Source organism: Lycorma delicatula, chromosome 10 (genome assembly GCF_047948215.1).
Source record: "Lycorma delicatula isolate Av1 chromosome 10, ASM4794821v1, whole genome shotgun sequence".
NCBI lineage: Eukaryota > Metazoa > Arthropoda > Insecta > Hemiptera > Fulgoridae > Lycorma > Lycorma delicatula.
In genome coordinates this window covers 115,807,754-115,951,932 of record NC_134464.1, presented here as the reverse complement: position 1 = coordinate 115,951,932, position 144,179 = coordinate 115,807,754, and the positions used below count along the sequence as shown (strand labels likewise).

Below are 144,179 nucleotides of genomic sequence, written 5' to 3'. Positions count from 1 at the left end.
TGGCTTGTATCCAGCCAAGAAAATTTTTAATATAGTAATCATTTTTTCAATAATTTTAATCGATTTTAAATGGCGTTATTTGCTATGATCATTAACTATAATAAATTCAACGTTATGCTCTGAAACTGTGCCAAACATTGTTTAACTTTTGATGACCTGTGGGGAAGGTTTATAAAGTCTTAGGTCAATGGCATTTTATTGTTACTTAGTTTAAGTCCAATTTATAGGCTGTTACTCCCTAAGATATTGTGAACCATCATTTAGATACTAAGTATAAAGTCAAATTTTATTACATATCCAGTGCAATAAAATTTTAAGAGAATTTAATCATCACTAAAGAATGAAGTAAATTTTTAGATAAGTATAATAATTTACTACTCTATCAGATCTGGTTCAATATTTTTTAATAACTGTGCAGGTTAATTTAATATAGTAGTTATATTAGTGACCATATATCATAAATCATGATATTACAACATGAAAACAAAGGTATCTAAAAATATTATGATGTAGTACCTAAAAAGGATATACATCAGAAAAGATTGTCCTGAAGAATCTGCCTGAGTTAAATTTGTTTATTTTTGTGTTTAATATTCTTGCATAAAATCAATTTAAAATATACCTCAGCCTACACATTTATTTAAAAATACTTTGAAATTACAGGAAACTATGAATGAGAAATTAGCTTCAATAAAAGGAAAATGTTTTCAATTCAACTACATATATATATATATATATATATATATATATATTATGAATGTTCACAAGCCTTAGTTTCCATCAAATGAACCAACTCTGATAATCTTTTTTTATTTTGTTGAAATATCCCAACAAGAAAAGAAGTACAGTAGTTCTTTATATTTTAAAGTAATACTTAATATTTTTTTGTCATCGTCATTGATTATTTTTGGATTTTGTAGTATAATATTTTGTACTAGACGATGATGTCATCCTAATTTTCAAAGTGTTTTCATGTGAACATTCAAGCAAATTAGAAAACTCTAAGTAAAAAAATTATATATATCCAAATTGTTCAATCTCCATGGTGAAGTGGTAGTGAATTGGCCTTTCATCCGATGATCCTCGATTCAAATTGTGATCAGGCATTGCATTTTTCAGACACTACAAAATTTTCACTCGTATTCCCATGTCAGAATATAAGCTACACCAAATAAGCTTCAAGCTTATATGGTGAATTAACCATTAAAAAATCAATATCTTAACTCCTACTCATTAGTTGTTCTTTTTTCTAATTTTTATCAATATATATGTGTTTGTTTCATGCAATTTACCTTTTTTAATATAAGTAACTTTTTTTTGAACACTCATAGATATGTACACACACACATATATACACACAAAAACACACACACACACACACACACACACACATATTCCTTGTACATTAGGTACTTCAAATGCATTACAGTTATTAGCTTCATTACACATGTCACCGTTATTACAAACAATAATGATAAATAGTGAAAAGCAATTAGTTAATGCATCCCTTATTTTTTAAAGTCATTACATTTTTCAAACATGCAGAAATAAATATTAAACTATTTAAAAGAATATATTTTTCTTTCATTTTTTAAAATTTATTTTGTATTAATAAAAAATAAACAAAAAAACCTTGACCTCCAAAGTTAGAAGGATCATCATACCTGTAAGAAAGGTTAAAACAGATTATTTAAAACAATAAATTAACTACCTCTTTCTATAGGAAACAATACACTGTATGACATATACTGCTTCTAGTCAGTAAGGAAAGTAAAATAATAATGATTATAATAATGCAAAATTATTAAAATTAGATTTTGTTGAGAATAAAATTTGATGATATGTAAACAGAGACTTTGCTAAATTTTTAACCTCTTAAAAAGTCCTTTTTTTACAAAGGTCGTGTATGATTAAAAAATATATTTTGGATGCACTCACCATCCTTTATAGAGATAATGTTTGTTTTTCTATTAACACACTTAAAAGTTTTAGTAAAATGTCATACCAACATTACTAGTTGATTTTTATAAATATTTTTATGCTTTTGAGTGCAGTTTTTCCATTTTGTAAATGGATATTATTTAAATATTTATTTGATAAATTTTTATCTTCTCTGTTTTGAGGATAGATTTATGGGAAGTAATAAAATAAATAAAAATAAGCTTTTCTGTTTATATTTTATCGATTGATTGTAGTAACAAGAACATGAATATTTTATACAATTTGTATTTCATAATAGATTTTTAATCATATATTAGAAACTTTTACTTTATTTCATAAACAATATACATTCCATTTACATATGTATTTATTTTATATACAAATTTCTAGAAATAGTAATAATAATATGTAAATAAATCTCTTTGATCATAAAGTTGACTCTTATATTCTAGAGAAGAGAAATAAATTCTGTTATGTTTATCTAATTTATTAATCATTAACTGGTATTGTACACTTTTGGAGAAGAAAGGAGCACTTTTCTTACTTGTAAATTTTATTTGGTTACTTTTCCAGAGCTGTCATTCTCTTTATAGTAAGATTTTGTTCCTTTTAACTTCCTTTTAATACAAGCTGCTGGGATTTATTAGTGACTAATGAGCTTAGCAATCAAAATCAGTTATTAAAAAAAAAAAATTATCATCGGGATGATTAGGTTTATTTGAGTAGTAAAGAATGATTGCATGTTAGTTTTAAGTATTTAATTTCAGTTATTAATTTTATGCTTTTGTAAAACATCTAGGTTTCATTACTAATATCAGGAGAATTACTTCCTTTGTATTACTGAGTTTAAGTGGATTAATTCCTTTGTTGACATCAACTGATAAGATCATTAACCAATATAAAATTTGAGCTGCACTATCATTCTTCACCTTGGTGATCGGGGATGGTTCATCGAACATAACTTTGTTTATTGGAATTTTACATCCCTTCAGTTTCTATGATGCTATTCCCTGAAGTGTTTCAGGTGTTACACAACTGTTAGATTATAATGAATGTAACTATCCATTGTAATTTTGAAATCTGAGATCAGAAAAGACCCAAGATCCAAAAATTAGAAAAAGCAAATATAAATATAAAATATAAGATGTAAAGAAATATTAATAGTGAGAGATTTAAATTAATAAATAACACTCACTGATACTTTTTAAATACTACAAAAAGACAAATTTATCTCCAGTTATAAAAATAAATAATAAATTAACAGATACCACCTGCTCTCCCACTTCTGGGAGAGAACTCAGAGCACTCCACTCACTATTTCTACTTACTATTTCTCCTGCCTTTTGGGAGAGAAGGCTGAAAAGAGAGTTATGGATTCTGAAAAATACTTTATAGATAAGCTTCTCTGTTAACAAGCATAAATAGAACTCTGGTAATTGACCACGTTTATAAGTGGTATATACCACTTACATACATGTATATATTATATGCATGGTAATGCCACGTCTATATTAGTTGTATGAGGTTTAACATGGCTAATGACTCCATCATCCAATACCATTAAAATCAAAAAATAATAATAAATGAATAAACAATTGACTAAAAAATTATTTAAGACCACTTTAGGCAGTCTAAGTTGAAAATGAAAAATTAGCTTTAGTTTACTTAAAAAAGAGTTGAACTTTCATTTCAGATTGAACATTATATTTTATTCTACGCCTTTAATAAATATAGTAGCTAAGAAAATGTTAATGTTTGCCGGAAGTTACATAGCATGAACATATAGTTACACAAAAATTTCTCTTATGTTTAACCAAATTTTGTCTTTATGATAAACAGTTGTATGGAAAAATTATTAATCCCTTATCTATTATTCAAGAATGAATTTTCACCATCATTAATAAAGTAAATTTTTGCAAACCATCCAATTCTCGATTATTGTAGACATGTTTTTAAAAACTTGATTTCTAGTAGGTTTATTTTATTGCCAGTTTCCCATTAATGTTGTCAGGTCATGACTGATTTCTCTGGTCTTCTGCACTACAACAAACCAAATATTCATTCATTTTAATTTCCGTGTTTATCATAATTTTCATTATATTTATCAGTGAAAGACCACTCCTTGCTATTTTGAAGATTAATTTTATCTAGAAGCGGATCTTGAAGTACTGAGCCCCCAAAATGTGATTGCAATGATCATACAGAATCTGAGCAGCTGGGAGAGTGTGGCTCGATTTGTCAGGGCATTCTCAGGGCCAAGAAGAGCAATCTGTATAGTTCTGAAGCAGGTGCAAATTAGATGACTCAACCCACCGAGTTGGACTAGTGGTGAACATGTCATCACAAATCAGCTGATTTTAAAGTCAAGAGTTCTAAGGTTCAAATCCTAATAAAGGCAGTTACTTTTATATGGATTTGAATACTAGATTGTGGATACCCGTGTTCTTTGGTGGTTAGGTTTCAATTAACCACACATCTCAGGAATGGTCAACCTGAGGCTGTACAAGACTATGTGCTTCATTTACATTCATACATATCATCCTCTGAAGTAATACCTTATAGTGGTTTCGGAGGCTAAACAAAAAAAAGAAAAGGATAGGAGGACTCGACTCAAAATAATGTTTAAAAGAGGGTAGTTTTAGCCTGTAGTCTGCTGATGGTGGTTTGATAAGACCACCAGTGGGAGCCCAGTACTCCATGCATAAATGCATTTCCGAAAAAATAACATATATATATATACACATTATTTTTCTAAAGTCAATTTCTTTAAGAATCATATTTCTCTGTACTATACGAATTGTATTTATCTGATCAACCTAAGTACAGAATTAATAAATAAAATAAAGTAGGATGACACTTGCCTTATTCTATTATGCATGCAAGAGCGCTTTCACAAATTACTCACATCATCAGTTGCTCCACATAAAGTTTTACAAATATTAATATCAAATTACATATTAAAATCACAATTAAAATTGAAATTAAAAATCATTTTATATTATACTTAAGATTTAAAATTTTTTAATTCTTAAAATTTATTCTTCCAAATTGAAATTAAAATTTGCATATATAGAAATATGAAGTAATTTACAAATTAAATTAAAAATAAAAAATAAAAATAAAATAAAATAAATAATTTAATAAAATAAAATCCATGTGGACTAGCTAGCCAAAGTTATGACACAATCATAAAAGCTGCTGTACATAGCAGCACTTCTTAAGACATTGATAATTTATAATACTTCAACTCTGCAGTAACATAACTTTGGCTAGCTAGTCCACATGGATTTCTATTAAGTTAAATTATTTATTTTATTTTATTTTTATTTTTAATTTAATTATAGTAAATTACTTCATACTTCTATATATGGATTTTAAATTTAAATTTAAATTTTAAAAATTTTGATTTTTGATTTTAATTTCAATTTGGAAGAAGAAATTTTAAATCTTAAGTGTAATATAAAATTATTTTTAATTTCAATTTTAATCGTGATTTTAATATGTAATTTGATACGAATATTTGTATAAAGTTACGTGGAGCAACTGATGAGGCGAGTAATTCGTGAAAGCACTCTTGCATGCATAATGGAATAAGGTAGGTATCATTCTACTTTATTTTATTTATTAATTCTGTACTTAGGTTAATCAGATAAATACAATGTATATAAATATATATATAATATATGCATGGGATATATTTGTTTTATAATATAAAACAAATTGTTAGGGATGTAGGATGTAGAGGATATACTGAAATGAAACGACTAGCACTAGATAGGGAATCTTGGAGAGCTGCATCAAACCAGTCAAATGACTGAAGACAAAAAAAAATATGCATGGATTATATAGGAATTACAGGTGTTTTATATATATATATATATGTTATCATTATAAATCTAATTGTCAGGTGTTCAGGCTCACCAAAATACAAGTAGTTATTAAACATGTTTAAATGCTTTTAATAAATTGAATTTAATATAAAACCAGTTTTTAACTTCATGGACTGAAAAAATACATATATTTATATATCATGGATTCTTTCGGTGCTGGATTCTTTTCTTTTCTAGTTACAGTTACTGGTTTCTAACTTGTGAGAAGAGGATTGCTAGTATGTCTTAGAAATTAAGCAAATTGTGTTAATCAGATACCGTATGTGATTAACTCCTAAACCATGAACTTCGAGAGGCTGAAAAAAATAAACAATCCTAAACTGTCATGACTAAATTCAAGTATGTCGAGGTGACATTTTCACTCTCTCCATTGGTGGTATCGAAAAATATAATTCCATTTGAAAAACATCAATGATCTTGGAACACCTCCAAAGGGGATTCAAGGTCATGATCATGATCATCGTCAAATGTCCTCCTCGTAACCACGTAACTTCTGTAAAGTCATTTTTATCCTCTCTCCCATTGTTTGTGAGATAAATAGCCTGGAATATAAATATTATGTTGTATGACTTTCAAAAATGTGTAACGTTTATACATTAATGTGTAATGTATAACACTATTTCTGATAGTTAGCTGTATGACCTTCAGAAAAGTTCCAAATCATTTTTATGACCACATATTCCAATTTAAAATTTTCCGCTTTTTTCATTGGAGGAGTCAAAAATAGGTCATTCCATTTGAAAAAATCATGTTAACATAGAAATAACAGTCAAGATTTAATCTTGAAAAATTCATCTTGAGGTGATTCCCCTCTAGTACAGGTTACTTTTGTTTAGGTAATTTTTTTATATTGTGGGTAGATTATAAGAAAATCACCTGGGGAATTAAAATGAAACGCTCAGTTAATATATATAAATATATCATTTAAAGTTTATATCTAACAGTTAAAAAAAAGAACTTGGTATTGTTAAGTATCAATAGTGTACAATCATCTAACCCACCAGGTTGGTCTAGTGGTGAACAAATCTTCCCAAATCAGCTGATTTAGAAGTTGAGAGTTCCAGCATTCAAGTCCTAGTAAAGTCAGTTATTTTTACACGAATTTGAATACTAGATCGTAGATACCGTTGTTCTTTGGTGGTTGGATTTCAATTAACTACACATCTCAGGAATAGTCGAACTGAGACTGTACAAGACTACACTTCATTTACACTCATACACATCATCCTCTGAAGTATTATCTGAAAGGTAATTACCGGAGGCTAAACAGGAAAAAGAAAAGTTTACAATTACCTAACATATATATATATATTTAGTAATTGGTGAACAAAATTCTTTACAGATTGAATATTTTTAAATAACTGTAAATAATGGTCAAAAAATAAGGTTTAATGTCCACCATATGTGATGCCATTTTGCATAGAAAACTGCTACAATATATATGACTATCGAGTAGTATACTGTTAATATGACAACGGAATTTTAAATATATTTCTTGAATTTATTTAAATACCAAATAAAAATAAAAAAAGTTAAAGAAATTGTTAAATTAAAGTTACTACCAATGTTTAATACAAATGTCAATAATATTTATTAATACTTTTAAATAACATCGCTTGAAGTTAAAAGTAAAATGAAATTTTAAAGTTTGATTAAAGCATTAATGGAAATAAGAACTGCATTGTTTTAATCTAAATATTAAGAAACATAAATCAATTATAAAGAAAATTTGAAGAAATTTAAATATTTCATTTTATGTTTGTAAGTGGTAATAACATAACTTGTTATTAACACTTGTAGTTATGGCTTATATCATAATATTCCACTTGTGATAATATTTAGGTCAATGAACACTGCTTTTGTGTGTGAAAACTTTACAACCCAAAAACCTTTAAACCTTTTTACTTAATTTTATATATCACAAAACTTAAACTAGTTGCACTATAATAATCATAATGATAATAATAATAATAATAATAATAATAATAATAATAATAATACTTTTTCATATCAAGTATTATATAAGTGTTCTATTATACTATTGTTATAATAATTATTACTTCATAATTCGCAAGATTTAGGTGCTATTGTATATAATTTTTTCATCTGTTTTTTAATTATTTCATTTTACAAAATTTAATTTAATATTTTAATTTTTTTAATGTACTGAATTGTTAACTTTTTTTAATAGTATTTTGTTGGTTTTGAAATAAATTAAAAATACAACCTTTAACTACTGTGAACTAAAATTCTATAATAAAATATTTGTAAAACATACTCCAAAAAATTTGCAGTTATCTTTGCAATCATCTTCAGTGTCTAGTATTGCTGTTATCACTCCAGTTTCAGCTGATGTTATTGCAGGTAACATTTTTAATCATGTAGACATATTTAAAATACAATCACAAAATGACTGGTTTTGAGTGATGTCTCTTTATTTAGTAAAATAAGTTTATTGTTATTATGTGTTTTTGTAAGTTTTATATTTCATAATGTTCAAGTATATTATGATGTAGGTTTTTTTTGTATGTATAAAATATCTCTCTCTTTTTCTGTTTAGCCTCAGGAATCATTGTAAGGTATTACTTCAAAGGATGATATATGTGAAAAAAATGTAGAAAGTAAATAAGTGTAGTCTTGTACAGTCTCAGGTCGACCATTCGTGAGAAGTGTGGTTAACTAAAATCCAACCACCAAAGAACACCAGTATCCATGGTCTAGTATTCAAATTCATATAAAAGTAACTGCTTTTACTAGGATTTGAACCTCAAAACTCGACTATGAAATCAGCTGATTTTCAATGATGACTTCACCACTAGAACAACCTCCTGATGGGTATGTATAAAACATCAAGATTGTTGTCAATTTTTTTTCGTTTTATCTATGAAATGTTTGAAAAATGTGGAGGACTTTTTTTTTACAGGTATATCTTTGACCAATGTTGAGCACTGTATACCAAAATAGTTTAGTATAAATTTTTAAGAACTGTATATTTGGTGATTTTATTTTATTTTCTATAATTTTTATTTATTCTTTGTTATTTTGTGAAGGCTTACATTGTTTCCAGAATTTTTATATTGTTGTTATATTCTCTCATCTTTGTTTAGGTATTGGAATATTAATTTAATGTAATACTTGGTTTATTTATCTTCATTTTTATTTTTTTTATTTTTTATAAGATCATGTAAGTGAGTTTGCTGTTATTATTTTTAATAGCACATATTTATGACTACTTGCCAAATAATAAAAGAATTTAAAAAACTTAAAAATAAATTATTTAAAATACTAAACAAAATAAAACATGTATAGTGGTAGAAAATACATCATATTAACATACACCAATCAAAATTCATACCAAAAAAAGGCAACAAATAGAGAAAAGAAGAATATTATCTCAAGACTGTAAAATAAATGCACAAAATCATATTACATATTAATGTTTAATTATCTTGAACAATTAGTAACAAGTATACTTCAGTGGCTACCAATTAATACAGATTATTTTGTGTACACTACCATATTAGTTTAATATAATTCCCTTATAGTACTAGTATGTGCCTGCCATCTGAAGCACATATTGGGTGTCCTAGACCACACATCCACCCCTTCTAAAATTGATAGAAGTGATTTTTCTGGAAAATGTAAAAAAGTTTATCACCAAGTCAGGGGCACTCTACCTTTTGGTCATATTCCCAACTTCCGGTTTCAACCGAAAGTGGATTAATTAGACTGGAAGTTCATGTTTTTAAATGTGATACATATTTTCACCACGGATTTGGATTTTAGGAACAAAGATACGTAATCTTGTCCAAAACATTATTCCAAAAAAGTGCCTTCTTTAACTTCTAAATGACCTTTGAACTTAAAATAGCCCTGAATTCCTTTCAAAAACTGTTTTAAGCACCAAAAACTTGATTTTTACTAAACAAACAAAAATTTACAGTAGTATAGCTTGTAGTTCTGTAATAATAAGTACTACTAAATTCCTTAAAAAAAAAATATAGATTCTGTCAAAATAATCTAGCTCTGGTTGAGACTGGAAATTAAAGAATCACCTTTTAATAGGATGCATATGGTTTACAGTAAAATTGTTTTCTTTTCTTTTTATCATTACCGAGGAGTTGAAAAGATTTTGAAAGAATTTAGGATCAGTTAGATTTTCAAGATTATTTTAGAAACAAAGAAGGCAGTTTTGGGGAAAATGTTTCAAAAGACTTAAGTACTTTTGTGCGTATAAAAAAATTTGTGGTAAAAAAATATGCCCTGTTTAGGAAAATGAGGATTCAGTCTCGCTAACCCACTTCCAGTCAGAACCAGTCATCACCAAATGCAAAAACAAATGTGGTTTACTATTGAAAATTTTTGGTAATGACAAAAAAGGTAGAGTGCTCCTGACTTGGTGAGCAAATATTTTTGCATTTTCCAAAATCACTTCCTTTAATTTTAGAAGGGGGTGGACAGGTGGTCCTAGGACAGCCAGTACAATTTTATCATTACTGAGGTTTCATGACACCTTTTTACAAGTAGATCAAATAAAAATCTCAATATTTTTAATCATTAAATAGAAATCTTAATCACATTACAAATTTAACAGCTGTTGGATAAGTTATTATTGTTATTAATATAGGGTGCAATAAAAAAAAAACCAAATGTTATGGTTCATCTCTTGAGTAACATAATAGACCTGGGATGATCATTTGTAATGTTAAATATGATTACAATTTAATAATGCATGAATGACTAAAATTTTATTACCATAAAAAAAAATAACAATCTCACTTAATTATTTGTTTTTTCCATCTGTTCAAGGTAAATGAACTGGTAACTATGCTTCTATATGTCAAGTGTTATTCTATAACATTCTCAGCTATAATAGAACATCACTGGAATTTACTACACTAAATTTATTTCACTGTATTAAACATTGCATTGGACAGACTGGATATATGTTTATTTATCTACATACACAAAGAGCAAGTGCAAGACCATTCATGACAACTAAAACATATAAACTTGGATATACAAACAAATATATTTTCTAAAACATAAAATTTTTATACATTGTATATAAAGCCATAAACTTAATATGTTCTAACAATATGAAACATTAAATATATAAACTCTGATAAAAACAATATATTAAAAGAAAAAATTAATACAGAAGTTATACATTATAATTTGACCACACATTCACAGGGTTTTCTAAATACTTAAAACAAGTACCAAGATTAGAATGTCATTTAATAAATAAATATTTTATTCAGATCAATATATAACAATATTAATGTATTACACAGATCATACATAGAATACATAACATGATATCCATAGATTAAAAAAAGGGGTAGGTTGTACATGTTAAATGAAATGCAAAAAATTACATTTTATTTATTTAGTATTACTTAAAAACAGTACATCAAAGTAATTTTTTTTTTTGTTGTAATAGAAACTTTTTAAATTTATGTAATTTTAAATAAGTTGTTTGGATGACTTAATAAATGGTTAGGTATTTATTAAACATTTAAATGAAATAATGGTCTTTTTCATGGACCAAAATAATATGTTGTTTTAAACAAAAATAATCCTTTTACTGGTGCAGGAAGGTGTCCATTAATTCCAAAAAAAAAATATTTCAGGAAGCACATTCCTCATATTTAGAATGTGAGTTGTTTTCTGTTTCGTCCTTGATAAATTAATTCATCACAGAAGCTGATTCATGGAGATATGAAAACAGAATTTTGCAGTATATGAAAAAATTCCATACCTGAATGGGATTCTAAACCAGGATTTTCGGATGAAAGGCCAAGGTGTTATTACTTCACCAAGGAGATAAACAATATTATATTAATTTTTTTTTTAACTCTCTTCAACTAAGGAGATTCTCAGTTTTTCTTTAATACATTTATCATCCCTTAATCTTCACCAAACAAACTGATTTCAATGCTTTTCTTTATTTATGGTTCATTTCTTCTCAAGTTCCTGTTCCGAGAATTTTTTTTTAACAAAAAATTATATGAATTTAACAAAAATTACAATAATTAATTCCAGCACTATGTAATCAAGGCAAAAAAATAGAAAAACACCTTCTCTCAATTACATACATCATATAATTTTTTGTTAAAAAATATATTTATTTATACTGTTAAATATTAATCAACAAAACACAATAAACAGAGAAGTTAAACTTATCATATTTATATCAAGAATCAATTTTTGTGGGGTTCTACATCTTCAGTTGTTCTTAAATTCTCTAATTACATTAAAAGATATTTATTTATAATTTTGTTAAATTTTTGAAATTGTTTTCTCTTTTAAAAATTTTGAAATTTATTACAGACAAATACACAAATTTTTCTGTCCAGTACTAGAATGATATATAATATTTAAAACTTTAGCTTTCTTCGGTTTATTATCATTATTGCAAACCATTAGATTGTATTTACTGTGTTTTGGTAGTTTATATTTCCTTTAATATAAAATTATACTAGCACAGTGGTCAATCTGTTATACCTATATATATATATATATATATATAAATTCAAAAAAATTAGTCTGAAAAAATTTGTTAAAAAATAATAAAAATTCCAAACTCCAGAGAACTATAATTTAACAAGTGATCATCTGCTCATGTCATTTATCAGCATTCAGTTTCTTATTTTTATAAAGAACCAGATTTCATGCATTTATATTTTTTAAGAACAGTTTTTTCCCATGTGGCTAAAAAAACTAACTTAAAAAAGCATACAATAGAATAAAAACTTAGCTTTCATTTCTTATAATTTTTATATTTTGAAGTTGGAACTAAGAATTGTAAATTGTTTTTAATTTGATGATAACATCAAAAAGATAAAATATCAATTTTATCTTTTGATAAAATGAAAAATTGAAAAAAAAATGTTGTGTTCTGCTAACAAAAAAAATTTGAATTCTTTTGGAGAAACTTTTTCACATATATATATATATTTTAATGTTTGTTAAACAGTATCGGAAAACCTGATAACACTACAATCATTAAATTTTCAATTTCTTTATAGAATCATTTGACATTTAATCATTCTTTTAAAAAATTAGCTTATAGCTATTACAAAAAAAAAATTTTTTACTAATCCTGAGTTGAAATGGAAATAATATCTGAATTTCAGTTCACCACTTCTAATATCATTTTTTTTAATATCTTTGGTTTCATATAAAAAATAGAATTAATAATACATACACTTCCATTCAACAGTTGTTGAAATACTTAGAATTTGTATTAATGTACCTTGTTTTCTATTTGCCACTAAAATATTGCTAGAAAGAACAATCTTAATGATGTTGGGAATTGGCAAAAAATACTGTAGTGGCCTGAAATAAAATGTGGTGGTCATAGATTACTTAGAAGATCAAAATTTAATTTTACATATGTTTTTTTAATTAGTTAAGCTTTATCATAAAGAAATTTAGTTGTCATACTGAATAATATTTTTTAAATTGGCTTCTTCCATTTAAAAAAAAATCAAGTGAAAAGCAAAGAAAAACTGTATTTAGACTTTTTTTTAATTATCAATATGAAAAATTGTTTTCACAATATAATTATTGATTTACAAGATACGACAGAAAAGTAACAAGACTGATTTTTTCAAAAATTTTATTTTATTTTTATATGTCAGTGTTATCACCAATTATCATGTTATCACCGATGTAGACATCGGCAAAGGCATTGTTTCAAGTAAATGTTCCATAATAATGCTAGGAGAATAGCCGGGGCTGAGTTATAACTGCAACCGTTTTTGTCAAAAACTAGTTGATGGAAATGGCCATGTGACAAACAGCGTTATCATGGTGGAGCATCTAAGGGTTTGATATGTCCAGTCTGACACGAAGCACCCTTTTTCAGAGCCTTTCAAGGACTTCTTTATAAAAAACTTGGTTGCGGATTTGTTCTTAAGACACAAACTATGTATAAACAATCCTCCTGAGATCAAAAAAATTAATCAACATGGACTTGATTTTTGATTTGTAAATCAAAATTTAAAGTAAAATTTTAATTTTAATGTTTTGTTTCTGGATCATACTAAATCCATGATTCATCACCACCAGTGATCACTCAACTGAAGAAACCTGGGTCATTTTTGATTCTGTTGAGAAGGTCAAGACACACATTCTTCCAATTGTCTTTCTATTCAATGAAAGGTTTTTTGGAACCAACTTGGCATGCACCTTTCTCATGCCCAAATCTTGAGTCAAATTTTGATAAAAGGTAAAACAATTCAAATTTAACGCACTATTCATCATCTCAATGTTAGATGACAATCTGACCTCACAAGAGCCCTTACTCTCTTCACATTTTCCTCAGTTTTCAATGTTGAAGACATCCCCGAGCAAGATTCATCTCCCACTGCTTCCCAGCCCTCCAAAAATGCTTTGTGCCACTGAAAAACTTGTGTTCTTGATAAGCAATGTTCCCCAAAGGTTCGTTGCAACTTTTTACAGGTCAAAGTCATGGATTCACTATGAATCGTGAAATTTGACGGCACACCATTACTCCAAATTTCACTGTTTCATTTTCATAGCTCTCTACAAAAACACAACTTCACTTATCACACTCTTTAGGGTTATGTAGTTATCACACAAGGTTGAAACTTTCAGATGATCTAGGAGTGGCTGACACAGAAGCTATGTAAAGGGGCAGTCTGTATCATTACCAGATCACTCCCAGTGTTGCCAATTTCATTACTTTTCTGCTAATGTCGTAAGTTCAGTAAAACACCAGAAAATAATATTATTACTAATAATTTAGATTTTTGGAGTAGAACGTCCACTTAACGATACCTTTGCCACTAATTTATATGCCCATTAAGCAAGCAAGCGTCCTAAAGCACTGCTACAGATAGAATTCCCATCACATTGAGTTCCAGTAAAGGAGTGATTGACATATCAATTACTAGATGGTATAAGTAGTTGATTCCATTGACCACCATAGGTCAGGATGTTGGAGGTGTTTCATTGTTACTTATCAAAAAAAAAGCATGGAAGAAAGGAAAGAGTTAGGTGGAGTATGAGACAATCAACCCTTAAAAGAAATACCTCTGAGGTAAATCACATTTGTATGTCTTTTCCAAAACCATCCACAGTTAGTTAGTAGCAACTTTAATATTAGATGTAAAGGTCTGCTAAAAATGTAATAGTAATAATTTTCCCTATATAACCAGTCCCTGTAAGAGCATGAACATGCAACTTGTAGGAAAGTGTAACTATGAAAGTCATTTGCCTTTCATTAAGTTTGGAAAGACACTGCATAACAGTATATTTAGATCAGTGTTGAAATTAGTCCAAGGATACCACTTCACTCCTCACTTCATCAGTAACCTTACCGCGAGATGTTTTTTATTCTTTTGAATAGTAATGCCATTTTTGAAATTCTATGGAGGTACTACCTCCAATTTTTAAGAGAATTGTGGTTTTCTGACATCTGTGATAATTTTCTTCTTAAAAGAATTACATTGTAATTGCTCAGAAATATGAGTTCAAACTTGAGAATTAATCCAAGATAAAATAGCCGTTTAAAGTTAGTTTGTTATAAATGTACAAAAAGGCCTGGCAATTAAAATATTTAAGAAGTAAAACCATTTCTGTAAGTAATCTATATATACTACTGTGCCTTTATAATAATGATGATAAATATTATGCCGTCTTGCAGGTCTTAGTAAATAGACAGACCAATCAATCTTCCACCAACCTCTTTGTTTGGTTCATATCATCAGTTAATTGAAATATTTTCTTTCTGTTTGTTACTTGCTCCACCATACCTCATAGAGTATCCACTAATGAACTTTTGTTTTTTAGACGTTGTTCTATCCAGATTCTTTCTTACTTTAATTATTTTCCTCTGTTCAGTTCTTCTTCATTTTTCATATCATCTCCCTATTTTATCCTTTCAACTCTTTTCCATATAAATATGTCTAGTGATTCTTTTTATTCTCTTTTCATCTTTTTTCTCTTAATTCATATTTTTTCCTTAGAGAAGTGTGCATATGGACAACATATAGAGACTACTATGCCCATACAGTAATCCTTTTTCATATTAAAAGTCTGTTTTGCCTTTACAATTTTTATTTTTAACAATTTTTCATATCACAGAACATGAAATTAATCAAACTAGATTAATCAAAGGCTGCAATAACTAATCTTTCTCCCATTATTTGAAACGACTTACTTGTTCTATCTCTTGCTATCTTATTCAAATTCTCTTATTCTTTTATTCTTATTTCGTAAAACCAAGCTTTATTTATTTATGTTTGTTTTATATAAACAAAATTCTCCTTATCTTTAAAGAATTTTCATGTGAAAATCCAAGAAAACTAGTTTGAACGGTAGGGTAAAAAAATAATACATATTCCTGCATCCTAAAGGTATTAGTTCACATTTGCCTGTTAGCAATATCTTAATCATTGCTTTGTAATAATTTTCTTATTTTTATAAAGATGCAAGTTTCGCTTTTGCATTTTTTTGCAAACAGATTAATTTCATACAGCTACCTTATGTAGGCCTAATCCATATTTTAAATAAAAGTAAAACCAACAAATTTTAATTAAAATAAATCTAAACATAACACTAACATGATTTTAAAAAACCCTACCAATTAAAGAATAACTTTTTTTTTTTAATTCTTGAAGTTATAAAATCTTCAAGTTAGTGCTAAATAAAAATTAAAATTGTTAATAGTTTTTTATTTTTATTTGGCACTAAGATCAGAAAGTTAAATTTGAAAAAACAATTGAACAGTATTAGTTTGTTTTTTATAGTATTTTTTCTTCAGAGAATACTGGTGGAATGCCAAGTATTATGGTGAATAGCATTCAAATACCAATGCTACATGGATTTATCACTGATATTATTCTACTTGCTGAAATGAGTCAAGTCTGTCTGTATTTTTGTTGTTTACGTATAAATTTTTGTTTAGTAGATATTAATGAATATTTGGGTTGTTTCAATAAAGAAAATAAATTTAATTATAAGTGTAGTGCTTTCATTTTTTTTTTATATCATGTAAAAAGCTACTAGTTTTGTTTTATATACCACATTACCTGAGCAATTAAGATTTATCTACCTCAGCTAAATCAAAATCTGTTTGGGATAACAAAATTGTTACCTGAGAAAAATCAAGATTGTTTATGCTAGTTTTTGTCTGATAATGTATAATTTATTTTATTTATGTTTCTATAGCGTATGCACTGTTTACCTGAAATATTTTAATTTGTGAATATTTTTTTTATGTTTGTTAATGTAAATAACTGTTATGAATTTGTAATTTTTTTTTGTTTTATTCTCCTTATACTTAAAACTGTATAGAAATTCATCTTTCTGTGTTCTGCTAAAAATCATTTACTTCAACTAAATATTTTTCTGTGTATAGTTCTGCCTAGTAGTATTCTGTGAAAATTTAGTAAAGTTGATTGTAGTTTGAATAGTATGGCTCTGAAAGCTGGACATTTACGGAGTGACTGGCAGTCATATATATATATATATATATATATATATATATATATATATATATATATATATATATATATATATATATATATATATATATATATATATATATATATATGTGTGTGTGTGTGTGTGTGTGTGTGTGTGTGTGTGTGCGTGTGCGTGCGCGCGGGCACATAGGTTTTATACAAATTATGAATGAATGAATGACTTGAGTTCATGTTTTATAATTGTGAGTTTATGATTTTGTCTTTGTCACTTTCAGCAGTGAAGATTTATGTTTTTGTTATGTTTTGTTTGAGCTGGTGTTGGAAGTGATGGTAACAATATAGTGTGTGTTTGTTCTCTATCACTCTCTCTCACTCTCTCTCTCTCTATCTCTGTGTGTGTGTGTGTGTGTGTGTGTGTATGGCTATGAAAAAAAGAGAGAGAGAAGCATTTTACTTTGTCTGGTGTTTGAATTATATGGAAAGATTATGGCATCTACACAGCTATGCAAACAGTTTAATTTTATATAAGTGTATGTCATTGTTTGCAAAGATTTTTGCTTTTATAAAAAACAATGACAAATGGCATCTCATTAATCAGGTAGTAAAATTACTTTTTGTTGGACTAAGTCTCTCTCTTTGTTCCTTATGTACAGAGTTTATATAATTTTATAATTTCTCAATGTTTCCTTGATATTTTTATTGTATACTGCAGTCACTTTGGATTGTAAATGATCATTTGTCTACTACTGTTTTATATACACTGTAAAAATCATCCCCAAAAATCATCTGAGTATCCATTATTCCATTAAACATTGTGTTGGCTGTTATTTGCCAAGACGCTTAAAGATTTATACAGTGTTTATTGTAGAAAATCTTGCATTAGATTACGGATCATTGTCACTTATACATGAATATGAATTGTACATATTGTTTTATCTGTTTATGTTTTCAGAAACATCAAGAATTCAGCTACCTGATTTTATGTATTCAATGATTTTCTAATATTTATTGGATTGAGTTGCTCTTTCATCATAGTCTTCAGTATTTCTTGGAAAATGTAATTTGACCTTGGTCAACTATTAAATTAATTCCTCAGTTTCTGTGTACAACCCACGAGTAAAATCCCATCTGTTAAATTTATTTTAAAAATTAATAAAATGATTATTAAGATGAACTGAAGGAAGTTTTTTTTTTATTCATATAAAAATGTTTTCTATTACTAATCTATGTTTAGCCTAGTTGCTACTTTGTAATTCTGTTAATTTCTTTTTTATTTGAACTAGGAAGTTAATCTAAACATAGTCAAATATAAACTTAATTTAAATGATAGACACATAAATGGATAGACACATTTAGAATATTAATGTTACATATCTTTGTGTATTTATTTTTTCTTACTGTTCAAGTTCAATCTACATTCTTAATTAACAAATATCCTGGCCCGATGATACTTGAATGTAATAAACTATAAGTATACTTATTATAAAAACAAGGGGTGTAGCTGCTTAATCAAAATTCATAAAGCTATGCAATATAAACCAAAACATCCAGAATATTTTACAAAACAGTCAATCTGTACCATTTAAGTTAAATAATATTATATTTTATAAGTTGCTGAATTTTAAGTTGGGAATCTCTGTGTTCTAAAATTTCAAAATAAAAGAACAACCCTGTTCACTAATTAATTCTGCCATTCTGTAAATTAAAATATTTTAAATGAATTAAAACATCCATTGTTTCTGTAAACATTGAAAATAATTGTTTATGCCATTTTTACTTCCAAACATCATGACCAACAAAATTTTTAAACATGTTTATAGTATGAGTATTCTCTTAGCTTTCTCTCATCTTAGATTACTTCAAACACCGTTTAAAATTCTATATTCAGAGAAAATCTGTATTCAGTTAGTGTATTCTGTTTTCAATAATTCAACTTCATTTGTAATTCTATTTATAATCTGCAGTTGGTGGATGTATTACTATGTGTTTTAATAGTGTTATATTATTAATTTCCATTAGATTATGGAGTGCCTTTACTGAACATAACTTAATTACATACATTGTTCATACGTTGTAGATATATTGCTTCTATCAGACAGAATTCTTGTTCTTATATATGGTATTAAACTTTGTTAACATGTTATTTAGTACCCTTTCCATTTTTAACAAACTTCAAAAAAATAGAAGGTATTCCATTTGAGCTGCAGTTTATTTTTTATGTATATTCATATCTTACCCTTTACTTAATGGACTGAGTTCAAAGATAATTTTTTTTAATTTTGTAGAGGAAAACTGTCTAGTACTTTCATTGTGAGTTTTCCCAGAAATTTGAAAATTTATTTTATTTAAATTACATACTTATTTAAACCATTTGATTTGAATTTTTTTTGTCATCATTGCTCTATGTTGAATTATTTTTTAAAACTATATATATATATATATATATATATATATATATATATATATATATATATATATATATATATATATATATATATATAGGTATATAGGTATATATGGTTAGAAACAGAAAATACAGAAAGATACATAAGATACAAAAAATTAGTCAGATAACTTAAAGTAAAAAAAAATTGATATTATTCAGACAACGTAACTGTTTTACTTAACTCAATGCAATACTTCAATTTACAAGAAAGAGCCTTATTAGGCTTTATATAATTATGCATCTGTTGCCATTTTTAATAAATTAACAAATCATTGAAAAATCTTTCAACCAATTTATTTAATTACAATTAATGTATTTTCTGTTACAGAAACAATATTATTCTGGGGATAAATTTTCAAATCATTTTAATTAAAAACAAAAAAAAAACAGTTTCTCTGCATCCCATTCAATGTGTACACAAATATGTTTCAAATTAATTTTCAAAAGTGGGATATCTCTCTCTCTCTTTCTGTATAGTCTCTAGAACCACAGTAAGGTATTACTTCAGAGGATGAATGTAAAAGAAGTGTAGTCTTTTACAGTCTCAGGTCAAGTACTCCTGAGATGTGGAGTTAATTGAAACCCAACCACCAAAGAACACCACGACCTAGTATTCAAATCCATATAAAAGCCTTTACTAAGATTTGAACCTTAGAACTCTTGACTTCAAAATCAGCTGATTTGCAATGACAAGTTTACCGCTAGACCAGCCCGGTGGGCAACAGTGGAATCTAAATTATTTTTTTTTTTATAATTTAATTTTTATAATTTTCAACAGTGGGATCTGAATTGTGAATTATTTTCTAAAAATTGTTTATAATTAATGTATTTATCAAAGAAACAATCAAAAATTTTGCAGGTTTTGTGTATCGTAACAGAAGAGGAATAATGGTGTACTCAGAGAGAGAAGAGAAGTGGCAAGAGTTAGAATGGAAAAAGGTTTTGGGAGGTGTAATGTTGGGAAAAAAGTGAGAAGAATAAAATGAGTAAATGAAAAAATAAAATATTGAAGATTGATGCCACCTATGTCATAAAATATTTTAAAAAACGTAAAGTAAATTGAATATGTATTTTTATTTCTCATATCCAGATAAAAACTTGTTACAGCTAATAAAATGAACTACAAAAGCCTGAAAATAATTTTTGAGTTATTTTCTAATTCAGAATCCTTTAAAAATAATTTTTAACCATTAAATTTTAGTTCCTTAATTATATGAGACAGTCAGTATCTAATTTTCAACCGTGGTAAATTTAAAAAACTTATCATATGGAGCTTTCACAGTTTTTGCTTAATTTTTATTTGTTTCAAATTTGTTTAAATATAACTGAACTATCTGAATGTATTTTGTTAAATTCTATCAATATATGTTGGATATAATGTATCACTTTAGTTATCTCATCTTCAAATATTCTCTGCAGAGACCATTATCCTCTTGGTGAAAAATTGAGTTATGATATTTTTCCTATTCATAATGAAATTTAAAGAAAAATTTGCAAGAATAGTAGTTTATAAGATTTTGCACGATTGCATTATTTCCATTTATCTTCTACTATGGCTTTATTTTGTTGCTGCATGACAAGTCCAAAATCTTAGTTATTAATGTACATTAATCAATCTGGTTCATTAACAATACTGATTCTGGCATGAGCAGCCTATAATTTGTGTTTATGGTTGTAAGCCCAATTAAAATTAATTGGGCTTACAACATACAGTTGGCAAAACATTCCTGAAACTGCCATCACTTGAAGCTCAGTTGATAGAGTATACCTGTATCCTTGTATTTAAATCTGATTAAAACTAAGTGTTCTTAAGTTGTTAGTAATTTATCAAGTGGGATAAATGAATATTATTAAATTAAATTAAATAGTGAACTAATAATACATATTAATGTTACATTTGCATAAGCATTAAAATAATATGATACATTGTAAAAATATTATGCTGAAAGATATTTTAAAAATTAAAAAAGTATTAATTTTGTGGAATGAAGTTTGCCAACTTCATGGCTGAGTAAGTAGCGTTTCGTGCAGGTTTGGAAGTTCCAAGTTTGAATCATGGTCAGGCATGGTATCTTTTCATGCGCTACCAATTTCCACTGAGCTAATGATGCTGTTGATGCCAAAAAATTATGATTTTTTAAAAATAATTTCATGATCATGTAATTTTTTTTTTAAATCAAAACAATTATAAAAATGAAAAAGATATACCCTTTGAAAAGTAAAAAAAGAATACTTTTTCTTTTCCTTTTATTATACTGACATTTTGAATTCAGATCTAACTAATAACAAATTCTAACCCGTATCCTTAAATTCTTATGTAGATATTTCAAAAAAAAATATTTTCAGCAGAAAACATAGACACAACTGTTGCCTGTTTTCAACATAAAACTTTGTTGTCTGAAAATCATAAATAAAACCATCAGCTGAAATTGTAGTTTAAAAAATACCACCACTAAAAATTCATGTGGGTGTTTCTTCCTTTATTTTTATAATAGTAAATAAATATTTTATTTTAATTAGTTTGTAATAATGCATTATTCAGATTACTTCTTGTGTAGGTTGGTACGCTACTCTGTGGATAAACAAAGGAATTAGTACTATCATTTCCCTAGATGGATCAAAGGAAACTGTGATAAAACATTGCTCAGTCACAAAGTACGTAATTAATTATGATATAAATGTTAGAAATAGTTTAATTTCATAAAAGTAATTTAAAATATAAATACATGCAATAATAATAGTAAATTAATTATATTAGGAACTAAATAAATAAAATAACTACAAAGGAAATAACAAATCAGAAAAAATTAATGAAAATTATTTCAGCACTTATTTACACATACATTAAATGGAGTTGCAAACTTAATAAAAAAAAAGGCAGGCAACAGAAGTGTAGTAAAATGCATTTTCGTACTGAAATATATTGTTGAATTACATGAAAACAGTTTTTCGTCTGGTTTGATAGAAATGGATATGTATTTTTTTTTTTTTTTTTTTTTTTTAAATAAGTGACTATCATTTATTGGATAATCATCATTGCATTATTTGTTTATTTATTAATTTGAAGGATGCTCTGACATTAATGATCAATTGAAATAAGGGGGTTTTTCTGTAATCAGATTTTTTCATGAATGAGAATTGAAACAGTATAAAAAAACATATTCTATATAATTTTCATTGAAAACAACTTGTTCATCACATATTTTATTATAAATAAGCATATCTTTTTTTTAAAAAGTATGACCAGTTCTCAAACACGCTAATAACTGTTTCACCTAAGAAGGGTAAGCAAGATCAATTAGCATTTTTTGTTATTTGTTAGCATTTATAAAATACATAAAAAAATAATGTTTGTTGTTTTGAAATTTTTTTATTGTAAATGAACATAGTTTTTACAATTTATGACAATGAGTATTCATGTGCAATATTCTCATTGTTTCATAAAAAAAAGAAAAAAAACATTAATTTGTTTCTTTATCAATCTGTCCCAGTTTTTTTCATAAGGAAATCACTCCACTCCTCACTTTTTTCAGTAAACCTGGTTTGAGATGCTTGTAATACTTGATAATAAATATGTAATATTTTGGTGTAAATACAGTTATAACATTTAATACACAATATGTACATAATATTTTACTTTTTTCATGTTTAGTTACAATCATTTAAAATCAAGATTCTTGTAATCTATTTTAAACTAAACAAAATATTTAATCAATTTTTCAATATTAGATATTAAATAATAATTAACTAAAAGTGAAATTATTTTTTTTTAAATAAAACAAAAAAATAATATAATAAAATATTTTACGGTTTAAAAATTAATTTTAAAGCTTGAACTTAATAAGCTAAAACTTAATAAGTACAACAAATTAAATTTAAATCTCTAAAGTTAGTGGCTATAAAATATAATGAAGATGATATCATAAGAACAGTGAAGTGTTTAATGTTGACTTGTATTATGCCTGTAAGGCTATTTATGTACAGATAACAGTAACTGCGATTTTAATAGCAGTTTTCACCCATTTTAACCAAGAATCACCAATATTACATATTGTTAGATTTCATGACAATCTTTGTCGGATATTTTACAGCGTACTAACAGTTTTATCATTTATTTATAAAGATTATGGAAATCTTCCTTTATTAATATCACACAACACTGTGGTCATTAATTTGTTAAGCGTATATGTTTATGAACAAAACCCATTACACAAAGATGTTTATTGAGCCGATTTATAAAAATCTCTATTGTAAGAATTCCAACAAACTCTTCTTCCTTGTATCTGAAAAAAGTTTGAAAAACAGTATAAAAAGACAAAAACGAATTATAAGCTTAAATATTAAAAATCTGATATGGACACCACATGACTTCTTTATATGCCTATTAAATTACATATACAAATTTTTTCTTGCACTTCATTTAAGTGAGACACGATCCTCCAATTCTTTAATAAAGTGGACAGTTACACAATCTCTGAAATATTAGTGTTTATTAACATCAAATATTTATATAATTATTAATTCAACAACCTTACATGAAATATTAGGATAGAGTAAAAGTATCTTCATTACTCATATTACTAGACAGTATTATTCATATCTCCGTGACATGAAATTAGTTTCAGATTTCTGGTATGTCGTATAAATAAAAGTTAATAATAATTACACTATTCCGTTTAGTGAACTCCTGTATACCGGTTACAAATGTTAATTTCAATCTTACGGTGTAAAATATTCAGTTTTTATTATTGGATTACATAGTGAATATTCAAAGATGAAAAAGAAAGATAACATAAAGAAATATATTTCAAAAAACAACAAAAAGATAAATATGAAGAAGAAAAAATGTTAAGAATAAGGGAAAAATAAAAAAATTAAGAGATAATGATTAATATAGAGAGAAAGAAAATGTTAAAACCAAAGAAAGAATAAAAAGTTTAAGAGAAGATGATAAATATAAAGACGAAGAAAATGTTAGTTAAGACCAAGCAAAGAATAAAAAGATTAATAGAGGATAAAATAAAGAGAGAGAAAATTTGAAAACTAGAAAACGTGTACACAAATTAAGATCAGAAGAATTATAACAAACCAAAGAGCGATTACATTATTGGCAATAAAAAATAAATAATCGAAATGATGACCAACTCCGACTTAGAGAGAATATTGTCCGACAATATCAGAGGAGTAACAAACTAAAAGATAAGAATTTTTTGCAATTTATTAAAGATCGGGAATGTAAGCCTCAGTGTATATGTTGTTCTTATAGGGTCTATTTTTTAGTCACTCTGTAGTTAACTTTAATGTAGATAAAATTAAACAGAAATTCCAGAATAATTAAATAAAATTAAGAAATCAAACTAGAAAATCCAAAAATAATACGATTGTAAATTGTAATTTTTAATTAATATTAAATAATCAGATGTTTCACCAAATCTATTGCATATATGTACTGCAATAATGCCTATTAAACTACATATATACATTTTTAAAAGTATATAAAATTTTATTTTATAATAACTTCTGATTTTTTATTTTAATTTTTTTATTGTTATTATTGAAATATTATTTATTGCAAACATTTTTTTACAATCACAGGTTAATAATTATTAATAAATCAATATATTTAAATTAAAAAAAAAGTTAAAAAAAAGGAAAGGAGATGAAGTCTGATTAAAACCAATCCCTTAAGATCCAAATATTTCATTAATAAAATTTTTATTTGGTTATAACTCTGAAACCTATGAAAATAAGTACCACTTATAATGTATCGTTGAAAAGCTCTCAATGAAGTCTTATTACTGCAATTTAAAAAAAGTCTAAAATTCAAAAAGTTTGGATTTAGGGTATTTTTTAACACTTTTGGTTTAGTCGATTTCAATTAAAAGGGAAGATGCACAATTAGATGTTACAACAATCCTAAATTAAAAATTTCAACATCCTACGGTTAGTCGTTTTTGAGTTATGCGAGATACATACATACATACGTCACGCCGAAACTAGTGAAAATGGATTCAGGGATGGTCAAAATGGATATTTCCGTTGAAATCTGAAAGCCGAAAATTTTCGCGATCATAATACTTGCTTTACTTCGTACAAGGAAATAAAAATTATTAATAAAATTTAAGCTTCATTTTTCATTTAAAGCATAAATTTGCCGTATTAAAATAACTTAATAAAATGAAAAATTATTCCAAAATAAAAGTTTTAAAATAATCTTAAAATTTACTTTCGTCATATTTCAGAATTTTTATTTTATAATATTTTTAATTAAAACTCTAAAATCAGTAATTACAGATTGAAAGAAATTATTTAGTTCCGTTTTATTATATAAAGTATATTTGTGGTTATTTTTACATAAAGAATTTTTCTCATATCAAAATTCAAAAAGAAAGAAAGTTCTTTGCTCAACCCAGATTTATTAATTTTTTAAATTATATAAAGAATCATTATATATATATACATTTTTTTTTCATGAAAGGTCTACTAAATGAAACTTATATTTTAGAAAATAAAAAAATAAATACCTATTATAATTTTATTCATTCCAACAAATTAAATAAAACAGATGTCACGGGATTAAATACGTGATCTGTAAATAAAGTAATGAGACTGGTTCAGAAAAACTTTTTATTTACAATCCAATTATACTTGAACTCTTATCACCTTCGAAATAGTTCCGTTGGGAAGCCACGCAACGCTTCAAACGGTATTCCCATTCTTCATAGCAGTATTGGAACTCAGAAATCATAATATCCTTCAGATGGTCGGTTACAATTTTTCTATGTTTTGTTCCAAAATGGTGTCCTTTGAGGTGTTTTTTTAAAGTCGGGAACAGGAAAAAGTCTCAGGGACTCAAAGTCAGATGATTAAAGTGGTTGAGGAACTACAGGAATGTTTTTCTTTGCCAAAAACTCATTAATTGAGACTGCAGTATGACAAGGTCCATTGCAGTTTTTCAAGAATTTCTCGGTAAACATATTGATTTACAGTCTGTCCTCTAAGCAAAAACAACTTATGGATAATGCCATTATTATCGAAGAAACAAATTAGATATTTTTGATTTGCCTATTTTTTATTTTTTTTTGGGACGTGGTGAGTGTGCAATCCTGTACAAATGTTCAGAAAATTGTTAAATTATCCTTGTTACGTATATTTATGAGTGTGCAATCTTTGCTTAAAAGGATGGTTGATTCTTAAACAAATAACAATGTCACACCTTCACAAAACCAGACAACGAAACTGTTATTGTTTAATTAAACATAATACTTCGGCTTACCAGAACGACACTTATTATGTTTCTGTGTTATTTTTAATAAATTACCAAAGAATTTGAAGACTCTTTCCTCCGATTTATTTAAAATACAATCAAAAGATTCTCTTATATGGAAATAATATTGCTCTGAATTTTTAAATAATACTAATTAAAAAATAATAATAATAAAATGCTGATTTCTGTACATTCTGTACAACATATGCCAACTGCACAAATCCAAATTATCGTAAGATTTTAGCCAGAAAAATTAAAAAATACATATTGTACGGAATATGTCCCTAATAAAAGAAATATTATAAAAATTGGATGGCCTATAACTTTATCAAAGTTATTGCTACAAAAATGCTAAGAATATTTTCGAATTCTACGTCTTTCTCTTAGTTACATGACACATTAAATAACATTGACAAAGAGGTATTGAAATATCTCTCGCACTTCGCGTGATTGTTAAATTTTCTTGACTAGTAAGAGACAGTTTCATCTCTCGGCAACGAATACATTTATACTACTGAGAGATGAATTTTTCCTCATTTTTGCTTTTGGTAAGTTACGATTTTTGTCGTGGCAATGAACCTGTTAAAATAATTTTCAATAGCGACGATCTGAATAGTGAATTATACGTAATTTGTAGTAACATTATTTCATCTGCTTGTTTTTATATAATTAATCGTATAAAGACATGATCTGTAAAATGTATTATTTTACGTATAAGAAAAATAAAATTATGCATCGATCAGAATAAAAGTTTGATTTAATAATTTATCAGGTTTCATCCTCCACCAAAAGAAAATTCAATTTTTTACTTCTGTAACACGTTAAAGGATGTTTCTTACATACTGTACACAGTTATGTCCTCAAATCATAACCACCAGTAAAAAGGAATTGAAAACAAAAACCAGCAAGTAATCTTTTAGTCCAGATACATTGCTTAGCTTTAGATATTTTTTATTCACCCATAACTTGGACTTAAGTTTAATAAATATAAATTTATTGCATTAATAAGGAGAATTTAGACAATAAAATAACAACTTCAACACCCGTACAATAAAAAGAACTTTCAAATCACGGTGTATGCTATCATTAAGAAAACAGCCTACTATTTAAGGGAGTCAATAACAGTTTATTTTGTATAATTACACAGTTTTGTATGATATATTTCACTCCATTCGCTTCTGAGTGCTTTCATGTGTTCATTGTATCTTTGAAGGCTACATCCTGTTTTGTCCAATTTAGAACACTGTTCAGTAAAAGCATTTTAGTTTACATATTGCAGTGATGTTATACGTGCTTGTTTGATCATCTATTTTCTGTATTATAATGGTCTGCTACCTTAAATCAAGAAAACCCCCAATAATAGCTGACAATAATAATAAAGTACAAAAATAGCTGAAATTATTTGACATGATTTATCATTAAACATTATAACATTTTTATTACTCTCTTTGACAATTTCGGAGAAGAAAATCATTGTTAAATAATCATTTTGTTAGCAGGAGTTAGTTTTAATCAAGGACTCAATAAGGCAATTACACTACATTAAATTATATCAATATGAAAATAAAATTATATATATATATATATATATATATAGTATTTTCCTTGTTTGTCTGGTATCTAAGAGCTTTTTACGATCCTCTCAATATTTTTTTTAAACTCCGGGACCACCGTTATGTATTGCTTCAGAGGATGAGATGAATAATTTTTAGCGTGTGTGAAAAATGCCATGCCTAACCGAGATTCAAACCCGGGACCTTCGGATGAAAGGCCGAGACGCTACCATTCGCGCCACGGAGGCCGGCAAATTATTTTATGATCCCTGCTATCAATCAATGCCACTTTAAATATTCTGTACAATCAATGTACCGATAATTTCAACGTTTTTGAAAAACTCGCACTTAATTACAGCCTCCTTGCTTTAAAATTATCTCTTAAATTTTCCAGTATTAATTTTCTTTACTTTTTCTCTTCGCTCCAAATCATCTTCTTAATTCGTCTTCATTCATACTACTTGAACTGTTCAGCACACTCAACAATTTTCAGTTTATCACTTCCAAACATTATCCCCCCCATAGTAATTTACAAGTTTCTCTTTCACTTTTATTTAAATATACGATTCAAAAACTAACTGAACTTTTTTAACTACGCACCAACAGAGATATTTAGTGACGTGCAGCATTGTATTCCACATAACCTCCTTTATAACCTCATATTCTTGGATTGTTGATATCTCGTTTAGTTTTCGTGTTATTGTTGTTTGAGTGCAACAAGTTTAAGTGTTAGTAGCGATTTTTATAATGTGCGATATTTTGATGATTGAACTTTCATCTCAGCTGTAAACCCGGCTTTCATTTCCCGTTACGATCCTTTGCATGAATTCTTTTTCGTCATCAGCTTGTTGGAGGAGTTGCCGGCAATTGTCCACTCTATGTTCTTTCTGCTGTTCGGTCATCAAACGAGGAACAAACTTTGCTGCGACTCGATGCGTGTTCAATTTTCATCAAAATGTCACGGCACGATCCAATCGAGATGCTAACTCTTTCTGCAAGTTCTCTGGCAGTCAATCGGCGATTTGTACGCACCAGATCGTTGATTTTCTGAACGTATGTGTCATCGATTGAAGTCGAAGGCCTTTTTGATCGAAGAACATCCTCAGTCGACCGGCGACCGCTTTTAAATCGTGAAAACCATTCGCAGCATTGCGTACTATCCAGACCGTCATCTCTATAAGCTTGTTTCAAAATTTGAAAAGTTTAGAGTTAGAAACGTAAACCGGAACAAAGGAGTAATGTTTTGGTTTGCGTAATGAATTTATTTACTTATTTTTGCATTTTACGAGTAACAAAAAGCTTAATTTTACCAAAAGACAATTCAGCTTTTTTGGAATTTTTTTTTGTGCAACTCCAAGATAGAAAAGAGATCTTCAGTCGTTCCACAGGTGGTCACCGTCCTAGAGCCGCAGTAGCAGATTTCAAACTTTTTAAACGCCAAACTAAACCGAATTTATAAATGCAGGTTTTGTAATATTTACTTATAACAACATCTTCAGTGACACGACCGGACATCCTCAATAATTTCTAATGTTGTTCTTGCCCTGGTGTCAGCTGAAAACATTGCTGACAGTTAATCGCAGGAAGATCTGTTTTCACTTTAATATTCTTTAAAGTATTAGATTTAAATATTTTATATGTTCATTTAACATGTCTTTGTTATATGTTTTTATGTTTCATAATGTTTGAGCGTTTTAAGATACGGTCTTTTTTATGTACGAATAGAACACCAACATTTTTGTTATTGTCGATTGATTTTTGATTTGTAACTATAAAGGTGGTTAGCAAACATCGACTCGATGTTATATTTTTGATTGTAATTACTGCAGCATTTTTTTTTTTGTCAGAACATTGAACAATCAATCATATTTCAACAGTATTGTGATTGTATTTTTTATGAAAGTTTGTTTTGTATCTAATTTTAGAGGGTATTCTATATGCAGCTTTTTTAAATTTATATTTTTTCTAAAGAAAATCAGTCATAAATTTGAAAAAACTTTTTTCTATTTTCTAAGAAAATAGGGAACAAAAGTAATAATATTTAATAGATTTTGTTATCTATATTTGATTTTGTATTGCTATTAATAGAATTTTTTTTTGTTATTTTTTTAAATTTATGTTTTTAGGTTTATACATAACATTTTTTCTATCTCGAAAAACTTTTCAAAAATGTTGTATTTAATGACAATAATATTTGTAATTGCGATTCATTACAGTAAAAGATGCATTCAACCGTATAACTAATCATAATGAAACTATAGCCCTACACAACCATCTTCCCTTAAATTAATAATTAATCATAAACACTTGGTTTAGTTTTCTCAAGTAGCAACATACCCTGATGTCATTTATTCTGATATAATAGCAACCATAAATGTTTTACACTAATTAATTTAATTTAATAAAACTCTTTAACATTATACAGTAACTTACCTGTTGTTTAATGTACATTCAAGTTCTTCAGAAAGACAGTGTATATTAATTAATTAATTGTTCATTCATTAAGCATATTATTAACAAAATTTCTCATCGTTTAGGTAACTGATGGTTTTGTATAATTTATGAGTACGTTACGGTTAGTGTTTGTGTAATGCATACGTGAAGATGCTAGACTATAAATTATACCGATGTAGTGCACGTAACTACCACAGTACCGCACTTGACTTTGTTGCTACTCGTGTTAAATGATAGTATGTTCTTGAAACAAGAAGACGTGTGTGTCATATTTTGTTAACTATAATACATTTTCTTAACATGATGTTACGTAAGTGAAGAAAATTAAATTATAATTAGATAATTTTTCTCTTTCTTTTAATTTTTACTTTTTATTATTTTTTTTTTATTTCTGTTTACGATGCAATAATATTAAAATAAACTTTTCCTATGACAAATCAAATTTATAATAAAACACTTTTGAAAACTTATTTAAAAAGTTTTCAGTCATCTATAAAATTATCTTTAGTAACTGATGTTTATAGTTCTTTCACTGGTACAGATATAAAACAGTACATAAAAGATAAAAAGAAAGTCACATTATTATAAATAAAGAATTTAAAAGAATAGCTCATGAATTCAATAAGTTTCATATAATGCCTTCAGAACAAGAAAATTGAATTATCAATACTCACAGAACACCCGATTCGTTTGTCAAAATTTTATGGACTGTGGTACGGTTCAAATTCAGTTGTTCTGCAATAATTGTGACAATTAATCGTCGGTCGTACCGTATCGATACTCTTATTCGCACTTCATTATCGTTAATTTTTGACGTTAATGGTCTTCCAGAGCGTGGATCGTCCGCAACTGATTCCCGGCCATCTGAAAATGCTTTAAACCACCTAAAAACTTGCCAGAGCGTCATCTCCATATGCGATTTTCAATTCTGAAAAAGTTTCAGTAGCATTCTCGCCGAGTTTAACACAAAACCTTTTTGTACAACGTTGCTCGTAATTAGTAACACTCATTTCTGTAACGCACAAAAAAAACTCGTTTCACGATGATTGGATTCTTTCCAATCATTACATTTTCTATTACTTTTGTAATAATCGGTAGGAATCCGTTATTCAGGCCCGAAGGAACATTTTCATCTTTGTTCTTTATAGTGATTAAAGCTTTTTTATTACTTAAAGCTTTCGGTAACGGTAAATATGAAAGTTTTCCACCATAAAGGGGATCGAATTCGGATACCGAAAGATCCATCCTCAATATTCTGTTCATCAGCCAACCGTTACCCATTTCAGTTAACTTTTCTTAAGATCGTTAATTTTACCATGAAAATACGTCGCTATGAAAATACGCAACAAAAATTTCGTATTTATCATCTACGCATTTTTCCATTTCGACAGGAACAATAATATAATACTTAATATTATTTCCTTTATATTTTTTCCGTTTGAAATGTTTTATAGCATTGAATACCTTATTTTTCATAAACATTAAAAATTCGTAAATATCTATATGATTTTTATAGGTACCATTCCACAATTTTTTAAATACATCCATCTAAAGCTTGCAGTTTATTTTTAGTTGTATTGATATAAAACAACAAACCAGAGACAGATATTTTTTTTTTCTTCACTTTTTTAATTCAAAATACTGTTCTGTTAACGAGTATTATCGAAAGTGCTATTAATATATGAACTATTTTGTACAGAAAGTATTATTTTTTTCCTTATTGACCTTTGTAAAATGTTTTTTAGCGGTAGAAACAATGATAAGTTTATCATACTTACAGTTTAATTCGATATCAAATTCAGCATTAGTGTAATCTATATAAATAAAAATGTAAACTTTCGTTTGTTCAAAATGTTAAATCTCCGAAAGTTCTTCGCCGATTGCTTTGAAATTTTGACACAACGTTACATTCGAATACACGCGTGTTTCTATATATCTATTATTTATATACCTAAGATGTCACACCTGTGACAGGTAAAAACATGCTTTTTTTAAAAAAACAGCGCTATCTGTTGGACGTAAAAACAACACACGTTATACAAAATATTTTACGATTCCATTTCAATGTTTCCGATATATGTGTCGCTATAGACTAAAAACTACTGGATCGATTTACGCGCGGGGGAAAAGGGAGAACGGGAAAAATCTGAAAAGGGGGAAAAGGGAAGATGGAAAAAAGAAAAAAAGGCGAAAACGCGGAAAAGGAAAGATAAAGGGGAAAGGAGAAAAATGTAAAAGTGGAAAGGCTTAAGAGGAGGGGGAAGGGGAAATAAGGGAAAGAGAAATTTCTTGCTATTGTGCCCTACCTCTAACCTCCAGAGCAGGGTCACCAGGCTCAGCAACGCTGTCCCTGGTCCCCCCCACCCATGAAGCCAGGACTTGGTCTTAATTGCCTGCCTCTTATCAGACCCCCCAAGAGGTACCCAACCGGGTCTCAGTTTTAACAGTACAGCAGGAGGGTGACACAGTAACCATTTCGGATATTTGTTGGCAAACTGTGACAAAATAAGTCGCTAAAAATATAATTTGCAAAAAAAAAGTTAAACGTTTGACCTGAAAAAGATAAATTCTTCTTCTTAACAATGTTGATATTGAAATGAGTGTACATTTTAGCAAAATTTTCATGTAGCCTGCTGCTTGTGGCTGCAGACTACATGACTGCGGTCTGCTATAATACAAAATCAAACTTTCCAGTACTGGAAAATTTATGTTTGCACCCCTGCCGTGGTTTGAACGTTATTATTCAATATGAATTGCCAATCTCCAATAAATAATGATATTACCTTAGTCTTTCGTTTAGAAGATACTTGTTTTGAATTCCACTCTGATCAGGCATTTTTCTTATGCTAAAAAATTTCCATTGCATAATGCCATGCACAATCTTTGTACTTACACGGTGAATTAATAATAAAAATATTAAAAAATTTAAAGTAATTTTTATATTTTCTGATGACTTCCTCTTAAGAGCAGTCATTGCCTAAATTTTCATCAAATATATTTGCCAGTATACTTCCAAATATACTGCTTATTATTTTAAATCTTGATATGATACTTTTACAATATTTTACCTGAGAGGACAGCACAGTATTATTTTAAAAGCAATAGGAATGAAAAAACATTTCAGCCATATTATAAAAAATTTTCTCTTGAAAAAGGTTTTACTAATTAGTATCAGTAAGATATTTTGAAAAAAAAAATGTCAGTATTCTGAAACCTTGTTATTTAAATAATTAAGTGTAAAAGATTTTAGTACAACAGCTGGCAAATGTTCAGGTTTTGGGTAGTAAAATCAAATTTTTTGTAAAAGTTTCTGAAAGAATTCTTCATTGGTAAAAACAGATTTAAACAGTTTTGTGGTTATATCATCCATCATTGCAAAATTTATGTATAATTTAAAATTCTATAAAAATTAAAATTTTCAGTTATAAAAATGTTTAATTTATTTCTAGGTGAGACTGCTTGAATTTTTCTCTTTCAAGAAAAAAATAACTGAAATATACTGATTGCTTTTAACAACCAATATATTAAAGTTTAACAAACACAAAAATAATACAAAATATTACGTAATAATTTTTTAAAATATTTATTGGCATAAAACTACTATTATATTTACTAACCAATTAAGAATATCAAATTACATCTATTAAATATAAATAACTGACAATCTAATACATCTTTTTAAAGTGTTATTATTATCTTTTTCATTATTAAATCTCATTATTTAATTGCTATAAGCAAAATATATTTAAAAAAGCAATCAATAAATCTGTGTTGGATATTGGATACTTGAGCAGTAAAGGATTAATCAAGTATTATATATATTTATTAACAATGTAATCACATGTAATGTGCTTACAATTGTTGCAGTCGGTATGCTATATACATGTAATAGATTAATACTTAGATGTGAAGTTAAATCCTAGATTTACTGGAATAAGTTTGTACATTGTCAAAACTTAAATTCATCTTACAAAGTTACATTACTAAAATTAAACCAATATCAAATTATTTTAATTACAAATAATGTAGGTTCTTACCCACTTTTTCACACACTCACACATACTCACACTCACACACACACGCACACACACACACACACACACACACACACACACACACACACACACACACACACACACACACACACACTCTCTCTCTTTATGTTTTTAAGATAGAATGTGGTCTGTAGTGTATGAATGTTTGTTAGTAATCAAGAAACTTTAAAACTGGACTGACATACATAAAGACAGAAATGAAGCATTAGGGACAGCTTCTCTTTGATCTTTGTTGATTGTTCATGACGCTTATTGAAAATATGTTTTTAAAATGTTTGATATTTTTTTAAGTTTTTACAACTATTAATTAATATAAAAATATATTATTTAACAGAAGTATGAGGAAAAAAATATCTAAATGATTTGAAAAAAGGTTTAGTGAGGAATATTTTAACATCTTTATTTTATTATTTATAACATGAATTGCAAATTACTTTTGCAGACAAAATTCTTTCCACATTCCTAACAAATCCCTTTTATTTTTTTCTCTTGAATTGGGTCTTCAGTTCCTTATTTTACGTTTTCTTCTCCCAGACCACATTTTCCCTTTTCATCAGATGTTCTTTCATTATGGTCATTGCTAGATATGAAAAACACTTCCACATAAAAACACTAGTGTTTTAGAAGTGATTTGGTGCGATTATTCAAATCATCAAATTTTAACAAAAAAAATCATTTATGCATTTATTCCTGTGATGTTCAGGATAAAGTAAAATAAAACTACATGCTGTCTTTTGGTTGTTTTTGAAACAGAATAAATGGTACCCATTTTATCTAGTGTTCATATAACCTTTTGTTCCTTTGTAATCTGCTATAATGATTGGTTTTACGGTTTCAGTTTTGTCATACATAGACGAAGATGTGACTAACGTATTATTTATAGCTACAGAGCTATCTTTTGGTAAAAAAAAAGGAAATGGAAGTTTTGTAACATAAGAAAAATGCCATAGCAGAGTGGGATTTGAACCCAGGACCTTCTAAATGAAAGACTGAGACAATATCACTATTGAATGGATGTTGGCAATTCATATTGAATGATAACTTTCAAACCAGGGGTGCAAACATAAATTTTCCAGTACTGGAAGTTTGATTTTGTATTATTACAGATCGCAATTGTGCAGTCGCAGCCACAGGCAGCTGGCTACATGAAAATATTAAAAATGCACAATCATTGCAGTATCTACATTGTTAAGCAGAATTTATCTTTTTTAGGTGAAATGTTTAACTTTTTTTTAAAAATTAGGTTTTTAGCGACTTACTTTACCACTGTTTGCCCACAAATATCCAAAAGCAAGAACCCATTTTCATGTGGACTGATTTTTATAATTTAGGCTACATTTTTTATCAGCTTTAGATTAAAACAAATTTTGTGTGAAAGGACAATTTTTTATTTTTTTCAAAAAGCAGTACCAGAACACCGACACCAGTCAGTATACGTCTGTATCAAACTAAAGAAAATTTTATCGTGTAACGGATCTTTTGAGATTAATTAGTAACACCTTCTTAAATGTTTTACAGATAGCAGTATTGTTAATGGCTTCACCCCAAAAACATTAAGAGGCACTCTTTAAATGTGGGATCACCATTTCTCTTCCTTATAGAAAGATACTGTGATAACCTAACATTTTAGAGAAGTAATAAATGATATCTAATAATCTATAAGAGAATAAGTATATTTATTTTAATTTTTAAAGTAAACTTTAAAAATGGTCTTGCAAGTTACTACACAAACAGATTCTCCAGGAAATTAATACAAGTGCCAGAACTAACATGCCATAAATTTAATAACTCATGAATCTCAAAAGAATAACTATGATATTTTACATATCATAGGTAACTATCACATACAGGTAATTATTACATTATCAGGTAATAAAACTTGAGAGGAATGTATAAATAAAAAACAAGTTTGGTTGAGAAAGAATACAAAGAACATTTTAATGTTCAACTCAAAAATTAAGAGAAAATAAAAAGCTAGCTAGAGGCAATAAAAGAATTGGAACAAAAAAATTTTAAGCAGAATATTAATTAAAGAAGAAAGATTAAAATGTTACAATTTATTTATGACATTATTCTTTTATGTGAAACTAAAAGAAAAGTAGAAGAAATGGTATGGATACATTGATCGAAGAGAAACATAATTTGAGAATTAAATTCTCAATTTAAATTCTGAAACGTAGCGTTATAGAATAAAATTGTTAAAATTTAGGTAGCTAGAGAAAATTGAGAATGAAGAGGTTTTTAAGATGAATCAGTAAAAATCTGACGTTTGTAGCAAATTATACCAAAAAATAACTAGATTGATCAATCATACATCGTTCATTCTTAGTTACTTTAGCAATGGAAGCACCACAAAAGGCGGATAAGTGAAGATTTCGAGAGTAACAAAAAACTGTAAATGAAGATATTAACATAAAACGGAATGGGAAATAATGGAGAAAAATAAATTAATGTTGACTTGATTCATTACAAAGATTATTTTTCTCAAGCTTGAAAGATGATTGAAAAATAGTTTTATTAACTAATCTTTTTTTGATGGACATAATCTAATCGTCCAAAATCATTATCCATTAAAAAATGTAAATGAATAATCATTTGATAAGGAAAATGTTTTAATTATTAACAGCCCTGATTATATAAAGCTGAGCGAAACCGTTTTTCTACACGATTGCCCAAAAAGGAGTGTAATGTACTTAGGGTGTACGTATGGTCCACTGTAGCAGCTCAATGGCTGAACCAAATAAGATGTATGACCACATGTTGAAATCCTGGAGTGTCATAGGTTATTTAAATATGTATATATGGGTGTAGCAGTGAAGATTTGCCGGTTGAAGAATAAACTTTAATGAATAGCGAATTGTGAGCCTTTATCACTGTGTAAGCTGGGTTTGAACTGATTGATTCAAATCAATCGAATGAATAATATTACAAAAATAATAGAATTAATTTTTTGTTAAATAAAACAAAATAAATTAAACATTTTTTTGCTTAATAATAATGGGTTTCCCATGGGTGCTGTGCGTGAGGCTAGATTGGTGAGGTGATGCGAACACCTCATTTGAGGCTACACCAATCATCACCATCAACTGGGTAACAAACAGGATGTCCCTTGCACAGGGTGCAATGGGGTGCTCTTATAATATCACTGCAAACAATCATTTGCTTTTCAAAATTCGAATGGGGTATTTGTTAGTAGATTGAAGGCTAACTTTTACATGCATCAAGTACACTCTTGCTCTAACAAATAATGGTGTTATTATATCTTGCAACCAATTATCCGATTTTCAAAATTCAAACGGGATATTTGCTAGTATAATACAAAACCATGATGGAACCAAACCAGAACAAAAATTAACTGATACACTTAGTAATGGACTTTATTTATTGCTGCACAGCATATGAATGTAGTGTTTACAAAGCTACATCTGTTACTAGAAATTAATGTGAAAGCATGTATTATTAGATAAAACCTATGAAAAATTAAAATATTTTTAATTTACATTTAGAAGATATTCACCACAATTTATACTCCGAAAAAGAGTGTAATGTATTTAGGGTATATGAATGTAATATGTTTTCATCCTCAAAGTCCCACTGTATTCGTCAATGCGGTGAGAGCTTGGATGTGGAGGTCGCAGCCCACAGGTCAATTACAGGGGTATGAAAAAGGACCTGGCAGCCCACCCTATTATTCTTGCCAAGAAAATTCTTTGGAAGGTACTTCAACAATTTCAAATATGGTATGGAGTGGTAGGACCCCTAGGCCACGTAGTACCAAACAAGAAACTGGAAAAGGGTGTCAGTTTTCCACCAGAACCCATTTAGGAATTTATGATGGGGGTGGGCCCTGGGCACTCAAAAGTTGATGTAGCCCATGGAGAATGTAGAGACCTGAGCCAAAAGAAAATCAAAATGATTTCAACATGGAATGTCACAAGGAAAATTAGACATTGTGAAATCAGAAATGAACTACTTAATGTCAGTCTACTTTGTGTGAGTGAACTACACTGGATAGACAATGGCCATTTTAATTCTGAAACTTCATTATCTACTATTCTGGTCATGACAGCATCAGAAGAAATAGTGTGGCCTTCAACATGGATAAGCTCACAGTTCGTGCTGTGGAAAGTTACAAAATAGTTAATGACTGGATTATACCATTCGAATCCGGGGTAGCCAATGAACATAACTGTTGTGCAAGTGCACAACAGTAGCTTCATCCACAGCTACTGACGAACATGAAATTGAAGATTTTCATGCAAAAATACATGAAGCACTGAACAGGTGCCTAAAAGGGACATGATATACATTATTGGGGATTTTAATGCCAAAGTTGGAACCCAACAAGAACATGGCATTAGTATGTGGTTAGGGTTAAGTGAGTGAATTGAAGCTGGCAACAGATTGGTCCAGTTCTGCCAAGAACACAAATTGTCAATCACCATCTGTGAGCAGCCAAAACAGTTTTTATACACCTGGACATTCTCAGATGGCATATACTGTAATCAGATTGATTTCATTTTATGCAGTCAGCAATAGCAGAGCTCTGTTCTAGCAGTAAAAACATTCCCTGAAGCAAATTGCGGATCTGATCATGAGCTATTGTTGGCCAAATTGAAAGTGAGATTATGTAATAGCAAGAAAAATGCTCTTCCAAAGAGGTTTGATGTCACCAAAATTCCACCAACATATGGCACAGAAGTGAAGAACAAGTTCGAGCTGCTTAATACTGATGAGAAGCTACCTGAGGGGTTATGGGAAGAATTCCAATCTAATATCATAGAAACTACTCTAGAACATATACCATACAAAAAGTGGAAAAATAGATTCAAATGGTTGACATCCAACACCATTAAAATTGCTGAAGAATGAAGAGCCGCAAAAGCTGTTAGGCAATAGAGATGAATTCAGGAGGCTAAAAGGTGATTTTCAAGTAAGACAAATCAAAAACTCTTTCACTGCTCGCAAAGTGACGATCAAAGATAAGAACGGGAAAGTTTTGACTGAGCAAGCCAATATCAAAGACCAATGGTGACAGCATGTAGAAGAATTATATGCAAATACTAATATGCCTTAGTTACCAGCTAAAAATGCCCCATATGAATTGGAATCACCAATATTAGAAGAAGTGATTTGGGCTCTGAAACAGCTCCCAAATAACAAGGCTCCCCCGGTACAGACACTATTCCGGTAGAACTGTTCAGACCTATTCCACCAGCTGTAACCATAGCATTATGTAAAAAATTCTGGGAAACTGGTACATGACCAACAGATTGGAAAAGATCTGTTTTTATCCCATTACTAAAGAAAGGTGACGCTTGTGTTTGTTCTAACTACTGGACTATAGCCTTGATCTCATGCAAGTAAGATATTATTGAAGATCATCAAGGACCATCTCAAATCTAACATTGATGCTCAGCTATCAGATGTCCAAACTCGTTTTCGATGTGGTTGTGGCACTCATGACCACATTGCGAATTTGCGTTGGATTCTGGAGAAGACCCACGAATATCAAAAGGCCATTTATCTATGCTTTTTTTTTATTATTCCAAAGCATTTGATTGTGTTGATCACAAAAAGCTGTGGGGCGCCTTACATGAACTGAGAGTGCCATCACACTTAACTTACCTCATCAGATTATTATATACCAAACAGGAGGCCACAGTTCATGTTGGGTTTCAATAAACCACACATCCCAGAAATGGTTGGCCTGAGACTGTACAAGGCTATACTTCATTTACACTCATACATATCATCCTCACTCATTCTCCAAAGTAATACCTGATGGTATTTCCCAGAGGCTAAACAGAAAAAAAGGAAGGAGGCCACAGTTTGAACAGTATATGGAGACACTGATTGGTTCAAAGTTGGCGAACCAACTGAGTTAGACAGGGTTTCATCTTATCGCCCTTTCTCTTCAGTATTTATGCAGAGTTAATTGTGTGGAAGTTAAACTTGAAAGAATCTAAGATCAGAGTCAAAATTGGAGGTTGTGACATCAATAATCACCATTATGCAGATGACACAATGCTTCTAGCTGAATCAGAGCATGATCTGGAGATATTGATAAAAATATTGAAGGAAGAAAGTGAAAAACGGGCGTACACCTCAATATCAAAAATACCAAAATCAAGAAATTACTGGCAAAAACATCAAAGTCACGATTAACAATGAGGACGTTGAGTGCATTAATGATTTAATCTTTCTTGGATCCGTGATCACTCGATATGGTGGGTGCAGCCCAGAAATCAGACGGCGAATATCATTGGGTCAGAAGGCAATGTTAAGCATGAACCGAATCTGGAAAAATAAAGATACTAACCTTGGCACTAAGTGCTGGCTAGTCCATGCCATCATCTTCCACACAACAATCTATAGGTGTGAAAGTAGGACCATGAAGAGGGAAGATGGAAGAAGAATTGATACTTTCGAACTGTAGTGCTGAAAAAGAATGTTGCGAATACCATGGACAGCCAAAATTACCAACAGAACAGTTTTGGAGCAGGTCAAATCAGTCATATCCCGTGAAGGCAAAATACTTCTGGCTCAATCTCTCGTACTTCAGGCATGTCATGCGATCAAATTTGTTAGAAAAATCAATGATGCTTGGCACGGTCAACGGCAAAAGGAAACCTGGTCGCCAAAGAACCCCTTGGCTTGATACCATCAAAGCTGACATAGCATAGCCATGAAACAACTGAAGGAAGCAGTCAGTGACAGAAACGAATGGAGAAAACTTGTCCATAGAATGGACACGAGAATGGACATTGTCCAGGGTCGGACACGACTTAACGGATAACAACTACTATAGGAATGTTTGTTTTTTGTTCCATCGTAGCAGTTCAACAGTTGAATTATTTTATATTAATGAGCAATGCTTTTATTGGCAGCCGTTTTTCTAACTTTTAATGTTCATTGTTTACTTTTATTTTTAGTTCAGGACAGCTACTAGTAAGTAACGTTTTAATTAAAGCGCTAGTTTTGGTTTTCAGTGTTCCAGATATCTTGTTCAATACACAAAAAAAATACGCTTTTATATCTTACTCTATAAAAATAATTAGTATTTGATAGGTATTATATTGTAGGTATAAAAATTATTCGTACAATTTTTTTTTTTTAACCAAAAACACACTTAAAAAATTTTTTCTTCTGTGCCCTATTCACCGACGACACCAGATGTTTTGTTTGTGTTTCTGTTTGAATGTTGAAAAGGTTTATTGAAAAATAAACCCAGTGTGGTTTTAATCTAATACGACCAGTTTTCATTGTGTTATATTTATTCTTTTTTTAAGAATATGCTGAAATTTTTTCTGCTGAAGATTATTGCATACAGGTAGTGAAAGTCTTACGAATAACTGTTGACGTTTGTACTGATTTCGTACTTGTTTTGGCGCTAAATCATAATTTCTCATTCACAATAATTAATAAGTTAATATAAGTATACCTTAAATAAACTTTATTGTTATGCAGCATGAAGTTCATTATGAATCTTATCGTACATACTTCATTTCAATACTGTTGTATATTTATTGGATAAATATCTTACTTTAATTTAAGGTTATGTTGTATGTACTGGTGACATTTTACAAAATTAATTTGTTATTCATAACAGTTACACGGTTGAATTATATAATTTCCTATAATAGCTCAAAATCTCGTTGAATTACGTACTAGTATGCATTGTTTTTAAAATCATTTAAATTCCTCAAGTCTAAAAGTAATTTTCTGAGATAAAAACTTTCTAACATTCTAAACTTTGATTACCTTACTGGTCTTAATTTTAATTGTTCATCTGCCTTTAATTGTACAAATAATGTTCAGGCTTACTTTTTATTTACTAACAGTATCAGTCAATTTAATGTGTATGGGAAGAAAAAGGTTTTTTAGAATATGCCTACTTGTGGTGAAATTGTTGAAATCCATATTATATATTATTATGTATCACTCTAAATTTAGATTTCTGTAGTGGAAATATCTTTGTATTTTCTTGGTTAGATTTCCTGCTTAAGATTTGTCGGTTTTTTTTCACTTAATACAGACCCTTATTTACACAAAATCATGAAGAATTGCTCATTTAAAAATCATTGATTCTAATAATGTATTATATTCCATATGCTAATATGTTAATAGCACCTTGACCTTGATAGAAAAAGATACAATAATTATTTTTTTAAATATCCTAAATAACATCATGTCGGTTCCTGACTAATATTATAAATGTAATAAGATCTTATTCATTTTAACTGCTCTGAGGGACATGTATCATTTTGAGCAAGCTTAATAAATAGAAGGAGGTTCTGCATTTTTTTATTTTTGTGTTGAAGTTTTATAACGAAATTTATAAATTAGGAGCGAGTTTTTATTTTGTAAACCAAACTCCTTTGACTGTCTTGTCATAAGTTTCTCCCAGACATCATTTGGATATTTTTTAACAAAAAATTAAGTAACACAAACAGTTATTCGTATTAATCTTCAATACATATTTAATATAGCTTTAATTCAATATCACAATACTAAGAGATTGTTATCACAATCTCTTAGTATTGTGATAACAAGATTTGTTATCACAATCTCTTTGTATTGAATTATTATAGAATACTGACATAAAACTCGAAATTGTTCTTATTTTATCTTTTAATATGTACATTGGCATCTGCTTAACTACTGAACAAGATGTTCTTATATACAAAGTATTTCCACACAATACCTAAAAAAAATTAGGTAATTTTAAAGTAAAATAGTAATACATGTTTCTACATTGCAGATTGCGATGATTAACTCTTGTTAATAGATAGTTATTTAAGAGTCATTTCCCAGTTTCCTTAAATTATTTTTTTTAAATATTGTAGTTAATAGCTTCTCATGTTTTCCTTTTCCTCCAAATTCCATCTTCTTTGCTTTGGATATCATTGTTTTGAAGGCTGACTAGACTTAACAATTATTTTTAAATAGATTTTTTTAAATAAAGTGATAAAAATACGTGTAACAAAATGATAAGATAATACTATTCAAGTGATTAAATTTTATTTTTGAAGCCAGTACCAATTAAAATGTAAGTTATTGGTAGCTGTTAGTTTTTGATTTGGTATAGGTTTCACAAAAAAGTACAAATTTAAAGCAGAATTGAATGTTTTATATTACTTTTAGAACATTTTTGAAGATAGTTTTTTTATTTGTTAAAGTTTATTTTCTTTCTTTAATTAAAAGTTTTATTTTTATCGTTGAAATTTCATTTATTTATTAGTAGGGTTTTGTATTTATCCTTACTATTCACTTGATCTCCTCCTACTGAATAATATCGGTTAACTATAAAAATAAATGCATATCAGTTTTTAGATTTCAATTTTTGAACATTTCTGTTTATAATTTTATCTATACTTAGTAATATATAAAAAAGAAGTTTGCTAAACACTAATTGAAATAAATTGAAAAATTCCAAAAATTAGAAATGCTGTAAAATTATTTAAAAATGTTTTAAATCATTTGCTGTAAAATTATTTAAAAATGTTTTAAATCATTTGTTAGTCATAATCAATAGAGATTCGGAAAAAGTATAAATAATTAAATAGGTTAAAAAAATAAATAAATGAAAATGGAGAAAATACAATAAATATTGATTAACATGTAGACAATACTTATAAAACATTAAAAAATTAGTATTTCCATCAATATTTATTAACTAAGAAAAAATATTAACAACTATTGGCAAAAAAAGGATGATGGTTTTTGGTGATTTCAGGTACTGCCGGTACTGCTAATAGAGTTTAAAATGTTAGTTTTAGATTACACTCAAGTACACTTGAGTGTAGTAGGGATTTGTTCATTCTTAATAAACTTTGCCTACAATGAATGTGTATAATACTTTAAATTCAAAACGACTGTCATTTTTATAAATTAAGTATCAACGCATTGTATATTTACTAGAAACATAGTATAAGTTGTTAGAAACATAATGATATTTAATATTCATAAACCTTCTTCAGCCATTTCCAGCATAAAAAATCCTGCTCCAGTATAAAAAAATCCCGCTATCAGTCATTATATATATTTCTTTATATTTTTTATTCATAATAAAAGTATTTATTTCATCAATCTATTGTTGTTACAAAATAATTTTATAAATTTTTACTACACTGTGAGGTTGTTCCTGGTCAGACTTTTTAATTACTTAACATTCTGCTTGTTTTTATTATTAATTTTTTAAAATTATGTTTCAGGAAGTAAAATGAATAATAATATAGCAAGAAAAATAAATGAACAAATTAATAGCATTAATGATGGTAATATTGTTGCTGAAAGTACATTATTTGATTACAATAGAACTGTACCTCCTGTTAAAATTCAGAGACATTTTATATCTTCTGCAAAAGAAGATTCAACAGTATCATTATCTGCTTACCAGATTAGCAGAGAACGTTTTGTTAGTGGTTCTTCCATTGAAATACCTAAATTAGTTAATGAAAAGACAATAATTGATTCTGAATGTGCAACTTATAAGAAAAAAGTTTGTGGGTAAGATTTACTTTTGAAACATTGAAATTAAGCATTCAGTTAGTTGAATGTTGATTGTAACTATAAATAAATGTTAAAAAATGTTTATTAAGTTGTATTTCAGTTACGCGATTTATTATTGATTTTATTCTTCAACCATTTGGCTGACTGATGTGAAATTTTATTTAACTGCATTATTTAGTATAACCGAAAAATTGTATTGACGTAACATTACAAAAAATGCTTGTAAAATAAGATTGTCATTTTATCTTAAGCCATCTGACTTTAGGGTTGCTAGGAAGACTGTGAAATGATGTGATTTTTCTTTTTGTTGCCTTCATTAATTCAAAAATATTAGATAATTGTAAAAATATTGTAGATTTTAAGACATACAGAAAGTTACTGAGAATACAGAATTAGTTATATAATAAAACAAATAGTTTTAGTGTAGTTCAGGAAGATTAAAAGGTAAGGACAGATTTTGAATGAAACCCCTGTAAAAAAGTAGTATTCAATCTAGAAATTAATTGGCTATTAATTTGGTACTACATAATTCAGCGTTTCTCAACTTTTCAGTATTTACGACTCAATTTTCAATCATCATTTTCATCACCCCCCCCATATTTTGATTTTGATGCTAAAGCTACACTACAAAAAATGCTAAAGCTACCTTAATTACTTTTTTTTTTGTCTTCAGTCATTTGACTGGTTTGATGCAGCTCTCCAAGATTCCCTATCTAGTGCTAGTCGTTTCATTTCAGTATACCCTCTACATCCCACATCCGTAACAATTTGTTTTACATATTCCAAACGTGGCCTGCCTACACAATTTTTCCCTTCTACCTGTCCTTCCAATATTAAAGCGACTATTCCAGGATGCCTTAGTATGTGGCCTATAAGTCTGTCTCTTCTTTTAACTATATTTTTCCAAATGCTTCTTTCTTTCTATTTGCCGCAATACCTCTTCATTTCTCACTTTATCCACCCATCTGATTTTTAACATTCTCCTATAGCACCGCATTTCAAAAGCTTCTAATCTTTTCTTCTCAGATATTCCGATTGTCCAAGTTTCACTTCCAGTATAAAGCGACACTCCAAACATACACTTTCAAAAATCTTTTCCTGACATTTAAATTAATTTTTGATGTAAACAAATTATATTTCATACTGAAGGCTCGTTTAGCTTGTGCTATTCAGCATTTTATATCGCTCCTGCTTCGTCCATCTTTAGTAATTCTACTTCCCAAATAACAAAATTCTTCTACCTCCATAATCTTTTCTCCTCCTATTTTCACATTCAGTGGTCCAGCTGCATTATTTCTACTGCATTTCATTACTTTTGTTTTGTTCTTGTTTATTTTCATGCGATAATTCTTGCGTAGGACTTCATCTATGCCGTTCATTGTTTCTTCTAAAAACTTTTTACTTTCGGCTAGAATTACTATATCATCAGCAAATCGTAGCATCTTTATCTTTTCACCTTGTACTGTTACTCTGAATCTAAATTGTTCTTTAACATCATTAACTGCTAGTTCCATGTAAAGATTAAAAACTAACGGAGATAGGGAACATCCTTGTCGGACTCCCTTTCTTATTACGGCTTCTTTCTTATGTTCTTCAATTGTTACTGTTGCTGTTTGGTTTCTGTACATGTTAGCAATTGTTCTTCTATCTCTGTATTTGAACCCTAATTTTTTTAAAATGCTGAACATTTTATTCCAGTCTACTTTATCAAATGCCTTTTCTAGATCTATAAACGCCAAGTATGTTGGTTTGTTTTTCTTTAATCTTCCTTCTACTATTAATCTGAGGCCTAAAATTGCTTCCCTTGTCCCTATACTTTTCCTGAAACCAAATTGGTCTTCTCCTAACACTTCTTCCACTCTCCTCTCAATTCTTCTGTATAAAATTCTAGTTAAGATTTTTGATGCATGACTAGTTAAACTAATTGTTCTGCATTCTTCACATTTATCTGCCCCTGCTTTCTTTGGTATCATGACTATAACACTTTTTTTGAAGTCTGACGGAAATTCCCCTTTTTCATAAATATTACACACCAGTTTGTATAATCTATCAATCGCTTCCTCACCTGCACTGCGCAGTAATTCTACAGGTATTCCGTCTATTCCAGGAGCCTTTCTGCCATTTAAATCTTTTAATGCTCTCTTAAATTCAGATCTCAGTATTGTTTCTCCCATTTCATCCTCCTCAACTTCCTCTTCTTCCTCTATAACACCATTTTCTAATTCATTTCCTCCGTATAACTCTTCAATATATTCCACTCATCTATCGACTTTACCTTTCGTATTATATGTCGGTGTACCATCTTTGTTTAACACATTATTAGATTTTAATTTATGTACCCCAAAATTTTCCTTAACTTTCCTGTATGCTCCGTCTATTTTACCAATGTTCATTTCTCTTTCCACTTCTGAACACTTTTCTTTAATCAACTCTTCTTTCGCCAGTTTGCACTTACTGTTTATAGCATTTCTTAATTGCCAATAGTTCCTTTTACTTTCTTCATCACTAGCATTCTTATATTTTCTACGTTCATCCATCAGATGCAATATATCGTCTGAAACCCAAGGTTTTCTACCAGTTCTCTTTATTCCGCCTAAGTTTGCTTCTGCTGATTTAAGAATTTCCTTTTTAACATTCTCCCATTCTTCTTCTACATTTTCTACCTTATCTTTTTTACTCAGACCTCTTGCGATGTCCTCCTCAAAAATCTTCTTTACCTCCTCTTCCTCAAGCTTCTCTAAATTCCACCGATTCATCTGACACCTTTTCTTCAGGTTTTTAAACCCCAAATCTCTCAAATTTAGCAATAGTGAAACATTGCCGGGTCAGATAGTATATATATAAATATAGTAGTGTCTGTGTCTGTTGCACTTTCATGCAAAAACTACTTCACCGATTGAGCTGAAATTTTACACGAACATAATTTTTATACCTGGAAATAACACAGGATTATTGCCGTTACGAATTGTTTTTCAAAATTTTAGCCGTTTTAATGGCTTATTATAATAACCGGATTATTTTCATTTCCGATACTGAACTTTACTATGGCCAAACTTTTGGTCAAATCGAATTCAGAGACCACTTGCAGTATTTGAAATTAAAAAGTTTCTACAAAAAATGACTTGTTTTTATATCGATATCTCTTTCGGTTATCGAAATAAGAAGATTTAATGGTGCGCGACTGTGTACTGCTCAACCTACACAACCATTGTTACTGTTACTCTCTGTGATACGCTACTGGCTTTATCTACCTCCGGTTACTTGATTAAAAAACATTTGATAAAGAAATAACAAAAAACTAATAAATAAAAATTAGAAACGAATTACTATCACCTCCTCATGATGTTTGTCGAGTTACGCTACAAACCTAAATACGGAAAACAAGTAACGTACTATAACAACTATTTTTAAGATGTGGGCCGACTATTCTGAAACTCGCACGTCGGAATATACACTGCTAAATTGCGTCGGAATATACACTGACTGTGCTCGTTCAATGTCTGGAAAAGTATACGAGCACTTGTGAAACAAAAATCTCCTCAGTGTGTCTTGGCACATTGCATGATCTACAGTGAAGCTCTGGCTTTCAAAGAAATGAATTCTGGTTTGAATATTGTACTAATGACGGTTGTAACCATAGTAAATTAAGTAAAAATAAAATCAAGAATCTTTTCTGCACTTTGTAAAGACATGGGTGCAGTAAGTTACTCTTTTCTTTTTCTGTTTAGCCTCTGGAAGCTTGTACAGTGTCAGGTCAACCATTCCTGAGATTTTAATTGAAACCCAACTATCAAAGGTAACCACAATCTAGTATTCAAATCCTACAAAAGTAACTGCTTTACTAAGATTTGAACCTTAGAATTCTCGTCTTCAAAATCAGCTGATTTGCGATGATGAGTTCATCAACCCAGTGGGTTTGGTTTGGTGGGTGTAGTACATTCAGCATTGCTATTTTATTGAGAGGCAAGATTGTTATCCCGTAAGAAATTTTTTCAACATTTTTTCATTATGTATTAGAGATGAAATTGCCATTATTCTAGAAGAGGAAAACCAACCAGTAGCCAAGAAGTTTCGAGAATTGAGAATTGATGGAGTTGAGCTACTTGGTCAACATATTCAAGAAATTCCTTGAATCTTCCGTATACCTTGAATTTTCAACTTCAAGGAGCAAATACTCACATGTTGGATGTGAGTGATAAAGTTAATGCTTTTTGTAGAAAATTGGAATTGTGAAGCAGAAATTTAAACCTAGAAATGTTTCTAAATGTGGGTGAATTTAGCCTTGCTGGCAAACAATTTTAAAAAGAATTGTTGTGCTGACGACAACTTGGTAGCAAGTTACGAATGGGTTACGGATTCATTTCAAAATACTCCCGAAGGGCTTTTAACTGCCGAAGAATAAATCATAGACTTCACGGCAAGTGACAAAATCAAAAGACAATTTAATAACAAATCACTCTTTCAGTTTGGACAAAGGTGGACGATGTGTTTTCTGCACTGAAAACAAGAGAATTTCATGTACTATTATTACCGTTTTCAACATCTTACCTTTGTGAAACCAGATTTTCTGCAGTGGGTACTTTAAAGACAAAATATAGCTCTCAGCCAAAAAGAACTCAGAGAGTCTATTTCTAATATTAAAGCTTCCTTTGATAAACTTTGTTCTGCAAGACAGGCCTAAGGGAGTGCTAATAATTATTAAACTTGTTTTTAATTTAGTATTAGTAAGTTAATTATTAAATATATTGTGCAGTACTGATACAATCCTATTTATAAGTGAATTATGTCAGTGTTAATGTGTATTTAATTATTTATGTCGGAATGCACAATGTATTTGTTTTGCTTTTCTTTCAGTAAACTAATACATTTTTAATAATATTTTCTTTTTGATACACTCACACCCCCCATTTAGTGTTTTGTTCCTTGGCACACTCCACAGGTTGACAAACACTGACTTAATCCATTTCAACAACCTGGAATACAGCTAAGGAAATTTAACAGTCAAGGAAATCTTAGGACATTCATTTAATAATGCGATGGTAAATCATCTTACTAGAAGTAGAACCATCCTTTATGTATTTGAACAACTGTGGATGGCTAAGCAAATATAAACACTACCATTTTCTTATTTTTATCAGGGCTTTCGGTATCTAATTTATGCTCAGTTAGATTGATCTGATAAATTAATCTGTCAAATAAAAAAGAAAAAGCAGTACAGGAATTAAAAGACAAGTTATAAAATAAAGCTACTGTTCAATTAAAATAATAATAATAAAACTTTAAGATTTTCCAGTGACATTGTACTTTAGCAGAAACCAGAAATGAGTAACTGAGAGACAAATTTAGTCTGAAAATAAATATGAGTAAAACAAAGTTAATCAGTTGTGACAGAAAGGATGATAATTTGATATTGTGTTGGGAGAACATAATATTCTATAAATTACTGATAAAATTATAAAAGATGAATACTGTAGAGATCAAAAGTATACTGGCATAAGCAAGGAGATTCCATATAGAAAAGAAGTCTGCTAATAAGTATCAATTAAGAATTCAAAAGGTATAAAAAATATATTTGTGTGAAATATAGTACTTGATCATAGTGAAACACAGATGTTAGGAAATGCAAAAAGCAAATGATGAGGTATGAAATGAAGTCCTCAGATGATTAGGAGAGAAAACAATTTTATAGCAGAATCTTATAGAGACAAACTGATGCATATGTAACATATCCAGATTTAGTTAATTTATAGTTGGGGGAATGCATAGAAGGTGAAAACTGTAATGGAAGGCAAAGATTATTGAAATAAGTTAGATTACTAAAGACATGTTGCGGTTAAAAGATTAACACAGAATAGAAAAGAATGAAGAACAACATCCAGCCAATCAAATGACCAGTAAGTCAAATCATCTTATTCATTGCATAAAGTTCTAGGTTGGCAAAACTGTGCTTGATACTTCTGCAAATTATTATTGAAATTTTTTATCATATATCTTAACCTATTTCTTCCCAAAAGAACAGTTTCCAAATTTTTCGTGATTTTTTCATTTTATCTATATCATTACTATTCAAAAATAAGATATGAAAGGGTCGTATTTGCAGTTTTTGAGTTGTGAATCGTTGCATTCACACAATGTTGGGAGTTCCCTGCGAGTTGCGATTTTGCATTAACACAACATTGGAAATGATGTAAACAGTAAACATACGACTGATAAAATAATTTTATTAATAATAATAATTTCATTTCATACTATTTTCTGTAATATTTATAATTTTATTTTTACATTTTTACTTTTCAGCTGGCCTTGAAAATTTTTTTAAAACAGTCCACATATAAAAGTAGTTGGCATTTCGCATTTCTTACAAATGTAAACAGTTTGACTATGGCGCACTTTACACCTGCGTCTTGCATTAGTTTTATTTCTGTCTAACAAATTTCTGACTAACAAAGAAACCGAAAGCTCAATCATTACACAAGTGACTTAGCTGTAAGCTAACCATAATAAGAATAACTAATTTTTTTTGTTTTTGTCTTTTTTTCTGGGTGAAAAACTCTTTGGCATTATCATCACCCAGACAGCCTTAAGAAAACAGACGGCCTTAAGAAAAAACAAAACCCAGTCTAAAATTTCCTTATTGTTGCCCAGGATTCATAGAATGTTTCTGGGCAATTTATATTTAAGACACAAGGTCATGTAACTTATGCAGTCCACAAGGATGTGGTGGCGCACAGTCAAGCAGCTGTCACATCTTATGCATAATGGGGCATTTTTTCTTGACATCAAAAACCTGTGAGTATACTCTTGTATGTCCCCTAACTGCAATTGGCAGAGAACAATTTCCTGTCTGTTAACCTTTCTGCTTGAGGAGTCCCATGGCATCACAGTATCTTTGATAACCATTATTATTAACTGTAGCAGTCCAGTCACCTTGCCACTTTGAACAAATAATGTGTTTTACACAATTAATAAAGTCAAATATTTTTCTTTAGTCTTCTGTATGATTTCATCGGTTACAGTGGTCACCTACCTTATCTTCAATATCATTTCTTTCTGGTTAAAAACCGTGATATAATTTCAACTATTTATAGCATTTTGGCCATAAACAGAGACAATTTAGCTATTAACTACAACACCAGATTATCCCTTTGCAAACAAAAAATTGAGTGATTAATTATAACTTACTCTAGGTAGAAATTGAAATTGGCATTTGATTAAACACATTTCTTGCATTACGTTGCCTGTCTAAACTGCAAGATCTTAGTGCTGCCACTTATGAATAAGTACTCTTCTGGCTATAGCTCTAATGCTGCTGTAGCAGCATAGCTCTAAAGGGAAAGTATCACAATCAGCAAATTTTTTGGTATCATACCAAAAAATTGGTATCACACCTTTAATTCAATTTTTTGAATTAAAGGTGTTATCAACTGACATTTCATAACACCTTTAATTCAAAAATCACAAAATTTTATAAAATTTTCCAGAAGATGTATGTACATACAAATGTATGTGTTTTAATTTGATTATCCAAACTGACTCAACATAAATTAAAAAAAGAAAAATGCCTCAAATTTCCACATATGGGACATTGATGACATTAAACTTGTGATAAAATTAAAGAAGGTGAGGGATAGTTTTTGTCTTTTTTTAATTTTTGACTTTTCACAAGTGGTCTTAGAAAATTAAGCTTTGAAAATAAAATAAAATTAGTTAAGTTTAAAATTTTGAAGTTTTAAATCTATCATGTTTACATGAGGGGGATGTTCAACATATTTTTAAACACTTTGCCTCATATTCATATTAAAAAATCCATTCACCAAAAAATTAAATTTAACACAAGTATATATATATATATTTTAACTTAAGGATAATTTCTTACCCTGCAGGAAAATAAGGTATCAATCACAGTACCCATATCTTTTTTGGTGAACTATAATTTTTTTAGCCTTGTGAATTACTTACCACCAAATCAGACTAACTTGTGCTTAAGATACTAGTATGATTTATGCTTATCGAAAAAACAAGGGCTAAATAGAATCCGCACTTAAATCTTTAATTTTCAAGAATCTTTAATTCATGCAATCTTTAAATCCTTATTTTTTTATGTCTGGTTTTTTCATTCATTGTTTTTTTTGGTAATTAAGATATTCATTATATATTGAAAATCCAACTGTATCTAATATTATTGTTGATGACTAGTTATTAAAAAAAAAATCCAATGGGCTTCGACTTCAGAATTTACAATTTTTTAAAATATTTAATAATTTTTGTTACTGTACATCATTTGGTAACAGATAATTTTTTTTTTCTGAGTGCACAATAAATTATCATCATCAGTGCCCGGACATGGTATTTATATAGTAAATAATTAACTATTAAAAATTAAATTAAAAACTGAAAACCAGTAATATAAAAATAAAGCACAAATGGAAAACACATGACATATGCTAAAAGTGAAGTAAAATCACATTGGAAAATTACTACATTGATTATCTTAATTAAAACAATAAAACTACCATCTGCCATACTCCAAATGGCATAAATAGCTGAAATATAATACAGAAAACTCAAATATTTGAATTATAAATGAGCAGCTCTAAGAAATCGTAAAACATTCAATTAACATAGTCTCATTATTTCCTAAGATATTTCAAGTTAGCCTTTAGTTTTAACTTTTGACGCATAATATAACAAACACAGACCACAAGGATGTGGTGTCAATTAACTGGCAGTCCAGCAAATACAAATGTCTAAGTCATGAGGTATCCATGAGTGAGCTTAGTGTGCCCTACAAGCAAACGGCAAATAATAACCTCCTCTCAATAGTTATTTCTGCATGAGTAGTTCCTTGGGATACAGTAAGAGGATGAAGTTTATTTTTGATGATGTATTCCACTCACTTTGCCACTCATCACAGATCACCCTCTTCAGAAAATAGAAATGATCATCAGGAACAACATGATTAAGGAAAGGAAGCTGGAAACAAGCCTCTTTTATCACACTATCAGCTTGCTCATTGCATCAAATTCCAGTATGGCTGGGGATCTAACAGAAGCTCACAGTTGTGTTACACTGAGTCATTTCAGAGATAACAGACTATATATCATAGACGACAGAGTGTCAAGTATATGTCTCTATTCGCCTATAAGGCACTTATGGACAATAAGACAAGTATGTGTCGAAGTGTTGGGCTAATTATATTCAAGACCTTATTGGTAGCCTATAGCTCTGCAACAAAAACACTGGCAATATTTGGAAGGCCAAACACAAGCACAACCAACAGAATTAACATTTTTAATAACGGGTCAACTGGGCTCAATATTTTTTATTATAAATTTTGATTTTTTTCTCAATTATACATTTTATACTAGATAATTTTTAGGTAAAAATGTTATCTGATCGAAGGGTTCAAATCAGACACAAATGTTTTGTATGCTGATTATAAAACGGTTAAGTGGACTGTATAATAAAATGACACAATTTGAATGTAACATAAAATTTGACATCTTTATTGTATTAGATTGACTGATCATAATTGAATACAGGTACACTAAGAGAAAACTTGTGATAAAACATAATCAACCGACATCATGTCCACTTAATCACCCAACTGAGCAAACAACACACATGAAAAAGGGAGTGGGAGAACTCCCCACTATACATACTATACCATATACACAGACACACACCACACTCATGCACGTACAGAAAAATAATAAAATTTGCCTTGAAACATTTTACATATTGATGAAATATTCTATGAACAAAGTTTTTTCCTCCAATAAGCCAATATTTTTGTCTGATCACGTTCAGTAGTGATTGCGATTCAATATGCAGATTTTTGACATGAACATGTCGGGTTATCAGGTCAGTCAAGATGTGATTCTTTAGTAAAATGATGGGGCTCTGCTGGTCACAATAGAGGCTGGAATTCCGTAAACAACCTCCGAATTAGTATATCGTTATCATCAAGATATGGATTTAATGGTTTTGGTTGACTATTGTTTTGAATTGGTTTCAAGTTTTTAAGATCACCGATTTCCTTGGAGAAGACATTATTTGTAGTAATTTCAGTTTCTTAGTTTCTGTCTTATTCAATTCTTGTACAGAGAGTGGACCTTTGAGATGAGTGTTGTGGTTTTGACAGTTGTTGATAAAACGTGAACAATATGCAATTATTCTACAACTTGAAAATTACATTATCCATCACAGCAGAATGAGAAGAAACTTGAACTCGACATTTGGGAATTTCACTGGATATATTTTCAGGAACATCCCAGTGTGTGTTGCCTTCCAACAAACACTTTGGGCTGTCACAATTCAATTTGTTATCAAGTTGATGAGGCAGTAATCCTCTTGATAAGAAGTCAGCTGGATTTTCATCTGAAGGGATGTTGTTCCATGACTTGATATGTTGGAGTTGTCTTGAATTTTTGTGACTCTATTTGCAATGAATGTTGCCCAATGTGAAGATGGTGCTTTAATTCAAGCAAGTATGATTGTAGAATCAGTGTACAAACATATAGAGCTGATCTGAAGTAGTAATGAACTTGTGGTAATTTTCGTTATTTTCATTAATTCAAATAAAAGCAACGCACTACATAATTCTAACCTCAGTATTGATACCTTTTTTAACGAAGCTACTCTTGACTTTGATGTAATTAAGTTTATCGTGATCTTGTTTGATGCATCAATGGAGTTCAGATAAATACATCCACCATACGCAGATTCAGATACATTCGAAAAACCATGTATTTCAACTTGATGAATTGGTTCTGTTTTATTTGTTAGGCATCTGGAAATTTCCAGAGTGGCCAATGACTGAATGGATTCTTGAAATGAATTCAACTTGTTTAGCAAATCCTTTAGAATCTCAACTAACCTTGCAAGATCATAAATTTTCCATAAAGTTTTGCAATGACTATGATAGGTTCGAGTAATCCCAAAGGATCAAATATTCAAGCTAAGATTGGATCCAATTGGTTGGGTCCAATTAGCTGCAATTGGATCCCAGGATCCAATTGCAGCTAAGATTATTTGTTTTGTTAGTTTTTGACTTTGGCTTTCCTTGTGGAATAAGAACTGAAATGCATCCTTCACAGGATTCCAGATTAGTACCTACCTAAGTTCTAACTCTAGGATCTTGATTGATGTTGTAACCTGTCTGACGTACATCTTCACATGGAACATTGGACACTAATTATTGATTATTCGCGCACCACTTTCTGAGGTGAAATCTTCCACGACTAGCAAGATCAATTAGATCTCTCTGAAGTTGTTCTGCTTCTTGAAGTGAAGATGCACCTGTCATAAGATCATCCACATAAAAGTCATCTATTATTACAAGAGATCCCTTTGGAAATGTTTCCTTTTCTTCTAGAGCTAGTTGCTTTAATGTTCTTGTTGCTAAGTACAGTGCACTTGAAGTCATATACGTCATGGTTAAGAATTTATATATTTTTATTTCTTCATTGAAGTTTTCATGCCATATTTATTTGAGAAGCATGGATTTCAATTTGCCTATACATCTTTTCTATGTCGGCTTTCGTAGTATATACATGAGTTCTGAATCTGATAATGCTGATTAAATCTTACTGTACCGTAGGTCCAACAATGGATAAGTCATTTAGTGAAATCCCAGATGTTGTCTTACTGGAAGTGTCAAAAACTACTCTTACTTTTGTTGTGGATGAATCTTACTGTATAACACAATGGTGTGGAATGTAATATGAATTAGACCTGAAATATGAATTAGAAACTTCTTTATCTGATACTTCTGTCATGTGTCCTAGGTTTTTGTATTCTCTCGTGAAGTTTATGTATTGTGATTTTAATTCAGACATTTCTCAAGTGAAAGAAACCTTCACACTGCAGTCGTTCTTGATTCACAAAGTTGGTTAACATCACCTTTCAAAGGGATCTTCACGCAGTATCTTCCATCCATAGATCTTGTCTTATTATTTTCATACAATTCTTCACAAAGATTGCCCTTTCCTATAAATTGTTTTTTGATAGATGCGTCTACGTTTTGAAGATGTATGACAATTTTAGGATAAATGTTTTGACAATCTAAATTTTGATAGTGGCACTTTATTGTTCATATGCGATTTATGATACTTGCTAGTTTCAACTGATTCCGTAACTTGACATGGATGTTGTAGAAATGTTTCTAATTCGGACATTGTTGGCAACGTATTTATTTCTAAGGAATTTTCCCATTCGTAAGTTAGCTGAATCTAATTTGGTAGTAATTACATGAATTAAGATTGTATGCCATTGCTGAGTTGTTTGCCCTAATCCTGCTAGAACACATGTGTTTTAATGCACTGTCTAAAAACTTTCGTAATGACAAAAAATTTTCTCTATCATTTTTAGAGAGTTTAGGACTTTAAAAGTTCCCAAGCAACCCCATAATTTTCGGTTAAACTTTCTAAAGCCGATAAAATTTTAGTTGCTTCACCCTTTAAAGAAGATCGGAGGTAATGAAATTTATAAATTTCTGACCTTTCTTTACAATGAATGAGTGATACAATCATGTCATGAAATGACACCCATTCATCGTAACTTCACTGAACGTGGGAAGTTTTTTGTCTGAAAGTTTAACTGACACGAATTGAGTTTTTTTGGTTTGATTTCACTGCTAAGTGGCGTTTCATATGATTTAAGAAGGTCTTATGCTGCTGACGTTAATGAGTAACATTTGGACTCTAAATTTTCCCTTTCTTCAATTTGACTATTGGAGTCATCCTGTAGATCTATTTGTAGTTATCAAACTCAGACCAATAATCATCAAGCTTAGAGAGTGTAACTTTTAATTGTGTAATTTCAATTACGTTTAATACAGCAGCGAAATATGTTTTGAACCTTGTTAACTTAGCTTTAGCTAAGCCACGTTCTGGTTGTGATGCTTGATGTAAAGAATGTTTTCAACTCGTTGCGCTGGGGTGCCGTGTTCGAGGCCCTACGGTAGAAGCAGGTGAACAGCTATCAACCTAGTGCAGCATTCGTTGATGAATAGGGGGCTAACCTTGCCTGCTGAGAAGATATCATTCATCTGGCAGGCGTCCTCTTTCTCCGATCCAGATCACGGTTGGCGGAGCCTTATTATACCAGGTGGAGTCGGTGAAGTATTTGGGTGTATGGCTGGACCGACGACGTACGTTTTCCGTACACGTGCGAGAGACATCTGATAGTGCGGGCACTGAGTAGGCTCCTGGGCAACGTAGCCGGCTTCCAGCCATCCAAAAGCAAGTTGTACGGCCGTGTGATCAATTCTGTCTTACTATATGGGGTCATTGTTTGGTCGAAAGCTCTAGGGTGCGATCGAAATCAGCGGGTGTGCAGAGGCGGATTGCCCGCCGCATCTTTTTGGCATAATCTTCAGTTTCGACTGATTAGTCAGTGCGGGCATCCCTCCATTTAAACAACTAGCCGGGATGAGAATTGGGATTATTGGAGGAGCTGACAGAAGTGATATTTACAGGCGGTTGTTCTGAGAATGGCAGGTCAGCTGGGACCTGTCCTCCACGGAGTGATCGGCACATCGTCTGAGCCGGCAAGTCGAGCCTAGGGTCAACCGCAGATTTGGTGAGGTGGTAGACGCAATTTTTATCTGGCCACGGTGTGTTTCGGGTATACTTACATGGCAGAAGGAGGGCCGACGACCGCTTTTGCCTTTCTTGCTTATAGCTCGATACACCGGAACACATCGTGCTCGACTGCCGGACGTGGGCTGCTGAACGTCGCCGCTGTGAGTTGGTGACTAGGCCCCTTACAGTTGACATAGTCATAGACTGTATGTTATTAGAGCAGAGAGGTATTAGAGCAGGTAACCGACTTTGTGACAAGGATACTCTAGTACAAAGCCAGGGAGGATCGGGCGGCGAGGGGTTGAGGGACAGCCCCCTGCGGAGCTGCCGTTCGTCTATGCTTGCACGGATGGGCGGCAGTGATGAGGCACTGGGACTCCCTCATTCCTTCCTAACTTTAAATACCATTTAAATGTAAAAAAAAAAAACTGTTCTAATTTTCAAAATAATTACTGCGAAAAAGACCGAGACCGAACACAGGGTGTTTCACTAGAGGCATTAGCTTCAAGACCGAGTCCCGGCTTCTGGGATGGAGTCCAGGAACGACAGTCGTACTTGGTTATCAGTTGGTGCTCTGTAGCCTATCTTGGACACATTAAAAATGCATGTTCCATATCCTCTATTATACCAGTATAGACCAGTCGATGTCTCCCATCTCTGTCTGGAATGAAGGCAAACCCAGTACTAACGTCAAAATAGCTTCTAGCAAACCCCCGGAAGCAGCGGCGATTCTCTTTGACCACTGCCACCCCCGAAGGCTGGCTTTCCACCATCACTCTCCACCCGTAAACCACCCAACTACCTCTTCTCTTCTGCAAGCTTCCTAGAGAGTACATCTTTAAACCATGCCACACAAATGTGTGATTCACACGAAGCCAACATATATTTCATGACCTCCTCTGAGGAGATCACTCCATCAAACGACCACTCTGTACCCCATCTTGGACACATTAAAAATGTGTGTTCTATATTATGTCTTTCATGGTAGTACACACCTCTTCCTCTAGCATGGAGGTAGACATTGAATGACCCATGCCTCATGAGCCATTGGGTCGTCCAGAAATCCACTTCCCATGTCTCCTGTTAAGCCAGATCCTGACCAACGGTATTAGCCAATACGTCCACCTGCCAGTGGTGGTCACATCCCACCTCTCCTGCCATCGATCAAACATCCTGCTTCTGGCATCCGATACCCCGGTATCTGTCTGCCTGCAATCAGAGCCATACCGGATATCATGAGGTTGGCCTCAAGCAACACCAATTGGTATGCCATGGCCACATGCAGCGCAAGTCTTCTATAAGTATCTTAGTACAATTACGCTTAACCTTCAGATCTTGAAACCATACCGGAGCTGTGTATAAGATAACCGAGGCCACTGTGGATGCTATCTCTCTTCTCCTGGAAGTGCGGGGGCCACTGACATTCCTCATCAACCTAGAGAGCGCCGATGACACCTTTTCTGCTTTCTTGCACAAACCCCCCCTCATACGATCCATCCAGACACCAAGATACTTCGCTCTCTCCAAGGGGGTCATTTCTATTACTTCCAATCCAACGAAGATCCTCAGGATCCTCCTTCTTCCTGTCATCTGGATCATTTTAGTCTTATGAGGTGCAACTCTCTAGCCTAAAGGGTGAGCCCTCTAGTCTTTAGTCAGTGCACCACCACCAAGGCCCAGTTGGCCTAGAGTTTAACCTCACTAGCGTTCCTTACTGTCATCATAATGGCAAGGTCATCCACATAGGCGAGTAACTGCACCCCTGCCAGAACCTCAACACCCAGGAGGCCTTCATATGCCACATTCCATAATAGGGAGCCCAGAATTGACTCCTGGGGCACCACTTTCTCCAGCTGTATTTTTTTAAATTAAATATGAAATAATTTATAGAGACATATGATAAGGGATTGGACTGAATAATATTATGACTGTGTAGGCTAACTAAATAAATAATATTAAGTACTTTAAGTACAAAATTAAATTTTTTTGGTAGGATAAAGTGTATAATAAAGGAAATTTGGAATAAAGATTATGATTCACTATAGGAATGTTTGGCAACAGATTAAAAAATAACATGCTTTATCTTATTTACACAGCGATAATGTAACTCACCTTATCTCAACTGGAATGTAACAGCATTATGTTATGTGAGAGTAACATATAAGAGAGTAACGATGAAATTCATTTCAGCAATAATAAAAACTGTTCTTGGACACTTTACAAAACATCACATAGTATACCAAACACAGCTTTGAATAATTAATTTAAATTATAACATTGTCACAAATTTATACTGTTTAGTTTGCTCTTGAAAATAACAATTTGCACATCTATTTTGGTAAAAAAGTAGACTTTATAATAAAATGACACAATTTGAATGTAACAAAAAATTATGTTATTTTTATTGTATTTGATTGAGACTGGTCATAATTTAACACCAGTACACTAAGAGAAAACTTGTGATAAAACATAACCGACCGTCGTCATGTCCACTTCACCACTTAACTGAGCGAACAACACACATGAACAAGGGATTGGGAGAGCTCCCCACTACACCATATACACAAGACATGCATGCACATACAGAAAAATACCCATGTTTTTACTGAACATTTTGTTGGCTTTTTTCATTTGTGTTCGTCTTTACTGTTTGAATATTGTAAGGAAATGTAAATAGCGTAATTGAGATGTTTCAGTTTTTTGTTTAGCATTTTTTTTTATTCTTTGTATGAATGTTTTAATTTTTGACTACTTTTATATATTTTGTGTTTGATTGAAATTTAGTTTAATGTAGTTCATTAAAAATTAATGATTAGTTATATTGTGTTTCGTTTGTTTCAGTACCAATTCTAAAGTTAAGACTTTTCATCATTCTCAGAGGAAATTACAAAATAAAGATCTTGCATCAAGCAATGAAATAAAAAAATATGCACCATTAAAAGATAATAAAGTTAGAAAAGATTCTTTTAAAAAACCAAACGAAGAAAAGAAGTCAAAAGTGTTAAATACAGTTGTCAGTATTAGTTTGTTTTTATTTTGTTTAAATTGTTATTCTTAAATTATTAGCTGATAGGCTATAAGATAGATTTTTAATATTTAAAAACATTTTTTTTAAGATTTGCTATTCTGATTGTAAAGGGATATTAGTTAAATTCTATCTTAAACAAATTTTTATGCCAGTGCCTATTGAGTATTGGTAGCTTTTTTCATTCTCTTATCAAAGCACTAAAGTCTAGTACAAGAATTTCTATATTTGAAAATAACTATTCACAGTCTTGTTATGAATAATCTAACACTAGAAGTCTCACTAGCAACAATGAAAATGTTGCTATATAAGAGGTCAGTACTCGTAGATGATATACCACATTGTTGAATTATTTCTTTACGATAAGCTCTCTTTAGACTCATTTGCACCAGTTATAACCAATTTCATATACTCATGAAAATCCTCTCATCCTAAAATTTGCGTTTGCTTTCTTCTGAAAAAATTTGTTTGGCTTTCTTTTCCAGTCACTTCATTTTAATATTTAACCCATTCTAGATTAACTATGAACATTTTATGTAGAGGATGTATTGCTGGTTATGCTCATAACCTCATATTTAATCATACTGTTATAGAAATGCAGAAATATCTTATCTAGTCCCTTAAATGTTTCACTACATTTTTGTGTAACATGCTAGAGTGCTACTCAGATCAATTATTCATGTGTTGTATATTGAATAAATTTGTGATAATTATGATCAATTTTTTTTTTTACTTATCTGCAGCCAAGAATATTATATTCTATTAGAGCAATATACAATATTGGATTGCATCTGTTGCTGCAACTCTAAACTTCATGAATAATAATAATGAAAACAACACATTTGAATTATGCCATTCAAATTTATTTAGATACTCTTATCAATCAATATTTATAGAAGGTAGTCAGACTGTCTTCTATGGTCGACAAACTTTAGCTAACTAGGATCTATATAAGCATAAACCTTCATGATATTTCAACATAAAACAAAATAAAATTCCAAAATGCAACAATGTAATATTACATCAAAAACATTTTTTGACAACTTTTGTGTCAATGTAATATTGTAAGATCAGTGACTGGGAAAAGGTTAATCTGCAGTAAAATATAAAATTTTTCCTCGTTAAGAAACAATGTTTTTAATAAGCAGTTTATTCTGGGACTCCCCACTTCAGTTTAAAAGGTGTTCATCTTTTATTCTTAAAACTGCAAGAATGTAAAATGTAAAAATTGATGCCGTACTTTTATGTTAATGATCAGGATATTTTAGAGTACACAGATTTAATATTCTAAATTTGTAGAAAATGACCAATCTTAAATTTTAAAAAGTACCAATTTTCATTGTTAAGCTCTACAGCGCGGGGTTCGTGCCTTCACGAACTCTTGTTAGCTAGTTCAGAGGACAACGAAGTAGGAATGTCAAGATTGTCTGAAAGAAGCTTACAGCGAAAGCAAAAGCTGAGTCATTAATTCACTGATGTAAATGTCTACCGAGGCATTTACATCAGTGGTATCCCAACGAGGTCTGACTTATTACTGTGAGATATAAAAAGTTAGAGGCCAAAAGACGACTTCTGTTAAAGCCCATCATGGCTACAAACGGGACGGGAGGGTAGCGACCAGAATCATCACAAAGCAGGTGATGTCTTCCCCCGTGGGGATTGGAATATTAAGCTCTATACAATTTATATTATGAATATATATATTTATATTTAATTGAAAAAATTTATTTATTTTATGAATGCTTGATGAATAAAAATGTAAGAATAACATTAATGATCTACGTTTTTTTTAATTTTGAAATTTCTATAACATTAAACAAAATATTTTGTCAAACTGCCATTTACTCAAAGCAATTTGGAGCAGTGGTAGAAAGAGTTAATATCTTATCTGTAAGAAAATCATTGCAGTCATTTAAGATTTATAATATAGAGGTGATCATAAATTACAGATCTGCAACGGTAAATTTGTCTGGAATTTCTATAGATTTTTTGGCGCTGAAAATGGTGAAAAAATTATAAACATTCCATCATGTAAAACTTGATTTTTGTTCTATCTATAGAGATGTTAGTCTAATATAAAGGATCATTTTGTAAAACTTTGTTTAAATAAACAATAATTTTTTTCTTTGTGTATGAAAATGCAAGAAGTTGATGTTCTGAATAAAAATATAGTGGATTTATCATAAAGAAGTTAAAGGCAGTAACATAACTGTACATTACAGTAAATTTGTAACCTTACTTTATATAAGCTGCTTTTATGTTACATGTCTGATCATCTTCCTGGTACTGCGTGTCTGACTCCCCACTACCCCATTTTTTATTCATCATCAAAAGTTTTTTTATGTCTTTTCTTTATTTTTATTTTATTTTTTAAAATTTAGTTAATTGTAATTAGATAAAAAATTAAGTTTAGTGTCTTCTTTAACAACTGTGGTGTGCATTTGTGCTATTAGTTAGTGACTTCATTAATTTAACTATAGTGGAAACTTTACTGACAAAAAACAACAATTAGGAAACTTAGACAAATCTTGAGCTCCTCATAAGTTTTGTTCAGCATGTGTTGAAGAGCTTTGCCAGTGATCAAAAAAGAAAAAATCAGTTTTTCCGTTTTGAAGTGGAGTTACAATCATAGCAATGATTTTAACTTTTATTCTGTAGTACAGGGTTTCAGTTTAAAAAACAGAAAGGACATTTTTTATCCAAACCTTTGGATCAGCGATAAAAATTCACATTAACTGCAAGGTCTCTGAATGGAGGCTGTTCATTGAAAGAGTGTTGCAAAATTTTTCAGTAATTTTAATTAAATTTGAATATACAACATAAGAATTAAGGTTATACAATTTTTCGCAGTTTAAAGGTACTTTCTTTGTTACTTGGACAACAAAACATTTATACAGTGCTTTTTGTGGGTGTGGGGATGTAATCTTGAAAGAAAATACCACTACAATAAAAAAGAATGGCCACCAAGACAAACTTAAAAATTGAAGTATTTGAATCTAAAATGGAGAAAGTAGAAAAACAATTGGAAAGCCTTCTTGGCAACAAATAAGATGAACATTATAAAAATATTGTAAAAAATATGTTTGAAAAATTAAAAAATTTAGATTAGCACAAAAAAAAATTCCACAAAGACATGAAAGAGATGGAAAGAATATATCAAGGGAGATGGAATATGACCGTGATAACAGACTACTGTGTTAGATGTTAAAAAAGGATGTCCCACTGCAAGAGAAGAAAAAGTACCAAAAGGACCATCAAAACAAAAAGAAACAAATTTTATAAGGACTTCAACTGTAAATAGATTCTGAATTTAATTAAAAATTGGTTATTTGTAAAAAAAAGTTTTGAAGGATTTTTGTGAAAAATTATATTATTCAGCACATTTTAGATGTTAAAAGAAATAAAGCAATGTACTTACATGCATGTTTTATTGCTAAACAATTGTCAGTTGCGGTATTCCCTCTTTTAAACTTGCACGATTTACCTGGGCATTTCTAAAACATTTCTCTTCCTTGGTCCATCTCTTCCTTGGTCCATAACTTCCTTGGAGATGGGATTATCTGTGACACCTTATTTGTGTATTACACTTTGTGTAATCTTAAACTGCTGATACCAGTGTTTAGTAGAGTCTATTTGGAGGATCATGGCCATACTCTAAACAATAGTACTTTAGAACATAGAACAATAGAACATTAATAACAGATTCGCTTTCATGAAATTGTAGTTTGTATATTGTTTTCACCTGCATGATAGTCATTGTTCAACTGATGATCCCCCTGTTGTTGCATCATGCAACTTGTTCAAGATCAGCATCATGCAACTTGTTCATTCAAGATCAGATCAGTTACTCTAGTAATACACTAATGTTTGAAAAACTCAATGCGCACAACATTGCTTTGTTCATTTTTTAATTTATGTTCATCCAGTACAATATATGTACAAGATGTACATGTACAGGTTATGTACATGTACAGGTTATCAAATGCATTACTTTTGGGGTATATATTAAGACAAAGTGTTACGCTAACAACATAATGATGAATGTGTTAATTAAAAGTATCCTTCTGAATCACTGAATGCTTCCAGTTTGTACAATTTTTAGGTAAGGAAGATTAAATTTTTTAGAACAATACCAATTTAAACACATAAATATTCTTACCCTTCGAATACTATAGAAAATAGTATTGAAAATAGATGTCTATACAGACAACCCGTAGGGGGATCACACCCACCTTGTAATGTTACTGTTGCCACACTACGCCTTCCATTTGAGCCCTGAGGAGCTTTACCGGAGGTCGTCTTTAGACCCTCTTACTGATTACGTCTCACAGTCATCAACCAGGCATCGGTCGGGATGCCACCAGTGTAAATGCCTAAGCAAACATTTGCATCAGTAAAATACAAATCAAATTTTGCCTTCACATAGGCCTCAAATGGACATCTTCACATCCAACCTAACATGATTCCCTCAAACTAACACTGATCGAAACCGCAGAAGCGTGAACCCCACGCCTAGTCCAGATTTGACAGCACCATTCGTGACTGAATACTTCAGAAAACGAATGAGTTGAATGTCTAAATTTATAAATGTCGTGACTATATCCTTCACTCAGTGTAATTTGCTCTCAATGAAAGATTTAATATATCTCTTTATGAAGTAAAGTAGTTTATGAACCATGGAATATCAGTAGCAAATAAAGAAAAAGAATCTATCTAATCACTGGAGATTAATTTCAAAGATGTTGTAGCCTTACTTCTTGATAGCATGAAAATGAGGAAATAGAGGAAAGTCAATGGTAGAAAAGGTGGAGAGTAACAGCTGATGTAATATAGCAATTTACGATGCGTGATTTGATTCCCTCAGTTTATCTTTGTTGTGGTTCCAACTAGGCAGTGGAACTATGAAAGACCCTCAAGAAAGTGGATGGATGGTGTTTTGGATTCCATGATCTAATGAAAGGGAATTATCTAATGAGGGAGTTATTAATTTATTTACTGTTTCGATATATACATGCCAGTTTAGCAATGTGTTGCATATATATAAAAGTTGACAAAATACCTGTGCAGCTGACTATTGCATGTACTCATTGTAAAACTGAGAGTGAAATAACATTTTCATGTTAGCAAAACCACAGTAATTTTTGCACTTTCATGCATTATGTTAGCTTTAAAATGGCTAATATAATGGAAATGGCTAAGATATGGAAATTGGAGGTGAAACTTCCAATTTCCATATCTTAAACAAAGCATGAAGTGATATTGATGGAAGAACCTTAGTGGATCCATTACAGACATGTTGGATTTTATCAGATAATGGAAGTAAAAAAGTAAAAGTTCAGAAAGTAAAACGTTTTATCAGAAAGTAGTCTTATCATAAGTTGGGTGGAAATTGGGAGGTTATTTTTGGTGAAAAAATGATTTCATCCAATTATAATTTCAAAATTATGTTATTTTTCTTATTTTGTCATGTGTTAAATTTGTTTTTTAATTGATGCATTTGTTTGCAGTCCACTTCTGATTTGCGGCTGAATTTAGATACTGTAGGAACACAGTTATCATTAATAGAAAATGCATTACCATTGAATAAATTGCAAAGTTTAAAGAAAAATCAAGAAACAAAAACAATTAAGAACAGTAAAAGATTTGTTAAAAAAAATATTGGTTGTAATTCAGCAAAACATTCACAGCTGCCGATCTTTTCATTAGATGATAAAATGAAACAGTATAACCCTGATGAATATACAGATCATGGTAATTATTTTGAAGAAAATGAGGAGGATTGTGTTAAAAAAGTTGATGAAAATTTATTTACGTCAGATTTTGCAAAAGGTGTAGCCAATATGTACAATCAGTCTGATAATAATTCTGTTATGAATTTGATAGAAAACAATCAGTATTGTGAATACGCTGAAAAGAAAAAGTTGCAGAAAATTCGTGAAGAACTACAGATGTGGAAACATGAATATTTGTTAAAGAGTGGAAGACAATATGTTGATCCTACGTTGGAAACATCTTGCGGTGAGTTTTTCTCTCTTGTTTACTTATGTTTTTTGACTAGCTAAAAACAAATCATTAATTGTAATGTAAAGCAAATGTTGGCTTGAAAAAATATTTTTCAGCAATATTAAAATATAATATGTAATTTATAATATTTAATTAGAGCTCATATTAATAGAACTAATGAATTACTTCATATCTATATGTCCACACCATCTGGCAGAAATCAGCAAACTGATTTTAATTGTATATACACTCTTACAGAGGATTTTTAAATGAATATTTTTCAAAATAGTACAACCTACCAAAATTTAACATTTCCTCCTCCTCTTTACTATTACACAACAAACACAACCGTGATATTAACATTTAAAAATATTTATTTACTTAAGTTAGTTCTACTTTGGCTGAAAATGGCGGAATAATTAGCATTAATATTTACATAATCCAGAGTTCTTTTCGTCATAAATACCACTGATTATGTTGAACAGCCAATTTGTATCTGCTAAAAAGACTATTGTTCTTTTATCAAGGATATATCAGACTGAAAATTCACTTTTAAAATTCATTCAGATATGCCTAGTCATTATAAAAATATATTTTTTTGCTTGTTATCTCTTTTTACAAAATACTTGAATATACAAGTACCTTTGGGAATCGTAGTCATAGTTTGTTGAATATATTCACAATATATGCAAGAAAATGGAAAAATTTCTGTTGTAGGTAGTAAGTAATCTGGAAAAATTAAAAATAATCTTAAGTAGAAGTTTAGCTAACTTTTCATATTTTTAATCCCACAAATGAGCTGAAATGAATTTAATATTAATGTAAAAATTATTCCCAGATACATGGAAATTTCTGTTGCCTTCAGTTTCTTCACTCCTGTACCACCATTTTTCATTTTTTATTATTTCCCTTCTGTTTCTGAGTATAACAGTTTAGTCTTTTGACGATTGATCTCAGAATTCATCAACCTACAGTATTCACTTAAAGCTATGAGTATTTATAATATTCCTTAAGGAAAATTTTTTTGTGCCTAGGAGAATAATATGTCAGCACATTAGTTACCAGTTGACACCATTAATAGAAATTTCACCACTTATAAACAATACAAAATTGTGAACAGAAGCAGATTTAATAGACAGCCCCGGTTCACTAGATAAAAGTTCCAACAATCTTTCATTACTTCAAGCACCTGCTGTTATATGAGAAATAAATCTTTCAAGACAAATCATTTTACTCGAAGCCCCTACATTGTTTTAATTTATAAAACATTGTATTTTAGTCAGTACAATCAAATGCCACAGAAAAACCTAAAAAATAAGGAAAATGCGGAATTTAAACTGCATTATGCATAGTTTAATATACTGTAAAAAAGCTATTGTGTTTGATGAAGTTACATTTAATTGTAATCACTACTTATTGTTCTTCAATACTATGTTGACCTTTCATGCTATGTTCATATATTCAGTACGGGGAAAGTGATAATAGTAAACTATATTTAAAAAAAAAGAAATCAGTAACACTAGATTAAAAATGTGATTAATTTGTACATTATTTTATTCTAGAATAAATCAAACATTACTTTGCTAAATTGTAGAGATAGATATGTAGCTTGTAATATAATATACTGCATCAAATATACTTTCAATTGACTTCAACAAAAGGAAGGAGGTTTTCAGGTTGACCTTTCTGTATTGTTACTTTTTTTTTAACTTTATTCTTTACCAGATGGAAAAACTTTAAGAGAAGGTTTGGGACAGAAATAGTTGGAGATAGTAGTGGTGTAAAAGACCTTCTGCCAGACAGAACTCTAGATGATTATGATGATGTTTCACAGGATTTGATTATAAAAGAAAACAAATAAATATTAACACAATTCAAAGCATTAGCACGTAGTAAAAAAATATAGTAAGAGATTATCACAAATTAGAAACAATCAGTCTAAAAAATCTATTTTTAATCAGTTTTACGTTCAGATCACCAGAAAAAAATTAAAATTATCAAAGAAAACTACTTGAGAAAAATAATTTATTTTTTAAGCTTTCTCTTTTTGTATGTAAAATATCTTTTATCCATATTAATATCATGAGAGGCGTATTACCTCTCTGTTTTTGTAAATGAAAGATGTCTACCATATTTTAAATAAAATATTAATTAAAAAAAAAAAAAAAAAATAGTTTAAAAAAATGCAAGTAAAAGCTAAATACCATTCAATTCTTTAAATTTTGAATTTTTAAGATGTAATTAAACACCAGCTTCAGAATTGAACTTTTTTTTTTTTTGATTGACAGAATTTATTTGGTACTTAGATTGCTAGGATCATACAGACTCATCCATTTATTTATAATAATAATAAATAAGAATAAAAATATTATATAAATAAAAGCACTAAAATTTACTTTTTCTCCTTTTGCTGCAGTCTTATGGAAAATGATGTCATGTTTTCTAATAGTTCATCTTGAAATTCCTTTGGAATTGATCCTTTAGTATACTCAATTATTGATAAAGGGCCCGTAAAAGCAATTATTTCATTAATATTATTACAAAATGTTTCGAGTTCTCTACAGTGCTCTTCAAGATATTTAAGATGAGATTTGTAATATTTACGTTCTCGGTTTGTTATATTTTTTGCTTTAATTTTTAAATTTAATGCTAAATAAGTACAAGCGCTTGATTTAAGCGATAAATTAAATATTTTAGGACGTCTGTATAAAAATTTACATACACCTTCGTATACTGCATCAGAAACAATTTTCTCAAACAGTCCTTTACAGGGTAAAGGTAAAAATTTATTTAATGATGGTAATAAATTACTTTTTTCTGGTGTAACAAAATCCATTTGTACATTTAAATATTTTGTTGGCTTCATTAACATTTCACATACACATTTTTCAGAACAAAATATGTAAAGATTTTCATTATTAATTAAAACAGCATGGCGACCGTAGCCTTTATTAAGTACAACACGTGGTAAATTTTTGTAATAACAAGTTATACATATCCCTTTGTATTGTAATTTAAAATAATCTATTATTTGTTCGCCGATACTTGTTTTTTCTGGGTATTGTTTTCTGTACATCCGATCATAAGATTTTATAAATTTTAACGGGTAACTTAAAAATGTATTAAAATGTTGTAAACACAGCCAATAAAAAAAGTTCTCATACTGAATTAAACCAGGCCTCATATCTTTAAACTTACATGTAGGGCATCGGAAATAAATTCTATGATAATACCAGCATGCCGGACAACAATCTTTAAAAGGACTTTTATGGAATTCATATTCTTCTTCTGTAACACTTAGAAGGTATAAACTTGTCGGTATACCCCTATTAGTATTTAAATTATAATCTTGTAAAGCCCATAAGTAAATCATTAAGATTTCATTTATTGACGATAGTAAATCAAATTCGTTTTCTTTCCATTCAACTTTATAAACATTTCCCCATATCAAGTCAGCTTTGTTTATTAATTTATCATAATTTTTAATTTTATTTAACCATTCTAATATTCTTACTTCCATCATTATTGTCGGTGGTAATAATTTATCTATTTCAAAATCTATTACGTTATTATCAAAATCAATTATTTTTGTTTTTTCAAAATTATCGTTCATTTGATTTTCTGGATCCTTATTTTTATCTGCTGTTATTTGTGTATGATATAAATCTTCTTCTTCATCATTATCCATATCTATGTACTCAGCTTTATTATAAATAATATTTTGCATTTCATTTTTATCATTATTGAGATTTTTAAATAAATTTTCAGTATATTCATCGCTTGATTCTAAACTAAATATAACTTGAGGTATTATGTCATACTTTTTCATAAATATTAAATCATCTTCACTTAATGGAAAACCATCTAATATCCAGCCACGTGTTAATGCTTTAGATGAACCAGTTATATATGCTTCTATACATTGTATGTAATGAATAGGTGTTAGAACGTTACAATTTTTAAGATGATTTTTTATGGATTGTGATAATTTGGTCCAATGTAATTTTTCAGTTACATAATTTATTGCTGTTTCTAAGTTTATCAGTTCTAAGTTATGTAACTTTGCCAGATTGCATGACATCAATGTCTTTTTAGATTTATGTGCCCCGATTATTGCAATTTTTATTGGATATATTGCTAATATTTCATCTTGTAGAATATATTTTAATGGTGAATCAATAAATTTGATCGCTGAATTTCTTCCATTAATAAAATAGATATATCTTTTATGTACAACAGGTATAATAATGTTTTCTTCAACTTTTTTTTTATAATGACATTGTATTGGATTTTGTCTTTCGTATGTTTGAACAGGACACCAATGACCGAATCTACTGAGAAAGTAATAACCGTTTTCTAATAATTCTAATGCAGTTTTGTAATTTAGTACATACACTTTACTTAAAATATCTGGTTTTCTTACCATCGTTTTAATATTTTGTATTAATTTATCGGCACTTAATGTACTCTTATGAATTACGTACGGTATATTCATTTTATCACATAATTCTTGCATTTTTTTGTTATTTTTTTTTTCATTGTCATAATATTCTTGTATTTTTCCTTTTGAATCTTCTAATGAAACCAATTTCAGGGTTCTTATTTTAGTTTTAGGTGTTGGATATACTTCTTTAAATTTTTTTAATAAACTAGTAAGATGACCTTTTAATGGTACTGTTCGACCAAATATTAAATGAATCAATCGTTCATATTTATTGTATGAATCTATGTCCAATAACTCCGTTGATGAAGTCAGTTCTCTGCTTACTATAGAATCTGTTTCATTCAGCCCTAATAAAGATGTTGATGAAGCATCTGACAAATTTTTTCTATAATCATCTTCTTTAAACTCTCTCAGACTTTTATATATTACTGGTGTAAATTTTGGTAAATATCTTGTACTAGGTGTTACATCAAATATATCCATAAAGTCTCTTTCCCTATTACCAGTTAGTTCAATTTCATCTTGCGAAGATGTTTCTGAAACATATTCTTGTTCTTCATTAGGAAGTACTTCTGATATAGATTTTACATCTACATCCTTGTAATCAATTTCATCAGTGTTAGATGAAATTTTTTTATTATTTTCTAAATTTTCTGGTTCATCATCTTCTTTTGTTAACGATTCAGTTGAACTTTGTGTCGGTTCACTTGAATCAATTACTTGAGGTTGAACATAACTCAAGAATTCTTTTCTTTTTTGTTTTGTTATCGATGGATCATCTAGTACATTCATTAACTTTTTATTTTTTTTTAACATTAAACCTTTAGAAATATAATCATACTTATCTTGTACTTGATATAATAACCAGTCGACATCCCAAGCTTGCATTTCTTCTTCTTCTTCTTCTTCTTTTTCTTCTTCTTCCTCTTCACCTTCAACCAAAGGTTTTGGTTCTTGTATTGTTGGTAGAATTAGTTTTAAACGTTCTCTGAAATTGCGTTCTGATCTTTTTTGTTTAAGAAATTTTCGTAAAACAATATTAAATAATTTAGGGTAGATTTCTTTCCAGGTTGTATATCTCAAATGATCTGCTGCTAATAATCGTTTTAAGCGTGCACCAAAATTTAATAGTTGGCGACATTTTATTCTTTTTTCAAACATTTGTTTTTCTTTCTTACGTTGTTCTGTAACATCTATAAAAACTATAACATCTGGTATAGTATTTTTTTTAGTCATATAATAAAGATCCTCATAAGTATGTGGAAACGAATAAAATGTAAAACCGTAATCAGGTTGCCATATTGGATCTAGTATAGAATCAAGTTCTTTTTCAGTTAATGATGATGAAAGATTAAAGTAATTACGAAAATGATTCCATTTTTCACTCTCTATGTTCCTTTCTGATGTATTAACCTCTTCTAAACTAAAATTTTTAATATTGATTTCATCTTCATCAAAAACACCGACTGGTAGATCGACATAATTACCACATATTCGTTTAATTTCTATCGGCAGTGTGAAAAAAGGAACTCCAAAAAAATCTGAAATGGTTCTACCAAAATGGATACCGTTGTAATCATCAGGTACTACGATACATATTCTAAGTGGTAATTTAATATTTTTGTCTTGACTCTGTACATAATTTTCTGGACTAGTTATAAATTTTTCCATGGCTTCTTTATTAGAAAAATTATACTTTTCATCTCTAAAATATGCTGTAAATGCATCACCAGCCGGTACTGGAGAGTTACTATCTGTGTATGTTACAGGACAATAAGGATAAATATCAGCATATCCATCTGGTAATAGTTCTTTAATATCTGTATCGCCAATATCTCTTTCTACATGAGTAAGGGATGTATCATTCTTTTCCAGAATATCTTCAATTTCATTTTCTTTTATTGTAGTTTTTTCAAAATCGGTAGTTTTAAGTAACATTTCTTTGTCTGTTTCTGTAGTAGCTTTCGGCTCATAATTATGCAGTAGATTTAAAATCATTTCACTCATATGTTTTTCTAAATTATAATGCTGCGGTATAAAATTATGATGTACTATATTACACTTTATGTCTTTTAATACATCATTTTCAAAATGATTCCATTCAGTTTGCCATGTTTGTACATTATAATTGAGCGAACGTAAAAACTTTTTAAAATTCTCTGCCGGTTTTATATTGTTTAATGCATTATCAATTTCTTCATCTATGTCTTTTTCTGGTAGATCTAAACTAATATAATCATACTTTTGAAAAATTAATTTAATAATGTCATAAGGATAAGAAAATTCTACATGTTTTGATTCAGTTATGCTTAATACATCATCAGAAGGTTGTAGTGATATTTTATCATTGTTTATCTTAATCTCTTCTTTTACTGGTTCATTATATTCAGTTTCTGTTTGTTCTATTTCAGTTTCATTATCTGACTGTTCTGTTTCATCAGTAATCTTTTTCTCGTCTTTTATATCTAGTTCTTTCTCAGTTTCTTCATCTTGTTTAAATTTTCTTTCATTTTTACCTGAATCATTTTCAGATAGTTTTTCTTCAGTTTCATAGTTAGTCTGTTCTTCTTCAGTCATTTCATCTAATTTTTCAACGTCAGATTTATATTGTATATTCTCTTTCATGTCTTCCATATTTTCTTCAGTAATTTCATCATTTGATTCTGTATCTACAGTTTCTTTGTTCATTTTATGTTCCCTATGTATATATATCGTTTTTCTTGTACTTTTATTAGGTTTTTTTAATATATATTTGAATGAAATATTTTTTTCAGAATCATTGCAAACAAGATGACATATTGTTTGTAATGAGTAATATCGTCGTAAATGGTTAGGTTTTACACGTGTCAGATTATTGATCATTTGAAATTTACCTACAACATACGGTACATATAGTATAGCTCTTGGAACTGAATTTAAGTAGATTTGCGGACATATATCTAAATCGTGATCATCATCTTCATCGTCTGTTTCATCTGCTGCAAGCATTTCAATTGATCTGTAAAGTTGATCTCTGGAACGGTATGTTAACAAAGGTCCTGTAAATATTTCTTTAAATTCTGTTGTCAGGTCATAAATTGTGCTGCTTGTTACAAGATCATTGCATTCATCATCATCATCTAGAAACATCTCAAAAGAAATTCGATCAGTGCTTGGTACAATATTTTTCAGTTTGTACTCTATAACCGATTCCTTGTCTTTCAATTCTCTTAAAGTAAATGAAGACAATCTTTGTCTCGTTTCATGTTTATCGACTGAAAATATTTCGCTTATTGTTTTACCTTGTGTTAAGCACATAAGAGCTGTATTTAAAGCAATGTTTAGTTTTTCTTCAGAAAGCGGTAAAGAAACTTCTAATATACAAAATTCATCATCATTGACTTCATTATTTACAGGATCATTTACATCATCCGTTAATGAACTGTCACTATTCTTTGTAAAAAATGTATGCTCATCTTCTTCAAGAATAATATCTCTGTATTGCGATAATGAGCAGTCTGAACCGACAGGACAACATTCAAAAATGAAATTGCCCGTCACAGGTGTATTAGTATCATAACCTACATCTTTTAAAGATGATACGGATAAATAAATAGTGTTTATAAAATTAGTAAATTTTTTCCATTCATTTTGTTTAACTCCTGGTAAAAGTGATTCAGATGTGATCAGTTGTGTGAGATTTTCTGATGTACTCGATTTATATTGTACATTAAATCTATCTGTGCTCGGTTGTGAGGTTCCACCCTCTTCAGTCGATGTATCTTTTAACATTATGATTTCATTACTTGATGTAGCAAAAACAGTTGATATGTTCCCGCTTTCATCCCCAGTTTTTTGATAGATGTCGTCTATGAGAGATGGTTCTCCCAACTCGTGATCACTTTTATCATCAAATGCTATTTGATCAGATTTAAATTTTGTTACAATTAATTTTGCTGGTAATTTTTTCACTTTTATTTCTTCATCAGTCGATATTTCTTCTGAAAGACTATATTCTAAAGATTGCTCCCATGGGAGAATAGAATAAGAAGATTCATCCCATACGCATAACTTTTCTGTCTGCCTTTTTATCGGTATTATTGAAGTTGAAGAACACGTACAAAATTCTTTTTGTTTTTCAGATGCTTGACAAATGCATACCTTTGTTTCATCAGTTTGTTGTTTTTCTGAAGAGATTTTTGGAAGAGTGATAAGTTTGCCTTTTCTTTTCATTGTCAGTGACATCTCTGACTCTGTCATCGGTAGTAAAGTGCTTTCAATATTTGGTAAAATCAGATTTGATTTTTGTAAATCATCTTCATACTCTTTAACGTAAATGAAATCTGTTGTTGGGGAATTAAGTTTTTTTATTTCATGACAAATCGATTGTAGTTCTCCATTATCTATAGAAGTGATAGCTGTATTTATTTCTGGTAATGATGCATTTGACTGAGATGTTTCGGCCGATAAACCTCTTCCATTGTTCAATGTTATTAAATTTGATTTATCTAAATTATCGCCAGTTTCTTTATGAAAAAGCTTTTTTATAACATCCAAAACTATTTGCTGGATAACTTGTTCAGTTGTTTTTGATTTTATTTCATTTATTGATTCTAGTGACAAAGTCTGTAGTTCTTTTTCTGCTACATTTCTTTGTAATGTATGTAATTTATCTTCTTTGACTATTTCAATATTTGTTTGTGGGTCATTTCTCGAAGGGAGTAAACTTAATTGTGATTCTGAAAACAGATCTTCCATTTTCTCTACTCTCCTTAATTGTATTGATTTCGCATTCATATCAGCTATGCTTTTTTTTAGTTGTTTATGATCAATGCTTGTTTCACTCGCCTCATGAAAACGTCTTATATATTTTGTTACAACATTAGTAATATCAGAAAAATTAGCATTGCTTTGTAGCAATTTTTTTATTTCATCCAAGTACTTAAGGTGCAGTTGCTCATGATTAATTGTCTTCATGTATGTATGGATGTTATCTTTCTGAATACATGTAAGCAAATCATACAATTTTCTATGTATCTTTGGTTTATCTATTATTGATTTATCACGTAATTCAAATTTTCCTTCTTTGATTACTGATCTGGTTTTTTCAAAAAAATGTGACTTTTTTACATTTTCATCATTATTTTTTAATGAATGTATTTCATTCTCTGATGATGTTAATGAAGATGATATCGATTCCTCTAGTTCATTCTCTCTTTCGTCTTCATACTCTTCTGTGCTAATTTTATTTTTCATTGATTTCTTAACGCTAGTAGAACATATATTTTTTTTTAATACTTTTATAAAATTCTGTTTCTCTGTTATATCATAATAATTTTTGTTGTTTTCCATTGTAAAATATTCTTCATTTATCTCTTGATATGAATTCTTTTTTTCATTGGGAACTGTTTGGTTCTTCGTTATCTCTTCAAAACACCTCAACAGAAAAATATCATCCTCCCAGAAATTATTGTGAAATGGTTTTAAATTCCAGTAAGATCTTATATTAAATGGATTTTGTGGTATGTTTGATTGCTTTTCAATATGTAAATCTCTTACTATTTTTTCTGTTGAATGTAGAGAACATTTTATTTTATCTTTTTCATTTAAAATTGGTTTATTTACAGTTTCTCTTTTCTCATGTTCTGTTTGCTCCTCTGATGTATCTGCTTGATCACATACTTTTTTTGTATTATAATTTTTATTTTCTGGTTCTTCCATTGCATCTGTATAATGTTTGTTAACTGTTAAACTACTTTTAGCATGTAAAAATTTATTTAGTTGCAAGTCATTTGTTAAATCTAGAGAATCTTCTGATAGTGTTTTAAATAAAGAGATTTCATTTTCATCTGTTAAAGGGTCACTGTCTAATTTTAAATTATTTAAATTAATACTACAAAAATTATCGATAATGTTTTTATATGATTCAGTTGATGCCCCATGAACTATAATGTCATCGGGTAATAGAAATTTTTCTGTCAAAGTATTCCATAATTTTCTATCCAATGGAACATCATCTACTATCCATCCACCGATTCGTACATTATTTGAATTTCTTTTGATATTCATTTGGGCTTCTATTTCAAGGATTCTTTTTTCTAATTCATTACATAATTCCTCCACATTAAATGGAACAAATCCAAATGTACATCTGATACCACAATCTGTTTGTTTGACCTTACATCGTGGATCATCAAAAAAGATATCAGGTTCTTCATAGTATGGCTTACGAAATTCTTTTGGAATGTACTCTATTAATTTAGTCGGGTTATAGATAACTTGAAGACATTTTTCTTGATCGTTAAAAAAATCTAAACCTCTAACTGTAAATTCTTCTCTTAGCATTTTAATTTCATTATCAGCAGCATCAAAAGAAACCTTTTTTGTTAACATTACACCTTCATCAGTGACTGGATTCTGATATAGCTCTTCCATACCAGATCCTATTGGAAAATCTAAAGTGTATTTTTTTGATCTTTTTGTACTTTTGGCTGTTATTCTTAATTTGTGTATAGCTTCGAGTAAATTATCTGGTAAAATTAACTTTTCTTGGACTTCTGGCATTTTTTCCTCTGAAAGTGTGTCGGCTGGTTCTTGCTCTGCAGATTTTGCTTCTGATTCTTCAATTTCTGCTACTGATTCTTCAATTTCCGCTAGAGTTGAAAATTGTGTACCGATAATCGATGCGTATTTTGTTCGTTCATAAATTAATGGTATTTGTTCTTTAATCCAATTGATGATGTCATCAGTTCTTTTTTTTTCATTTCTATCGAAAATATCATTTTCAAATTCTTGTACTTTTTTTATTTTTAATTGTTTTTTCATGAACGCCTTCATTTCTAACTCAAAAAAATTTTTTGAAGTTATTTTTTCAATAAGTTCTTTTATTGAAATGACTTCAAGATTTAAAAAATCACTTAATATTTTAACCGTGGTCGTTTTACCAGAAGATGGTGCTCCTGTAACAAATATTTTACATGTTGGAAACGGTTTTGGTGGTAAAATGAAATAGTTTGGATCTTTTAAGAATTCTTGCATAGATTCAAAACTTGACATCATATATAATTTTCCTAAGTATGTACAGGTGTATCCTGCTAAACCAATGCATTTATGCCCTTTATCAAATTGAACCGGACAGAAGATACCGAAATCACTTTCATGCCATTTAAAACTCGGATGTATTACATTTAAATCTTTTAACTTTTTCAAAGCTTGGGTCGGTTCAGTTTTGTTATAAAATCCTATAGAATGTCTATCTTTTACATCATCTTCTTGTTCAGTTTCATCATCTTTTCCTTCTTCTTTCTCTTCTTCTTCTTCTTCCACAACTTCCTCATCTTCATTTTCTTCTTCCGTTTCTTCCTCAAAGTCTTTTTCAGTTTTGTCTTCTTCAATCGAGTCTTCAGAACGCTCATCAGCAAATTCTAAGTCAATATTTTCATCAGTTTCAACCTCAAATAAAGGTTTTGCTTCACATGTAGGTATAAAAGGCAGTATATTTAATTTTTCTTTTACGATATCAAACATTTTTGATGTAGGTATACGTCCATCAACTTTTATAACACATTGTGAATCGTATTCTAATATGTACGAATCAATTTTTGGTAATATATTTTCTACATAATCATCTACTAGTGTTTCAGAATATGTTGGTAATTGTTTTAATTTTATTGTAAAGTAATTTTTTTCTTTTTGACAATAATTTTTATATTCTTTTATTAAATGAATGTCATAATCATTTTTTTCTTGTTGTATTTTTATTTCGTTCAACTTTTCTCCATCATATAAATGCGTTAAGTTATAGTAATAACCTGTATTTATATGTTCAATAAAACCATTTTTATTTAAATTTTCAACTTCAGTTTTTGGACATGTTATATAAATGATAATATCAGGACGTAAATTTGTATTAAAAATAAATTCCAATTGTTCTTCGATATCAAATTTTATATTAAACTGGTTTCGAAACGGTAATCCTGTTAAAACATAACCCCATCTTAAAACATCCGGCCCGTTAATCATTTCTTTTATGTATTCTAATGTATCATTTACACTTATTGATGAACCATTTCTTAATTTGTTTTCAGTTTTTTTATCGAATCCAGTTGATCTATATCTTCTTTTTAATGCTACAAGTGGGTTTATATAAATACTTTTCCAGTATTTTGCTATTTCTATTCCTAAACTATCAGTATTAACTCCTGGTTTACTAAATATGATAAATTTTAGTGGTTTTTCATGACAGTATTTTATTATAGCATGCTGTTTGTCATATGGATCTTCAAGAATAGTCCTTTTAATTACACTTGAAGAAAATGGCTTTTTATATGGATGTATTAATACTGTGCTTTTTTCATCTTTTTCACTTTTTAAATAAGCATTTCTTATTCTTAATTCTGGATCAAGTTCTTCAATAAATGTAACAGCCGATCTTATTCTATAATTCCACGGGAATTTTATGCATTCATCTTGTTTTCTATGTAATTTAGGATCTACATAAACTGGTAATGAAGATAAATTTTCCGAGTCACTGTATAAATCTATAAAGTTATTTTTTTCCATTTTATTGTTTTACTTTGTTTTTTATCTCTCTTCAAATTCATTCATTTCATATGTTTTGTTTCTTTTTCCATATTGAGGTAATGCATAAATATTGTTATTAATAAACCTATAAAATAATATGGTACAGTGTTAACATTGTTTTTTGCTAGAATAGTCAGTCTGAGACTAGTAGATCAAATCCCAAACTGTTATCACTATAATGTAATACCAAAACTGTAAACTATAATATTTGACACCAAATGTAAAAGTTTACCTTCTTAATTTTATGAACTGCTTGATGCAAAAAAAAAAGAGTTTGTACCGAATTAAACTTGCTTCTTTTCTATGCATAATAATTTACCCTTATTAATAAAAAGTTGTGTGTCATATTTTTCCAGTACTGCAACATTCCGTAGCTTCTTTGAGAGGTAATATAAAAATTTGCTTAAGTGTAATTTAATAGTTTTATCTTTTAAATATTTTTTGTAAATTTTGTGTTAATTTCAGTATAGTGACCGTTTTAACAAATAAAAAAATTACTGTTCAGCTATTAGTTAAGATAGAATTTGTATTGAACAACTTTTATCAAGTCTGGTACATATACGTGTATGTTTTTTAGTAATTTCAGTTAACAGTGCAAAGGTTAAAGGGTTCTAGATCTTAGTCATCCTTTAGAAAAGATTACAGTTACTTCTCAGTGTTTTACAGCAAAAAGGTTGTACAAACAAATTTGTTCTACGCTGTATCACACTCTTACGAATAGTTTGTTCTTGAATAGAGATTGTTCTCTTTTCTAATAAACTCCTGAGGTAACCAGTTTTAGTGGGAGTTCTTATTTCATTCATACCCTTTTTTTCACCCTGATACTTATCAAAATTTTGAACTATCGACAAACAATAAAAAGTGTTGTTAAAATATATAGTTCAGTACAAATATTCTTTTTACAATTACTGAAAGTTGAGATGCTACATTAAAATTGCATTAAGGGGAAATATTAAACTCGGTAATTAACTTTAATTAATTCTGGTTTTCTTTAAGTAAACAAAATTATCAATGATAAGAAGAGCAAGTTTTAATCGAAGACACTATTTTTCTTTGGTTACATACTATTTCAGCCTAATATTTTAAGCCTTTTGAAAATAAAATAATACCGTAATCTTACATTTATAAAATATTAAATGCAAGTATGGTTGTCATTAATTTATTTCTCATTTTGTAGTTTATATACTGAGAATGAGGTATGCTAAATGTTTGTTGTAAAAATTACAATGTTAGGAAACAATACTAAAAATTGTGTAGAAAACAAAAAACAAACTTAATTTGAGACAATTTTTGAGCAGTTTTTCTTTTTTAATTCTGCTTCAGTAATTATTTAAGTAGCTCATTCTATATATTTAATTTAGTATTCCAAACCAAGCTTCATATATTGAAAGAATTTGGAAAGGTTTTTACAAATTTTATCATAATGATTATACTGTTCTTAAAAAGGTATGATGCCAAAAAGTGATTTTTAAATTCCTGATACAATTGTTTGGGTGTTAAAGGAAAATCACTTCATAGAAACATCTACAGTTGAATTTTTTTATAAAAGATTTTTCACAGTTTTATATACATATTCAAACTGAAAATTTTTTGTAATGAATTTTGTTAAAATCTGGAAGGTGTGCTTATAGATGTAAAAAAAGCCATGAAGTTAATAGCATTAAGATTAAAAAATTTAAACAGGTGCCTAATAAATCTCACAATGGAATTTTAAATTATCATAAAAAAAGAAAATACAATTCTTATCAAAGAAAAAAGAAGAGCAAATTTACTTTCATCTTCTGAAACAATAAAGTTACCAAACACTAAACTTATCAAAAGAGATTACATTTATAAATCGATTTGTATAGACAAGAATTGTAATTTAAGATACACAAAGCAAATGAAAAGAAAGATTTAAGACTGCAATAAAGTAGCATTGGCTATTATAAATATAGAAGACCAGAGAAATTGGCTGGTTACAGCATAGTATTGCTTGTAGCTTGTCACAAACTTATAAGATTCATGAATTTTTTTAAATGTCCGCAATAAACTGGATTTATTTAGTTTGAAAAAATGTTTTCAAATAGTAAAAATTACAGATATTTCATTTTTGTACTACAATAAGGGATTGTAATTAATAGAATTTCTGAATTTTAAATTTATTAAAACAAAATTTTCTCAAAACTTTCTATTGTAAAAACATTAAACTGTTATACACTTTATTAAAATTTATTCATGAGAAAAGATTTCTCTTTGAATGGATTAAGATTCATGCTAACATTGTTATTCTTGAGATAAATTTTTATTTATTGAACTTACATAAAAGGCATATGTTAGGGTGTGGTGGGCAATCTGAGTTAAATATTTCAGTGGTTTAGATAGTTTTAAGCTAAATTTACACTACTGGGATCACCTAGAAAGACAGTTTGTGTTTTTGACATATTGAAAAAACTGTTTTATTACATATTGTTTATTTTTCAATTAATATTTTTTATCTCATTTTATTTTTAATCCATTTCCTTTTTTTGTATATACTATTTCCTCAAGTATCTATTAATAATGATGGTTTTACAATCAAAATTTCATTTGTATATATATATATAAATAATATAAAACTTTATTAAAATTTTAGTTTTTAATCCTTTAAAAAATAAATAAAATTGAAAACCAAAGATTGCATTGATATTATGTTTTCTATATATGGTCCTCATAAATGTGGTGTTATTTTTAAGTAATCTTACTAGTACTGAAATTTTTTTAAGAATTGTACTTTATTTCTCTTCTTTTTTTTATCAAAAAAATAATTAATATTTGGGTATTGCTCAAATTAATCATTAATTATTATTCAAATGAACTCTAGGAATAATCACTATTATTTCTCATGAAATGTAATCATTAAGCCACGAGATTTATTGTTACAGAATAATGTTGAAAAAGATATAGGATGTTAGTTGTATGAAATTAATAAATTTTGTGTAAGAAAGCAGTTTGGCATAATATTGTAAAAAGGAAGAAGTTAAGGATAAGGTTTTAATAATTTAGTTTTATAAGGAATGTAGAGGATGAATAGTAAAGGAAGGTGGGAAACAATAAGATAGATAAGATTAGTATATATGAAATAGATAATTGCAGATAAACATAGTAAAACAAGAGATTGGCTCAGAATGGACAGTTATGGAGTGCACCAAGGCCAATTGAATGGCTTAATACCAAAAAAAAGGAAGTTAAATGATTAAATTAAAAATTATGACAAAATGAGGTTCTCTGACAAATGAGGTTCTAAGCCACTAAAATGAATACTTATTATACATCTATTACCCAGAGCAATAACATATGAAAAATGCATCTCACAATACATATAACTAGTATCTAACTGTATATAACCAACATATAACTAATGACTTGTTTAATATTCAAGGATGTGTATTAAAATTAAATTTTTTTATGAATTGGAAAAATTCATAAAAGTTTATTTGAATTAAAATAACACCACAGCTATATATAAATTTAGTAATTAAAAGAATGGAACTATTATGTTTAACACTAGTTGAATGGTATTATGTTAAAATGTTTAATTAAAAATATATTATTTTATTCATTGTAACTGGCTATATATATATATAATTTCAAGATTGCTGTTTTAAAATTTAATCAACACAGTAGCTTTTACAATAATTTTTTTAAATACGTATATATATAATATATACATACTTACATAAGTTTTGGTGTGCTTTCTTATATATTTGTAAAATGAGTAAATATTTTTTATTACACTACGATTACTTTTTTTTATTTTGCTTGTATCTGTTTTAGATATTCTATTTCTTTTTTTCTTTTTGATGTATTATATACAAAAAAATATTTAGTTTTCTAAGTAAACAATAAAAATACTTTATAAATTATTTAACAACAACCTATCATTTAACATATGATTTAGTGTACATATGGTTTGTGTACATATTCATTTATTAACTTGAAATTAAGTTTTTTCTGTAAAATATATATATATAAATTTATTTTTTAATTAAAAGATTATCTTTTGATGTAGGAAATATTAGCTTTTATTTTAACAAAATTTATGAGGAAATTAAGACAATATTATATTAAACAAATCTCAAATTTTCCTTTTTTATCTAATATAATTATTGGATTCATTCAACTAACTTCTTTTTTCCTAACTTGAAGTTTTTAAATATTCACATGGCCATTACATTAAGATGAGATATATATATATATATATATATATATATATATATATATTTCAAATGAATATTGATTTAAGCAAATCTGTTATTGTTATTTTTTATTATTATTATGTTTTGAATATTGTAGCAATATTTTAAGATTTTTAGGAGAAAAAAAAAATCATTTTTTGTTCATTTCAAAATAAATTAAAAAATAACAGTTTTGTTGAGTTAAAAAAACTTTTTTTTCTTTGATAGGTGGCAAATTCCCACTTGTTAACAGTGAAACAAAAAACATCATAGAACAAAAAAAATGTGAAAGGAAGGTGTTTTCATTATTAAAGCTTTCAGCTCAGTAAATCAGTTCTAGACTTTGGCAAACAAACTTTCAAATGAATATGTAAAACACTGCATTCATGTGATTGAAGGAATGCATAATTTTTTCTTATGCACTCCTTCGATCTTGTGTATTATACAACAGTTTTGTTTATCACGTTACGTGATAAAGTTTCTATTATACTTGGGATCTGATAAGTATGTGAAAATCCTTTTTAATCATCCACCCACTTATTTTTTCCATTTCATCCTTACCCATTATCAGTAATGTGGATGCTCATTCTAGTTTTTTTACACTGTGGATGCTAACATTTGATAAGCCAGTAAATCCTTTGTTTTTTATAGATGGCCACTCTGTGATCCAAGTTGGGAACTGTTTCTTGTTTGGTCACTGAAATACTTCTATTTTATTTGGTGTTCATACTTTATTTTGCACTTATTATTATTTCTACTAACTATTTATTTATTTTTTTAGTATTTATAACCTTCAGGCTTTCTGTGCTTCAAAATAATCTTTCCTAATAATCTTTAATATAATTAGTAGACAATTTGTCCAGTTTTGCTATACTCTTTTTGTGATAGTGTCACAAAAGAGAAACATATTCCATCTTGCCTCAGTCTGGATACCATTGATGCAAATGCCACATTCCTATACTAACAACATAAGTCTTAAACAAGACCTTACCGATAGAACTGATCCATGAAACCCACCCTACGGCAGGCAAGCCCAACATGTAATGCCAACGAGCATACAACAGCTGAACAACAAAAAAGTAATACTAATAAAATAAAAACATATACATAACAAAAACTGCAAAACACCACATATTAACAAAATCAGACATAAACCTACACAAAACAATAATTAAACGACAAAATACTAACACCAATAAGACAAAACCTAAAAATAACAGAAACTACAAAACACCAAATTACTGAGAACAAATCAAAACCTAAGAAACACCATATAACTATATACTACCAACTCATTTATTATCAAAACCAAAAACTTGTTTAGTAACAACAATAACATTGACACAAACAGCACAAACAAAAAAAAATAAAAATAAAACACTTACACCCAAAAAAATATAAAATTAAAATAACTCAACCAACACTAGACAAAAATAACCAATACAACCAATTCTCAGTAATTAATATTGTTGTGAAAGGGGCTAAGAATATTTTATCTTCGTATTCTTAAACAGTGGATTGGTTGTTATAAACCAATTAACTTTAGTTCACTACTTGTTGATTAAGATTCATCAAAATTATAGTATTTGAAGGTGGTGGATGCCACTGTTTTAACATTATATTACTTTCTAAAGGAATTGCAAGCTAGAAATTACAGAGAGAAATGCCTAGAATCTTTGAATCAATTTTAATGCTCGAATTGATCAACTCACTTTTAAAATAATGTCCACTTATAAACAATCAAACTTCTGTATAACAAAATACTCCTTATAAAGTTTTTGTTTTATATACAGTAAGATTTTTTTATAATAATACTTGTATTAAGTTTTCAGATAAAGTAATTGAGACCTAACAGTAACAAAATTTTAAATAAGCTCTTATTCAAGCATATAAAAAATGTAACCTTCATAAATCAGCATATAAACATTTTAGAATTGCAATATATGTAATAAAAATAAAACACTATAATATTATAAAGTATAATAATTAAATATATCATTTTGTGTAGAAATAATTAAATGTGTGTTATAATAAAATTAGATTTTTCCAGTATCTAATAAGGTTTGTAGGTTTTTACAAGCCTATTCTCAAATAAATAATTCTTATAGCAAGTTGTTGACTTATTATTAGTTCTAACCAGATAATAGGTAATGTAGAATCGCTATAAAAATTCTAAGAATTCATTCTATGTGCAAAACAAAGCTGTTATGCAATTTCAAGCTCCTTTTCATCAAAACACGATATAAAAATAACTTTTATAGCCCACCATACAAAATACAATAAGCATCATCATCACAAATAAAACATTGAGTAAAATTTCATTTCTAATTTATTGTTTGATTATAATTGTAATCTTAATATGTTATCAGACAGACACGTTTCTTGTTATCAGAAAAAAACGTTATTACAAAAAAATATTATGTTCTTCAATATTCTCTTTTAACTGTCTTAATCATAGCAATGGTACTATTATTTTAAAAATCCTTTTTTTCCCTCATACAGGCTATGAACTAGATATAAAAATCATTACAGGTCTTACTCTTCTTCCTGATCATACATCCTCCCAAGATACCGACAGACAAAAAAATCTTTTTTAATGTTTCTCTAAGTGTGATAACATTTCTTGAATTGCTTTTTTGCATACAATACAGATCTGTAATTCCATTTTTTCTATCACCCTTAGTTTTAAATATATAATGCTTCAAAAAATTAAGGAAAATAAAATATAATTAAAATTTGTAAAATTTATAATTTTGCAGGCCATACCTGTGTTAGAATGAATTACCTGATGCTTTACTGTTGCTTTTCTTTTACCTGATGCTTTTCTTTTATAAATAGCCTCAAGCACATCCCGAATTAATGTCCAACAGTAATCGGCTAGCATGTTAGTATCCCATTTCCCTTTATAGTAGCTTTTCATCACCGAAATGTCTTGGTAGAAACGTTCACCATGTTCGTCACTTACATCTCTGATGTAAGGGGAAAAAATGCAGATGTGAGTGTGGAAATGTATTTTCAAAGTCATATTACAACCCATTGATTAACAATATCATGGTAATGTTGGATTTTTTTGCCGTGAAAACATTTGCAAACGTCTTTAAATGAAGCTCAAGCTGCACTTTCTACATTATTTGACGTTGAGTTAAATACATCATCTTTGACCGACTCTCTTATTTGAGGACCAACAAGTATTCCTTCTTTAATTTTTTTCTTCACTTTCATTTGGAAATTTTTGCCCGATGTACAAATATCCAGGACTATTCTTCTTCATTGGTTTTATAGAATTTTTCATTAGTCCTAGTTTGATGTTGAGAGGAGGTAAAAATATTTTTTTGGGATCAAATAAGAGCTCATGAATAATATTTTTCCCATTTGGAATTAAGTTGTCTCGTTTCTTTCATTCTTTGGTAACATATAATGTTTATCCCTAGTTCAGCTGTCCCATTCACAAAGAAAACACATGTACTTAGTATAGCCTAACTGCATGCGTGACAAAATAGCTATAACTCTCAAATCACCACATATATTCCAGCTATGTTTTTTATAATTTATTTTTTTCAAGAACATCTTTCATTGCATTGTATTTCTTCTTTTAATTAATACCATAAGCAATTGGTATCAAAGGATATTTGTTACCGTTGTATAGTAGAACCACTTTTAAATTATACTTGAACAAATCTATGAAAAGGCACCAGTCCTCGGTTTATGAACTTGTCCTAAGTGCAACATAAGCTCATCAATATTTGTGCAATAAACAAAATTATCTTCATCAATAAAGTCAGTTTTTTTTTGTCAGCTTCAAAAGCCCAAAATTTTTGTATTTTTTTAAAGTAAATTCCAACCTAGCAGTCTTGATCCTAACACTTCAGCTTGATTTTTTGATAAATTTAAATCCGTAACCAAATCATTTAATTTACCTTGTGGTATAAGAAGTAGTTTATTGGAAGATAATTCTAAATCAAAATCATTGTTTTCTTCTTCAGTATTGTCTGATTCTTCATCACTGCTTTCGAAACATACATTCACAAGTGGCTCAGGAACTGGAATAATTTCACTGTGAGGTACAGGCCTGATTGCAGATTGCAATGAAGGATATTTTACAGTATGTTTAGATTTTTTAGAAATTACAGACACACTTGTTAAACAAAAGTAACAATCTGTTACGTGATCCTTTGGTTCACGCCAAACCATAGGTACACCAAATACCAAAGCCTTCTGTGTACCTTTCAGCCATCCTCTTAAATATACAGAACAATTAGTGTATACTATTTGAGGAGTCCACGTCTTATCCTGATCACCAATTTTACACTGAAAGTACAAGTGATATACTTTTTTAATAAAAGGTATAATTTTTGACTATTTGATTTTACAGTAAACTCACACATAGATAACAAAAGGCATCCTCATCATTTACACAATTTCAAGGCATTATGACACTGCACTATTAACAAACTTAAGACACCAATAAAACTGAACAAAATTAATTCATTACTAAATGTAGTGCTTAATACAAACAACACAGCTGTGTTTTCAGGTACATGTTTTGACCTGCACAGACATGATTAATCTTGTCCATAAAAGCTCACTCTTCAGTATTAGATATTATGTCATAGTATGTGATTATGATATGATTTAATTCTTTGTCTAGTATTGTTTATTTTAAGCTTACAAATTATGTTAACAAAGTTAAACAATATTAAATGAGCTAAGAAAATACAATATAGGAGCTTAAAATGCTAACTATGTTGAAAAATGAAAAAAAAACCTTTAATTAAAATTAAAAATTCTTCAAAAATTGTGGGTGATAGAAAGATTCTAAGTTCATATTTGTATTCAGCATCAAAAAACAGATTAAAATCATGTATTGCATGTTAGGAAACAAAAATTATGTTTATCAGTAATATTATTATTCTAACTCTTTTTTCCCCTTCTCTTCAATTAACCACCCGCTCCTCTTTTTCTGTTACTACCCTGAAACATATCAAATTTTTTGATTATTTCTCTAAATCTTCTTTTGTGCAGAATTGTCTGTTCTTCAATGTCCATCTCTTAAATATCCTTAATTGTTATATATATATATATATATATATATTTTTTTTTTATAGAAGTAGTTGATGCACCTTTCTTGTACCTTACATTCTGCAAGGTACAAGACATATTCATCGCTTTTCAGTAAAGAAAACTTCCTTATAGTGAATTGTTTGATCAGATAATCAACTTTGTTCCATGCAGGTTGGATTATTTGTGAAATAGAATAATTGAATTTAAAATTAAGTGATTTATCTACTGACTTTATTTCATCATAATAGTTTACCCAAATTTTTTTTGTGAAGTTCTTTATTAAGATCTGCAACATTCCTCTAAATGATTAAAAGGAGACAAAAGAGGGGGTAAAAAGAGGTCTTGCAAATTTATTTTAAAAAACCGTAACGTTTACATAAAAATTACATTACATTTTTATTATACTTACAAATTTCTTTGTGGTCTGGTATTTTCTTGTACTATGTGCAATAAAATATATCTATCTTGTTATATTTCTAAATGTTTATACTTTTAGCCTTTCTCCGTGAAGAAAGATCTACATGCTAATTTTCCCAATTAACTTGAAAATTATGTATGTAATAAAAAACAAAAGTTTTCATAGAAATTATGTCCTAACAGTTTGCGTGTTTCCTTTTTTAACTGTGCCTTCCAAATTAACCAAGTTATGGAATACAAAATATGCTTATATATATCTTTTATGGATACTATTTAGTAGAGTTATATGTAGTAGTTATACTATTTAGTAGTACAGTTATGGTGAATTTAATTTTTTTTTAGTTATTAAAATATAAATTGGCAATTTATTTATATATTTTTTTTTTATTTCATAAGATGAAAAACTTATTTCTTGATTATTTAAAATTTAACAAAGTTTATAATTAAAAATCATTACAGCATAATATTATATTGTAAAAATTTTATAAAACTCATTGGATTGTATAAATATGGAAAATACATATTTCTTATGTTAAAATAACTGATTTTAAGTTAAAATCAGTTATTTTAACATAAGAAATGTGGATTTGCCATATTTGCCTTACCATGGCTACTACTTCATTTATACACACTTTTTTTTAAACATATTTAAAAAATTAAATTTTTTAATGTAATTGAGTTTGAGGGATGACAAACATTTTCTTTACTAATTTTAACAGTTATTTATATATTTTATATATATATATATATATATACATATATGATTCGGAAAAATATTATATATACCAGTATAGACAAAAGTTTAATTTGATTAATGTACAGACAGAATTTGATGACTTTCTTATCAAAACTACCTTAGTTAGCAGCAAATTTACATAATTTAAATAAATGCAAATAACTTCAGTACAGTACTGTATGTGTATAGCCACATAATAAAAAATTTTTTATTTTGTATTTTTAATATTTTGACTACATATTTTTATATGTTATAATTTTAATGTGTGATTTGAGAAAAAAAAGAAAGGTTTAACTGATCATGAGGGAAAACCTTGAAAGCGCTATTAAAAAATAATAAGCATAAGGTAAGAAGCATTATTAAATTCTATACTCTTGGTGGTAAACGGTTTTGTATTTGAGATATTAGTACAGAGGGGAATATGGACAAATACAATAACAAAAGAAATGTTTTTTCTAAGTTAATATATATATATTTGTAAAAAGATCCTTTTCAGTCCCCTCCCTTTCATGCATTCAACCCTGTTCAAATTATACTATCCTGCAGAAGTAACCAAAATACTGGATGGACCAAAAGTCACTACCCATTGTAAGTGACGTTATTTGAATACAAAACAAAAAACAAATTGAATTCATAACTAACACTTTATTAAAGCTGTATTATTATTTATTTTATTGTTTCTTGAATTGCTTTCCATCTTTGTCGATACATTTCTGCAGATCACCTGGACGCCTAAGCATGCTTGTTTATACAGTCATGTATTGGGATCTATTTCTTCAAAAGCATTTTGAATATCACCTTTTAAATCCTCAATTATTTGTGGTTTTGTAGCATAGTCTTTATCTTTAACACTTCCCCAAAAGAAAAAAATCCTTGGGTGTAAGGTCAGGAGATCTCTGTGGCATTTCTGCTGCTCCTTGCCGTTCAATAACTTTCCCACCAAATAACTCATCAAAGTAGTTTCGCACAGCTGTTGTATAATAAGGGGGGCTCCACCATGTTGAAACTAAAGTAAGTTGAAGTTGTTGTAGTTCATTTGTAGCTCCAGAATGTAGGTTGTCAATATTTCAAAGTACTTCCTTCCAGTTACTATTCCATCAAAAAACCAAGGCCCAATTACTCCACAGCATGAGATACCACTCCAAATGGTAACACCAGGTTGATTCAGCTGCCTGTCAAAAACAATTCTATGGTTCTCTGCATACCAATAGGTACAGTTGTCTGTTATGTGGCCTGTTAATTTGAAAGTTGCCTCATCACTCAAAATTATCTTAGAAAACAACTCACTATCGCCTTCTGTTACTTTATTTAACATTGTCTCACAAAAGTGAAACCTGGGGTATTCCATTTTAATTCAACAAATTTTCAAAAATGTTATTGCATCACAATTTTTGATGATATTTGGTATATGATAACTACCCACATTATAGAGTCCAAAAAAATATTTTTTTATATTTAAAAAAAATTTTTTCCTATAAGTAATAAACTATTTTCTGACTTGCCAACAGGTAAAAACAGCCATTTTCATCAATTTTTCCATAAGCTGTAGCATTCTTATTGTACATTGCACAGAGGGTCAAAAAGGGCATTTCAGAAAAAGTAAAAATGGAACTTCATCTTAGTGTACCCAAAATTCATTTTGTTATATAACCAAATCTTGTAATGTTTACTGATGTTATGTTTACAAATTGTTTTTTTCAAATTTTGGACCCAAAATAAATATTGAAGGGCTTAAGGTAACAGGCCTGTTTTTTACCTTTTAACTCTTAGGTACTAGTAGTACTTATAAAAAAATTGGGCTGTTACCAAGTGTCCATTAAAAAAAAATGGCTGCCAGATCATAAGATTTTGAAAATCTCTCATTTTTGCGGCCCAAAAACCACATGTGGAACAGGTGGAAAAAATCTGAAATTTTTAGGTAAGTACGTTTTATGGTCTTTAAAACCATATAAAATTTATTTTGTTACTCAAAAGGGTTTACAAGTAATGAAGCCATCAAAACCGCTAAAAACACTGTTCCTTCTAACCGTGAACAATGCATCCAAAAAATTCACAGCCTGTATTTTTTTCACATAATAATATAGGCCTACTATGCAAAGTATTGTGGTATGTCTATAATGAGGTAGCTTATATTCTAGATAGTTTGTTACTTAAAGTATTACTCATACACACTAACTCATGTTTAAACACGAAAGTGAATAGACTACATGGACATGAATGTTTGCATAATCCTGAATGTAAACACTGTAGAAGGCTCAGTTACTGTTTTGATTTCATTGTGATATGTTAATTGTTCCTACTGTTTTACTATGGTTAGGTAATGTACACTTGTTTATAAAGTAATTTTATTAGCAGTGAACTTCTCTTTTATGCGATATCTTTTATTTTTAATTTTATTAATTAGAGAAATTTTATTTTAGCTGTAGAGAAACTGGGATAAGACAAAGTGAGGTACAATTGGTTTTTATAATTAATACTAACTGTATTGTTCCATTTCAAGAGTACTTAGATAAACTTACTGAAAATTTTTTAATAATCTAAAAAGGCATCAATTTGTTGCAAAGAAGTAAACTAATTTCCTCAACATTAATGAGGAAAACTTGTTGGAGGGTGAATGTATTGTAATGGGAGATTTTTCTCAAAACTTTTCTTTTGTGATATAGGATGAAGTCCAGTCATATCACTGGTCAAAACTTATGCCACAGTACATCCATTTCTCATATATTTTAAAAAAGAAGGAAAATTACAAATCCAAAGCTACTATGTGATTAGAGAGTACTTGAAGCACATTACTACATCGTTCTTCTGCTTCCAAAAGCAGGATATAAATAAAGTAAAAACACTGTTATCACAAGATAAACATTTTTTTTTATTTTTCTGATGCCTCCTCAGCCCAGTATAAAAACAAAAAAAAATTCATAAATTTGTGCTACCATCAAGAAGATTTTGAAATTGCTGCTAAATGGTCTTTTTTTGCCTCATACCATGGAAAAGGAGCATGTGATGGTATTGGTGGAACTGTAAAATGTACTGTGACTAAAGCAAGCCTTCAAAGAACAGTCAACAATCAAATTGTTACACCTTCTGAATTGTACAATTATTGCAGACAATATTAAAAATATAACATTTATTTTCTACTCTAATAAAGATGTTCAAGAGACTGAAGCATACCTCAGTTCTCGTTATCAGGTAATCACAACAGTCTCAGAAACAAAAACCTTTCACAGTTATGTTCCAACAAGTCAGAAATGTATTCTGAAAGTCCATGCTACCTCTGAATCAGAAACATTTACTTTGGTGTCTGTACACAAGGACATTAGTGTTTCTGATTACTTTATAGGTTTACCAAAGCCAAAATGTAAAAATTATGTCTGCTGCATATACGATGGCAAGTGGTGGTTAGGCGAAGTCATTGAAGTCAAAATACATGAAAATGAAGAAGAATATTGAATACACTTTTTCCATCCGCAGGGTCCTGGTACTTCATTCAAGAAATCATTGAGGGATAATCAAACATGGGTTCAACTGGAAAATATTTTAAAGATTCTCATGCCTTCAGAGCTTTTTCTATCAACTACTGGAAGAGGACACAACATTAAACCAAAGACAAATGAGGACTTATCAGTTCTACTCAGTAAAAAAATGGCGGGAGCCCTAAATTTTGTTAAATTTGTTATCAAAAAATGCAATATTTATTCATAACTTCCATTAGCAGAAGTAAAATAAAGTAAAAATGAATTGAACAACTTAATGTATTTGAATTGTTTATCATTTTGTAATTGACTATTCATTAATTATCAATTTATTCATTCTGAGTTTAGTTGTAATTATTATAATATGAAAAAATACATAACATCAAAATTTCTTGGATACGTTGTTTACAGTTAGAAGGAATGATGATGTATTTAGCAGTTTTGTTGGCTTCATTACTTATCAACCCCTTTGAGTAACAAAATAAATTTTATATGGTTTTAAAGTACACAAAAAGTATTTACTGTGTAAACATTTCAGATCTTTGCCACCTGCCCCACATGTGGTTTTTGGACCCCAAAAATGAGACATTTTCAAAATCGTACGATTTGGCGGCCATTTTTTTTTTAATGAAGGACACTTTGTAACAGGCCTGTTACCTTAAGCCCTTCATTTTTTATTATGGGCCCAAAATTTGATAAAACAACAATTTGTAAATGTAACTTCAGTTAACATTACAAGATCTGGTTATTTAACAAAATGAATTTTCAGTACACTAAGATGAAATTCCATCTTTACTCCTTACAAAAAGCTATTTTTGACACTCTGTGCGATGTAAAATAAGAATACTATAGCTCATGAAAAAAGTGACGAAAATGTTTGTTTTTACCTGTTGTCGAGGTAGAAAATAGTTTATTACTTAGGAAAAAATTTTTTTTAAACATAAAAAAATATTTTTTGCCACTACAAGGTGGGTAGTTATCATGTACCAAATATCAAAATCAAAAATAGTAATACACTGATAATTTGTTGAATTAAAATAGAGTATCCCGCCTACAGTCAGGATTGACTTCCAATGGGCCATGTATGAGAAAAGGTATGTAATATTTGAATTTAGCCTTACGTAAAATTCTTCGAACAGAAGTTCTCGAAATATTCTGAGAGATAGGCTACAAATAGACTTTTAGGGCTTTGAATAATTAACTCCTTGTAAAACTTTAAGCTTAGTTTCATCACTTATGATGGCCTACCTGGCCTGGTGCAGTCTGCTGCAGATGCATTACTCTCAAAATGTTTTCATAAATTGTAGACTTCCATGTTGATGGAACAGCATTGAAATGATTTTTCCACTCATTTATTATTAAATTATGACCACCTTTGTACCAGGTTTTTAAAGCAAAAATTCTTTCTTCATTAGTAAAAACATCTTCACAAGTTAGAATAAATAATCTCCAATGAACATAATAACAGCTGTACACAACATATGTTAGATTGAGTAGCAGTGTGTTTTGGTGTTTGTGTCAATAATTATCTTATGAAAACAAAAGGTGGTAATTTAAAATCAAAGGGAAAATCACAAACAAGATTATCTTAATGTTTATAATAGATAGCGACTTCTGGCCCATCCGGTATAGTAAGTAAATAAAACTTATTGGAAACATAAAATTCAATGGCTCCTAGTTATAGCCTGTTTAGTGCCTTGTTTTATTATACTATAATTTGTTTAGTATGAATTGTTCTGAAATGTTACATATGTTAAGTGCTAAGTGGTTTTGTACATTTGTCTAACAGTTCATGTGCAGGAATTGCAATTTAATTAATGATTGTTGTGATAGATGTCTTTTGTTTGTGCTTTTAGTATAGGTGCTTGAAAATATATTTATTCAAGGTGGTATCTGTTAGTGTTGTTTTGTGTCTTTTACAATATGTTCAAAGATAATTTGATTTGATTTTTTCTGTTCATGTATTCTGTGATATTATGTAGTTGCCATCTGGAATTATTAGTTATAGTTATATAAAATTAAAATTGGTCATTAATAATTTTAAATCATTATCTGTTATTAAAATTTAATTGATATTGTTATCAATTAATTTTCTTTATTTGGCAATTTTTAATTTATTATTTGTGAAATTGTGAGAGTAAATCTGGCTCTGCATTACTCATGACCATATGACACAGCTATTTGATATATAGTTAAGATTATCTGATTTTGGGTACAGTTCTCTGCAAGAGTCTGACATTTATTCACCCAACGTTTCTACTATCTCATCTTCCCCAGTAAAATTCATATAAAAATATGTCTGTGACTACTATAATAAGTATTAAAAATTAAAAAAGTAGCAATCGATAAGCTTTACTATAAAAAATTACAACATTTTTCTCTCTTTGTTGGAGGTTGATACAACCAATTCTAATCATCCCAATCACAGTTAGCCCATATGTGGGATGATTATCACCTTCGTATTCTTCCATTTTCTTACACTTTATTCTTTCTTCCCTGGACCGTGAAACTTGGATCAAGCCAACCTGGTATCATTTGTATTGCTACAGTACAAAAACCAGCATCCTTAGGTAGCTGGCAGGGCAGCCATTTCTACATTGGAGTGTAATAGGGTAGTGATTTAAATCTGTGGAGCTGAAGTCAAGTATTCTGTTTCCTATTCAGAGGTTGCAAAAAAGCCAAACTTGTGGCTGAGGGGCCTAATGGATAAAGCTAGGTTATTTTCCTAACGTACGTTATTCATATGTGTATTTCTAATATATCAAAACTAGAGTTTGATTATTTTTTATATTTTAATTCTTTATTTTATACTGTTTATTTACTTCAGTCATTTTTGTTTATTACCTGCAGCATAGGTCCTTCAATCTACAGATGGGTCCACCATTGATATTATAGAAATAATGGGGCGGTGCAGATATTACAATAATTCAAGGGATGGCAGAAATTAAATACACACTCATAACTCATAAATGAAAAGAGATACTCAAATGAAACAAATATGACATAAAAGTGAAGTTTATTTGCTGCAGAATCATACATTTATTTTTCTACATAGTCATATTTTCAGCTACACATTTCTTCCAACTCTGAACCAGTTTTCTCATTCTATTAATGAAGGATGCAAGTAGCTTTTCCATGATCCATGACCTCACTGCATCCTTCAGTTCATCAACCTGGCTGAAATTAATACCCGTAATATCCCTATTTAATTGAGAAAGAAGTGAAAATTGCAGGGCGTCAAATCTGGTGATATGGATGATGTGAAATAAATTTGTGCACCTATTCAAATTTCAACTTCACAAGAACTCCTGATCATTGCATGCGATGTGTGATGGTTAAGCACTATCATAATCATATTGCAGAATATCAGCTTAATGGATTGTTGAACATAATAGATACACACATATCTCGTATTCTTTGTGTGATGTGACAGTTATTTTGAATCATTTCAGTCGCCTCTTTTTGGTGCTTCTCATCAATTACGGAGCCTTGTAGTAGTCTGTCAAATATTGCAAGGCTTATCCTCATTACCAGCTGTTTAAGTACAAAATTTTATTGGCCACCTACTCACAGTACTTGATCAACAGTTTCATCACCGTAAGCAGCTTTTAGAATCTACTAGCATTCACTTTTTCTGCTGTTAAAAATTCAGTTACTGCACATTATTTTAGAAACATTGACAAAGCAGTCATACTTGACTCCATAACAGTGATGATATAGAAAATGACAAGGCATGATTCAGTAAGTTTTGGAATGTTAGTAGTAGGGGTAATAAAACACATGGAAATGCCTATTGCTTTGTACATTTTGTTCTCCCATTACATTCCAGTGTGCATTACATTTCAACCGTCTCATTTAGATTGAATGGCAGTAATAATTTTAAGTTTGCCATTATTTTAAATTCTTTTGCGTCGGCAAATTTTCCACCTAATCTTGGAGTTTTTTCATATTTTAATTTGTATAAATATTTTTAAAACTGAACCTAATACCCATTAAGGAATATTTATTAAAATAGTATAATAATAAAATTGTGTTATTTTGCTGTACAGTTTTTCTTTTTAGATTTTTTGAAAATACAAAAGAATTATTTTTTAATAAATGTCTGGGATTTAATTTCATTATTTATAAAACTGTGATTAACAGTTTCTCAATGTAATTCCAGTTATTTAAATTATTTAACACTAAAAAAGAGGCACGCCTACAGCCCATCGCAAAATGTTAACATAGTTAATGTTTGATTACACATGATTTTGTTAAATGTTTTTGCCAAGTGTAACTAAATAACATTCAAATAAATCAAGCAAATCCAGTTTGCTACTTTGTAACATTTTGCCAAGAAGCACTTCATTCAAAATAAAGATATGAGCACCTATAGAAAACAAACATGTGGTTGATGTTTTATAGTTACAACTAATAAAACGTTTTCTTTCTAATCACCACCACCATATTAAAGTATATTTCTGTGAGTTTTTCATTAGTTTCAATGCTTTTTCTTTCATAGTCTGTGATGTTATTAATTTAAAAAATATAAACTTTTATAATGGCAATTCAAACTAGATTTTTTAATAAAAAATTCTTTTAAATTTATTTCAAAATATTTTCAGTAACTGATACTGCTGTTCTCACTCGGGCATTACTTGATGTTATTGCTGATGGCTTTTCTTTACAACAAGGACAATTGAACTGTGTTTGTCAACCAGCTCAGTCATAATTATTAACACATAAAAAGCTTGATGTTTCAGATATATACAAAAAAAGGACGATTTCTTAAATATTACACATTAGAATGCGCTTGAATATTATAAAATATAAAAATAAAAACTATAATTAATTAACAGATGTTATTTAAATCCAATACATTTTTCAAGCATATTCTACATATGAAAATAACTAATTTAAAAAAGACAATACCATTTGCCTCAACTAATCCTAGTGTGATAGATAACAGCATTAGTCTAAGATAATTGCAAAGACAACTGAAAATGTTTTGAAGAAAGTTGGTAAGATCATTTTATTAAAAAATTTGGTCAGTTAATTAAAATTCAAAAAGTTATCATTTTTAGTTTGGTTTATTAATATCACTTAGATATTTTATGATAAAAGGAGAAAGAGAATAGGTTTCAATATTGCCTGCCTGTTTTGTTCACTTCCTACAATTTTTTATATATTTTTTTAAAGATAATCTATGCCTTTCAAATTTTACCAGTTCCTTGTAAAATTTGTCAAACCCTGAGGATGTCATGTATAATTTGATTTTATAGTTCCCATTAATATATATATATATATATAGTGATTAAGGTTACAGTTTATTGTCAATAGTTATTAACATAATATTTTATTTTGCTAGTTTTTTTTAATTTGTAAATCAGATCTTGCAAATAAGCTTGAGAAAAGAAACTTTTAGTCTTCTATTAATATTTTATGATAAACTCAATCAAAATTTCATAGAAAAAAGTATAAACAGTTGAATTTTTTAAATGTTTCAGAATTGTGTTTTTTGGAGAAATTAAGAAATATTTGCAAAAAGTTATAAAATAGCTTTTTTAAAGAAATTTGTTGTTAAGGATGGCATTTTGAATTATGGTATTAACTAAAACCTTTTTCGTTGTTTGTGAACCATTTTGTTTATTACAATCGTTGTTTTTGTTATAGTTAGTTATTTTCTGTAATAAAAAAAACTTAATCGAAAATGTGATTACGTTGTTTTAATGCTATTATTTAAATGTGATATTTTAGTATTATTTTATAATAAAACAATAAAAATTTGTTTAGGTTATAATTGGGTCTGTTACCCGAACTGCCATTTCATTTTTCAAATTTTCCTTGATAATACAAATATTTAAAAAAATCCGAAATTAAAATAAAATAGGATAAACAATGTGTACTGTATAATTTATATGTGGCTATTCTACATGAGCTATATATCGGCCGAAATAGCTCAGTTGGGAGAGCGTTAGACTGAAGATCTAAAGGTCCCTGGTTCGATCCCGGGTTTCGGCAATTATTTTTTTTTTTTTTAATTTTTTAATTTATAAAGGCTATTTTGTAGTTTGCGTCTGCTCAGTCTATACGTTTACGAATTTTGAATTTTCAAAAAATAGATAGTACTTTTCAGTTTATATTTCTCGCTTAATTTTTTTCCTTAGAAAAGAACGTAATCGATACCTCCAGCCTTTGTATCTCAATATAAAAGAATGATTACCCTTACAAAATTGATAGTATTATCCCCACCCCAAAAATATATCAACAACTTACAGGATTACTTTTACAGGCCAGTATTTTAATTTTTTTTTTTTTACGAAATAATAGTTCATTACATAACGTGCAAGAAAAAATGTGTAACATGTGGAAAAACACTAAGCTCGACTGGGATGAATCCAAAACTTTCCGGATGAAGGGTAGAACTACATTCGCTACAGAATTTATTTAAAAAAAAAATTGCCGAAACCCGGGATCGAACCAGGGACCTTTAGATCTTCAGTCTAACGCTCTCCCAACTGAGCTATTTCGGCTGTTGCAAGTTACAGTTGAACCCTCTTGAATTCATTCATAATGTGCGTGAAAACCATTTGTAATTTGTAGAGAGAAAAAATATCAAGGTTGTCGGATTTAAATCCAGAACCCTCCAGAGTAGGAATCAGAAACGTTTAAACATAAAGCAAGAGAATAAGTAATAGATTTTTTTTTCATTTTAATTTCTTAATATGTACGTTGCAATCTGTTCAACTAGTAAACAATAAGCAATCCCCCACGGCCCAGTGAGATGAGGGTGATAAGTATGACATGTAAATGACCTGTGTAGTCTTTTATAGACTCAGGCCGATCATTCCTCCCAAATCAGCTGATTTGGAAAGTCGAGAGTTACAGCGTTCAAGTCCTAGTAAAGTCAGTTATTTTTACACGGATTTGAATACTAGATCGTGGATACCGGTGTTCTTTGGTGGTTGGGTTTCAATTAATCATAACCACACATCTCAGGAACGGTCGAACTGAGAATGTACAAGACTACACTTCATTTACACTCATACATATCATCCTCTGAAGAATTATCTAAACGGTAGTTACCGGAGGCTAAACAGGAAAAAAAAAGGCCGATCATTCCTGAGACGTGTGGTTAATTGAATCTCAACCATCAAAGTACAGCTAGCCTCCGTGGCGCGAGTGATAGCGTCTCGGTCTTTCAGACATGATATTCTCATACACGCTACAAATCATTCATCTCATTCTCTGAAGCAATACCTAACGGTAAACCTGCAGGTTAAAAAACCAGTATTCATCTTCTAGTATTAAAATTCATATTAAAAGCAACTAACGTTTACTAGGATAAATAGTAAATAGATTAGAAAATATTAGTAGATGCAGAATATAATTATTTATAAAATTAATTTTTTCTCTTAATATCTTTTTTTTTGTTTAACATCCGGAACCACCGTTTGGTATTACTTTAGAGGATGAGATGAATGATATGTAACATGTACGAAAATGCCATGCCTGACCGGGATTCGAAACTGGGGGACCTCCAGATGAAAGGCCGAGACGCTGCCACGGAGGCTGACTCCTCTTAATATCTGTTTCTTTTTTCCTCCACGGTTACTAAAACGTTCTGACAAGCAAAGAGATCTCTGCGAAAGTACAGAATATGTGATAGGTAGATTGTTTTGTGTGTGTGTCAATTATCTCACAAATTTTTAAAATTAATTAAAAGTAGGTTTAGCTTGAGTACATTTTTTAATTTTAAGGATTTTAATGTTCAAAAGAGAGTAATAATAATATACATGTACAGAAAGGTTTTTTTGTAGATTTTCACACTTCTTTAAAATTTATTGATTTTTTTTTGACATTTTTTAAACAGCACTATATAACAAAGAATACGACCGTGCACAAACCCTTAATTAATACAAGATTAGGGATATTATTTATAATAATCTAAAGTAGAGATAAAATCATAAACATTTATATTTTAAAAAATAAATAAAAAGAAATGGCTATGCCGTGTTCATTTTTTTTAGAATGTTTAGAAAAAAGATGATCAATCTTATTAACTATTAATATATTGGAAAATAAAATGACAAGAACTTGGATCACGGTTATTTTGAAAAATTTGTTATGCATGTTATCTAATTAAACAATATTACATATTTCAAACGCTTGGATCGTCGCAGCAATTTGATACCGAAATGATTTACGCATGTTGTTTTTAATCGACGTATCCCTACGTAATGCAGAAAGGTAGTCCGACTATTGTCATGTCATACGTAATGTTATACTAAAATACGAGACGCCGAAATTTACCGATCATACGCGGGAACTTCCGACTACCCTACATTATCTCGACAGACAGTTACAGACTAGTGCGTGGTACGTGTTGTATAACAAATTTTAATAATACAAATTATGTTCGTTAATAATTAGTTTGGTAAAAGATATTGCGTATACATCATTATTCGTAAGTTATTTATCTTTTTTTTTCTGATTCCAGTTACTAGCACTAACTTTTTTTTCATAGAAGTATTAATTATATTATTAAGTGTATCTAAAAGAAATTAATGACTGTAAAACAAGCAAAAATTGATTTTCCTTCGTACTTATATTGAGTTCTCTTTCAATTTGCTCCATTTTAGATTTTCTGGTTGTAATAACAAAAAATAATATATATATATAATATAAAAACCTTAAAAGTTGAAAATGTATATGATAACATGCAAAACATATTAGACAAAATTGCTCAATTCAGTGGTTCCCAACTTATTTTCTTCATTTTTTTTCTGTTTAGCCTCCAGAATCCCATAAGGTATTACTTCAGATTATGAATGTAAATGAAGTGTAGTCTTGTACAGCCTCAGGTCAACCATTCATGAGATGTGTGGTTAATTGAAACCCAACCACCGATGAACATTAGTATCCATGATCTAGTATTCAACTTTTATATCGATTTGAACCTTAGAACTCTCGACTTCAAAATTAGTTGATTTGCGATGACAAGGTCACCACTAGATCAACTCAATGGGTTACTGTTTCCAGCCTGTGCTTTATTTACACTCCTAAGGATTTCTGCTGCCAAAGAAGATAAAAATTTACAAAAATTAAAGAATTAGAAAAAAAAAGAATAGGCTCAAAATAAGAAAAGTAAAATCTGTTGTAATTCAAATGGTTTGATTTATTGAACTTTGGAAGAATTTTCATGTATGAGCAACTTTTGACAATATTATAAGTATTATTTGTAGTTAAAAGTAAACCTAGATATTATGGTAAATGTCAAAGTTTTTAAAATATAACTGTTGCATGGACATGGCACAATGGTTTATATATCTCTTTACTCTTTACATTCCCTTAATATATATCACCCCCTCCCTCCTGTAACACTACTCCTAAACACCATTCGGACTTGTAAGAGTAAGAGTAGGACTTAGGGTCTCCACTAAAGAAAGTGATTCTGAAAAACAAAAAGGTGGAAATCATTGTCCTACTCTGTCTTTCAAGTAATTTCAGGAAATATTGAATCAGTCTCAAAATTTCAATCGCTGTGTAAAAGGTTACTTCTTCCTAAGTGCCATGGGATGTATAGTGCATTCAGTCCACATTTCCCATCATTTTAAAACCTCTTCATGGTAATAATAATATATTTAAAAAAAGGAAATATATATACTAATAATTAGTATGATTATGATAAAACATAATGTGTAAATGTTTTCATACTTACGTAAAACTTCTGATTTTCAATCTAGACATTATGCTAAAGTGTGATCTTGGGCTTTGACATTTTCAATTTTTATATTCGCGCTTTACTGTGTATGTGACATATAAATGTTTAGAAGTATGCATAATTTTGAAAAATATTTACGTAATTATTTTAGGTAGTGGATAAAATAATTTATTTATCACCCCAAGTATATTTGACCCTTTTTTATATACTCTATAAGAAAAACTGTTTAAACATATTCTATTTATTTAGTCTCTAGAATGGAAACCCAATGGGCAGATATTGGCTTGATGGAGTAATACTCGTATGGGGCACTTCACTAAGAACTAGCAATGCTGAATTAAGTAGAATACACAACTGATAGTATCATCGTGTTTTAGGTAGCTGTAAATACATAATGATAATGTATGATACATCCACACTAAAGATTAAAAAATAATTCTTTATCCATTTTTAAATTCCAACTTTTTTAAGTCATTGTTAAGTTTAAGAATTTACAAATTTTTAATATATGTTGTACATATATTTATGTACGTAAAAAAAAACTTACTTAAAAAAAAAATTTTAAGAAAAATTAAAGTGTTATTTATTTTCCTGGCAAATGTAGCTAAAATAGCTAAATTAAAGGGAAACTATGGTGATGTTATCAAAAATGGGGTATTAGATTTTTTTCAAATCTTTACGTTTTAGCGTCCAACTGGTATCTAAACCAAAACCACATATGTATTTGTGTCACACTGCTTCTTCTTATATCTCAGATTGACCAAACTGATTTACTTCAAATTTGATGCAAATATTTCTGTATACGGGGCATTGATCATATTAATTTTTACTTCCTTGTAGAGAAGTAAAGGAAGTATTATGATCATGAAATATTTCAGTTTCCAGATTTTAACGGAAATATCCATCTTCACCATCCCTGAATCCATTTTGACTAGTTTCGGCATGACGTCTGTTCATACTTACGTATGCATCTCGCATAACTGAAAAACGATTAGCCATAGGATGTTAAAATTTTGGATTTAGGACTGTTGTAACATCTAGTTGTGCACTACCCCTTTTGATTGCAATCAACTGAACCAAAAGTGTCCAAAAAAACCCAAAATCCCTAAAAATTTGGATTTTGGACTTTTTCTTAACTGCAGCTCTCATTTAGAGCTTTTCAACAATTTATCGTAGGTGGTACTTATTTTCATCGGTTCCAGAGTTGTAGAAAATAGAATTTAATTGATGAAATACTTGGATCTTACACGGAGAAGGCACATCTGTTCAAATCAGTTAAGTGGGTGGGAGATATCGCAAAAAAACCAATTTCAATTTTCCTCAAAAGCATTTCGGGGAAAACTTTATTTAAGCAAATTCATTATGTACAGTACATATATGAATAATAAAAAAAAAATCTTTTTAAAAATTAACCCCTATCTCTTATAATTGAAATGCATATTTTCTTGTTCTGCCCTATCTCCCTTCGATTCAAATATTTTTCAATTTTTTGATAGTTTATATTTCATATATAACGCTTTCAAGAAATTTCTACAACTTTTTAAAAATTATAGACCCCCCATACCTAAAATACACAAACTTTTCTTTTTCTTATTTCAGCCTTTATTAAAAGGTGTTTATATGAATATTTTCAGAAATATTTTTCTTAAAATTTACTTTCACCTCTAAAATATATATATATATATATATATTTTTTTTTTTTTTTTCGATTCTTAACGCTTTTAATTTTTATTATTCATAGCCAGGAAATGTAATACTGTTTGCTGTTTTTACTTTTCCTTGAAATTTTTTAGTCCTTTTTTGTTTTGAACAGGCTGCAGGGAACCAAGCAAATATCATTTCAATTCCTTCTGTTCTGATTTTCCTCCAAAATTCTTTCACTATTCCGTGTTTTTTGTTCTGCCCAGCATATGTGCTCTCTTTTTTTTCATTCACAAGAATTTTTATTCTGTTGATATTTTCTCTAAATTTTTTTCTACCTTGGCAATTTTTTATAAGTAAAAAATAAGTAAAGGTCTTCCTTTATTTTTTGCATTTTTTGCATATTTTGTTTAAAATATTTTTATTTAAAATATGGTTTTGAATACAAAAAAAATGCTCCCCTATTAAAAATATTACTAATGTTCTGAAGAAATAAAAAAGTAGAAAACCTATTTCCAGAAAAACATACAAAAAGGAATCCTTTAGAAATGACGTAAAGAGACTACTATTAAGCTTAAACCAAGACTTATTAAAGTATGTGTATACATGTTTTTTGTGGTCTTAATTTATTTTAAGTTTTCTAATTTTTTTTTATTAATTTTCACATAAAATTACTTTGAAAATCAGAATAACATCAAACTTTATATATTTTTTTTTTTTTTATTATTAAAATTCAACACCTAATGGTAAAAAATCTTCAAATTGTCTATGTAGAAAATGTAATTTTTAATAATTGAATTTAATTTTTAATAAGTAATCATCAAAATTAGATAAAAATTAAAGCTTACTCACCAGTAAGTAAAAATACCTACGTAATACAGATTGAATTGAGAAACTCTTTTTTTGAAGTTTTTAAAAAAAAAATATTCCATTGCAGATTGCACTGTACTAGTGAACTGCTGCACTCTGGTGAAAATAACACAAGGTTATGTTATGATTTGTCTAAAGGTAGTATTATATAGTGCAATGTTATTTAACAATTTATACACAACTTATTCAGCTGTAGTTTTATTAATTATGCTTATTAAACAATACTTTTTACTATTAATTTTAATGATTTATAACTATTGATTGTACAGTTTTTTTTTCATTAAATATTTTATTATATTAATGATGAACATGCATTCTTTTTTATCTGAATTATTTGTAAAAAAACTTATTGATGGATAATTATACCAGTTATCTTTTATTTTTTTGTTGTTTATTTTATGATAATTAAATCTTTCATAATATTTTATAACAGAATCCTGGAAAGTTTTTAAAACATGGTGCTAACGTTGAATAACTTGTTACTTAAATAATTTTAAATTATTGAATTATCTTTTTGTTATCATTGGAAAATTATTAAAAATTTTTATAATATTAATAATAACAAATGTAATAATATAATTCATAACAAATGTAGTTGCTGTTTTTAATTGATAAAATAATTCTGTTAAATGTTTATACACATGCGTGCACATACACACACACACACACACACACACACACACACACACACACACACACACACACACACACACACACACACACACACAAGTATTTAATATTTAAGATGTTTTGATTATTTCTCCATGAAAGTGATTTTTCTTGGTATGTTAATAGATTGTTGATTATTGTAAATAATGCCATATTTTGTACCAAACATCTTTGAAGTATATGAAACTGAAATTTTGCAGCACCTGGAACGGAAATTTTATTGGTTATATCATCGTAACTGCAAATACATCTTTAACTGGATGTTTTATAGTTGTAGATGATGCATCATTGCTAATTGTGTAGCAATATCATGTTAGTAAATATCATAATTTTTGACTGACATTACTGTACCCCATGTTATGCTTCAAATATTATTACATTACATATTATTACAGAATCTTAAAACTTGCTTATATACTTTCAAATCTCTGAATGAGTTGTGTGGTAACTGCCGATCGTTTTTTTGTGTTAGGCTGTAAAAAATAATCAGCCAGGTTGATCTAGTGATGAACTCATCATCAGCAAATCAGCTGATTTCAAAATCGAGAGTTCTAAGGTTCAAAGTAAAGGCAGACTTTTATACAAATTTGAATACTAGATCACTGATATCGTTGTTTTTTTTGGTGGTTTGGTTTCAATTAACCATACATCTCAGGAATCGTCAGCCTGAGACTGTACAAGACTACCCTTCATTTCATTCATACATATCATCCTCTGAAGTAATACCTTACGGTAGTATCATTCTCATTCATCATCTGAAGCTTATGATGGTTCTGGAAGCTAAACAGAAATAGAGGCTGTAAAAAATAGGAAATCCATTTGGCAGTCAGGTTTCTTAATTTGAGATGATCTTTTAGGATTGTTTTTACACTCAAAAAATGTATTTCAAGTTTTTTAAAGGTTTATGCAATTCATTTGCAGATTTTCTTGAGAAAGTAGTTGAAACTTCAGTGTAATTGTCCTCATTGAATGAGGTTCTTAGTCAACAACCTTGCAGTTCATTTGCAACTTTTTCCCAATGCTGTCTAAATGACTTTACTATTCAAACAAACTAAGAGAGACATTCATCCTCGAATTTGGGTTTTAAGTGTCTCTCTCTCACACTCTCTCTCTCAGTCTAGATTGTCTGAAAAGTCAAAATCAAGTTACAAATAAACTGCCATGTTAGACATATATGTCTAAGATTCAGTGGTCCCTTCATTTGTCAAACAAATTTTTTAAGACTACTGTCTAATTAAATTTGCTATGCAACAATAATATGTACCTCCTTCTGCTCAGACGTGTTAATTACAATTGAGTAGGAGATGAGAAAAAGTAGAAATTTCTTTTTCTCATAATGACATCAGACATATAAGTGTTTGTCCAAGTCGTTTGTGTCTGGATTTACTACAGAATGAAATTTAAAAACTCCTGTGTTTATTTTAACCTTCCTCATATAAAAAAGGTTTAGAATTGAATCTTATTTATTTTGAGGAACTATTTTTTATTTTATTGTGCATTAATATATTTTATTAATTACAGGTGATTCAAATGCATCTACCAGTTATGCAGTTACGAATGCTGCAAGTTCTTATATACCAGATAACAATGATAATAATTCAGCTCCAAGGTATGAACAACTGTGTGTATATTTTATTTACAAATTTTATACTTATTAATTGTACAATAGTTATCTTTTTAATTTTAGTTTTTGTTAATTTTATATTTATATATTATTGGTATATATATTATCACTTTATAATACCTATATTTAAGTTTATTTTGTTTTTCTCTTTTTTATATTAAACTAGTAAATCACGCATTATTAAAAAATATGCATTTATGTTAGTATACATATACTATTTTTAAATCTATGTCAACTTTTTATGAATGCTATGAATGTATTTATGTTAATATTTAGTTTATAATAATTATACTTTTTAAATCTCTGCCAAAATTACTTTTTACTTTTATGTTATTTTAGTTAGTAGATTATGAAATAGTTCTTTGATGTTTTAATATAAAATTTTGAATTTTCAGTGTAAATTGTATTTTTGAATTAATTTTTGTGTTTGCATATTTTTCTTTTTATGTTAATCTTGTTGTTTAAAGTTATAATATTATTTATTTTCGATGAAATGACTTAATCAGCGATGAAACATGTTTTGCTGCAGTTACGTAAATTTATTCTTTGATAAGGTAAGCACTAACATATTTAGATATTATTATAGAATATAGAGTTTTAAAATTTAATTTAATCATTAGTTCATAAATCTATTATATGTTTGTGTACGTATAAATATTACAAATAATAATTAATAAATAACCATTCATGTACTCATTGGAGTTGCAAGTTTATTATTAAACTGACAAATTTATATAATAAACTTTTTGAATCCATGATTTCATCATTAATTTATATTAATTTTGTTATTTTGGTGTGTTCATAGATGGGGTTTTTTGTTAATTATTTATTAATTACAGCATACTAGACAATATATTAAAAATGAATATTTATTCACTGTTTTCACATCATACCAGTTTTTGTTGCAAATTTAAATTATAATTGAATTTGGCATTACTTATGCAAATTATTTTATTTTAAATGATTAGTTCAGTTCCTTCCCTAAGAGCATCTTCTGATAAAAGGTGCTTTAAAGAAAATATTGAAACTAGTTCAAAATAAAAGAACTCACATAAGTAAAATTATAGTTTTGTTTTTGTATATATATGTATATACTAGCTCCCCATCGTACCTTCACCCGTACTATATGGTGACTTGCGTTTCCTGTAGCGGTCAATATTTTTATTAGTCAAGTAACCAGAGGGTGGTGCAGTCAGTCACACATACAGTAATGGTGGCAGTGGCTGTGGTGGTTGAGCCACAGCACCATATACCCTCACACCTCTTAAAAAACCCGAAAATGGTTTTTAAATATTTTTCTGATGAGTTTTTGCTAGCCCAAATCTACTGAATATATCGTTTACTGTAGTTGGGATTGGGAAAATTTACAATCATTGTTCAAAAAATTGTTTACCTTTCTTCATCCCTTTCAAGGTAAGATTTCGAAAAATCTAGTACACCATAAGAAGAATATGTATACAAATTTTTATCAATTTATCTTCCACAGTTTTTGCTGGGTATTGATTATGAATCATTCATGACAACATTATTTTAAATGTATAGATATGTAAAGCTTTTAGGAATTTCAAAAAAAGGAGAAATTTTTGTAACAAGTATGTTAGTATTTTTTTTTTTAAATATAAGCTGATCATTAATAAAGATTTATTTAACTAACCCAAATTTGTAATTTAGGGAGAAGATAATAATTTATATGGATTATCTTATATGCATGTATGTAAATATGAATAGAAAGAATTCTAATTAAAAAAATATTTAATTTTTACTTAATGTGAACAGTTATATTTTTTTTAGCAATATTGAACATTTAAAAATGTATTATTACAAATAGCAATTTTTCTCCTTTATTTTTATCAGTTTTACAAATTTCTAAAATGTTGAATTTACTGTATATACTTTATATGGTTTTGATTCTTCATTTTATTAATCTTATATTCTTTTATGAGCTGATCAAAGCTCTGTTTAGTATCCTTGTATTTTTATCATACGTATTTAGTAGTATTTATTTATTATATGTATTTATTACGTATCATACTAATACCAGTTTTCTTACTTTCATTTCTGTGGGTTCACGATCGTTAGTGGTATTACTTTTGTTCAGTCCTTTTGATAATATGTAATTTCTAATCCCTAATTTGATTTAATCTATAGATGTAGTAACAATTTTCTAATCATTTTTATAGAAAAGAAGAAAATCAAATTATGCAGTTTTTCATACAGATCATTTTTATAACTATTTTTTTATTTTTTGCTGTAGGTTTTATTTAGAAATTTTGTTGTACAGTACCGTTGAGCATGCATTGATGTTAAAGTATAGAACAAATTTTGATTTCGGTAAGTAAATCCTCTTTCTATTGATCATATAGATTTATAAAATAAATAACTTTGTAAAAAATCATTCATGTTTTGTTGTAAGTGGAAGTATTTTCATTCAACAAAAAATTTGAACCTGAAATAGCCAGGTACAAAATCTTATTTCTTTTAAAATATAAAAGCAAATATTCCAATGTTATCTATGTTATCTATGTTATTGGTTTTTTAAATAAGTTTTCATTTGAACAGATAAATATTTTTGGATGACAATATTTTAATTTTGTGGACCTTGATACATGTGATACATTAATATACCACATGTATATTCATGCGATTGATTATTATATATGCATTCTGTATTAATTAGTTCCAATGAATTGACATGGAAGTGAACCTAACAGTACTTGTATGCTTTTAGTAGTAGCTTATTGCAGTCTCAGTTTAAGTCTATTGTTACCATTTTGGATAGTAAGCATAAATCTAAAAATGGTTTGTTTTCCAAAAGAAAAAAGTTTATCTAGAATGTGAGCTTGAATTCAGATTTGAAACAGATTTTATTATTCATATTTTAAAAATGATTGCTGCTTAAAATATTAATACCTGAATTTTTTTACAAAGAAAGATACTTAAAAAAAAAATACTAATTTACAAAGAAAAAAGATTGAATTTTTAATTTCTAAGAAAATTATAGCTCATTTTACTGTATTATGTTAGTATCCTAACCGCAAAGTTATTAAAAATATGTGGTGAATACATTGAATTGCAAATAGTATGAATTATAATAAAATTAATTAAATATATTATATGAAATGTTTTATTAGAGGTCCTTTTTGGCTTTTATATTTGGTTCAGGTAACACTTTATTAGCTTTAATGTATAAACTTTTATTCAATTGGATCAGTTATTATAATTTTTATAAATAAAAACTCACTTTGAATTTAATACTGTTGTTTCATACCTTTCAGATGTGAAATATTTAATTTTTATTGTTGTTCATGATATAAGTTATGTTTTATGATCCATAAAAAAAAATCTGAATGTTTGTGTATGTACAAGCAGTCATCATGTGTTTTATTATATGTTGCTCGTATGTTTCTGTGCTGTGTAATTTATACTCGTATAAAACTGTTCATTTATCTTTAATTACATCAGTTTCATCATTGTTATCGCGCACACATGTGTGTGTGTGTACCACCTTAGGCAGATAATTCATGTTACTCCTCTAGATCTGTTTATTTTCAATGTAATTTTCTTCTCTTATACCAACCACTTTTATTTCAAAATTATTTATTATTGTTATTCATCTAGACATTTTAGTTTTTGACTAAGATCGAAAAAGGATATTTTGTTCCATTTGTAGGAATAATTTTGTCTGTTCCTTCTACCTCAACTGGATATGAGTAAATCTCAAACATAATACCTGTACTATTCAGTTTTCAGTAACTATCCAATATAGTGGTCATTGAAAATGACACAGTTTTATAAACCTCACCAACTAGCTATATAATTTAATTATTGATTATTTAAGTAGCAAATTGTTTTTTAAGCAGATTTCTTGTACTTATGATTTTTTATACGACAAAAACTTTTTTGTCTCTGTAGTAATTTTCGTGATATGTTTAAAATGATTGATATAATTTTGTGTAATTTTATTTAGACTTAATACCATTTTCTTAAAACATTAACACCAAAGAGAGTGTATTTCTCTAGAATATTATATTTCAAACTTTTTTAAAGTCTAAAATAAAATATATCTGCCAACTAGAAATTTCTGTTAACTAAATTTCTGTTGAACTAATTTGCCACATCCTTATCAAAATAATGAGTTAAATGATTATAAAGTATCCTTCAGAATATATATATATATCATTTTTTTAAATAGGAATATTAAGCTGAAATAAAAATTTATCAATGTACAGGTGCGGCAGAATCAACAAGCAGGAGGAGGGATCAATGCTCAAGTGGTGTTGGGGGTATATGTAGGTATATGTGGCCTCCTTCTGTTCCACTGGTGACCCTATTTCAGTAGCGAACATGGTTTGGACCGGACCACATCATGACTTTGCCGTGCGTGCATATTTTATAAATAATCAGTCTGTGATCACAACACAAAGAACTTTTTGGCGATGGTTCAGCATTCCACGCAACAATGCCGTTCCTAATGCGAACACAATTTAGTCCTGGGTTAGGCAGTTAGGGGAACTGGTAGCACACTACACATGGCCGACGCAGGTCTGTCAGAGCACCAGAAAATGTGCAGAAATCGTGCAGTTGTTTTACTCAGAGGCATATTATTGCCTTGAGGATCTCAGACCATAGTTTGAGAAGAATTTTGCATATCACTTTGAATTTTCTACCCTTTAATACAATGGTGTCTCAAGAATTGAACCAAATAAACTATGCCAACCTCCTGTGAATAAGCCAAATTTGGCTTGAATAAGTAAAATGGCTGGGAGTAAGTAAAATTTTTGTTACTGGGCTAAAAATAACCCACAAATTATTCATTAAAGACTGCTACATTTCCTTAAACTAATGGTGTGGTATGACCAATTTGGTGTGATATGCCTGTACTTCTTTGAGGAACAGCGTAACTGTGACCATGAATTTCAAATGTTGTCTCAATGTTCTGAAATCTTCTGCAGCCCAAAATGGACGAGATTGTTGAAGAAGAGCGATTTGTGGTTCCAACAGAATGGGGCTACAGCTCACACAGCCCAAAATTCATGCAATGTTTTGAGAGAAAATTTTCCCAGACTCGATCTCTCTGAAGGGTGATGTGGAGTGGCCTGCACCTGAATTCAACATTTGTAATTTAGCTGTACAAAGCTTCAGAGATCGTCTGCAACAGTGTGTTGCTGCTAATTATTGTCATCTTGAAAACATTATTTTCAAAACTTAATGATTATTAAATAGGATGTACTGCTAATTTAGGAAATAAAAACATTTTTTCTCCATACAGCCCCATCACTTATGACTTTGCCGTGCGTACATATTTTATAAATAATCTGTGATCGCAACCCAAAGAACTTTTCGGTGTTAACCCCACATCTACTTAATTGGTTCTTATGCACTCTGTATCAAGGATGAACATTTTCATTCCACTAGCAGAAATAAAAAGGGATGTTTATTATACAGAACACTATATATAGATAAAATTAACAACTACAGATAATGTTAAAACCATTATAATTCATTGGATAGGTGTAAACTTCGTTTATCAGATAATCTTTTATAGATTATTCGATTTTATAGATTATTAAAATAGGTTTAACTGGAATTACCCTTTTATTGATTTTTTTTGAAAACATGAAAATCTGAAGGAAGTATGTATCAGATTTTATTAATTTGTAGCCTTTTTCCTAACAACGAACCATAATATAAAGTAAAAAATTCTGAAAAATTTATTTTGAATTTTTCCAAAAACACCCCTTTCCTTGTAAAAAAAATTAATAATAAAACTTCCATCTCTTTACACCCTAAGATATTTTGTCTCGAGGAATAGCATACTGGAAGTTGAAGAATATGAAGTAAGGTAATATGACACTAATCAAAGTCACAATCCTATAAACCAGTTCTCATGGATCACTGAAATTAAGAACTACAGTTCAATGCATGTTTTTTGTGTTTTGATAGCATCAAAAAGTGACGCACGACCGTAACACTAACATTGTAAAACAAAAAGAATATTAAACTTTTAGTAAATTTTAAGGTTTATCATTTAAGTTTATCACAATTACTCCAAAGATGACTTTCAGATGTCTGTTGAAAATGAACCAGTTCTCAGAACAACACAACAGTAAATGCATAGTAGTCACCAATAATTTGTAATCTTATTCCCATTTCCATATAATCTATTTAATGCTGGCTAGACAGCTGGTAATGAAATATGATTGTTGCTATAACCATCTATGAGGTTCATTATGTAATTCATTTTTTCAAATGAAAGGACGTAGGACCAACAAGAACTGTTGATGATTGTGTTCCATTTAATTCACATTCAATAAGGGAGCAGTTTCAATGAAGCATTTCATGCTAAAAAAATAATGGCTGCAGTATTTTGAGAAAGCCAGGGGAATTTTTCATTAGACTTAATGGAACCTGGATCATAATATCAGAAGTTTTTTATGATAGTAGGAAGTCAGTAGAAAACAAATGATATGAGACACTCACAAAGAATGTCTTCTTCATGACAGTGCATGGCACTACTCCTAGTTTGCACTAAATGTTACTTGAACAGTTCATGTGGACGATGTTCAGTCACTTACCACTGTAGTACAGACTGGACACAAAGTGAGTATCATCACTTCACCAATGAGAAGTTCATGAATGTGATTAATAATGTGAATTTCATGAACGTGTGTTTCTGGTAATGGAGTTTAATGAGTGTTGGAAAAGTTGGGTCTTGCAGATAAGTGGCTGAATTTGGATGATGAATAATGGAGAAGTACTGTAATTGTGTCACACAATAATTGTGTAATAATTTATTACACGATTAAAACTTTATCTTAATTCTTTTTTTTTACCAATCAGAAATCAATATTGGGAAGCTACTAAAAATCAAAAGTACTGGTTGTCTGATTGGTTGATGAAGAATAGGATAGGATCCTCGACTTTATCCAATAGTTACTTCAGCTTGTATTTTGGTTTTTTGTGCAACTCCTAGTTAAGAAACAAAATCCTTTGACAGTTTTTTTGGTGCAGAGAGTTGTTACCCCACTAATCTTCAGAAAATAACAAGCTCCCAATTCCCGTGACTCTTAATAAGAAAGAAGGAGTAAAGGAGAATAAAGAAGAAATGGACAATCAATCCACAGAGGGACTGCCTATAACTGGAATAGATTAGAGTAGTTTACCATCCTTACCAGAACCAAAATCAAAAGTGGGTAATGATACTCATTCACTAATACCAATAATGAGATAAGTAGGTGATCATTATCTTGATTCATAAAGTTTTGTCGCTGTGTGTTAGTTACAGTTAGTATATATCCAAGACATACCTATTTTACTTAAATATGGAAGAGATTGTGATGTAGAAGGCATTCTTTGTGTCTCATGTCATTTTTTTGGTGTGTTTGTATATTCCTTTTCCAATTTCCGTTATCAATCTTTCATAAGACTATTAATATAAATGGAACACAATCATCAATAGCTCTTGAAAGTGCTATGTCCTTTCATTTGAAAAATGTATTACACAATGAACCTCATAGATGGCTATAGTAGCAATCAAATTAGATGAACTTTGCTTATGATTTCAGCTCACACAAAATGATGCAATACATGGGTAGACAAGATTTACAAAAATTATTTAAAACACATCTTAAGACAAAAGTTAGCTAGAACATAAAAATATAAATAGATTTTTACATACAGATGCTATTACTTTACGTTTATAGTTTATTTTGACATTTTTTCTTGTTCAGCCTCCAGGAATCACTATCAAGTATTACTTCAGAGGATGAATGAGGATGGTATGTATGAATGTAAGTGAAATGTAGTCTACAATCTCAGGTCGACCATTTCTAAGATGTGTGATTAATTGAAACCCAACCACCAAAGAACACCCATATCTGCGATCTAGTATTCAAATCCATATAAAAGTAACTGCCTTTACTAGGATTTGAATGTTGGAACTCTCAACTTCAAAATCAGCTAATTTGCAAAGACGCGTTCACCACTAGACCAACCCAGTAAGTTAGTTTATGCTAATTTATTTTTCACATCATTCTGCCCAGCTATTTTTTTCTTGTGTAGAGAAATTTATCTAAATTTCTATTTTCCTACTTTATGCCCTTTTTTAAACTGATTTTATTATATTTTAGTTACTTTTATTTAAATATTTTGATTACAGGGTTACTTTGAAGTATAGTATCTTGAGGTTCAGTCAAAGGACACTACATTATTATTTTGTTTTGTAAGTATAACTTTTTTTAATTACATACTTGGATAATGACTATAGTAGTTGATGCTCACAAAACTCAAAACAAAAAATACATACTTAATTTTTTTATTGTGAATGATTATGAAAGTTACTTTTTATTTATGAAAATTTTTATAAATAATACAAGACAATTTTAAAATATTTACAATTTTTTATTTTTGTCTTCAGTCATTTGACTGGTTTGATGCAGCTCTCCAAGATTCCCTATCTAATGCTAGTCGTTTCATTTCGATATACACTCTACATCCTACATCCCTAATAATTTAATCCTTTTAATTTATGTTCCTTTTTTCTTATATTTCATTACCTATTTATTTTTTTATTCATTTTATTTTGAAGTTTTCAGTCATTTGAGCAATTTAATACAATACCGCTTCATTTTAGCTTTGTATTTGTATGAAATTCTATGTAACCATCCGAGTTGGTCTAGTGATGAATGGGTCTTCGCAAATCAGCGGATTTCGAAGTCGAGAGTTCCAACATACAAATCCTAGTAAAGGCAGTTACTTCTATACGGATTTGAATACCAGATCGTGGACGGTGTTATTTGATGGTTGGGTTTCAATTAACCACACATCTCTGGAATGGTTGACCTCAGACTGTACAATACTACACTTCACTTACATTCATACATATCTTCTGAAGTAATAACTTACAGGTAGTTCCGGAAACTAAACAGAAAAAGAAAAAATACATCTATATCATCTGTTTCATATTTGTCATACAATATTTATCTTCCTTCCAAAATTGAATTCACTAAACCTAGGTGTTTTAATATATGACCCATCAGTATTGCACTTTTTTCAAGTACTGCCGTAGAATTTTTCCTTCTTTGATTTCTCTTACAGCGTTTTCATTTCGTAATAATCAACCCTCTTGATTTTTTCCTGCATAATCCTTTGTTTTTAACTGCTGAACTATTATTTTATACTTATATTAAACGTAACATTTTAAATGACAATTATTAGAAGTTGGTCGTTAAAACAAAAAAATGTTTTATTGCAACGAATAAATAAATAATAAACAATTATAATACATTTTATTTTCCCGTCTAGATAGCGCTATAGTAGAGCAATAGATCTGGAAGGGAAAGCATTGTAATTGGTCCAATTTGGGCATACACGGTGTTCGCCGGATCTTGACGTTTTAACACCTGAGGAACCCAAAAAACCACATGGAAATTTTCCGGATGTTAATGTTCGTATGTACGTGTGTGTGTGTGTGTGTGTGTGTGTGTGTGTGTGTGTGTGTGTGTGTGTGTGTGTATTTCTGTTAGTGTGTGTGTATGTGTGTGTGTGTTCGGTCTTGCACTCCTTACATCTCCAGAACTGCGAGACCGATTTGCTCAGTAGACATTTGTGGCACATAATTTTTGTGGTATGCTTTAGGGTGACAGGGTAAAAATTTGTTTATCGGTAAAATTATTTACTTCAGTAAGTATTATTCAACAATGCAAAAAAAAATATATATATATATTTTTTTTTTTGTCTTCAGTCATTTGACTGGTTTGATGCAGCTCTCCAAGATTCCCTATCTAGTGCTAGTTGTTTCATTTCAGTATACCCTCTACATCCTTCATCCCTAACAATTTGTTTTACATATTCCAAACGTGGCCTGCCTACACAATTTTTTCCTTCTACCTGTCCTTCCAATATTAAAGCGACTATTCCAGGATGCCTTTGTATGTGGCCTATAAGTCTGTCTCTTCTTTAACTATATTTTTCCAAATGCTTCTTTCTTCATTTATTTGCCGCAATACCTCTTCATTTGTCACTTTATCCACCCATCTGATTTTTAACATTCTCCTATAGCACCACATTTCAAAAGCTTCTAATCTTTTCTTCTCAGGTACTCCGATCGTCCAAGTTTCACTTCCATATAAAGTGACACTCTAAACATATACTTTCAAAAATCTTTTCCTGACATTTAATTTTTGATGTAAACAAATTATATTTCTGACTGAAGGCTCGTTTCACCTGTGCGATTTGGCTTTTTATATTGCTCCTGCTTTGTCCATCTTTAGTAATTCTCCTTTCCTAATAACAAACTTCTTCTACCTCCATAATCTTTTCTGTTCCTATTTTCACATTCAGTGGTCCATCTTCGTTATTTCTACTACATTTCATTACATTTGTTTGTTCTTGTTTATTTTCATGCGATAGTTCTTGCATAGCACTTCATCCATGCTGTTCATTGTTCCATTTAAATCCTTTTTACTCTCAGCTAGAATTACTATATCATCAGCAAATCGTAGCATCTTTATCTTTTTACCTTGTACTGTTACTCCAGATCTAAATTGTTCTTTAACATCATTAACTTCTAGTTCTATGTAAAAATTAAAAAGTAGCACGGATAGGGAGCATTCTTGTCAGACTCCCTTTCTTAGTATGTGTTAACACTTTTTGAAGATATTAGAAATTATTAACAGCTCTCTTTGGAAATGATGTACCTATTGTACTTTTAAAACTTATTATAACCTACAGTCTCAACACAATCTTAAAGTTAATAATAATTGTTTAATAAAGATGATAATAATATGAGGGTTTTTTTTTCAAGGTCTGATCGGTAACGAAATTAAAACCAGAATGAAAATAAAAAATTTTTTATTTGTAACAAGTACTAACATAGTTACATCGTATATGTTGTTTTTTAACCAATCATAAGGTGAGATTAATTCTTATCATTATCAGGCCGGAAATTCCAACCAATTGTATTCATTGTTTTTTAACCAATCATAAGGGGAGAGTAATTCTTATCATTATCAGCAAACAATTCCATCCAATCGTATTCTTTGTTTTTTAACCAATCATAAGGTGATAGTACGAGGGTTATTTTTTTTGAAGGTCCGTTCGGTAACGAAATTAAAACCAGAGTGAAAATAAAAAATTTTTTATTTGTAACAAGTACTAACATAGTTACGCTATTTCTCTACATAGTCGCCACCCCGACTTAGACATTTGTCGTAGTGTGGTACCAATTTTCCAATACCCTCATCATAGAACGGATCCGCCTGTGTTTTCAGCCATGTTTCTACGCTGGTCTGCAATTCGATGTCTGTGTCAAAATGTTGTCCTCCTAGCCAGCGTTTCATGTGAGCAAAGAGGTGAAAATCGGATGGAGCCAAGTCCAGGGTGTGTGGTGGATGATCAAACACTTCCCAACGAAAACGCTCCAGGAGCTTATTTATTGCAGCTGCAGTGTGCGGCCAGGCATGGTCATGGAGAAAGACAATTCCTGATGACAACATTCCTCTCCGCTTATTCTTATTCACCCACCATATAGCCCGGACTTGGCTCCATCTGATTTTCACCTCTTTGCTCACATGAAACGCTGGCTAGGAGGAAAAAAGTTTGGCACAGGCATCAATCTTCAGACCAGTGTAGAATCATGGCTGAAAATACAGGCGGCTCCGTATTATGACTACGGTATTGGAAAGTTGGTACCACGCTACAACAGATGTCTAAATTGGAGTTGCGACTATGTAGAGAAATAGCGAAAGCTATTTCTCTACATAGAATACATTTGTAACAAGAACTATGTAAGTACTTGTTACAAATAAAAAATCTTTTATTTTCATTGTGGTTTTTATTTTTATCACCGATTTGACCTTGAAAAAAAATAACCCTCATAATAATCTTTCTATTGTCTTTACACAAAATGATTTGTTTCTCAACGTCATAAAATTATTATTACACGTACAAGTATACAACTATTAAAAAAATATTGTAATACAGATAGGTAAGTTGAAACTAATTAATTAATATATATTTTTTAAATAAATTAACTAATTTAAACAGAGATGTTCTAGATTGTTGCTCATTATTAAATCCTATTTGTTGGATGTTAAAAATTTACTGAATTAGACTATTTCAACAGCTCATTCTTCAAGGTTGTTAGAAAACTACAATTATTTTTAATTGTTCTGTTTGTTACTAGTTTATTATTGTAATATTTTAAAACTGACATTATGGATTTCTTCATTCTTTAAAAAAAAAAAAAAGAATTATGCATTAAGATCAGGATATTATTTCTGTGGAGGATTGTATTAGTATGGAAAATAAACACATCTTCAGTACTCATAAATCAAAAGAGCTGGATTGGTTAATTGTCTCATTTTTTTAAAAATATACTATTAAAAGACATCACTTTCTTGGTTCTGTAATGCCCTAAAAGAAACTTTCATAATTGAAATATTCTTCCAGATTTAATATTGTTTCTCAAAGCTTAACTATAGGATCAAACAGAATAATTGTAGAAATAATACTTCTTCTGGAGTGTAAATATGTTATGTCAGAGGTTACAAATAGCAAAACAAACTTAGAAAATCTTTTTTGCTACAAATCAAATACAGTATGTTTATGCTAGTTAAGAGATTGATGGATCATGGATCCAAGAAGCTTAAATGAAGGAGTCATTGTAGGAACAAATTCTGTTTTAGGGTCCATTAATATCAACGATAATATTCTTTTATAACAAAGGTTTTATAATGCTTTTATAATTTTCTTTTTATGATGGTTCATGCTTATAATTTATTTATTTATTTATATTTTTTATGTACAAAGTTATTAATTCTGTTATGTAATGAGTCAGTTGATGATGGTAATTCCTTCAGAAATGTAGCAACAGTAATCTGTTACATGTCATCAGCATATAAGGTTGTCAGATTCATGTTAAGATAGCCAGGTAAATCCTTTATGTATGAAGGGTGGCTAATGTAATGCACAGTGGAACAAACTGTCACACAAAGTGACAGCACTGCTATCTTGTAGTTTGATTCTCCTACTACAGAGTGAGCCAAATGATATGCAACCCAATAATTAATGTTCTTAAAAAACCTTTATTAACATAATATACTTTAACTTACTGTATTTTGTAGGTGAACAAAAAGTATATTTACATTTATTTATTTTTCTCACTATAGATGCTGGAAATGCCTTCCATCTGCTGCTATGCATGCCTAAAGACATTTTTTCTTGTTAGCTGCTATTTTTCGCTTGTTTGCTGCACTTATGCAGTGTAGTTTGACTTTGATGTTGTGCTGTAGTCAGTCAGTTGTTTGATTGCTCTAATAGACATTATCATTCAGATGTCCCCATAGAAAAAATTTGAGGGCAGTTAATTCTGGCGTCAAATTGAGTTTACTTGATCATAAAGGTGAGTAGGTATAGAATAGGATTTATTTTATTTATCCTCGTGGATATGTAATAAATATTCTGTGCAGTTTTTTATTTCTTTTTGACGCACAATTAGAGAAAAATACTAATAAAATTAAGAATTTTCATTGCCATTTACTTTTTTAAAAGGTATTGCATAATTTTTGTTTAACACATTTAAATATTTACAGTCATTTCCTCAGGACAACGAATAGTTGCGGTGAATAATTTTTTAAATTTATTTACAAGAAAGAAAGCTCAACAACAATTAACTTTTTTATAGTCCGTTTATTGTTGCTTCCATGCTGTGTTAATGAGAAATAAATAGCAAATAATAGCTGATAAAAAAACGCAAATGACATTTTAAAAAATAAATCAAATATAGAAATGACAGAAATGTAACAAATATAGCTGCTGATGAATGATAATGAAATAAATTGTTTGTAGCGTGTGATAAAATAACCAAGTTGACCAGGTCTCAAACCTAGAACTTCCAGATGCCGCAAAGATTGGCAAGGTGCATAATGGTGTCAGATTGTCTGATATTTTACTTTCCCATTTAGATAATCACTACAGCTCTAGAAAGGAAAGTATTGTAATTGTTCAATTTGGGCATATGTAGTTTTCACCAATTTATTCTTATGGTTGTGTCTGAAAAAGTTTGAAAAGTTTTCTAAATGATGTAATTCTTTGTCTTTTTAATTGCAGTTTTTTTTAGTGTCAGCTGCATGTGCGTTTCAGGGTTAAGAAAACTTAATATTTTCTAATACTTTTTCACTGAATTTACCTAGAAATTTGATTTCAATGTCTTCTTTTTTTTTTTGATTTCAGTTAAATTCTTTAGTAATGAATTAATTTTTTAAAATAAAAAATCTTTTTTATTCATACTTTTTATTTACATTTGGTCCATTTTATGTCCTTTTGATGTCAGTCAGATCCTGGTAAGGATATATATCCTTCTGTGTTTTCAAAGATTTGAAAAGCTGGAACGTTCATTTTTGACATTATCAGGTAGAGAATTTGACTACTTGTGAACCCACACAGGGACTCGTGTTTACTGCCTGGTGACTCCTGAATAAGCCGAAAGATCTGATTTGCTTATTAGGTGATCTGTACCTCCTAAAATATAATACAATACTGAGCACTGAGAATTTTTTTTTATATTTCACCCTTTTTTTTATGTTTGTTTTACTTCCGGGTCCACAGTCAAGCAAATTCATTCCGCAGAGGGTGAGCTGAATGTTTTGTAGCATGTGTAAAAAATGCCATGCCTGACCGGGATTCGAACCCGGGACCTCCGGGTGAAAGGCCGAGATGCTATCACTTGCGCAAAAGAGGCTGGCTTTATATTTCACCTGCAATTTATTAAATAAATTACAAATAGACTTTATAACAAAAATATAATTTAACTTTTTTTTTAATTGGCTATTTATTGTGTTACAATACTAAAGTGTATATCACATCAACTTAAATTCTTTTTTTTCCTCTTTAGCCTCTGGTAACTATCATTCAGATAATAATTAAGAGGATGAATGAGGATGATATGTATGAGTGTAAATGAAGAGTAGTAGTCTTGTACAGTCTCAGTCGACCATTCCTGAGATGTGCGGTTAATTGAAACCCAACCACCAAAGAACACTGTATCCATGATCTAGTATTCAAATCCGTGTAAAAATAACTGGCTTTACTAGACCTTGAACGCTGGAACTCTCGCCTTCTAAATCAGCTGATTTGGGAAGATGCTTTCACCACTAGACCAATCCGGTGGGTTACAATACCTTTCAATTAAAATAATTGAACAAATAACCCATGCACTTTAACTCATACAACTGAATTGTATGCTACTTATGTAATTGAAAAAAAATACAAAAAAAATTACAAAAATATATTTGATTACATATAAAAAATTATTTTTTAAAAAAGCTTTTATTCAACTAATATTTTTTTTTTTTTTTTTTTAACTGAATTTTTACGGGCATCGACTGCTAAGGTCATTAGCCCTCGTCACATTCTTTAAAAGAAATTATTATCTCCATCAGGATCGTCATATGTAAGGGTACAGGACCCTTACATTTTATTTAAAAACACAAACTTCACAATAAACATTAAAACATGAAAGACAAGGACAATCACAAACACTTACGGGGTGTAAAGGGCCCCAATATTAAAATTTGAGATAGGTTCTCAAAAGACCATGAAATTAAAATTAAACTTATCAGTACCATATCTTTCTTTCTTTCTTCTACGAAGTCTCATTTATAGTTTGTTTAAGCACCCTCGGGGCGACCAGAACCGCCGTTGAGCAGTATATCAGTCGTGCCAGGGTGCCGTGGCAGTTGAATCCTTCTTATATCAGGCCATAGGCATGCACGGCGTACACCCATAGCCTCGCGCCCTCATCCACCCTTGAGGGTCCCCCATGCCATCATCGGACACACCCCGACTCACTCCTCTTGAATGCAGGTGAGCCAAAATGGCCTAGGCAAGAGGGCTACCTCCCGTCACTATACGTGCCACGCTTCGAGACTCCCTTATATGTATATATAAAACTACCGCTTAGAGTATCTTTTACCACAGCTTTAAACTTCCATTTTATAAACTTTTAAGAAGTCCACTGGCGTGTAAAATGCAACTATATTTTCTTCATTTCCATATCCAGATCAGCACTAATATTATTTGTAAGTCGGAACCTTTTTCTGAGGTCCTCATATATGGTACACTCTTCTATTAGATGCTTGATTGTCAGTGTTTTATTACAAACACCGCACATTGGTCTCAGTTCGCCGGTTAACAAATATAAATTTGTTAGTCGCGTGTGACCGATTCTAAGTCTGGTCACCGCTACTTGTTCACGGCGAGTCAACTTAAAGTCGCTATTCCATTTATAAGGAGAAGTTTTAATCGAGTTTAATTTTGTATTTAAACTCCTCCATTCAGCGTTCCACTTGTTTCTTACTATGTTTGTTAGATGGTTTTTAACATCTGCCACTCTTACAGGAAATGCATCCAAGTCATCGCAGACTGTTGCCTTTCTGGCAGCTTTGTCTGCGATTTCATTACCTGTAATACCAGCATGCCCCGGAGTCCATACAAATACGCATCGCTGTCCTCGTTGTTTTAGTACGTATAAAATGGACAGGATGTTTGCAATTAGGACATCCTTAATGTTCTTGTTCCGAATTGCGAAAAGTGCACTTAATGAATCGGAACATATTAGCACTCTCTCTTCGCAATAGTGTTCAGTGTAGCGAAGAGCTTGCTGAATTGCAGTGAGTTCTGCCGTGTAGACACTGGCCACATCTGGCAGTCTCCAAAAGTGGGCTTCTTCATTTACATATATCGAGCATCCAACACCATGTTCGGTTTTAGAACCGTCAGTATACATTCTAATATGTTCTTCGTAACTACTGACGGTTGCTAAAAATTCCTGCTGGATGATCACTGCTGGTTTCTTTTTTATTTCTCCTTGAAAGAGATCCAAACTTGTATTTACCGCTGGCAAGAGCCATGGCGGTATTTCTCTAGTAGAAATTGCTAGTGTCTCTGGTATAGCAATTTCATATTTTCTTCTTAATTCGTGGTACCTAATTCCGGTTGGTCTGGAATAGGTAGCACGATGTTCATATACTGCAGCCATAGGATGATTCGTAAACAATTTATTATTTATATGAGCAGGGAAAGCCCATACATTTGCTGCATATCTTAACAAAAGGATCTCTCTTCTATAATGTAGTGGCATTATTCCGGCTTCAGACATCAGACTAGCCGCCGGACTTGTGCGGAAAGCCTGGAAACAAATTAGAAAACCCCTCTAAAAAGTAAAATATAAGAATTAAATCTGATTGAGAATTTTAAACAAAAAATACAATATATTAACAAATATAAAAATGCACTGAAAAGTAAAAAATAAATTATATAAATATCTAATAAATAAAAAATAAATAATTGTGAAAATTATTACATTTTTAAATTAAAAGTAATGAAAATATTTAGTTAAATAAAAGTATGGCGCAGTTTTTATAATTTATTTAAAACAACACAACATTTATTTTTACAACAATTAATCATCATTTTCATTTTCATTTTCAATAACAACGCGAGGAGGCGGAAAGATCTGCTGGAACCTCTCCAGTTGAGACTGACTAGCTACAAGTAACAATCTGGGAAAATGCACCCTCTAGCTTTCTTTGTACGTGTTCTCACATAGTTGAAGTTCATCTTCGAATTCTGCTTGTAATCTAAGCCAAATTGAACGCACTCTTTCCGCTAAAAGTTTCATTTTAATTAATTATGAATTTTTATTTAACGAATTCATAATTTCGATTACAATTATAATAATGATAATAATTAATCATTTTTCAGATTACCGTCAAAATGTAATAACTTTGTGCAAGATTTCTAAATTTAATTTTTATTTTTAATCTTATTAACCCTTAAAGGTCATCTCGGTGCAAATTTGAACCATCAAAGAATTAAAACTTGAGTTATTTTATTACAGATAAATAAAGTATATGCATTTACTAAACAACATCGTTAAACAAAAATATATTTTAAAATACAGCAAATGTCTATAAATACTTATTCGAAAAGATTGTTATAAAAACCGCTCCACGCTTTTATTTAATTAAATATTTTCATTACTTTTAATTTTAAAATTTAATAATTATTACATTTATTTATTAGATATTTATATAATTTATTTTTTACTTTTCAGTGCATTTTTATATTTGTTAATATATTATATTTTTTTGTTTAAAATTCTCAATTTGATTTAATTCTTATTTTTTACTTTTTAGAGGGTTTTTCTAATTTTTTTCCTTTTTTTATTAATGTTAATATTAATATTAGTTGAATATAAGTTTTTTTAAAAAATAATTTTTTATATGTAATCAAATATATTTTTGTAAATTTTTTTGTATTTTTTTTAAGACTAAAAAAGTAAAAATATTTATTTTTACACATCGAAGTTACATACGTGTACCAAATTTCAATCATTTTTATACGATAGTTCACGAGAAATGAACATTTTCAACTAAATGCATTAATTTAGCGTAGGGGTTATGCGTGGGGGTGGGTCATATCAAATTCCGACATCGTAGTGCTGTATTTTCATCGAAGTTACATACGCGTACAAAATTTCATTGATTTTCATACGATAGATCAAAAGATATAGCGGTTGCAAGATTTGATTATTCCTAAAGCGAGTTAAATTAAAGGTTTTAAAAATAGTAGTCATATTGTAATCCTATTCCAGGAAATTAAAATTTTGAAATTGTTATTATTTTTCGAATATTTTATATAATTTTTAGACCAGTATTAAACTAAATTAAGAAAAAAATAGTTCAAAGACCGTTCCGGATTCGAAAATATCCTTCCCTATACAACTAAACTGAGAGCCGTAACAGTATAAAACCGCTATTGAGTTACGCGCCTTTGTAATTTATACCGGTTTTTGTGAAATAGGAACAAGGCATTTTTAATATTAAAACTTACACGATTAGAGGTAAGGTAGTTGGAAAAAAGGGCCTGAAAAATAATAAGCAACGAGGAAGATGATGAGGGGAAAGGTAGGTAGGTGATGATGAAAGAAAAACGAAGGAAGGGCAAGTGAAGGTCATAACAGAGGGCTGATGTAATAATGGCTTTGAAAGAGGGAGATGTTAGATCCTTAATCACCGACGGGTCCTAACCACTCTAGTCTCACTTATGACGTCATAAAAGCAGGCTTGTGCCCTTCTTTGTCAGCTGCCTTTCTTTTTTTCGTTTTTTTTATGTCTATCATCTTACCCGATCCTATACAATACCTCACTCGTACATCGCATCTATCGGTCTTTCTTTTTGTACGGTCTTCCTTACAACGGTCTGTATATGAAACTCCTTGGTTTTACGACCCTTTGCCAAACAATAATGAGCCTTTCAATTTTATAGCCTCGCATCTTTTTCTAACAGGATCGACCTACTTCAGCCCCAGCCCTTTCGTAACATCCCATTGAGCAATGCTTCCCTATAAACTTACGTACGAATCGTTTTTTTTTCTTTTTCTTATCTCGTCGAATTTAATGTATGCCATATTAAAGATTAAATTTAACACGTAAAAAAATAATAATAGTAGAATAAACGCTTATCATAGTTTAAAATTAAAGTTAATAATATATATTTATTTATTTATTGAAAAAATTCTTTATTTATATCACAGTTGTTGATCGTCATTTTTTATATTTTCATACTTAGCACAACCATAAGCTTATGGTGGTTGTTAAACTTGTGTGTTTATTTTAACTCAAAAACAGAATTTCATAATACAGTTTCATAAAATTTTGTTTCAAAAAAATATTGTCGTAAACACACGTGGAAATTTTGCCAAGTAACAACCCTAAAAGATTTTAGGGAGAGAAGAGATGGGGTTTCTCACAGTTAGAGGGGGAAAAGCAATCCGTCGTACAAAAAAATAAACCAACAAAATATAGTTACCAAACGGTATAAATACACTAGTACTAACGGTTAAGTATGAAACTCTTACATATTGGTCGCATAGTACGAGTGACAAATATGCAATTCTGCAAGTGATAATTCAGGAAAAATTGCAAAGAAAAATAATATTGTAGCTGGATAGCCTGAAAAAGTGGTTTATATATAGAATATATATTCTGTATATAGAATAGCAACATCAATGACAATTGCTATCAGAATGTAAACAGATTATTACTTTTTTTACGATTTCCCCGCATAAGGTTGAAGCTTGTGTGTGGAATATGGAAATGGAATTTTGTGTTGTATGAAAAATGCCATGCCTAACCGGGATTCGAATCCGGGACCTCCGGATGAAAGGCCGAGTCGCTACCGCTCCGCCACGGAGATCAGTCAAATTTAAAATGTTTTAGTCGGCCGCGTCATCTAAATACCGCAAGTTCTGAGTATCGGAAACCTATGCAACAAATTAAAACAGAAGCAGGAAGGTAGGTCATTCAGTCGCATCTCAGTGAATTGATGCTTAAATAAATCGATTTATAAAGTGCTAAAAGTTATAAAAAAATTACGTTTTTTGAGTAGGTCGAGCTAAAGCGCTAAAAAATATATTTTTTTATTGTTTGGTTCAAATGGAGGTATTCTTTTGATACAGTATAATTTAAACCTCTGCCGCAATTCCGTCTAACGTCAAAATCGAGTAGAATTTAATATTGTCGTTATTTTTGGGGCGCACATTATACCATTAGATGGCTTAGAAAAAACCTAGTGTGCTCCTTGTGCTAACGGACAAAGCACGATTTGGACTACTCTTTAACACTAGGTGTATGTTCACGACGTATATCGCGTTTAATATTAGTCAGCATGTCGTCGTTAACCATTCGTTCTGCCGTATTACATTCAACTGACGTTTTACAAAACTCTCATAATCAGATGGGATAATGTGATAAGAAAGGCGTTTCGTATTGAAATGTGAAAATTAAAATTAAAAAATATTTTATTGAAAACATCTGTCTTTAAAAGTGATTTATTTCATTTTAATGAATTGTAAATATTAAACCCTGCATTTTTATACTAATCTACGTAAGTTCCCTTTTTTTAGCAGCAAAATAAAATTATGTAGCGGTTAGGCCTGCATAACCTAAAAAATTGTATAGGTTAGGTGTACAAAGGAAATAGATGTTATTTTATTGTACCGAATAGTGTTACTGTAGGAAGTGCGGTTTTTTTACTTCCTTGTACGAAGTAAAGGAAGTATTGTGATGGCGAAAAATTTAGGTTTTCTGATTTCAACGGAAATATCCGTTTTACCATCCCTGAATCCATTTTAACTAGTTTCGGCGTGACATCTGTACGTACGTATCTCGCATAACTCGAGAACGATTAGCTGTAGGATGCTGAAATTTTGGATTTAGAACTTTTGTGACATCTAGTTGTGCACTTCGCCTTTTGATTGCAATCGACTGAACCAAAAGTGTCCAAAAAAAATTGGATTGCAGTAATAAAAAATTTGATTGAATTACAGTAATAATAGTACAGTCAATTTGTATTTTTATTTGAAAATCCTTACCTACCGATTGATGTTTTTTTCATGTTAGTGGTTTTTAATATCCCCCCTCCCATAGATTTTTGAAAAACTCTAAAAGTTTTTGAAATGCGTTTTTCTCAGAATCTATGCATTTTAGAGAAAAGTTTTTCAAACAAAAAATGTAGAGGACATTCTCCTCTACAATTAATGTCTGTGAAGTTATTCCGTTTAATTTGAAATTGAAATACTAGGTGGCGCTGAAGTTGTAAAAAACGGGTTTGCATTTGGAAAAGTTGTTAATCTCAAAAAAACAGACAACTTTTATTTAAACAATTTTCTTGTACGACTTACCGTTTTGGAAATGTATCTTGTGAAAGTGTGAAAATGTTGTGAATTGGGTACGTGTTCGAAACCGGTCTACTCGTTTACAACGTTCTTTACAACTTCAGCGTCACCTAGTATTTCAATTTCAAATTATACGGCATAACTTCAAAGACATTAATTGTAGAGGAGAATGTCCTCTACATTTTTTCTTTAAAAAACGTTTCTCTAAAATGCATAAATTTCGAGAAAAACGCATTCAAAAACTTTTTGAGTATTTCGAGTTTTTCAAAAATCTATGGGAGAGGGATGTTAAAAATCTGGAGTTAAGCTTCCCTCATCACCCCTAACGCATGGACAAAAGATCAATCGGTAGGTAAGGATTTTCAAATACAGCCTATTTTGTCGAACCTATTCATTTACACTCATACATATCATCCTCATTCATCCTCTGAAGTATTATCTAAACGGTAGTTACCGGAGGCTAAACAGGAAAAAAGAAAGAAAGAAAGAAAGCCTATTTTGATGACAAATTGTCTGTACTATAAGTGGTACACTTATTTTCATTGATTTCAGAGTTATAACCAAATAAAATTTTAATTAATGAAATATTTGGATCTTACAAGGGAGGTAATCGGTTCGAATCAGACTTCATCTCATTTTTTTTTAATTTATTTTTTGTTTTTATTTAATATATTGATGTATTTATAATTATTAACCCGTAATTGTAAAAAACGTTTTACGATAAATAATAATTCATTCAATAATAGCAATAAAAAATATATGAAAGAATCAGAAATTATTAATGAAATGAAATTGTATTACGTGCTTGTAAAAATGTGTATATGTAATTTAATAGGCATTATTACACATGTGTATGTGTAATAGATTTGGTGAAACATCTGATTATTTAATATTAATTGAAAATTTAGAATCGTATTATTTTTGAATTTTCTAGTTTAATTTCTATTCAGTTTTATTTAATTATTCTGGAATTTCTGTTTAATTTTATTTACATTAAAGTTAACTAAAGAGTGACTGAAAAATAGGCCCTCACAAGAACAACATATACACTGAGGCATACATGCCCGATCTTTAATAAATTGCAAAAAATTCTTATCTTTTAGTTCATTACTCTTCTGATATTGTCGGACAATATTCTCCCAAGTTGGAATTGATCATCATTTCTTTTATTTGTTTTTTTGTTGTCAATCATTTAATCGCTCTTTGGTTTGATATAATTCTTCTGATCGTAATTTGTGTACACGTTCTCTACCTTCAGCAACTGTGTAACTGCCCACTTTATTAAAGAATTAGAGGATCGTACCTCATTTTCAAATGAAATTAGTTTAAATGAAGTGCAGCAAAAAATGTGTATATGTAATTTAATAGGAGTACAAGGAAGTCGTGTAGTGTTCAATCCACATTTTTTTATCGGTTTTGGATTTCAGACTTCAAAACCTTAAGACATGCAAAATCTGTGTTTACAATACTTTTCCTTGTAAAATTCAAAACTATTATATCCATAAACAGAAGGATCAACAGATTTGGTTTTTAATATCCTTTATTTCCAGGATTTTTCTGGCTCGGTTATTTATTTTTGTATTAGATCAACGATTTTTGAATTTCCATCTTCACATAATTTGAAATACAAAATAGAGTTGATTTATTAAAAGGTTATAGTTTTCGAACTTCCCAGGTGTTGTTTTAAGTAGATTTTATATGAAAGCCACCTGTTGTAACGGGTACTATGATTCGGCTTACGGAAAATTTCGACATATCTTCGCGTTTCATATCCCCCAGACCCCAAAATCATCGTCAGTTCAAAAGTTTTTATATACATATTTCACTTTCTTGTGAACACAACTGTAATTTTGCGCCAATCACTTTCAAATTGTTCCTTAAAAATAACTCGTCCCAAAATTTCGGTCCGTGGGGGTAGAAATGGGGTTTTTTCGAAAATAAATATCGCTATAACTTTCCTATTAGGTAAAATATCGAATTCGTTTGAAGTTTCTACTATTCTTTGGATAACGGCTTAAAACTTATCTAAATAAATCTTTTTGATATCACCAACCGTTGGCCCAAGGGGTGGAAAAAATGGAGTTTCGAAGACAAAAAAAATCATACCTCCCTTAATAGGCGCAGCATCAGATCGGTTTAAAGTGATCGTTAGACTTCTAAACATTACCTAAAACCTCTGTGTGAAACAATTTTTGATATGACCAACCCTTACGGCAAGAGATGAACCAAAATGTTGCTGGAATTGTAAGAAGACGGGGCTTGTATGCTAAACTCACTTGCAACCGTTGTCGTATCGAGTAAATTTGAAATTTTTCTTAACTTTAAGGTGGAAATCGTTTTTATTCCCTACTTAGCACTGGTGAAATCTACCTCCGCCTTCCGGCATACCGAAAGGGATTTTTTTGATTTCTATTGAGCAACATGAGAAAACACTTGTGCTTACATTGCTGGAAAGTTAGTAAAGCGTTGAAGTTTATAATAAAATTCCAAGTTTTTGCTACTTAAAATTCTGTAGTAAAGAATATAATGAACGTATTAGAATAAGATAGCAACAAAGAAAAACTGTTTTCTATTACAATTTTTGCAAATATAAAGACAGTACATTATATCTACTTGAAAATCTGTCCGGTCCTAAAAATGTTAAAATTGTTGCAATAAAACAATTAAATAACTTTGATCAGAATATTAAATTTGAATCTAAATATGAAATCGCGGTCGGACTAGAATTTTTACACGCTAAAAACTTCCCAATTACTAACTTTTGACTTTCGGGTGAATTATTAATGAAGTTAAATATTTAATTAATGTTAGATATTTTTAAATTTTATCAATAATTGGTGTATTCTTAAAGCTCTAGTTTCTTTAGATATCATAATCTGTCATCAACTTATGAAAATGCTGCGGTTAGATTTATTTATTTATTTATTCAAAGCTGTGCTTAATCACAGGTTTTCAATCCAGTTTAATCTTGATCAGGATCTGACTGAACAGTCCTTGAACATCGATCATCCTTTAACATGGGCATTCATTCAGAGCGAGTTAAATTCATTTAAAACATATTTAAATTCTGCAGTATTACTCGTTTCAATTAGCGATTTAATTTGTTTGCTTTGTTTCTGTTGTTTTATATTATAATTTTCTTTCGTACGGTCTGTTATACCAAATCCAATGGACGGTTACGTTTTGAAATACCAAATAAATTCTACCGCCGGCCTCAGTGGCGCGAGTGGTAGCGTCTCGGCCTTTCATCCGGAGGTCCCGGGTTCGAATCCCGGTCAGACATGTCATTTTCATACGCTACAAAAATTGTCATTCGTTTCATCCTCTGAAGTAATACCTAACGGTGGTCCTGGAAGTTAAAAAAAAAAATGTCTACCGAACGACAAAGGTGCTTAAGTTCACTTCTGTACAAAATTTAACGAGCGAATGAGTCATAATAATAGATAGATCTTTCATGTTTATTCCTTAATCCAGAAATAAAGATACCAAACGTAGAGGATACCCCCCGCCGGTATCACACTTAGTTGGAAATTTTTCCCAGGTACATTTGATTTTGAACATATGTGATGTTCTTATATAAACATTTACTCAGCGATTCCGAAACTGTGCGCTGCGGCGCCCCGGAGATCGGCGGCCTCTTCACAGGGGCGCCGCGAAATATTGTAAAAGCTTCATAATAATTAATTGAACCGACACATTATTAATTTAACGTTAAATAACAAAATAATGAAGTTATACGAATTTTATTTATTTTTATCTCTTACTTACGAGTACTCATTCTTTTACTTAGGGTAGGGCGCTATGGAAAAATTTTAATTGAAAAAGGGCGCCGCGATACGGAAAAGTTTGGGAACCGTTGCATTAAGCGATGAATGTATTAGCTGAATCATTCTATAATATCTACGTCGTAGTTTTGGTGGTTTTAAACCTCATCTACATAATAAGTCTTGGCCGACTTAAATAAAGGAATATTCCACTTTCCTTATCGATGCTGATGACAAAAATATTTCGTCACATAAATCGCTTAATATTTACAGGAATTGAAAAAATAACCCACCGGGTTGATCTACTGGTGAATTCGTCATCACAATTAAGCCGATTTCGAAAACGAGAGTGCTAAAGTTCAAATCCTAGTAAAAGGCAGTTACTTTTGTACGGATTTGAATACTAGATCGTGGATACCGGTGTTGTTTGGTGGTTGGGTTTCAATTAACCACACATCTAAGGAACGGTCAACCTGAAAGTGTAAGAGACTACACTTCATTTACGTTCATTCATGTCATCCTCTGATGTAATAATACCTTATGTTCGTTCCAGAGGCTAAACAGAAGAAGAAAGTCATTGAAAAAATGTCTTAATGCAACAAATGTAAAAACACATTTCCTTGTGAACATCACTTTTTAATAAACTTTCGCTCAATATAGATTGGAAAATAGAATCGAGAAACCGTAAGATTTAAAATTTAAAAAGGTTTGAGTTTATCTAAACTGTCGGTCTTCCGCCTTAGAATTTTTTTTTTAGAGGTGGAGGAACCTCATTTACGGGCAGCGAAGCATTGTCGGATTCGCCAACAGGTTTCGCAAGCTGTTACAGAAAATGCGTATTTATTCCTGCGCACTACCGACTAAACCTCTACTCCTGGCGACCTCACCTCCTGGGAAACCGCTAATAAAAAGCATTACTTCTTGAGGGGGGGGGGGGGGGGGTAAGCGCCCACACATACATTCGGTCTCCAAACCAATCATCCATACCAAACCACTACACGCACGCACTGTACACCACAAATACCTAAAGGAGAAAACTTCTAGGAACATAACACACCTACCAGATACTAAGACGTACCACACACATTTATACATTCATCAATCAAGTCAAGCGCACAGCAGTCACGAAGTCATGACCACAAGACGTAACTTATCCACCAAACCGCCGTAGAGGTTTAGGTTTAATTTCAGATGTACACGATATTTAATACGTTTTTATTTTATAATGAAAGATTTTTGCAAAAATAAACATCTAAAAAACAACCGTTAAATTGGTAAAGAAGGTTGGTCTGTTATTTTCCAGTTCTAGGCCCAATCCTTTTGACAGTTTTCTTTACAGGTAACTTATTTGTTTGGTTCAAAGAATAATGGTAAAAGATTTAGTAGAACCTCTTAACAAATACCACATTTGAAAGTTATCTCTGAAAAAAATAAAAATAAATAAATCCTTGATTATAGTGTATCTACGGTAATCTTTCTTTTGTAGTTTAGGTATATAATTTAGGTAGCGAGTTCTTTGTTTATATTTTTATTTCTATTCGTAAATTTTGTAATATTGCACAATTTAGCATAACCTTTGGTTTGTCTTCGTTTTTTTTTTGTTTTGTTTGTTATAGTCATGTGTGCGTATACTACGCGTCTTTCTTTTTAAGATACCAGCTGCTGTTATATTTTTCCGCCTTCCAGCTGGGCAATATAAAGAAAAAGGATAGATATATTCGTTAAAAGAAAGAGGAAGTTCTTTTTTTTCTTTATTTAATGGCGGGAGTTTGGTTAAGAAAGAAAGAAGGAGGAAGGAACAACTGAAAGATACAAACAGCTGCTCATAGTTCTACGTTTGGATGTGTTGGCTATGACGTAAAGCGTGGCGGTTGAGTCCAGCCAAGCCGATCTCTCTCGTTTTCTTTTCCTCTCTACTTCCCCCCTTCCTCGTTTCATTCTCTCTCTCTGTCTGTAACTCGATGTTCTGTCTCCCCGCTTCCTTCACGGTCACTGACAATTGAAGGAAGGCGATGTAGAAATAACGATTGCCAAATGTGTCTGGAAGGGAACGCGTGCGTGTCTTTACAAAGAATTAAGGGTTTCATTGTATATAAGAGTAGAAACAGCTGCTCCTGTCCAAGAGCCTATTGCGTTTTCATTGCCGATGTTGTAATTCTACTGTCTCTTTTAAATTTTTGTTTGATGGAAAAGGGCTGTTTAGTTACAAATGACGTACACCATTCGTTATATTTTTATTTAGGTTTTTGATGTATCGTATTAAATTTGCTATTATAAAAATAATAATGGACGCGTTGAAATTGCTAGTAATAAAAAAATAACATGAATCTGTCATTACTTAATAATAATAATAATAATAATAATAATAATTTTGTTTCTAGGTAGATAGGTTTAAACCTAGATAACACTATCAATTAAATGTGAAACAAAGCTCAAATTATATTGTAGACGTTTGTACGAATTTGGTTCTTTTCTTTGTTGTACAGAAATTAATTCACAATTGATGTTTTATGCACTTACTAGAGAGAGAATTAATATTTAGATTAAGTCTTGCTTCGCCAACTAACGGCCAAACCTTCGTTTGTTAACACTACCCTGTTAAGAGTATGGTTTTTAATTCTTATTTTTATAATTGTATGATTCACCACACTAAATCCAAGCCTAATCTGGATTCGACCCCGGGATCTTCCGATTGAAATACAGACCTTACCATTCCGAATTGGAGATCGGCAATAATTTGTATTTTTAAGGTTCGGATTTTTAGGGTTTTCAGCTGAAATAAAATCGGATTACTATCAGTTATTTAATTATTTTATTGTCAGGTCCGGTATTTATTGAAGAATGTTTTATAATATAATACTAGTTCATGTTTTTTTTTTTTTATTGGATGCAACTTTTTTTATATTCTCATGACGTTAAAAACGGAAAAAAACTAAATCGGGTAAGTTATAAATTATAAATTAAAAAATAAATGATTTTTTATTGATTAAATGAATGAAAAGTGAAAAAAAAAAATACGTGCCTCCTGTGAGGTTTGAACTCACGACCCCTGGTTTACGAGACCAGTGCTCTGCCACTGAGCTAAGGAGGCTGGTTGATGGAGGCCGTCGATTTATTCGTATTTGAGTTACACGCTTGTGATTTTATTGTTTATACTATATAGTGAATAAATAGTTTGTTATACCTCAATTTTATTTTTATAACTCGTTAAATTATATTTGTGGTTTTTTTTTTAATATAAAAAATTTATCAATATTATTGTAATATTCATCTTAATTATTTAAACTAAATTCATTTATAGTATATTTTTTTTCATGTAACATTGTTTTCTTCACCGTAAGAAAAATTGTTTCGTGCAATAATTTTTCAATTATTGTATTCAGTGGTGTAGACCTCCGATGTCATATAATTTATTATAAATTTTAATAGAATATTTTATTTTGAGTTTAATTTAATAACATATTTATTTTGAAAAAGTTAATTAAGTTTACCGTTTTCTTATCTTTCTAGTAAATGTTTGTAGAACGTAATAATGATGTGTTGCGCTCACAAGTCACGCCCGTAAACGTCATTACTCTTTTCAAGAACCCCATTGTATGCTTAATAGCGAAGGTAAGGATTGAAGTAGTTTCCGATTGACTTTTCTGAAACGTTAAGGTTGTTTATCAATATACAAAGTCTAAATGTAGGTGGTTGGTTATTTAACTTATAAGCGAACCTTTTTACTGTTTTAAGGCATATCGACGCTGGTTATAAAGTGTATATAATTTCTCTAAGGATGCCTTACACACGCACACTCACGCGCGCATACACACACACACACACACACACACACATATATATATATATATATCACAAAAAGAGACTGGCCTAGATAAAGCAACGAATTAATTTATTCTCTTTGTGAGAAATTTCGACCCGGCCGAATTCCCGGTTAGAAAAAATAAATCGTTTCGTTTTTTACAATAGATTCTTACTGGTTATTAATTAATATTGAACATTTTCGGAATGTTTGGCACGTTCAGTAAAAATTTGTCTGTGTTAACTTTATTTTATTAATTAATTGATTAAATATATACTATCAGAGGAAAAGAAACCGGTCTTCTTATCCGATAATTCATGGACGAGAACACCTACTCGGTGCAGTTCAAACCAACTTTTATGATTTCCTTTGATATCATTTACGCAAAAGATTTTCTGGTTTATATATATGTATAGATTGCTTCTGATCATTGTGTAATGCCTAGTATACATACATTTTTTTTATTTCGATGTATTTCAAGCTAAAACTGGACATGCAGCCTACGTATTTTAATGTTAAGCCTGAGAGAGTGATATCGAAAAGGGATAAGTAGTTTGTGTGTGAGTGTAAGTACAATTTTAGTCGTCTTAAATCTGCCGGTTATATTAAGTTATAAGAATAAAATCGTGAACAACTTAGTAATAATGTAAAGTACACCGGTTCATCGGTCAGTGCACTTTCAAAAATTCTGGTTTACCACCCACAAGTAAGGTTAACCAGTATCGTTGTCTTATTTTATTTTTTAAATTTTTTCTATCCTCATGTGAGCTTTGTTCATGTCTTTTACCTAAATCGGCCTTCAAATTCAAGGACTTTTTTTCTAAATGTTCTGTACCGCATTGGAACCGATTTTTGTTAAAGAATGTTTGGTTTCATTTTAAGTTTATTTTTTAATTAGCCCTATATTATCATTTTTATTTTTAATTTTTATATTTTTCAGTTTTAATTCGTAAATGTCAGAATTTAAATAAAAAAAAATTGTTAATACAAGACTTAGAGATAATTTATACCAGAGATTTAATTAGTATTTTAAAATAAATCTGGTATTGGCTCTTATGCCGCATTTATTTACCACATTTATTTAATTCGGTTATACAGAATGTCCCACGAGGAAACTGACATACTTCACAGGTGTATTCCTCTCATCAAAATAATGAAAAAAGTCCACATAAGCACAGGTCTGGGAAGGGCTTTGTTAGCGAGTTACGGCTGACGAATGACTTCATCCGGAGTTCATCTTTTCCGGTGAAATGAATTTGTATTGAAATTTTTTGGATGTTAATTGAGGGACGAAATTAATGGTTTCCTATATCTTTTTAACCTGAAAAATTGAATAAAATAGGTTCAAAAACTGTATTTCCACATATAGGTTAAACTGTTTTCTGTGATATCCGATTTCGGATATCATGAAAACTACTGGAAATACTGTTTTTGAACCTATTTTATTCAAACTGAAATAATTATTGTTTGAAAACCGTGTTTTGTTAGGTTTGCTGTACAATAATTTTGTTAATGACTTATAGATGTGTAAAATTTATTAACAAAACTTGTAGAGAATTTAATTCTAAAAATAGTGATGCAACTCCAATAAAAAATAAAAAAAAACGTTTTAAAAACTCAAATTTTACTGAAAAAGTGACACAACAAAAAATAATTGTATAAAACCTCTCCCCAAAGATATTTGTTGAATGGGAAAAGCATTTAATAATTTAAAATACGATAAAATAAATTAACAAAAATTCAGATTTAAATATCAGAAAAAATATTATTTATTCGAGAATCAGGTGTTAGTAATATGAATAAAATATACGGAAAGGAATGAAAGATAAATATACTTTTTTCTTTAATATCAATTTTCACGTAGATGAAACGGTAAAGGAACTGAAGAAGGAAAAGTCGAATGTGTAATAAAGGTTCAGATTTGAGTATAACATTGTTCTTTTGTAGAAAAAACGTGAGTTGACAGAAAAACTGAATGATATTGGTTTACTGCCAAAAGAGAAATACAGTCTAAAAGTTAATATGATTAAACCACATGTAATAAAATGCAATAGAAAGGAAAATAATGAGGAATTTTGTTTATTAGATATTAAAATTATAAAGGCTAGACTAAGATTAAAACTGGTGCGAGCTAAATCAGGTTTCGTACAAGAAACAAAAATCGGTAGTATCAAATATACGAGAGGTCTGTAAATAAAATGAGACCGGTTCAGAAAAATTTTCCATTTACAATCCAAATTATAAATGGACTCTATCACCTTCGAAGTAGTTTCCTTGGGAAGCCGCGCAACACTTCAAACGGTTTTTCCATTCTTCATAGCAGTGTTGGAACTCAGAAACCGGAATATTCATCAGGTGGTCGGTTACATTTTTTTGAATGTTTTCTACTGTTCCAAAATTGTGTTCTTAGAGGTGTTTTTTTTTAAAGTCGGGAACAGGAAAAAGTCGCAGCGACTCAAGTAAGGTGGTTGAGGAAATATAGGAATGTTTTTCTTTGCCAAAAACTCATTAATTGAGATTACAGTGTGACAAGGTGCATTGTCATGATGCAGCATCCAGTTGTCTGTGATGGCTGAACTCACGCGGGCAACTCTTTTTCGCAGTCTTTCAAGAATTTTTTGGTAAACATATTGATTTACAGTCTTTCGTGTAGGCTAAAACTCCTTATGGTCAATGTCATTACTATCGAAGAAACAAATCAGTATGATTTTGATTTGTTCATTTTTGCTTTTTTGCAACGTAACTGATTCCCGGTCATCTGAAAATGGTTTAAACCACCTAAAAACTTGGGCTCGTGACAGAGCGTCATCTCCATACACCCTTTTCAATTTTGAAAAAGTTTCAGTAGCATTGTAATCGAGTTTAACTCAAAACTTGATCGCGCATTGTTGCTCGTAATAAGTATCACTCATTTTTGTAAGTCATAATAAAAACTCGTTTCAACGAAAAGTTTGTTTACGTCTCGCGTGGCAACAATAGACTAAAATTGTTAATACCTAATATAAATTATACGGTTCATATAACCATATGTTTACCGGTAACTTTACAGTGTTGCCACTTTGGCTGCCAAAAAATAAATTAGTCTCATTGCTCTATTTACAGACTTCGTATATCTCAGAATTAAAAGAGATTCTTGAAAATACTTATAAAGTGTAGGACTTCACAGTAATAAAATATGGACAACAGAAGATACAAAAAGGAAAAGAATATAAGTCTTTGGAATGTAATATTACAGAATAATGTTGAAAATTAGATATATTGATGAAATATAAAATGAAGAGGTCTTATGATAAATGTAGTAGAATCTTGTAGAGAGAGAATAGTTTGGCGGGTCGTATTTTTAAACATCTTGATTTACTAAATATGGTAATAAAATTTATTACGGAAAATAAAATTGTAGCGAGATAAAAAATTAAAAATACATAAAACAGAGATAATTTATGATGTAGTAAATTTCTTTAGGTTTAGAAGACAAAGAATAGCATCTATCTAACTGACTTGACTCAAGAGAAAAAAGTAAGTGCCTGTGTTCTGTTAGCCCTTGTTTTACATCGGTATAATAATAATGTTTTAGTTAACAGCAGAAATTAAAATTTTTTGAAACTTTTTAAAAGTTATGAATTTCAGTGTTCTGAAGTATACTAACTCTGATCTAATTTACCGTGCTGTATTTAATACTCCATAAATTTATACAAATATTTATGAGAAACGGCTGTTTTCTTATTCAGAGTGCTCTTTTGCTATTGTTTTTTGATTCGAATTACTTTCCCATCTAGATAGCGGTATAAGTCTAGGAAGAAAAGTACTGCAATCGGTTCAATTTGAGCATATGCAGTTTTCACCGGATCATGACGTTTTGATACCTAAGGAACCCAAAAAGCGGGATGGAAATTTTCCGGTTGATGTTCGTATGTACGTGTGTTCGATATTGGCCTCTAAATCACTTTTTATATTTTCAGAACTACCGGACCGATTTTGATGATACTTATTCAGATTATTTCCATACGTGGGCATTGATGCCATTAAATTTTCAACTTAAAAGGTGTAAGGCTGAATAGCAAGGTCACCGTCAGTTACCTCGAGTTATCGCCTAATTAAGGTCGTATTTTTCTTAGGCGCATTTGTTAAAAATTAAAAAATAACAATATTTGCAAAATCGCACCCCCACCCAAAAAGAAATGCTGTTATAGTTGTCTGCTATGTTGTGACGTTACAGGAAAGCGGTAGAGTTAAATAATGAATAATATTTAAAGTGTAAAAGAGTATCTCGATCTGGCTGGAACTCGATCGCCCGGTCGATTCGGTACCCAGTGCGTTAAGTCTCACGACTACATCAGTCTGCCGACCGTACAAGCGAATTTTTTTCAATTTAAGTTGTGAAATTACATTAGTTTAGTTATTCTGCTGATCATCGCCGCTAGTACCGTCACACCCACGCGAATTCAATACGGTATGCGCGCGAACTTTAGTTAGAATCATTGAATTAAATAAACGAAAAAATATATTTAAATAAAATGATAATTATTTTAAATTAAGTTTGTGTTAACCGTGAATCAGAAATAACCCACAATTGTTCAGCTTTTATTTCTTTAACAGTTTTTTTTTTAATGCATGTTTCTGCAGATTTATTATTAAAAATTTTGTTAATGGTTGTTTTTTTAAGTCAAAATATGATATTTTAAAATCAAAAAATTTTTAAATTTTAAAAAATTCCGGGTTTCTAAACTCACATTAGATTCATTAAGGAGATTCGAGCATTTATTTTGTTTTTAGCTTGTTCTGTGGGTCAAACGTCTTTACCATTGTGAATTTGAAATTTACCCGTCGATCAGTTGACTTTCCTCTAAGATCGTTGTGAAAATTTCCTATGGATGTATCCCAGAGGGTAATGCCATGGTTATATAGCAACAGAAATCAATGCCTAATTTGATTCATCGAAACTAAATCGGTTGTTACCGCTCAAAATTCTTTCTTCATAAATATGATGGATTGCGCCTTCTCATGTCTTCTCCTATGTCGGCGGCTAAAACTCTCACAAAATCAAACCTGCAGTGTTTTAAAAAAGAAAACAACAGTTTGACGGTTCATGTAAGAAGACAACATGAAAAGAATTCGAACTTCGTGTACCGATAGTATTTGTCCTTAGAACAAAGTCTTTCTCGTCGGATAATGAGACAGAATTAATTTTTTCTATATCCATATCTCTCAAAAGCCGCGATCAATTCCCTCTCCCTTTTCCTTATCGTAAATCCTTCACGCTTCCACACAACGAGACTTTTTA

The 144,179-nt window shown here is 29.8% G+C and overlaps 1 protein-coding gene and 3 non-coding genes across 7 annotated transcripts; 2 read left to right on the top strand and 2 right to left on the bottom strand.

The window, feature by feature from the left end:
- The first annotated feature begins 31,233 nt into the window (after positions 1 to 31,233).
- LOC142331520 (uncharacterized) lies at positions 31,234 to 109,745 on the top strand. 4 transcript variants are annotated; one of them, XM_075377491.1, is made up of 5 exons: positions 31,234 to 31,323; positions 45,286 to 45,580; positions 62,011 to 62,182; positions 67,702 to 68,212; positions 109,491 to 109,745. In XM_075377491.1, the coding sequence occupies exons 1-5, from the start codon at positions 31,314 to 31,316 to the stop codon at positions 109,625 to 109,627; spliced, it is 1,125 nt and encodes a 374-aa protein (XP_075233606.1). In that variant the 5' UTR covers positions 31,234 to 31,313; the 3' UTR covers positions 109,628 to 109,745. The 4 variants fall into 4 exon arrangements, with proteins under 4 accessions (XP_075233606.1, XP_075233609.1, XP_075233608.1 ...); XM_075377494.1 differs by lacking the exon at positions 109,491 to 109,745 and adding an exon at positions 103,860 to 104,263; XM_075377493.1 differs by lacking the exon at positions 109,491 to 109,745 and adding an exon at positions 100,573 to 100,763.
- On the top strand, positions 101,014 to 101,086 carry TRNAF-GAA (transfer RNA phenylalanine (anticodon GAA)). Its single transcript has one exon. It is a non-coding gene; the product is annotated as a tRNA-Phe (tRNA).
- TRNAF-GAA (transfer RNA phenylalanine (anticodon GAA)) lies at positions 101,526 to 101,598 on the bottom strand. Its single transcript has one exon. It is a non-coding gene; the product is annotated as a tRNA-Phe (tRNA).
- Positions 109,746 to 138,115: 28,370 nt separating the features above from the next.
- Positions 138,116 to 138,187, bottom strand: TRNAT-CGU (transfer RNA threonine (anticodon CGU)). Its single transcript has one exon. It is a non-coding gene; the product is annotated as a tRNA-Thr (tRNA).
- Between the last annotated feature and the right edge of the window lie 5,992 nt (positions 138,188 to 144,179).

What these genes read in the sequence shown, in the direction of transcription:
- LOC142331520 (XM_075377491.1), top strand. An exon ending in TATAAGAAAAAAGTTTGTGG is followed by an intron (nt 45,581 to 62,010) that starts GTAAGATTTACT and finishes CGTTTGTTTCAG; the next exon opens with TACCAATTCTAAAGTTAAGA. An exon ending in TACGTTGGAAACATCTTGCG is followed by an intron (nt 68,213 to 109,490) that starts GTGAGTTTTTCT and finishes TATTAATTACAG; the next exon opens with GTGATTCAAATGCATCTACC.